Here is a 109,421-nt window from a genome sequence, read left to right as displayed (position 1 = left end):
AAAAAAATATTAATAACATTCCTCACACAGACCAGGCCTCAGACAAGTGAGCTGTCCCAGTTTTACAGCTCAGTCTTTTATTATACAAAGGCCATGTCCAGATGAAACCTATTTATTAGTTTCAGGTTGGCCATTCTTGTATTTTGCTCGTTTGTGTTGTTGTGTTTGCACATCTCTGTTGCTTGTGGGGCTCGCACACAAGAATTTCACTCGCATGTGCTGTGCCAGTGTGCCTGCACATGTGATGTGACAATAAAAAGTGATTTGATTTGATTTGATTTGAACCTGATCAGTTTACAGAAGTAAAAAATAATACATTCTCTTTGTAAAGTATAATATGTTTTTTCACTTTAATTTCATGTTTAATTAAAAATAGCAGAAGGAAACATGATTAGTGATAATACATTTCAACAGATGGTGTGTTTCAGAGAACAAAACTTCTGCAGTGTTTGATTTAACGTTTTTTTTCACCAGTCTGAGAAAGACTGCATGAACAAAATTGTTAATAATTAGGTTTATCACAGTAAAATTGCAAAGAATTTGGTCATTTTTACCGCAGCACATAATATCATTAAAATACTTAGAGAATCCAGCGAAATCTCAAAGTGGTGAAAACAAGCACTGAGTGCTATGACCTCCAGTCTCTGCAGCAACGACTAATGTGATTATGTGGTTGAAATCACTGCATAAGTTCAGGAACTCTTTTGAAAATCATTGCTAGTGAACAAATAAATAATAGGAATAAAAATTAACCATGTAAAGAAAAACGCAGATATATACAGAATCCATAAATGTTGTTGTCTGGGTTAAAAAACGTGACTTTTTAAAAGTACCTTTTAATGCAGGATGGGTGAATCTTAATGCACTGCTGGTCCATACGGCAGACATCTTCACAACCTAAAGCTTACCATATTTTATTATCTGTTTTACTCTAAACAAAACCATCATTTACAAGATAAACTTCACAGTGATTAGAGGAAGACTTTAAAAAGAGCATTTAAAATCATAAACCCATCAAGAAAGTGTTTACTGGTTTCATAAATAAACTGAGAAGTTGGGTAATTTTCTCATAGATGTCTCATAGAAGACACTTACAAATGTGGATTGCACAACACTGGACATTATATTTCTTCATTTCCATTTAATACTTGTACAGCTGCTGTTATTGTTCTATATTTCTTCATGCATTCTTATATATTTCTATACTGTGTATTGTGTATTTTGTTGTACAGTTATTTTATTTTCAACTTTAATTTTTATATTTTATTTTATTCCATCCTGGTTAAATTTACCCTTTTTAATTTTCATATTTATTTCCTATTCTATTCATAGTCTTTTTTTTTTCTTTAGGTCACGAGCAGTTGTCTAAGCATTTCACTGCATATCGTACTATGTATGACTGTATATGTGATAAATAAAATTTGAATTTGAATTTGAGATGTCTGTGTGTTGAGATGTGGTTTTGCATGTAATTTCCAGGAAAAGCCTTGAATAAAAAGCGTTTAATGAAGCAGTCAGTAGAAAATGGTTAATTGCATATATGGAAACTGTTAAAGTGAACCTGAGAATCCTCTGACATCTTACATCGTGGCCATCTCGTGTGTGAGAAACCGTCACATCCGTGTAAAAAGTCTTACGTTGCATTTCTCATGTGTTGCTGTTTTCTTTGGTCTGTGTGAAGCTCATTCGGTGTCTGAGCATCACTGTACCTCGCTGTGTCTCCGTCTGTCCCTGGGAAAACGGCAGAGGAGGAATGCTTTGTGTACTTTTAACCCTTCACAGGCCCCTTTGTCTCGCTCTGAGCTGTTCATCCTCTGCCTGTGATCTCTGCTCTTTAAAGCAGATCCGGGTGACGTCAGCTCTCAAATGCCCGCTGACAGACAATAGAAGGCATCCTGGAGAGGATTACGCAGTGACTCACAGAGGATCGCTCGGTTACCAAAAGGCTTCTTTAAACTCACACCGCATTGCTTTTCACGGCACGGCCAGTGAGAGCTGTTTATTTGAAACCTGAATTATTTTTATGAATGGTAACAAAAATAACAGGTGTGTTGTAGATAAACTGAACAATGAAAAATATTCAAATACTCTCATGAGACATGTCAGTGAATGGAAGTCACCGTAAGTAAATGAGCTGGTCTAACGCTTCTCAGTGACTGTGCAAGTATCGTTCCTGGGAGGGTTTCGAATTCTATTTCACTGGAGACCATGCTTTGTAATGAAAATCCCATCAGGGACCAAATATACTGATTATTAACAGTTCAGTTTAATTAAGCAAAATACTTTTTGATTACAGTTGCACAAGCGGGCTATCCTGCAGCCAAGTCAAGCCTGAAGATAACATGATGACACACTGCACAACCCCACCAAAAATCTCATAAACTTGTATTTTCTCCACAATAGAACACAGAAAGCATATCAAATGTGTAAACTGAGAAAAATGTATCATTTTAAGAAAAATATCATTTTGAATTTGAACACATCTCAAACAGTTGGGGTCAAAAAGTAGCACAGCCATTATAGCACTGTGTAACATCCCACCTTCTTTTACCAACAGTCCCTAACCGTCTGGGAACTGAGGAGACTGTTTACTGGACTTCAGGGAGAAGGATGCTGTCCCCTTCTTGTCTGATACATTATTGCTCAAAAGTCCAGCAGTTGTCATATTTTTCATTTCATTGTGTCCCAAATGTTTTCCGTTAATGAAGAGTCTGGTCTGCAGACAGCTCAGTTCAGCTCCTGGATTCTTCTACTACAAAGCCATGTTGTTGTAATAAATGCTTGACGTTGTCTAGCTGAAATATGCAAAGCCTTTCCTGAGAAAGATGTTATCTGACTGGGAGCATTTTTCAGCATTGATGGTGCCAGTTCTATAAGCACTGGTCTACCCCCATACCATGCAGGCTTTTGACCATGAGCCAGACGGTCCCTCTCCTCTTTAGCCCGGAGGATATGGTGTCCAGGTTTCCCTGTTTCAAATTAACCTAATTAGCTGGAAAATTTTCCTCCAGCTGCTTTTATAAACCAACACCTACTTTTTCAGCCCAACTTGTTGGCCCGACGTGTTGCTGCCATTAGATTCATAATGAGCTATTATTATTTTTTCTTTAAATGGCAAAATGTCTTAATTTAGATATTTCATGTGTTTCCATTTTCTACACTCTGTTTTTATTTAATTTTACATTAGAATTGCAGGTGTAGTTGAAAGCCATGTAGCTTACCTGTAACACACAGCCCAGCCTTTTGCACAAAACTGGCTGCATATAAAAAAAGGAAACTTGGCTTTCGCTTTGAGATTTGGCTCAAATAAACTTATGGCGCAGTTGTAGCATTCCTTCCTTATCTGTGCCTCCATGTTTATGCTGCTATGTGGATACACACATCATAATGACCAAGCAAATTCTGTTCTTTGAAATTATAAATCATCTTTGGATCTTTACACTCTGTTAAGACACAGACTGCTCGGTCTCAGCAGAAAATATTTGCCTTCAGTATTTTTGTTTTGTTTTTGAGCATGGGTGCTGCAGAAGGTGTGGCAGTCTGTGTATTGGGCATGTGCACAAGACACGTGTTGCTGTGCCTGCTATATTTACACCTACACATGCAAATGTTTTTGAGAAAGTAAAGACATTGTAAGTTTGACATGTGAGTTAGTGTAGAGAAAAAGCAAATCATTTATACATTTGTTTCATGTTACACACACCAACACATAAAACTAAAGGTATTTTTTTACCATCCATCCATCCATCTTCATCCGCTTTATCCGAGGCCGGGTCGCGGGGGCAACAGCCTAAGCAAAGAGGCCCAGACCTCCCTCTCCCCAGCCACCTCCTCCAGCTTATCCGGGGGAATACCAAGGCGTTCCCAGGCCAGCCGAGAGATATAATCTCTCCAGCGTGTCCTGGGTCTGCCCTGGGGCCTCCTCCCGGTGGGACATGCCTGGAACACCTCACCCAGGAGGTGCCCAGGGGGCATCCTTGTCAGATGCCCGAACCACCTCAGCTGGCTCCTTTCGATGTGGAGCAGCAGCTGCTCTACTCTGAGCCCCTCCCGGATGGCCGAACTTCTCACCCTATCTCTAAGGGAGAGGCCAGCCACCCTTCGGAGGAAGCTCATTTCTGCCGCTTGTATCCGCGATCTCGTTCTTTCGGTCACTACCCACAGCTCGTGGCCATAGGTGAGGGTAGGGACGTAGATCGACCGGTAAATTGAGAGCTTCGCTTTTACACTCAGCTCCCTCTTCACCACGACGGACCGGTGCAGCGTCCGCATTACTGCAGCTGCAGCCCCAATCCGTCTGTCGATCTCCGGCTCCCTTCTCCCATCACTCGCGAACAAGACCCCGAGATACTTGAACTCCTCCACTTGGGGCAGGAACTCATCCCCGACCCGGAGTGGGCACTCCACCCTTTTCCGGCTGAGAACCATGGCCTCAGATTTGGAGGTGCTGATCCTCATTCCCGCTGCTTCACACTCGGCTGCGAACCGTTCCAGTGCGAGCTGGAGGCCCTCACCCGATGAAGCCAACAGAACCACATCATCTGCAAAAATCAGAGATGAGATTCTGAGGCCACCAAAGCGAAAGCCCTCCGCCACTTGGCTGCGCCTAGAAATCCTGTCCATAAAAATTATGAACAGAACCGGAGACAAAGGGCAGCCCTGGCGGAGCCCATCACCCACCGGGAACGAGTCCGACTTATTGCCGGCAATGCGAACCAAGCTCTTGCAACGGTTGTATAGGGATCGAATGGCCCGTAGCAATGGGCCAGACACCCCATATTCCCGCAACACCTCCCACAGGACACCCCGAGGGACACGGTCGAATGCCTTCTCCAAGTCCACAAAACACATGTAGACTGGTTGGGCAAACTCCCATGCACCCTCAAGTATCCTGGAGAGGATAAAGAGCTGGTCCAGTGTTCCGCGACCAGGACGAAAATCGCATTGTTCCTCCTGTATCCGAGGTTCGACTAACGGACGAACTCTCCTTTCCAGCACCCTGGCATAGACTTTCCCAGGGAGGCTGAGGAGTGTGATCCCCCTGTAGTTGGAACACACCCTCCGGTCCCCCTTCTTAAAGATGGGGACCACCACCCCGGTCTGCCAGTCCACAGGTACTGCCCCTGATCTCCACGCAACATTGCAGAGGCGTGTCAACCAGGACAGCCCTACAACGTCCAGAGCCTTCAGGAACTCGGGGCGGACCTCATCAACACCAGGGGCTCTGCCACCAAGGAGTTGTTTAACTGCCTCAGTGACCTCGCCCCCGGAAATTGGCGGGTTATTCCCCTCATCCCCAGACTCTGCTTCCTCCTCGGAAGACGTGTCAGTGGGATTAAGGAGGTCCTCGAAGTATTCCTTCCACCGCCTGACAATTTTCTCAGTCGACGTCAGCAGCGCTCCGCCAGCACTATACACAGTGCAGGTAGAGCACCGCTTTCCCCTCCTGAGACGTCTGACGGTTTGCCAGAATCTCTTCGAGGCAGTCCGAAAGTCTTTTTCCATGGCCTCTCCGAACTCCTCCCACACCCGAGTTTTTGCTTCAGCCACTGCCCGAGCCGCATTCCGCTTGGCCTGTCGATACCTGTCGGCTGCCTCCGGAGTCCCACAGGCTAACCAAGCCCGATAGGACTCCTTCTTCAGCCTGGTGGCTCCCTTCACCTCTGGTGTCCACCATTTGGTTCAGGGATTACCACCACGGCAGGCACCAACCACCTTGTGGCCGCAGCTCAATGCAGCAGCTTCGGCAATGGAGACGCTGAACATGGTCCATTCGGACTCAATGTCCCCAGTCTCCCTCGGAATGCTGTTGAAGCTCTGCCGGAGGTGTGCGTTGAAGATCTCGCGGACTGGGGCCTCTGCTAGACGTTCCCAGCACACCCTCACTACGCGTTTAGGTGCACCAGGTCTGTCCAGCGTCCTCCCCCGCCACCTGATCCAACTCACCACCAGGTGGTGATCAGTTGACAGCTCAGCCCCTCTCTTTACCCGAGTGTCCAGAACATATGGTCGCAGGTCTGCTGATACGATTACAAAATCGATCATCGACCTACGGCCTAGAGCGTCCTGGTGCCACGTGCACTTATGGACACTCTTATGTTCGAACAGGGTGTTCGTTATGGCCAAACTGTGATTAGCACAGAAGTCCAATAACAGAGCACCGCTCGGGTTCAGATCAGGGAGGCCGTTCCTCCCAATCACGCCCCTCCAGGTCTCGCTGTCGTTACCCACGTGAGCATTGAAGTCTCCCAGCAGGACAACAGAGTCTCCAAGTGGAGCACCCTTCAGCACCCCCCCCCCCCCCCTCTCGTCCACCGGGAAAAACCCCAACGTACCGGCAGCAAGCCGAGGGGATATTAGGATACCCACCCCAGCCCGCCGCCTCTCACCAGGGGCAGCTCCAGACTGAGACAGAGTCCAGCCCCTCTCCAGGAGACTGGTTCCAGAGCCCAAGCCATGTGTAGAGGTGAGCCCGACTATATCTAGCCGGTACCTCTCAACCTCACGCACTAACTCAGGCTCCTTCCCCACCAGAGAGGTGACATTCCATGTCCCTATTGCCAGTCTTGGCAGCCGGGGGTCAGTCCGCCAGGGCCTCCGCTCCTGGCCGCCACCCGACACACAATGCACCCGACCCCTATGGCGCCTCCTGCGGGTGGTGGGCCTGCGGGAGGATGGGCCCATGTCTCCTCTTCGGGCTGTGCCCGGCCGGGCCCCATGGACTAAGGCCCGGCCACCAGACGCTCGCCCTCGGGCACCCTCCCCGGGCCTGGCTCCAGGGCGGGGCCCCGGTAACCCTATCCCGGGCAGGGTAAACTGTTCCCTCGGTGTCCTTTTCATAAGGGTCTTATGAATCGCTCTTTGTCTGGTCCCTCACCCAGGGCCAATTTGCCATGGGAGACCCTACCAGGGGGCAAAAGCCCCCAGACAACATAGCCCCTGGGATCCCTGTGACACACAAACCCCTCCACCACGATAAGGTAGCGATTCAAGGAGGGGTATATTTTTTACCAGCAAATATATTATTGTGTGGCATGAAATAGACCAGTGAGATCAAAAAATAAAGCAGTTATTGGAATTACTCAACTTTTTTCTTTTTAACATTTTCCTTTATCTAAAGCTGGCAAATGAAAGGAAAACCTGAACCATTCACTTCTACGGTGATTAGCTCTGTTATGCTGTGGTTCCAAATCTTTTTATCTAAACATGATGTAAAACCACATCTGCATTTGCCATTGTGTAATTTGTGGCTTTTCTAAGTGATCATTTCACAAGAACAGTAGTCTGATGATTCCCTACGAGGAGGTAAAAGCGGAGACGAAGAACATCTTTTTAGCTGGAAACGCACTCTTTGAACAGAAGAGGCAGGCACCTGCAGAAGCTGGTTGGGGGGAGAGAGAGAGACTACAAACAATAAACAGGACAAAAGACAAACTAAAGGAGAGAGAAGACAAAAGTTAATGACACGCAACACATGAAAATAGAGGACTGAAGGAGAAGTGCTTGCTGCATCTTGGGAAGTCCCCCTATAGCCTGAAACTAACTAAGGGAGGATTCAGCATCATATGATCCAGCTCTAACTAGACCAAAGCTTTGTCAAATATCAAAGTTTGAAGTCTGATCTGAGGGCAAGGTTTTTTTATTTGGATAATGTGGTGAAGTCTACTATAACCTTCTGAGGTTTCATGGTTAATGTCCCCAACCTTAAGCCCAGGGGCGTGTCTAGAGGGGTGCATTAGGTGGCACCATCCTCATTTGAAATAGTTCTCTCCCATCCCTCTTCAATGCCATTAGACCAGCGGTCCCCAACCTTTTTTGCGCCACGGACCAGTTTATGCCCGACAATATTTTCACAGACCGGCCTTTAAGGTGTCGCGGATAAATACAACAAAATAAAACTAGTACCGGTACTGAAAAAAGAAGATTTATTCATAACACACGTGAAAAGACCCAGAAAAACCGAGTTGACGATAAAAACGATAAGAAAATAACGCTAAAAACTGATAAAAACCCTGAAAACCATACATTTCACACCTGAGCCTCAACTCTCGCAGCCCGGTACCAAACGACTCACGGACCGGTACCGGGCCAAGGCCCGGGGGTTGGGGACCGCTGCATTAGACCACGCTACTGTTAATCTTACAATGCTCAAAACAATTAAGTGAGAGCATGATGAGGACAATTATAAATTAATACAGAAGGAATGTAAATAGACCCATAATAGACCCATTTCTGTAGTATACTTACATATCTATACTATTGCTAATATATATTGTAATATATCTATATCACTAAAGCACTTCTGGATGGATGCAAACTGCATTTCGTTGCCCTGTACCTGTGCATGTGCAATGACAATAAAGTTGAATTCTATTCTATTCTATTCTATTCTAAATTACTGTACTTTTGTAAAGCACTTATTTGAGTGCTTTACAAAAGTACAGGAAAAGTACAGCAAATGAATTGGATGCTGTGTTGTCTAATGTTTGCACGTTGTAGGTATTTCCCCACTTTGTTGTGATCTGTATTTGAGTCTTACTCAAAAAACTAATGTATTATACATATTACACAGAACACTTTAATAATAAGTAATGCAGTGCATTATTTAATTACTCCCAGTAGAAAGTATTTTGTTAAACCACTTGTTACTTTACTTTCGTTGTAAAATGACCTGAAAACCACCGTCTCATAATTACCAATTAACAATATAAACCTGAGGCTACACACCGACAGAAATCCCTATCCTAACATATGATCTCGTTCTTTGTATTAACCTTTGAACACAAAGCCGAAAACACAAAGCAAAGATGAAACACAAAGCAAAGCGACTTCAAAACGGTCGTCATGGTGATGAACTGGTAGAAACGGAGGCTGGAGTCTGACTGCTCATGAGTTTGTTCACAGTTGAAGTTCAGGGTCTGGCTGCTGAGTTGGGGTCGGCATTCAGCTTTAACATCACTCTGGGTTCTTGGCTAACCCAGCGTTAGCATGCTGTCCGAGCAAGTGTTTGCAAAGAGCTGAAGTTGTGTTAACAGTATGATATAGTTGTTTCTGTCCTGGATGAAGTTTCCACTTTGCCATTGCACTCTCATCCTTTTGTGCAATAAAATATAAATAAAATGCCCATATCCACTCGGCAGACTGCTCCACTGTTTTCCTTCTCCAGCATATCAGCTGAAATCAGCTGATTGTAACTCAAGTGCAAGTGGAACAAATAGGCAAGCAGACTAACTAAAATGTGTTTTTTCAGTAAATTTGTTCCATTGTAAATTTGTCTTCTCACACAATTTTATTTAAAGGACTTTTACCTGCACTGTGGTGTAAAAATAACAATGAAAAAGGCTCAACTTAGAAGTAATTTTGAAAAGGTTTTTCCTTTAATTATTTATCTCAGGATAATGTTGGTGAAATTCCTGGAATGATTAGTACATCTATGAGTGACATTGAAAGTGTGTGATCATGTATAAGTTGTATAGTTTTAATGTTTTATTTAGGAACAGGATGGTGTGTATGTGTAAGTTTGGTGATGGAGTCTTTATTATGAATGAATGATGAATTTTTATGAATTATTATGTCTATTTTTTTATGTTTTAGGACAACAGATGGAAATTAGCCCTTGGCTATAATCTGGTATGTTTACATTCATGTAATTTTTTTTACATTTATGTTCATTAACGTACACTGTCCTAAATAAATAAATTAAATTAAATACTGAAGGAAAAACATAAACCAGCTTATTTTATGTTGTTGGTTGCATATAAATGAATACAAAGTTGTTCTAGCTGATCAGCTTTGTCCTGACGACACATTTTTATCCTCATGGGAATGATGTGTTTCAGGATTCCCCTCTCCGTGGAGCATGTGCGCTGAATGAGGAAGAAAATTAAGTTAATCGTGTCCTACGACCTTTACCATCACCTGTACGGGATTTGGTATTAACATGTTATGTCAAGTGAAGTGAAGTGCACAGACCTGCTCTGATTGTTCTGGTGACACTTTTTCTTCTTAGTTTGCCATCTTTGTTTTTATGAAATAGCTGAACTCAAACATTTGGAGCACTTGGTGATCTGTTCTGTTAGGAAGGGTTCACAATAAATGGTTTCATGTCACTAACAGTCCTGTTCGTGTTTAAAATAGAAACCCAAGAAGGCAAAATAACTTATTTGCATGGCTGTGCCTGGCTTCAAACCTATAGCTTGTTGTCTGATTATGAGGTCTGGGTGTTTTGGAGATGCTTCTCTGTCGAAGCTTTCATCTCATATTGACTTTTAAAGACTTTGTTTAACTGATTCTGAAGTCCTGTGTTTTGCCTGCTTGTGTTAAAACCCCATTGAACATGATGACCATCACAGTCACTCTTCTGAGTAAGACTTTGTGGGGAAAGTAAAAGCCAAACAAGAAAAATCAATATTAAGATTTAAAAATAGGTAGATTTTCTGTCCGCTCTCATCACATTGGTTGTTATGATAACGATTATAAGGAAAAAGTGGATTTTTTTGTGGTGATTAAAAAAACAGATTCTGTCAAAAATTGAAAGTTACACAAGGACAACCCTACTGCAGGTGTGCTACTGTTAATTTGCACGAGGATCTGTTAAAGCTTGCATAACAGTCTGACTAAAAAAACAACAATCTTGCATGACACAAAGTCATCTAACGTGTTTTGGGATGTATAGCTGTTATTCCATACCAATCACTGCAGAACGTGGAAGGGAAATAGCCACACGCACATCTGAATTCGCTTCAATTTTAGCTCTAATGTGTTACAAAACATATAAAATCGTGCTTTGGGTTCTCAAACGTTAATTTCCAACCAATATTATATATGAATGTAGAAGGAAAAGTGGCCCACAAATGTACAATCTCAGAACGATTTATTTTTTTTTATTTTTTTTTACAAATGTATATCAAATAAATAGAAATAGAGGAAATGTGACTCCCTAATAATAAAAATATCTCAGAAACATCAGCTAGACATGAGACCTTTCAGGTTATTAAACTGTCATTATGCAGTGCTCTGTTTCAAGGGCACCTGGTGCTCTTAGAGGGGGAAGAAACAGAGGAGTGGCCACTCTGTTTGCATTTCCAGGAAACTCAAACGCCACATGATGAAATCTGTTTTTTCGGAATAAAACAGTCTTAGCAGAAAAGTTAACGCGACGTCGCTTTAACAGCAGGGTAAACAACAAAAATACACAACCACGACTAAACTTTACCAGCTGTGAATGAAGTGTGGTGTAACGTATTGGAGCCATATTGGAGGAACTCCAGTGTGAGTCAGCCATGAAAGCTTATAGTCTTTTTAGACAGAAGTGTGTGAGAGGTGTGTCTCTTACTACTTTTATTTACTCTATATGTGTACATGGATTTGCTTTATCTTTATGTAATTAAAGTTTAGCTGATTCTGATGATTTTAATAAATCTGAATGCTCAGGGATTATATAACTGTTCCAGTGCTTTGTGGTGATGTTCAGCATGTTGGTTTTGCAGTCATCAGCTTCTTCACAAGCATCAGGGAAGTTCAAATTTTAGGTAAAACAGTCGTTAGGTCTTGTGAAACGGGAACACATCAAATGTGGATCCTGCAAACAGCTAAACATGGGAACAAAGGTTTTCTCATCAGTATGCGACATTTAAATGCTAGTTTTTCATGATACCATTGTTTAAAGAATTATAAGGATGCTTCTGACAGGACAGAGATCAAAGTATATTATATTTAACTAACAAAAATGAAAATAAAAACTAATTAACTTACTGAAACAATCATGTACGCTTACGAAACTGAAATAAAAAAATTTCAAGGAAACATCTTTAGCTTTAGTTTAAGAAAATTATATAAGGTTATAGAAGAAGCTACCAATAACTCGGAAAAAGTGAAAACTGGAGTTAAACTGAGATTCTCTAAATAATAAACTTAAACAAGCAGATCCACACTGCAAAACGACTATAAATACTGTAAGATTTTTTTAAAAGTCAAAATTTATAATAATCCAGAAGCAGATCTAAATTTGGCCTTTTTTCTCTCTTTTTTATTTATACAGAGACAATGACTATGTTATGCTGTAATAATAAAATAAGAAATGTGTCTTTTCTTTATTTCTTTTCTGTTTTCTTGTGCATTTATTTCTTAGTTATACAGACACGAGGACTGGCGTTTGTTTTAACAATAACGAAAGAAAATCCAGTCCATCCTGTCGTCGTCTCTCTCCATCTCGCAATATAGACGATTTTTGCTTCGCTTTATGCTGACGACGTAGCAGCGTAAAGATGGCGGCGTTCAGGGGGTAAAGCCGGGGCAGCGTCTAGGAAAGAGGCGTGATTCTTATTGGTCGACGGGGGAGGGGCCATCTGCACTGTTACATTAAACGAGTGAACGTGCTGCACGACGCAGGAGTTTGAGGCTCGCGTTGAACACGTGCGGGGGGAAAAAAGAGAAGGCGGCTATAAAAGAAGGGGGCAGAGCCGCGACATGACAGACTGAGAGAAGAGAAGAAGCAGCAGAAACAGAAGACAGACGTGAAACCCTCGTGTCTCCTGAAAGGCTCAAACAGCACGCGGGGGACACAGAGCCTCACCTCCGGCGCGAATCAGTGAGTAGCCCGAGGCCACCATCTTTCTTCTTTATCCATTCATTTAGGTGAGCATCCATTGTGGCGTGAGTCATTGTCCTGAGTTCGTGGAGCGGTTAGATGGTGAGGGCAGGCTCCTGTCAGCCGGAGCTGGGAGCTGTGAGTCACGTAGCTGACCGGCAGGGGAGGGGCGTGGGTGGTCACGACCGGACCGAGCGGGTGCAAGTGCAACGTGGGGAGAGACGTTTCTAGGGTTTTCCTTAAGAATGCAGAGCAGATAACATCTGTAGCGCTCATGCAGACGTGCTGCACAAAAAATGGATTTTTACTGGAAAAAAGTATTTGTTCCCTTTATCTGAGTGTCCGTCATAATCCTGGAAAAGTTTCATCATCCAAAAGTACTCTCAATGCTGAATCATATACATTCACGTGGTACAGCATGCGTGGTTAACTTTAGATAAATACAGAATGATACGTTTATAGATTAATTTTTTAAAAGCACATTTGCTTCCTATACACAGCTATATATAAATACATATATATTAGTACAATTAAAAGTAGAAAATATTTCATTAAGTTTAATATATAAATTATTTTAGGGATACTAAAGATTATCACACCATAGCTAAACAGTATTTTTATAGGAAAAGTATATTTTTATAAGTTTACATTTTGTAACACAATAGCTGGTGAATGATTTGTTTTGGTACTTTGGGTTTTGCACATAGTTTTATAGTTGTTAATGTCAATAACTGCTTCACTGTGCTGAAACAATAGAAACAGCTTTAGAATTCAGTTGCATGTTTATCTTGAGGTGGAGTCGGTGGGTGGTGGTTTTGCTAAAACAGTGATGGCTGAGAGTTCACAGGAAACTGACAGGAAGTTCAGAGGGCTGTCGGGACACCCAGTGCCAAAATCCCTAGAAGGAAACTGAGTAACACAGGGAAAAGAGTTTAGTTTATACAGACAGGTGACAAAATTAAAGAGGGCTTTAATTTATGCTCTGTCATAAAGGTACTGCTACTGTGATGTTCTCATATTGCACCTGGTTAAATTTGACAAACAGGTCAGTGTATGTACAGTAAATTCTGACTGCAGACATTTGAACCCCACTCTTGGATATTTTATGATAATGACACCAAATAGATTGTATCAGGCACACAGCACTGGCTGTCAGCACACAGAAATCCCACCCACCCATTGTTTTAGCCTTTTGTTCATGAGGGGGAGCTAGTCAGAAGACAGCTGGCTGAAAAGGATCAAGAAGTGTGAATACTTATGTGTTTAGTGTTTTAGTTTCCAATACTGCACAGGAACCGATTTGGTTCTCCCTACACTTTGCAGACTGCAGCAGGCGTCTAGGCAGACATAACTGAAATCTCATTAGCCGTCTGGCAGGTGCATATGGCGGATTAGCTGGCCAGATGCTGGAAGCTTTAAGGTAGACGTATGCACAGGTGCCATATTGAGCATTTCTCAAGTATTTTCCACAGGTAGAAACAGATTCATGTAGGGCGTTGCATAAAATCAAGGGGCTCAGATTGAGAGCCTGTATTAAAATAGCAGCAGCAGTTGGATAAGAGTTTAGATAAGCCTTTGCTATATTTGCAGCCTGATGAGTAGAGAATCTGATCCAGTGTCATAGAGATTCAAGCTTCACAGGGGCACAAAAGAGGAGAAACTCACCAACGCTTTGTTTTTTCCCCCCTGTTTTTGTAACTGCTTTGCTTGCACCATTCATCAGAAACGTAAAGCAAAGACGACTTTGCCTGACCGTTGTTTAAAATCAGAAATGGTGCCTCAGTTTCACCCCCGAAGGGCCATCAGTTATTTAAAATATGTCTTTAAATAAGTGGGAGGTTTTCTGCTTTTTAAGTTAATGTTTCGATTTGCTGATTTGAGTCTTTTGCATGAGCAAAACATTTGATTATGTAATGGTGAGCAGCTGATTTAGGACAAGTCTTAACAGGAAGTTGCACCCTGTAGTTTCGAAATAATATGAGGGCTTTCATGGCTCCATATTGTTGTGGCTCTGCACACTGCACACACATACCTGCAGTTGACATAAGTCGAGACACAACTGCTGTGTCATTGTTATAGCTGTGTGGTTACTGAGTTAATTATATACGCCACCTGTGGCGGGACAAACTTTCCTTTGCAGTAAATGAGTCTTACTGCAAGTGTAACAAAAAATGCTTTAACATAAGCTTACGCTCTGTGTTGAAAAGCCTGTTTGGCAGGTAGACATAGGGAGATAGAGGTAGTGATAAAACATATCTGGTTTACAGTATTTGAATATTTGTCGGTATCAGCTGACTTACACAAAACATAAGTCTTACCGTAAAGGAAATACACAACCTGGAAGTGTAGTTGCTTCATTACTTTTTTAAGTATGCCTCTTCTCAGAGAAGGACTGAAAGTAAAACATCAAAACAGGTTCAACATTTAATTTTATTAAGGATTTCGATGACAGTAAAGGTGAATGGAAACCTCCTTTTGGGGGAAAATATAATAATTAAATCAAGGTGTAAAACCGAGGTCCTGTTTTAGGTTAAAAGCACTTCTTACTTGTAACACCACCACGTCTCCAGCTTCTTAAAGCAGTATTTGTAGTCTAACTTAGGACCTTTATGTCTCACTGGCCAATATTGCTTTGGCCAGTGCTTTGATACCAAACGACCTCTTATTACACCTGGAATGGGAATACCGAAATGAACTTGTATAACATGTAAGTCTGAAACATCCAATATAAAAATGGGTGTTTGGCACAATGACTAATGAAAAAAAAAAAAGACTATACTGTCAGGTATCACGGGTCATGAATGATGACTGCTATGACTGGTCAGTTGTGTTTTATCCAGTTGACGCAGTTAGAGTTTATGACTTTTATAACTGTAATATGACCCAGAGATCACTGCAGGTGTGCTGAAGTTAAGCAAACATGCACAGTACCTCATGGCAGACTCATTAGTTTTCTTTTTATATTTAGATTACAATTTAAATGAGTGTTTAATTTGAAAATAAGAGTAACTCTTTACTCTGATAAACTATAGTAATTTGGAAGTACCATACACAGAAGTTGGTACATCTCATTAAGTTTGCTTTTTTTTTTTTTTTTTGAGATAACAACTTGGCATAACTGTTATATTTGGTACATTTAATGCTGTAGCTAAAGTCCTCTTTTTTGTAAGCATAAACACTGAAAATAAAGTGTTTAATGACGTCTGTGCTGCACATTAGTCACATTTCCCTGGAAAACACTTTTGGCATTTTGTGCCAAAGAAATTAAGGAAGCGTAATTATCCCCGCAGGTCAATCCCAGGGGGAAACACAGCTACTAGGCTTCATTTATTCATGGACTGTATGTGTGTGCAGCCCGCCTTCACTGGGCTCTCTGCCACCGTTTGGGCTGGATTATGTAACCCTCTATCTTTCTCGCAGCTACTTTTCTTTTTCACGCTGATTCTGGTTCAGTCAATCCTCTTTTTTTTCTTTGCCCCTTTTCAGTGCTTTGCTTATCTTGACCTTGTGTTTTTTGTTTTGAGTCATCCTCTTTTTCCCTCCATGTCCTGCAGTAACTTTCTTTTCCCCTGTGTAAGCATGACTTAGCAGATTATGTAAAGGGGCAGGTCTGTGCAAATGAGTAACGTCATACCTTAGCTGACATCATGAGCTATATTACAGTTGTCTGTCTATCTGTCTAGAGTGTCTGCAAAGGGGTAAATGCGTTACACTCTTGCACCACGCTTCATAATTTACTTATTGGGCATTCAGTTAAGTTTTAATGAGTTGGGTTAGAGACAAACAGAGTTTCTATGTGGAAAATGACTTGCTCCCATTTCCGTGATGAATAACTATATTTGCAAAGATTTCCTGGTCATTGCATCACAGGGGTGGGAAAAAGTAACTGCATACTGTTTTGGTACAAATAAAGGCACCGTTACACCAGCGGCACTCCTCTGTGGCTGCTGAAACTGCAGTTCATGCAAGGTGTTTGGTGCTTTTTTTGTTGTTGTTTTTTGTTTATTTTAATGGAAAAAGCCTCCATCCTGTCACCAGTGCATTAAAGATTTGAAATATTTCTTAAAGATAGAAAACAGGGACCCTTTGAGTGAGACCTTTATTAGAGCTACTTGATGAGCAGTGAGCTCCTTCTAATGAGGATGTATTGGAGACCATTTCTTTTACCACCATCTTTTTTCTTTTTTTTTTCATTCATTCTGCTAATTTTGTTTAATTTTAGACTATATAGGCCTATATTTTGTGACCGGTGGAAAAGGGAGTTAAATTTGTCACTTTTTCTTGTGGAATAATTTTTCTAAACACTGAGATTCCAGCAGACTTGATGTTTATTTTAAACCACACTGAGAGGCATGTACCCAGTAAACACAGGGGCGATACGAAGTAAGACGTTCCTCCCTGAATATCAGTTCCTCGGTCGTTCATTTCTACGCTTCGTCCTCCTTGTCGTGGTCATGATAACAGCTGAAGGACACAAGATTTTCTCATTTAATGGAACTCCAAATATTTTTGTTTTTTACCTCCAAATATTTCCTTTTTTTTGTTTTTTCATGGTCACATTTTTGTGTCAGGCTGATCACAAAACACTCAGTTTGAGCCTTTCTCAGTGTCAGACCTGCAAGGCCAAAATAATCAACATCGTCTCATGCTGATAGTCTTTCCTGGAAGTCCTCAAAATAAATTATATCATTCGTTTGTTTGTATCACCTGAAACGGCCAGTCAGAGCTTTAATGAAACAACTTGTAATCGCCAAACTCACATTTTCCCTTTTTAATCGTGTGAGCTCCAGAGGTTGCCTCACTCGTCATGAATACAATCAGACTAAATGGCGCTTGGCTTGTGGTCCTTTAGTACATAAACTGTGCAAAAAATCCTCAGCAAGGTCTCCTTTCAGAAAAAAAAGAAAAAGTTGAAAGTGTGAATTGTTTCTTCATTTCAAACAGATTTTTATTTTAGCATTTGAGGCCTTTGGTTCCTTTAATAAATAAAGTTAGAAACAAAGCAAACACATTGATGCACATTAAATTGAGTGAAAGTGCTTAAAGATTAGCTTTGTGTTTAGAAAATTCCAAGCAAATAAAAGACTCTCCAAGGCCAAATTTGTTGATTTAATCCACAACAGTTAAACTTAACAGGTGAAAAGAGGCGCGCTGCATGTTGTGGGGGTAAAATATGATGTGAGTACAGGTCGTGTGCCCTCAGGCTTTTAAGCATCTTGTGATCGGAGTGAGTTATTACATTTGATTTAATGCCTTTTCACCCTGGGTTAATGTCTAAACTTACAGTGGATGTGTTTTAGTTGTAAAACTGATTCTCGCACTTGACCTACTGCTGTGTGTAACAGATCTAGTTCCTCTACAGCCGACCTTGATGTACTGAGTTGACCTCAATGTCTTGACTTGTTTGTTAACTCAGGAATAGTAAAGTACAGCTTCAAACTTGCAGGTTTGAAAAAAATTAAATCAGAGAGTAAACAAGGAAGAAATTAGCGTCTTCACATGAAGTCTCTCTAGAGACTGTCTTCCTGTGTGGTTTATGGTGTATGTGGCAGCGTCATATCTCTATCTACGCCATCTCGAGCTACGATGTCAAACTGAGGCTCTGCAGGGGAAGTGTGTGCATGTGTGTGCCACAGGTCACATGAAAATGAACTCGACTCACCATTGTTAATGCTGACTGGACTCAACAATCATTAACTGTGTTGAACTACTTTCTCAGTCTTGTATAAAAATGTCTTTTCTCCTCTTTGCAGTTGAAATGGACCTTCATGACAAAGAAATTCTCCCTGGAGACATCTTGCCTGTGGTGATCATTGGTAAGAAAACACACATGAAGAACTGCAGTTTTAATTGTTCGGTTACAAACCTCAAAGGAGCAGTCATTAGCTTTGTTTAGGGGTGTGCTACAGCAGTTACTAATGAAGTTCACACCCTAAACATTAGCCAGTAGCTTTGAAATAAACCTGACAAACATTAAATTGGATCGTTGTGATGGAGCTCAGAGGGAACTGCATGAGAAGAAATATACTTCTGAAAGTGAGTTGTGCCAGTTTTGCTTTGTCTGCATTTCTATGGTCTTTTGCATGACTGTGGGATTCCACTTTATAGCCTAATAGTTAGCCAAGGTATTAATTGGTTATAGGCTAAATATGGCTTAGATTTTAAGAGATGAACTCGCCAACAGTGGGAAGCAGATGTTGCACAAAAGTGAGGCAAACAATGCAATACTTTAAAAGAAACCCACTGTGGTTTTCCTCATTTTCAGTTATAAATGCAAACGCTGGCTTTCTTATGGGTTTTTTTTCTACTGTTGGTTCAGGTGAACACTCCTGCAGCATTACAGCTCACTAATGGAAAAGAAGAGCTTTACTGTCCATGAATCAGTGATGAATCCAGATTAATGATTCACAGAAAAAAAATCAGAGTGAATCTTCGCATCAGCAAAGGCTGTTGTGTTAAAAAAAAAAAGGTTCAGTTGGATTACTTAGAGAGCTGAAAGTGGGATAACCTGACTGTGCAACTGTTGTACGTGGTTTTGCTGAATCATTGGCCTCTTGTATGTGCTGTATCCAAACCCCCTGAATCATGCAGCACACTGACTTTAATGTCCCCCTTTCATTGACAGGTTTTGTTTTTGTTTTTTGCAATGTTTCTGTTGGAAGTTAAATTGAGTTATTCAAATTTTCTTTTTCTTTTTTTTTCTGATCTGTGTTCAGCTGTGTGGTAAAATTGGTAATAACCAAACTGCATTTTTTCTGAATGTATAACCAATCACCACCTTACCTCTCATTTATTTTCAGGTAATGGCCCCTCAGGCATCTGCCTGTCCTACCTGTTATCAGGTTACACCCCTTACCTGTCACCTGAGGCATCACATCCAAATCCCCTGCTGCACAGCAAGCTGGCAGAGCAGCCTCACCTGTCGCTGCTGGAGCAGGTAAACGTCTTTCTTTTCTCGGTGAAGTTGTGAAGTTGCATTAGTGCAGTGTGAACAGAGCCTCACAGATGCTCCCTTTGTAGGACTTGGAGTACCTGTGCGAGGGGCTGGAAGGGCGGTCGTCCAACCCCGTAGCGGTGCTCTTTGATTCACTGTTGCTGCCAGACAGCGACTTCGGATTCGACCACACCTCTCCGCTGGAATGGCGATACGAGCCAGAGCGTGCCATTCCCCACCTGGTGCTGGGGAAGGGACCACCTGGAGGAGCCTGGCATGTAAGTTACAGAATAGGTTTTAAAGGCTAACCCATTCTGTTTTGTGTAAGCAGAAGGATAAACAGTCGTCTGTTTAGTCCTTATCATCATAAAATGTTATTTTATAAGATGGCCTGAATTCGATCGTAAAGTAGATATGTTTAGCAAACACATAAAAAAAATGTTTTGCCAGCTGCTTATTTACACACAGAAGTTGATGTGCACGCGATAGAAGGCAAACAGGATTTGAATAACAAAAGTGTTAACAATGTGTGTGCTGTGTGCAGGCAATGGAGGGCTCCATGCTGACGCTGAGCCTGGCTAACTGGATGGAGCTTCCCGGGCTGAAGCTGAAGGACTGGATGAGAGACAAACGCAGGTCTGCTCATAATAAAACCGCCACTTTGTGTACAGAGCGTGTACGACGTGTTGTTTAAACACTCAACAGGGTTCATGAAGTTTTCAACCGTAATAAAGCTCCTGGCAGAGAGGCTTGTGTACAAAAAGATGTCTCCACAGTGGACAAATACTATCTGATTACCTTTATTAATAACAAATCTTGACCACCCGGGCTTATGTTTACGAGCTGAGAACCTAAAGCTAAATGGGGTTTGAGTTTCAATGATGGAGCTGCTCTTGTAGTTAGCTTATACTTGGATTTAATCCCCACAGCCCTGATTATTAAGACTAGACTCAAGCTGTCATTGCAGTGAGGCTGCTAAGAACAAGAATGACTTTTAGGAGATGTATTGGTCATATAAATGAAAATAAATTGATAATGTAATGAAAATTGATGAAATTAAGACTTGGAGGCCTAAATTAATAAGTTTTTTACCACAAAGAAAATACAGTTACAGTACTCTTCTGAGTAAGCTGAGCAGAGAAATAAAAGAACAAAGCCATTGATCTTCATGCGTCACACTCTTTAATTTGTTTTTCAAATGACTCAGCCCAGCTGGACCCACTTGATTTACATAAAATAGCAATTTGTGACCATAGCAGCAGAACAGTGGTCTTTAATTTCTGTGCGCCACACTCAGACTTGTGTTTCAATATCGCCCCAACAACTCTTTCATTTACAGATTTTTTTTTTTTAATCAAAACTTCGTTAGTAAATATCTTCTTTCTGATCCCTAATACTCGTCTTCATGTCCTGTGTCTGTAAACAAATACGTGTTTAACCTGTATCCAAATGTATTTTCGTGTTTCTTTCACAACAGAAATGTGCGAAATGACCGTGCTACACCAGCAGAGATCGCCTCCTACTACCAGCACTACGTTTCCCAGATGTCCCTGGAGCAGAACTTTGCCTGTGGGACTTTAGCCACCTCTGTGACCAGGCAGCCTATCAGCCAGGAGGGGTCGCCGCCCTGCTGGAGAGTGACAGGACTGCAGCGGAGAGAGGGGGAAGAGCTTGGAGGTACAGTGAATGAAACTCTCTTGATCACTGTTAAGATTTGTTGTGTTATAAAGTGTTAAAGCACATTGCCAGCTGAATATTAGGATTCTAGGACCGCACTAAAGTAGTTTTGCTTGATTCACTGCTCAAAATCATATTAATATGGACTTCATGCAGCCTCTCAGTAAAGCCGATTTTCACCTATTGATTCTTCTCTCCTACTTTTAGATGGTTCCACGCTTTCAGAGGAGGTACCTTTCTCCGTGTTAGCACGCAATGTGGTGTTGGCGACGGGCACGCATGACATCCCGGCCAGACTCGGTGCACAGGGCGAGTCCCTGCCCTTCGTGTGCCACTCATTCTGGGATCTAGAGGCAGCCATCGCTCGCGGTGAGCTCGACCAGTCGTCAGACCCAGTTCTGGTGGTGGGGGCAGGACTTACGGCAGCCGACGCAGTACTTGCCACCCACCATCTCAACACCCCTGTCTACCACGCCTTCAGACGCTCAGTCAACGACCCAGAGCTCATCTTCAACCAGCTGCCTAAACTGCTCTACCCAGAGTACCACAAGGTGAGGAGAGCAGAGCCACTCAATTTCCTGACTGATCGTCATGGCAGCTGAACCGGGTCGTCTAGGATTTTAATCGCCTAACCTCTGTTCTGTACTTTGTCCTCCAGGTTCACCAGATGATGACTCAACAGCATCAACGCAATAATTCACAACAGGACCATACGCAGAATCTTCATCGTTCCAACCCTTCTTCTTCTTCCTCCTCTCTCCCCCGGTACCCGGGTTACCTGAGCTTCCCGCGCCACAGGGTTGTCGAGTTCAGACCTGACCGAAAGTGCGTTCTAGAGTCAGACGCTGGCGAGCGGACGGTGGTTCAGGTCTCTAAGGCTCTGGTTCTGATTGGCGCCCACCCCAATCTTTCCTTTCTAGACAATAACGGGCGCTCGCTTGGCATGAACCCTGAGGAGCCCATCTCATGCCGGAGGAACCCAATTGAGGTGGACCCGTTTACAAACAGGGTGATTGCTGCGAACGGGCCAGGCATGTACGCCATGGGGCCGCTTGTAGGAGAGAACTTTGTCAGATTCCTAAAAGGAGGAGCGCTGGCTATCGCGAGTGACCTCACCAAGAGACAGAAGGAAGAGGCAGAAAAAGGAGAAGGCGAGCTAAGCATAGACAGACTAATGGACAGATGTGTGGACAGACAGACTCGGGCAGATCCAGAGGTTTGCCTTGTGGATGTGTAGCAGATTTTTATTTATTTTTTTAAACTGAAGAAAACCAACCAATCACCACAAATCTGTGATGTCACAGAGGAATCCACACTCAAACGCCATAGGTCAGGTCATTGTCGCCCATTAGTTGCCTATGAAACGGGCAGCAAGTGAGCTCTGACTGCACTCGCACTGGTTTGAAGACTTCTGATTTTCTTAGGTAAAGAAAAGCCTCCAGATGTGAGGCAGTTAGAACAGCTGCACTGTTTCCACCAGAGTCAGATGGCATTTGTAAGTAGGCGAGATGGAGAGATGAGTCAAAGGATGCAGTGGAGGACAGACAAGGGGTCTGTTTGTGTTGTCCCCATCAAATTGTATAGGTAGATATCACTACGTCAACATAAATTTTATTTATAAATAAAAAAGGTTTACACCTTACCTTGATTATTTTGTTTTAGTAATTGTAATTCAGTATAAGCACTAATGTACCCTGCGGCAGAATAACCAGTCATTACCTTTGCATGTCTGCGAGGACACAAACTGACGTGAAGAAGCAGAAAGGCAGACTTGAGCGAGGCAGAGAGTTTATTAAAGACTGACTGGGGACAAACTTGAGTGACGTGGTCCTGACAGCTCGAGTTTCTGGACACTCTGAGAGCCTTATTCACTACAGTAACCACCTGATTAAACTTTAATCAGCCAGCAGCACCATATGTGACCAAACCGACACGTGTCGTCTCATCCTCAGCCTTTTCTACAGTGAGGATAATGAACATGTTTCCATAGCTAATAATTTATTCTGTTATTGCCACTGTCCTATTTAATTTTGTAACACTAACAATATTGTTTGTATATTGAGTTTTGCTGTTTTCTGAACCCGCCAACCTCTCGTTTTTCTATGTAAAGCTGTAACTGTACCCATCTGTGTATCTTTTTACATCCTAAAGTATAAAAATATTTTCTACTTTATACAAAAACAGAACAACTCAGAATATTTTTGTAATTTCTGTCGGTGATGACATTTAATCTGAAGCTTTGACAACATTCGATTTTGGCTTCACTGTGAGTGAGAACTATTTTAAGCCCTATTTGTATTGAAGTAGTACAACAGTGAATGTCATTTACACATTAATCTACCAACATGTGGATTTCTTCAGTGCACTTTAAAATGTTTTCACCACACAAAGTCTGATTTGCTTAATCAGGATGCAACAGCTCACCTGTGCATTTTTGTTAATACATTTTTTTTTTCTATTCAGTATTACTTCCACTGCAAATAAGGTTTAATGTAATGAGATTGTAGTTTATGTATATATAGATGGCCGGTAGTTTCCATGTCTTCCTCACATTGACTGTTCAAAAGAAATTTTCCATGCATCAAAAAGCTAACTATATGCAGTAAAGATGTTTTGGTTTTTTTTGTTTTGGATTTTTATACTAATATTTGTTGAAGCTGTAAATTTCTTAAATTTATTTAACCCTCCGAGTTCATCTTTGGCAATCACAAGTACCTGAAACACTGTTTTCAGGCCTTGCTATCTGAATGTAAATTTTGGTTTTGCACATTGTGATTAGCTTGGTACCAAGCGAGGCTCCAAACCAACACACATTCTAAAAAGCATACAGGCTCTGTTTCCCAGACAAGGATAAAGTCTGGTCTCAAAGAAAAAACTTTACAGAGGAATTATTCTTGGAATTGTTCCATTTGTTTAGGATCAGGATTAATTAATGTCTGTAAAGTGGTGGGTGGGTTAGACCTCACGGGGTTATCCAGGAAAGAAAGCTTTTGAAATTCAGAATATATTTTACAGGAGTGTTCTTAGCGTGTCAAGATCCACATAACCATTGGCCCTGCACAGGCTGCGTATATTTTCCTATTGGCTGTGCGCTAACCTTACTCCCTCAGACAGATGCATGTCGAGGCTAAACAGCTGTCTGCAAACACTGAGGAGTCCACCTGCAGAAAAGCTAAAATACTAAAGAAAGAATAAAACATTTACCATCGACTTAAAGAGCTCGGATTTTTTTTTTTAGTTTGATGCACTGTACAGACAGTCTGATTTAAACTTGTCACTTAACATGTAAAAAAAAAATGCCACAAATATGCAATTCAACTTCAGATTGAAAGTAGTAAAGAGGAAATCGTGTTTCTTCTTTAGGTGACTATGTTTAGCTGCAAACTGACTGGCACTGATTTTGTTTTCATGGGTTATAAAATAACGCCTGTTATACCATCGCTGTAGTCTTTTGCATTTAGATTGAGCTTCTTATTAGTATATGTACTAACATTTCTTTTAAAAAAAAATAAAAAAAACTAGAGTTTCTTTGCTAAGCGCTTAAAATTTAAACAAGAAATGACAAAACCAGAGTTAGTGGTGCAATATTGTAGTTTAAATGGTACAAAGATTTCTGGATCCAGATAACATCTTTTATCAATAAATTAAATTACTATATATATATTTAAGTTCATAAGTTTACAGAGCACAACGTAACATCTATACATCTGTGCGTTTACGACTGCTTCTGAAAAGTTGCGAAGAGATGATAAGTTTGATTTTTTTTTAATGCAAAAACTTAATTTGGTGTTGTGTATTTGGTCAGTTTACTAATGTATTTATTGGCTAAATATTTCTACAGACAGAGTTGGTGTTGTCACCATCAATTAGGTATTTTTGACTTGTATACTGAACTGTGATCTATATGAGCCAGCAGTGCCTTAAGACTCATTATTCATGGCTTAGTATTTTGTTTCATAGCAGAGTAAAAACATCTGAATGTCTCTTTTCTAATGCAGTAAAATCACATGGTTGTCTTTAGATGTTATTTTTAAATCACAAAATTGTGTGATTTATAGATCGATAACTTTCATCTGTGTAAAACTTCAATTTTTTTCCACATTGTATTTGTGCCATGGTTTTTATTAAACAGCAGATTTTATGAAAATGTGTTTGTCCCGCTCTTTGGACCTTCCTTGCTTTTTTGTCTTTTTAAACTTGGAAAAAATACATATCTGCAAATAATTTCGCATCAGATCTTTATGATTATGAATACAAATTATTGTCATTTCACTGCAACAGTAGTTCATTACATCTTACATTTTATCACAGATGGCAAAAGTACAGACTTCCTGGGTGCAGTTCCCCCCTCCAGGGGCGGGGGCACCTAGACCCGGTTTGTAGAGTACGCTTGGGGAGTGTGATCGTGTGTACAGCGTCTCTTTATGTCTGTCTCCACGTTGGTTGAGTGTGGAGTAAGTGCATATGAGAGCATGAGGGTGGGAATGGATGTTTGTATCTGTGTGTGCCTGTATGTCTGTGTCTATATGTCAGGTTGGGTGTCAGGCGCCACCTCTCTGGGGACATCTCAGGCCCTCCAAGGTTTGGAGGCCTATCTCCCCCTACCACCACTTCCCCTGCCAGTGGCGGACCCCCTCAGACATCGGTGCGTTGGTGGTTCTTTGTGTCCGGGGATGGGCGTCCAGGTACACACCGGCTCACTCCTTGGCGGCCGCTTATCGGGGCCTGGAGCCTGGGGCTCGCTCGGGCCACTTCGGAGGTGGGGTGCCCCCGGCCTCTCGGCCTGGGGCTCGGTCACTCAGGCGCAGCTGGCTGCCGGCGGAGCTCACGGGCGCGTCACTGCAACTCCCCCTGGCTTCTGCTCCGCGGCTGCTGAGTGAGCCCTCATCTGGGACTCTCCTCAGCTCTTTCCGGGACAGTGGCGCAGCTGCCCCTCTGTTGGTCTTCCTTGGTCTCTTGTGTTCTGGGGGCCTCTGGATGTCTGGAGTTTTGATCTCCTCCACACCTGCTTCACGCCCTGGAGGACGGGGCTGTGGCCCCCCCACACCCTCTAGCAGATCATTACATGAAGGAACCTTTTAAAAAAAACAAAAAACAAGCGCGTCCATGCTCACAGGTGTACACACGGGTGATCACACCCACAAACTACACCCTTTTTGGCTCCTACCTCAAAGCACACTGTGTTCTGTTGATCTTATGTGCTGCATAATAATGTTTAACATTTAGTATTTACTGTCATATTCCCATATATCATTGTGATGTTGTTTATTCTATTACTCTTGTTCTCTTCTGCTTGCTTTCTTTTTTCTTTCTCAGCAGGTGACCCAGGTGATTGATATATGCATTTTTTTTTTCTCTGCCCGTTCTGTTGGTTTTTGTCTTTTGCTCTTCTCCCCCGTCCCTCTTCTCAGCTGTTTCTCTTTCCCTCTTTCTTTCTCCCCTTCTTTCCCCCAGTCAAGTCTGTCCCGTATTCAGTAAGTGAAAATAAAATAAACAATAAAAGGTGAATCAAATGGACCATTGCGGCAAGGCTGGGATGGTCAATTTGGTAAAGTAAATCCGTTGGGCATCTTTCTTTGCCTTTAGACAACAATTCTGATGGCAAAAGAGCCAAACGGGACAGGCAAAAAAAAAAAAAAAAAAAAAAAGTACAGACTTCCTTTACTTTAGTACAAGTACCTGTGTTTACAAATACTCTAGTAACAGCTGAAATACTGTAGCAGCTGTTTTTCTCAAGTAAAAGTGAAATACAGGCTCTGAAATGTACTCGCAGGAAAGAAAAAAGTACTTCTTTGAAGGACAATTCTGCTAACCATTCTTGTAAAAGATAACTGAACCATGCACTATATTAATATAATATAAAACAATATTAGTACATGAGGACGCAAATGCTACTCCAGTCTAAATTCTAATTCTCATGAAAGCTTGAATCTGTTATGTAGGACACATGAAGTGAAAGAGAGTTTTAAAAAATAACAATTTTCTGTTCCTTACATTGTAGATGGTGAATTCACCTCCACACCTAAACAGGAAAATTAGTACAATCGGGAGTTACAGTGGGATTTAGCAGGTAATGATCGAAACAGTTTAGTTGCTCAGCACACGGAAAACAATCACAACTCACAGTAATTTTCTACTGTGAGCTTCGGTAGATTTTCTTAGTGTACATGCAGCGATCAGCTGACCTGCTGTCTTGACTGACGTCCATCCCCTACACTGTTTACACTATCTTTATGCTAGACAGTATACAGTTGGTATAGAGATGAAATTTAGCTAATTAGTCCAAGCATCGTCAACCTAAATGCAATTTGCTACACTTGATGTACCTAAATCTAAATGAAACCATGAGCACCACAACCACCTTGCATCAGTCCAACACAGTGCTTTACTGTGAATTCGCCACAGTACTGCAAACTAACCTGTTTATTTTGGACAAAACTACCCAGTATTTGAATAAACTAAGTTTGTATAGCTTTGTTTATTTTGCTGGAGATTTCACAAAATGAAAATACATAATTTATCATAACACATATAAAATCCAATAAGTAATTAAAATTATGACATTACATGTAAAATTTAAATCTACAGTTTATCATGTGTCACTGATAAAATTAAAAAGTTGTCAGAAAAATAAAAACTAAGATAAAGTACAGATACCTAAAAATTCTACTTTTAGAGACATATGATGCCACTTCACACTGACTCAAGTCTCAAGTTAGTTTTTTTTTTTAAGTTGAAGATGCTACAAAATTAAAGAGTCTTGAAAGTGCGTTGTTAGCTGTTTGCTCAAACTCTCAATATGATTGCACTGGCAAGCACAGCAACATGAAAAGGCCTGAGGACAACTGCAGAAGATGATCACATAATTTTTTCCATGGTTAAGAAAAACAAACTTCACAATCTATAAATACCTTCATGAATGTAGAGGAGGGTTTACATCAAGGCGCAAACCACTGGTTACACTCAAGAAGAAGAAGGCCGGAAATGTAAAAGAGATTGCGCAGTTGCGGAAAAGCAGTTATAGACTTCTGACAGTCACTGACAACAAGAGCTGTTTCAAAAGCAGCCCATGTTCAAGGCGTTGGTTTGTCTAATTATATTTTGAGCTTGTGAAATGGGGGTCTTTGTATAAAAATCTATGTAATTCCTACACAAAGACTTTTTTTCATTAACTTCATTGAGTTAAATTTGAAAATCTGGACTTCAATCACATACTGATTGAAAAAAAAAATTTCGTGGTGCACAGAGGCAAAAAAAAAATCATGATACATTATATGAACTCATCTTGGTGGATAGAGGCTAAAATAATCCACGGAAGATGATGCTGTCTCTTTAACTGATATCTTCAATACTATAAACAAATTTAAAGTGATGTAGCACCTCTGACGTATGAGCGCGCTCCACGTGTTTCCTGACTTACGTTACTAAAAAGAGGAAGCAGATCTTTTTCAACTGAGGGGAAACTTCAAACTCTGTAAAAAAAAATTCAATATTATTCACCAGAAGACAAAACCCACAGAAGGAGAAGAGATTTGGGATTACTTCACCTCGTTTACGTGAGTTTTTAGAGCCCTAAAAATGTGGAAGTACCTTCTATAGATTAGTAAGTTTCTAACTTCCTGTTTGTGTGGTTTGTTAACAGCGTCAGTCACAGATAAAATGTCGTCTGGAATCCAAGAAGAGCTGTCCTGCCCCGTTTGTCGAGACATATTCAGAGACCCTGTTGTTCTGTCGTGCAGCCACAGCTTTTGTAGAAACTGCCTGAAAAGATGGTGGAGAAAGAAAGAAATACGCCAGTGTCCTGTTTGTAAGAGTGCATCTAAAAAGAAAAACCCACCCTGTAACTTGGTGTTAAAGAACCTGTGTGAGAACTTCTTGCTGGAGACAAATCAGAGTGCTTCAGCAGAGTCCGAGTCGCTCTGCGGTCTGCACTCGGAGAAACTCAAACTCTTCTGTCTGGACCATCAGGAGCCAGCGTGTCTCATCTGCAGAGACTCAAAAACTCACAGCAACCACAGATTCAGACCCATCGATGAGGCTGCGCAGGATCACAGAAAGGAGCTCCAGATCTCACTGAAACCCTTACAGGACAAACTGAAGGCCTTTGAACGAGTTAAAGGAAACTTTGTTCAAACAGCAGAACACATTAAGGTTCAGGCCTTTCACGCAAAGAGGCAGATCAAGGAGCAGTTTAAGAAGCTTCACCAGTTTCTGCAAGAGGAAGAGGAGGCCAGGATCACTGCTCTGAGAGAGGAAGAGGAGGAGAAGAGTGCGAGTATGAGTGAAATGATTGCAGCTCTGAGCAGAGAGATAGCAAGTCTCTCAGAAACAATCAGAGCCACAGAGGAGGAGCTGAGAGCACGAGACATTGCTTTCCTGCAGAACTACAAGGCTGCAGTGAGCAGAGTCCAGCAGTGCCCCCAGCTGGATGATCCACAGCTGGTGTCAGGAGCTCTGATAGATGTGGCCAAACACCTGGGCAACCTGACCTACAACGTCTGGAACAAGATGAAGAAAATGGTCTCCTACTCCCCTGTGATCCTGGATCCAAACACAGCTGAATCACACCTCTCCATATCTGAAGATCTGACCAGTGTGAGCCTTGGAGAGAGGCAGCAGCTTCCTGACAATCCAGAGAGGTTTGATGGCTATCCGATCGTCCTGGGCTCAGAGTGTTTCGACTCAGGGACTCACAGCTGGGATGTTGAAGTTGGAGACAGTCCAAACTGGCTAGTTGGTGTGGCTGAAGAATCAACTAAAAGAAAGGGACAAACAGACTTTAAGTGTCGATTGTGGGCTGTGTGGTTCAGTAAGGGTAGTTATTTCATACGTTCCCCACTAGATTCGTCCTCCTTTCATCCAAAGAAAAAGCTCCAGAGGATCCGAGTTTGCCTGGACTGGAAAAGCGGGAAGCTGTCATTCTCTGATCCTGACATCAACATTTACACCTTCACACACACTTTCACTCAGAAACTTTTTCCATTTGTTTACACCAAGAACGAACTGCCATTGAAGATATTACCACGAGTGTCTCATGACAGTGCAGACTCTGATAGTGAAGGAGATCACGATCAAGGTGGTGAAACAGTTAATGGCATTCTTGATGACGACGATGATGTTATTCATGATGTTGATGTTGATGATGATGATGATGATGACTGACACTATAGCCACATACCAATGTTTTCCCTTCAAGTGTAAAAAAAACCCTAAAACCTATAAAATACTAGGTTGGTTGCAAACTGCAAAAACTGCGCAAAGCAGTTCTTTCCTGCTAATTAAAGCTGATAAACAACAAACTAAAAAGAAATACTAGCTCAACAAAATTGGACCATAAAATCCATAAAACAAATGATATTTTGTTCTGCACTGAAAATGATCTGATAGCTAATTCTATTAAAATGCTAAAAAGGCACTAAGAGCACAGAGTAGTTAGGTCCAGTTCAATTAGTCAAGCACAGAGGGATTGGCTGCAGCTGTCAGTGAAAGTGGCCACAGCGATAAAGAAAGGTAAGTACAACAGAATAAAAAGGAACACAGGATTACACAGCCCTATTTTATGGTGCATACACAAACTTGTATAACACCTTAGTGTCATACAGAGACAGATCACTTAGACACTATAAGTACAAACAAAAGGTTGTATTATGAGGTTGTGACTGTCAAAAACACTGGCTGCAACACATGAAGTAGACTATTTTTTATCAAACTAACAATATTTGCAGCTGTTTGTTATCTTCTAAACGGTAAATATATTTCATTTTGAATTCATTTTTTCTCTGGTTACTCTGTTGCATTTTAACTGAGTATTGAGAAGAGCTTTTGTCTGGTAGAAGGTAAATGATTGAACTGATTTGCAGTAATTCTCATCGACCACTAGGTGGAGACAAACACAAAGTGAACTTAAAGAGGTGAACACGGATAAATCAGTGGACCCTTTGACCCAAAGGAACACTGAACCCCTTTGATGAAGCAGGTTTGACTCGGTGTAAACAATTCAGTGTTGTACATTTGGCCTCAGAGTTTTTGAAGATGTAAATGTTTCAAATGTCAAAAAATGATCTTTTTTAGCTCTTAAGGTAAAACCCCCAAATTCAACATTTAGTTGAAATGTGTAAATAAATCCATACAGACTTTCAAAGTACAAAGTAATCTTGTCTGATAATATTACATTTGGGGCTGCAATAGAAAATAAAACTGCCTTTTATTCAAAAAGCTGAAAGTATGAATCATGTTCACATGATGAGTCCCTAAAAGACTAAATATGCAACAAATCTCTTTTATTAAAAAATGACCTCACAGCTGAATAATTAAAACATTTGTTGGTTTTTCTTCTTTTTTCTTGTTTTAATACTCATTTTGTTACTCTGATTGTTACAAGTATTTTGAGCCATCCTACATGAGAACATTAAGATCAGTGAATTGATTGTATTACACTGAATGTCTGTGTAACAGGGTCATAAATCACATTGTTATAATTACACAAAATGTGTTCTAAACCCCCAGACCGTTCCTTTTATACCTGACTTTTAGGACCTCCAAGCCTGTAGTTATGTTCATTATCAGTTAGAGCCCCTCCTCATCCTTTTCTTCTTCTGGCCGCCCTCCTGCCACGGGGTGAATGGACTCTGGTTTTCCCCCAGGAGCACCCTCCAACCGACTGCCTGTCCTGCCCGCCTACACCAGCCTCGTTCACGTGTGTTTGGGGTGGGGGGTCGGACCACCAGGTGGCTCCACTCACACCCAAGGTTAAGGGAAGTGATGGGGTGGAGGTTTGGCGCTTTTTGTATACGGAGTTCTAGTGAAGCCGTTAATAAAGTTGGAGTGAGACATATTGAGGCCTCTCCTGTAGTCTTTACATACCTCCACAATCTTTAATTTAATAAGACAGCTGTTGTTATTGTTGAGTTTATTTTTTGTCTGTTTCCATGTCTGAACTACTGTACTGCTGAAAAAGCTTTAAAATGGGAATAGTTTAGGAGCACTTTAAAACAGGTCACACCTTTGTCTCCTTTCTGACAAAACTCCGCCCACCTGACTGTCATGATATGAGTGAACAGTTGTTGTTTAAGGTGCAGTTCATGTGGAAGCCACCGGAGGGTGGTGTGGAGATAATAAAAAAGTGATGGCTAAAACCTAAGACGGTGTCATGTCTGCTCCCTGAAGTAATATCGAAACATGGTGTCAGAAGTGAACTGATAAGGCTATAGAAGAGTGTCGCACACATGGAAGGGCTTAAGCCACCAGCTGGACTTGATTTGCTGCAAGGGAACCTCTCGGAAAATTGGAGACGGTTTCGGCAACGGTTCGAGCTGTATCTCGCGGCTACAGGAGGTGCTAGCAAGCCACCCAAGGTACAGTCTTCACTATTTCTTCACGTTGCTGGAGAGGAAGCGGTTGAAGTGTATAATACCTTCACGTTTGCGGAAAATGGTGATGAGCATAAGCTGACGAAAATAATGGAGAAATTTGAGGAATACTGTAGCCCAAAGAAGAACATAACCTATGAAAGGTACAAGTTTTTCACGTGTGTGCAAGGGGATATGCCAATTAGCCAGTACATCACGGAGCTAAAGCTAAGGGCCAAGTCATGTGAATTTGGACAACTGCAAGAATCCCTCATCAGAGATCGGGTAGTGTGTGGAATTACATCGGATGCAATGAGAGAAAGGCTGTTAAGAGAAGATGATATTACTCTCGAAAAAGTAGTTCAGCTTTGCATTGCAGCTGAGACCACAAAAGCTCAAATCAAGCAAATGCATGAGGAGGATCAAAATGCTCAAGTCTCTGCACATGAAAGTAAAGACGTAGATGCAGTGAGACATAAGCAGACATGCAAAAAAGACAGACAAAGTAAGATGAAACTGAACGACAAAGACCAAGCAAGCACGTTTAATTGCAAACGATGTGGAACTAAGCATGCATTACGCCAATGCCCTGCTTATGGCAAACAGTACAAGAACTGCGGGAAAATGAATCACTTTGCCAGAATGTGTAGATCGAGAAAAGTGCACACTGTCGCCGATGAAGCTACGGATCAGCAGGCAAGTCTGTTCATTGGAGCTGTAAATGCAAAAACACAGACACGAACAGATGAATGGACTGTAGAAATAAAAGTTGGCCACAAACCTGTGAAATTCAAACTTGATACTGGTGCACAAGCCAATGTGGTTCCCTACAGTCTACTACGAAGAATAGGAAATAAGCAAATGCTTAGACCCACAAATGTCAGGTTGTCAACATACACCGGAGACAAAATAGCAGTTAAAGGAAAGTGCACTTGGGCAGTGAAATACAAAAAGAAAAGTTTTGCTTTGGAGTTCATTGTCGTAAAATCAGAAACCAAGCCAATTCTGGGAATTCAAACATGTGAAGAAATGGGACTCATCAAGAGAGTGATGGCACTGAATAAAAGTGATGAAATGGACATCTTCAAAGAATTTGCTGATGTGTTTGAGGGGATAGGTTGCCTTGAGGGAGAACACACCATTCAAATTAATGATAGTGTGGCACCAAAAGTTCATCCACCGAGAAAAATCCCCGTCACTTTGAGAGAAAAACTCAAAGTAGAACTGGACAGAATGGAAAAAATGGAGGTGATTACAAAAATTGAAGAGCCTACCCAGTGGGTAAATCCAATCGTCGTTGTGGAAAAGGCTACTGGACGACTGAGAGTCTGCCTAGATCCACGTGATCTCAATACAGCAGTCATGAGAGAGCACTACCAGTTGCCAACAGTTGAAGAGATAACGAGCCGACTGGCAAAGGCCAAATACTTCACTGTGCTGGACGCAAGCTCAGGATTTTGGCAACTTAAATTGGATGAAGCCAGCTCTCGTCTCTGTACATTCAACACACCTTTTGGTCGTTACAGATTCCTTCGCCTGCCTTTTGGAATTAATTCAGCTCCAGAAGTATTCCACAGGACGGTGAGGCAGCTGTTTGAGGGGATTGATGGCGTCGAGACATACATAGACGACCTTTTGATCTGGGGAGAGACTAAAGTACAGCATGACGACAGACTGAGGCAAGTGCTGGAGAGAGCAAGAGCAAAAAATTTTAAGCTGAACAAAGACAAATGCAAGGTAGGCCTGGAGGAAATTAAATACCTTGGCCACATCTTCTCGGCAGATGGTTTGAAACCAGATCAGAGCAAGATAGAGGCAGTAAAGAAAATGCCTACACCAGAGTGCAAAAAAGATGTGGAGCAATTTCTGGGTATGGTGACATACCTAGCAAAGTTCATTCCAAACATGTCACAACACACAGCGCCATTACGCGGCCTTACCAGAGATGATGCTGCATGGCAGTGGGAAGGTGAGCATCAGCACGCATTCAACAAATTGAAAACAATTCTTACTGAAGCTCCTGTGCTCAGATACTATGATGTACAGCTTCCAGTAACACTATCTGTCGATGCTTCTAAAAGTGGACTCGGTGCTGTCTTACTACAAGATGGCAAGCCAGTTGCTTATGCATCACGCTCATTAACAGAGACTGAACAGCGTTATGCACAAATAGAAAAGGAGATGTTGGCAATTGTGTTTGGTGCAGAGCGTTTCCATCAGTATGTGTATGGCAGAGAAGTGAACGTGGAGTCAGATCACAAACCACTAGAAGTGATAATGAAAAAGCCGTTGAGCAGTGCTCCAGCAAGAATACAGAGACTCCTAATGAGACTGCAAAAATATCAGGTACAAGTACAGTACAAGCCAGGAAGTGAAATGTACATCGCAGACACATTATCCAGAGCATATTTGCCAGTGACCAGCTCATCTGATAATGAGATAGAAGACCAGGTGCACATGGTAATTTCCAACTTACCTGTGACAAGTGCAAAACTAAAGGAATTCAGAAAGGAAACAAGGAATGATATGACACTGACTAAACTTACAGAGACAGTTCTGGATGGATGGCCAGAAACAAGAAACCAAGCTGCAACAGAAATCCAAGCGTATTGGAATTACAGGGAACAAATTTCAGTAGTGGATGGAGTTCTGTTCAAAGGAGAGCAGCTTATTGTTCCTGCAGCACTGAGAGCAGAAATGCTAAAGCGCATTCATGAGGGTCACTTGGGTATTGAAAGCTGCCGACGCAGAGCGAGAGAAGTACTCTTTTGGCCTGGAATGTCACAGAGTATCACAGAGATGGTGAACTGCTGTGATGTGTGCAGTACTCACCAGAAACGACAGAACAAAGAACCACTACATCCACATAGTGTTCCTGAAAGACCTTGGCAGAAGATAGGTGTGGACCTATTTACTTTTGACCAGCAGGAATATCTCCTCTTAGTGGATTACTATTCCAAGTTCATTGAGGTTGAGTGGCTGAAGTCAGACACAAGAAGTGCAACAGTTATCACTCATCTTAAGTCACAATTTGCCAGACACGGGATTCCTGAAACGGTGATTTCAGACAACGGACCACAGTTCAGCTCCCGTGAATTCCAAGACTTTGCAAAAGAGTGGGAGTTTTGTCACAACACTACGAGCCCCCACCATGCACAGTCAAACGGAATGGCAGAGAGAGGAGTACAAACAGTGAAACTCTTGTTAAAAAAGGCAAAAGCCGAGGGGAATGACCCGTATCTATCATTAATGAATCTGAGGAGTACACCGTTGGAGGACATTGGAGCGTCACCAGCCCAGCTGCTAATGGGTCGACGCATAAGAACAAGACTTCCAACAACATCGCAAAGATTGAAACCCCACATGGTCACTAAGACAGTGCAGCAGTTGTTAGAAACAAGACAACAGAAACAGAGAGAATACTTTAACCAAGGAACCAAAGCACTTAAACAACTGCAGGTTGGTGACACTGTCAGAATGTGGCAACAGGGTGTATGGAATCCAGCTCAGGTGACAGGTTTATCTGAACATCCAAGATCTTATGTTGTTCAGATGCCTGATGGACAGACATATAGAAGGAACAGAAAGTTTCTAAGGCAGTCAAGGGACAACCAAAACGTAACACAGCAAAATGAGTGTGATGAAACACAGGGACAAAGTGAGATGGACATGCAAAGTACAAATGTCACTCCCACAGAGTTTCCAAGTTCCCCACCCAAAACTGCGAGTGGACGTATTGTTTCCAAGCCCAGAAGGCTTATTGAGGAATAAAATGAACATTATGTTTTGAGCACATGCTGTGATTAAAAAAAAAAAAAAAAAAAGTGTTCACTAGAGAGAAATGTGAGTATGCCAAGAGGCATTTTTTTTTCTCCCTTTCTTTTTTCCCTCTGGTCATGGGCCTTGAGTGGTGTTGTGAGTTACTTTGTTGTTTGCCCCTGTTGTTGAAAAAAAAAAAAAAAGGGGGGATGTCATGATATGAGTGAACAGTTGTTGTTTAAGGTGCAGTTCATGTGGAAGCCACCGGAGGGTGGTGTGGAGATAATAAAAAAGTGATGGCTAAAACCTAAGACGGTGTCATGTCTGCTCCCTGAAGTAATATCGTAACACTGACTACGCTCTTTCAGCTATGGGTAAAAAAACAAAACAAAAAAGGAAGCCTGGGCGTTCTTCCTCTGAGAAAAACAAAAGCGTTGTCTGGGTGAGAAATTTATCTCAAGGTTAAAATCAAAACAGAGAAAGGAAAACAAGGCGAAACTAGTATAGTTAAGGTAAGAGTTCATTTGTTCCCTTCTAAGGAGACGAAATATTATGTTTATAACACAAACCAAAAGTGAAAGTAAACCTGGCCGCCTTCCTGTTATACAATTCTGTTCGGTGCATTTTCAGCTTCTCTCTGAGAAAAGATGTCTTTCCAGTCCGAGGAGGATCTTTCCTGTCCCGTCTGCCATAACATCTTTAGGGATCCTGTTTTCCTGTCATGCAGCCACAGCTTCTGCAAGACTTGTTTGAAGAACTGCTGGGCACAGAAGCTGGAACAGCAGTGCCCAGTCTGTAAGAAAATGTCAGAGCAGAGTGACCCACCCTGTAACTTGGTCCTAAAGAACCTCGCTGAGGCCTACTTAAAAAAGAAAAATCAGAGCGCTTCGGCAGGGTCTGAGGTTCTGTGCTGTCTGCACTTTGAGAAACTCAAACTCTTTTGTCTGGACCATCAGGAGCCAGCCTGTGTCATCTGTCGTGATTCGAGAGCACACGTCGACCACAAGTTCTGGCCCATCAATGAGGCCGCGCAGGATCACAAGGAAGAGCTTCAGAAATCCCTAAAACCATTACAGGACAAACTGAAGGTCTTACAAAAAGCGAAGGGAAACTTTGATATAACAGAGCAACACATTAAGACCCAGGCTCAACAAACAGAGAAGCAGATCAAGGAGCAGTTATAGGAATTTCGCATGTTTCTAGATGAGGAAGAGAAGACCAGGCTGGCTGTTCTGAATATAGAAGAGCAAGAGAAGAGTCAGCAGATGAAGGAGAAGATTGCTGCTCTGAGCAGAGAGATGGCAGCTCTTTCGGCCACAATCAGAGCTGCAGAGGAGGAGCTGAAAGCTGAAAACGTCGCTTTTCTGCAGGACTACAAGGGTACAATGAACATGGTCCAGCTGTACCCCCAGCTGGATGACCCACAGCTGGTCTCAGAAGCTCTGATAGATGTGGCCAAACACCTGGGCAACCTGGGTTACAACATCTGGAACAAGATGAAGAAGATGGTCTCCTACTCTCCTGTGATTCTGGACCCAAACTCTGCCCAGCCAAATCTCCTCATCTCTGAAGATCTGACCGGTGTGAGCGTCAGTGAGAAACGGCAGCTTCCCGACAATCCAGAGAGGTTTGACTTCTACCCGATTGCTATGGCCTCCGAGGGCTTTTATTCAGGCACTCACAGCTGGGATGTTGAAGTTGGAAACAGCACAGACTGGAGAGTCGGTGTGTTAGCAGAGTCTGTCAAAAGGAAGGGAGAGCCGCAATCTGGATTATGGAGGCTAGGGTTTTATAAAGGTGAATACACCGTGCGCTCCCTGCCAGAGTCTTCCATCGTTCTTTTTTTAAAGGCGGTCAAGAAGGTCAGAGTTCAGCTGGACTGGAACAGGGGGAAGGTGTCATTCTCTGATCCTGACACCAAAACACAAATACACACCTTCACACACACTTTCACTGAGAAGATGTTTCCATACGTAAGTAATCTGAGTAAAATCCCACTGAAGATGTTGCCCGCATCAGTGAAGTAGAGTGGTAGTTTATAGCCATGAAGCCAGAAGTGGTGGAAATAAACACACAAATTGCATGACAACTAGTTAGAGAGCTCACATGATAAAACTATCCTTGTTTAAAATAAATAAATACACTTCACAGTTATGACACATTTATCTCATATTAATACTATTTAACTGTAGAGAAATGATTCAGCTTAGTCTAATGGGGCAGTTTGTTTATATAGATTTGGGGTACAAATCCTTTTCAGAGGACGGTGTTTTGTAGCTTTATAACCATATGTAAGGTGGCTTTTAAATTCTGTGATACCAACTGTTACAACCTAAAAAACCTTGGGGCGACTGATTGTAACGAGTCTCAACTGAAATTGAATTTCAGTCCAATATGATGAATCCTTCTTTTGTGTTGTTTATGAGACACTTTGGTAATCATACAAAAGAGAAGTGATAATCTCAGCTTTAATGCTTGAATGTATAAAATGATGTGTTTGTGTAAGTAACAGATTATCTGGCATTTATGTGGATTGCTCCAGTTAAACAGTTTTCATTTTAGGAGGTCAACAGATATGTTATCTACTAAATGTATGAGGTCTGTCTGTTTTTATGTTTGAATTCAGTTATCCAATATGTGGCTACTAAAATACTTTACACTATAGCGAGTCAGCTCTTTATTTCTCTTATGTTGAAATGTTTTCCCAACAATGCATTTCGTTTTCATTTCCTTCTGAATGTTTCTTTCTATTTCAGTTCCTGTTAGTTCCAGGTGTTGTCATTTGAGTGCAGCTTGTATTTGTTTTGGTTTCCTGCACTGTAATATGGATGATTTAGCAGGGGAAAACTGATGATGTAATAGGTTTTATAACACAAGTTATCATGTAGACATCCTATTCTCAATAAACATTTGCACCAATACCTGCTCGGTTGGTTTTGTTGACAAACTGGATTAAGTGGGACTAAACCTGAAAAAATTAGCTGGATATTTTATTTAGTTTTCTTCAAGTTAGTTATTCTGTTCCATCCAGTAACATCAAATCACATCTCCGTGACTACAGGACCAGAGGTTTGTGTTATCACTGTTATCTTTAATGTGCTGATTGGTTGGTAATTTAATGTTAATTTTCCCTATGATAAATGGTAAATGGCCTGTATTTGTATAGCGCTTTACTAGTCCCTAAGGACCCCAAAGCGCTTTACACAACCAGTCATCTACCCAATCACACACACATTGATGATGGCAAGCTACATTGTAGCCACAGCCACCCTGGGGCGCACTGACAGAGGCGAGGCTGCCGGACACTGGTGCCACCGGGCCCTCTGACCACCACCAGAAGGCAACGGGTGAAGTGTCTCGCCCAAGGACACAACGACCGAGACTGTCCAAGCCGGGGCTCGAACCGACAACCTTCCGATTACAAGGCGACCTCCCAACTCTTGAGCCACGATCGCCCCATGTTCTCGCTAACATGTGAAACATAGTTAAAAATACTGGAATGATTGATGGAGTCATTCTGGTGCCTGTCACCAGGCATGGGAAACTTAAACCTGCTATTCTAAGTCTTTTATAAATCACAGGAGACGGCCATGTCGCCGATCATGCCACGCTCGGTCGGATTGCAATCATTCATCAGCAAAGACACTTCCACGGGTTAACCACTTAGTGAACCATTTCCACAAAAGCTAGGTATGACAGCATGAAACAAGAGATGTTCTCCTTTTTTTAGTATCACTTCACTGTTCTCAAACCCAAATCTTAATCTTCAAAATGCACGTGAAGGATGGAAAACATTCATGATTTTGTTGTATCCTTGTTTTGGGTGGAAGTGGATATTTGAAGAACTTTGTTCTCAGCAGAGTTATTACAGTTTTGTATTTTCTAATTGGCTTTTATTTGAATTCCATCCAAAAAAAAATTAATTCAGTTTGATTTTTGGTTTGTTTTCTGAGTGGATCTGCTTAGTTATATTATTTGAAAATATTTATAGTTTAATTTTTTTTTATGGTTACAGTATTAATTTTGGTCCAAACAAACTCAAAAAACAGTGGGTAAACTGACCCCAGGCCATGAAACAAGGACCACAAACAAAAGTAATGAAAGAGAAAAAAAATTCTGACAAACGTAAACATTTCCACAATGGCATACAGCAGCAAATCCAGGGAATTCAGCAACTAGCCAAAAAAGACAAAACAGCAAAACCCATAAATGTCCATGACAGGAACACTGACAACTGACCTTGTGCTTATTAAACTAGCACAAAACGATGCCTTCAAAGAGGACTTACAAATATTGAGTCATTTGTCAAGGGACAAATTTTGTTGGGGTAAACAATGTACTGTACCAGATGGTAAACTCAGTGAAATATTCAGTCTGTCTGAATGTTTGTTCCTTGATCTCATATATGTCTGCAGATCTACTGATTGCTATAAAACAGTTTTATAGGTAATTAATGTTATGTCATTTATTTTATTTTTTTAAAAACCCATACACTTACCACCTTGCCTCCATGATTTCAGATGATTTCAGAGGCCTAGAGCCATATTACCTCAAACAGTTTACCTCTGTCCCCCCACCCCACACTTCAACCAGGAAAATTTGTCCCAAAAGATCTGCATGCTGGGAAAACGTGGCACAGAGTTCAGTATGTCAGAGGAAGTCGGGAGGAGATGGACTAATGAATATCTGTCAAACATCACCCATAGACACTTGTTTCCAGAGTACCAGTGTGTGAGTGTGAAGCAGTGTGATGATCTTTCCATAAACTGCACAGGAAACACATTCATTGCTCTAAATCAAATGTTAAACTCTAAAATGCACTGGATGGATGAAGATCATTTTGTAGGAGATTTCTTTAGAGATTTTCTTTATTTGGGATTCGATATTTAAAGAACAAGATGCAAGAAAACATTTGGCAAGCGTGACATGTTTGTATTACAGAGGCTTGAGCACAAGTAGGATAACATGTACAACAACAGAATTAACAGATTGTAGCTAAATACTTAAAAAAACCTCATAAAACCTCTTTTGAAAATACCCTCTCTAGACTCTGTTGGATAATTTTAGAACCATTTCCAAACTCAATGTACTGTATCCATAAATTAAACGCTGGATGCCATAGAACTTCCTGCAGCTAAATGGGCAAAAGACAGAATAATCATGACTGGTTCTGATGCGTCCAACACACTCACAGCAACACTTATTAATGGCTACCTATCAATTTCTAAAATAGATTTTATTTGATGTTGCTGTCCAATCTGGGCTCATGCCACTGTATATTTCAAATGTCCTCACATCGTACAAGCAGGTCGTAACCTGAGGTCCTCAGCCGAGGCTCTGCTATCCCACAATCCTGTCTTTGGAACAGTATCTCTTTCAGGCTTTTCCTGTGCCTCCACACCTCCACTTTGAGCATTTGTTGTCTTTCATAATTATTTAAATTATCTTGTCTCAGTGATCATTTTAAATGTAATTTATTTTTTATATTAGCTTTAATTGGCTGATTTTTCATTCTCTTTATTACTCATTTGTATCTCCTTTTACTTTTGTCTCTTGTAACTTTCTTTAGAAAGATGCCTTATAAAGTTATTATCATTTTTTAAAAATTCAACCATTTCCCATTTTTAATAACATTCATATAGCAATATAATCTTTAATGATTAGTCTCATAACTACATTAGCTAATTGATTTAATTGTGTTACTAATGGGAATAATTTAAGTCTTTCTAAAGTAAAAGTCAGACTATTCCCTTTAGCAGTTAATCACTTCTGGCTTTAGCGGGCTTCATGGCCATTGCGGACTTTGCAGATCTTGCTGCAGTCCATATAACCCAACAATGTGCGACAAATGAGGGCTGTGTTCTTCCAACGGTGCTGCCACTGAAATGGGATACAAAAACATCTCCTCACCAAAAGCCAAAGTGGGATGCATGTCAGGACCTGGGGGAGGACACATTATAAATAAATCAAATTGGTAAAAAGATGAGATGCTTGATGTCAGACTGTGTCACATACCACTCAATGCGGACATGCTGGCAGCACCAGCTGATGTGGCATGGACTCTGTAGGGTGATGCTGGGATGTCATCACCTCCATATTTTATAATGATGGTGTACCAGCCGTCACGGTTGGGGACGTATGATACCCGGTATGTACCGTCCCCGTTGTCATGGATGCTGGCCTGCTTATCTTTACCACCCTGGTCCTGAAGAGGAAGGAATGGAAGTTAAAGTGATATCTGTTTTACCGTATGTATATAAGTGTGTCTGATACAGACCACGACGAGCACGCTCAGTTCACCCTGGCCAGCATCTTTAGCGTCAATGTTAAACTCAGCGGGAAATGTGGCAGAGACACTGCTAGTCAGCCCAGGGCCGCTGGCTCGTACTTTGCTGGCATCGTAAGTGGACAGAATCCAAAACCTGAAGAGACCGAAAGATCAGAGACAATCAGCACAGACTCTGATTCTCAGGGCACAACAGTATGAACCACAGCAGCAACCAGATATGAAAATGCCCAGATATTTTAGCTACAACCATCTGACCAGTTTATGCCAACTGGCAAGAGATATTTCTTTACTGGTGTCCGTTTAAATCCAGAATATTATTTAAAATCCATCTCCTCACATACACGGTCCCAAATAATCAGTGTTCATCTTACCTTAAAGACCTGATAGTACCATATCACCCCATTAGAGTACTTTACTCTCACATCGCAGGCTTACTTGTTGTTCCCAGAATAATATAAGTAGAGTTGGAGGCAGACCCTTCAGCTTTCAGGCACCACCTCTGTGGAGCCAGCTCTCAGATTGGACTGGGTAAACAGAAACCCTCTCTACTTTTAAGATTGGGCATAAAACTTTGTTTTTGGCAAAGCTTATGGTTAGGGTGTGATCAGGTGACCCTGAATCCTCCCTTAGTTACGCTCCAATAGGTCTACGTGTTTCTTCTTCACTCACCTTGTGTTTATACCCCGCTCTACATCTAATCATTAGTTATTATTAATCTCTGGCTCTCTCCCACAGCATGTCTTTTGTCCCGTCTTCCTCCCCTTACCCATACCCAGTCACACCAGATGGCTGCCCCTCCCTGAGCCTGGTTCTGCAGGAAGGTTCTTCCTGTTAAGAGGGTTTTACCTTTGCACTGTCGCCTTCATTTGATCGTTGAATAGACAAATCAGAAGCACAACCTCTAAATTAGTTATTCATTATCACACACAAAAAGATTCTGATGCTGAACTTTTTACTGTGTCTAATTTTGAAAGGTGCTGAATAAAAAAAAGAAAGTGAATTTTAACCCACCTCAAAATAAAATGTACAAAGAAAAGACAAGACAGGACTATGTACTTCATCCAATACTAAAAAAGGCCCAAAACGTAGATCATCAGATGGCCCACATCAGATTAAACCCAGTGAGAATTAAGTCATCAAAGCAGGTAATGATAGTATCCTAACACTATCAGTCATTTGTATTTTTCTCCTAAATCCCAAACCCAGTAGATTTTTTGTTAGTATTCTCAGGAATATTGACCTTACTGGAGTCCACCACACCCTTTAGTGGGAATTCCTGTAGACAGAAAAATTGGATACCTTTCTGGCTTGTCAGGAGACTGGTGCCTCTCACTGGTCAGATCTTCGGAGACGGAGCGTTCTGGATGACCAGCGTTTGGAGTCCCAGGAGCGTAAAAAACCACCCCCTTCATCTTGTTCCAGATGTTGTAAGTCAGGTTTCCCAGGTGCTTAGCCATATCTATAAGAGCTTCTGAGACCAGCGGTGGATCATCCGTTGAGGAATACTGCTTGACACTTTTCAGTGTAGCGCTGTAGTTCTGCAGGAATGAGACATCTTCAGCTCTCAGCACTTCCTCTGCAGCTCCTATTGTTTGTAAAAGAGATGGCATCTCTCTGCTCAAAGCCGCAGTCTTCTCCTTCATCTTCTGACTCTTCTCTTGCTCTTCCTTCTTCAAAGCGGTGAGCCTGACCTTCTCTTCCTCGTGTAGAAACTGGTGAAACTTCTTAAACTGCTCCTTGATTTGTTTCTCTGTGTGTTGATCTTGGAATTTTATGCGTTGCTGTGTTATATCAAAGTTTTCTTGCACTTTTTGTAAGACCTTCAGTTTGTCCTGTAATGGTTCCAGAGATTTCTGAAGCGCTTTCTTGTGATCCTGCACAGCCTCATCAATGGGTTTGAACTTGTGGTCGACGTGTGCTCTCGAATCACGACAGATGACACAGGCTGGCTCCTGATGGTCCAGACAAAAGAGTTTGAGTTTCTCAAAGTGCAGACTGCACAAAACCTCAGACTCCACTGAAGCACTCTGATCTCTCTCCTGCAAGTAGGCCTCAGCGTGGTTCTTTAGGACCAAGTTACAGGGTGGGTCACTCTGTTCAGATATATTCTTACAGACTGGGCACTGCTGTTCCAGCTTCTGTGCCCACCAGTCCTTCAGACACATCTTGCAGAAGCTGTGGCTGCATGACAGGAAAATGGGATCCCTAAAGATATCATGGCAGACGGGGCAGGAAAGATCCTCCTCGGACTGGAAAGACATCTTTTCTCAGAGAAGCTGAAAACACAGGTTTTCCTTGTCGTCGTCTCTGTGTCGGTCTTCGGTCTTTAAGCTGAAGCTTCTCTCTCGCACTGCTTGTGCTTTTCTCAGAGGAAGAAGAAATTTCTGGTTTGGATAACCAGCTACAGATTGCAGTTTAACGAGAACAAAGGTGCGTTTTGTTAACCAACAACTGCGAAAAATATTTAGATGGTAGATGTGTCACTTATTTAATGTTTAACAGTGATTGCGAGGTACTGTCAGTTGATCAGAGCTCGTTAATAGTACATCCAATGTGGGAGAAAGTTAGAAAACTAAAACTTGACATTCCTGGCAGTGCGTTTGCTTCAAACTTGTTCATGATGCCTTTAACACAGCTGTTATTTTTTTTCCACAAATATTGCTTTAGCAGTTTGAGACGATCCTTAGGCACAATAGAACTGTGGTTGCCATGTAAGTAACAACAATCACTGCATAAGATGTGTTACACAAATTGTCAAACAATATAAAGGCAGAAACATGCTTCAATTATTTCCTAATAAAGAACCAAGATTTCTGAAATGTGTATAGTTAATTACCTTTGCCATCAAGTGAAGGTGGGTGGGTCTTTATTTTTTATATTAAGGCCCCCCCACTATCACATCAAACATTAGCTCCAACAGGCACAGATGGGTTTTTAATAGAAGAGGGAAATAAAAACACCACTCACCAAGCAATTTCCATAATACCCGAAACAATGAGATTTTCTGCTCTTACCTTTAAAGTACAATAATGTGCTTCTTGTAAACTAAGTCTTTACCTTTAAATGGCACTGGATAGATGAAGGTCATTATGCAGGGATTTCTTTAGCTCTGGGTGGAAAGGATATTTAAAGTACGTACTTAATTTGTGATTGGTCCAAAAATACTAAAATATATTTTTCAGCTATTTTTTGTGACAGCATGTGACATATTGAGGAAAGAGGATCCCGTTTATGAAAAATTAGTGGATTATGGGATATTGACAGAGTACAATCAGAGAATTTATGTTACAATGAGGAATTAATAGGTGCGTCGATAAAATTTAAACTTAAAACCCAATGTAAATAATAGATTTTTCTCTTGCTCCTCTATTCATTTCTAATCCTGCCCACTCTGGTCACTCCAGCACAAATCATGGCACCATAATCCTGCTATACAAAATGAGGCACACCAACATTTGGCACTAAAGACAGTTGTAAAAACTCCTGCCTGCCAAATAAAAGGCAGCTTTCCACTTGCATTGTGTGCCAATCCAATAAAACTGGAAGACAGCTGGAGACATGACATCAATGAAATGAAACACTTAACTCTGACATTCTAACTGTTCTTTATTTTAATTATCAAATGTACATCATATCTCAGGGTTTAGTTTCACATTAAAACACCAATTCCCCAATACAAAATGAGAAGTTTCCCCTTAAACCCCACAAACAAAAAACAAAAGAACCCCACAACTTTCATCTCTTAAGTATCAAAAGTAGCAGTGATAAGGCAACATTAAATTCATGTAGATTTTCAGATTTACACAAAAACTAAAGTTCTGGCCTTTAATTTTCCATCTTAGATCTGTTTTCAATCAAAACTGAGTCAGATCTGCTCGTATGAAAATACAAGAAGAAACAAGCGAGAAGACAGGAGGACATCTAAACTCCAGCACATAATTAAGTAGTCTGTTGAACAGTGCAGGAAACAGTAAGGCATCTTAAACAATCATTGACTCGTTATGGCAACCTTTAGTACACGTGGGACTCTGGCAGCTAGTTTAGGCGCAAGAAACATTAAACATCAGTAGTTGGCGTACAGTTTGACAGTTTAGTTTGTCTTGGAGTAAATTAATGACACGGACAACACAAAAAAAACAACTCAAAGACAAATCCAGTTCTCCTTTTTTGAGATGATCACTTTTCTTTTTTCCATCACAGTGGTTCAGTAATTTTGTTGAGGAAAGGTTCTGCACAGACGTGGTGATAACTGCCCGGTTCCCAGCTAAACCAGTAGCATATTCTCTTCATCGTGCATTTAAACTATAGGAAACCTCATGTCAAGGTGAAATTCCAGTTATGCATATATCTTTTTGCACATAGGTATTTAAAAGCTTCGGATCTACTCGTTTCACTTCAAACTTAACATATTCAGTTCAATACCAGCTGATGTGCAGGTGTTGTAAAACCAGCAAACGTTAATTCACGAATCTAGGATAAAAATTCAAGTGCAAAATGAGCCAATTGAAAATTGCAGGGCAGTTTTAAAATTGACAGATTTTAGATCTTTTACCTTCAGTCAGTTCAATCTAGTAAACTAGAGTACATCTACCATTCCGCTTCAATGATTCACTACCAGAAAAGTGTCTAAGAGTTCAAAGTCTCTACTCAGTGGTGCATTTATTTTCTCTAATGTTTTTTTTTAATTCTGACATTGTTCTATATCAAGGAGAAACATTTCAAAATGTAAATGAGTTGCTTCAGAAAATCCTCAAAAATCATCTGATTTGAGCTGAAAACAAAGTTAGCAGAGAAAACGTTGCTCAGCAGCTTGTTCACTGGACAGTTATTTGTAGTGCAGCTAATGTGTCTTAACTCAAATGGGGATGCAAAATGGTGCCGGAGGAGAGACGGAAAGTTTCTTGGCTCATCAGGGGACGGCGACGTGGAAGGGGGAGCCCGGGATGTGGTCCTCACCCCACTTGACCACCAGGATGTAGTTGCCCCGTTCCTTCAGCACGTAGCTGACGTTGTACTGCAGGTTGCCCATGTGTTTGACCAGCACCTCATCACAGGGGACCTGTGGGCCGTGCACACCCACCAAAAGCATGTTCTTACCTGGGAGGAGGTAGAAGAACATGTATGATAGCAAATTAATCTTTAAATATGTGACTTTTCATCTTTGAGTTTTAACCTGTGCACTGAAAGGAAATACTTAAGTTATTCTCTTAAAAGATGGCTTCTACACGCAGTTCCTCCGTACCTGCTTTGCTGCAGTCGACAGTGAAGTTGCTCCTCTGGCCCACAAAGCCCTTGCTCAGGCCAGCTCCTCGGCTCACCACCTTGCTGGCATCGGAGTCACCCAGCCTGGGCATGGCGCTCTGCGTGAAGCTGCTGGATGCCCGAATTGCCGGATCCAGTGTCAGGGTTGATGTCTCGCTGGCGTTTGTTACATTTACAAGGCGAGGACCTGAAAGGCAGGAAAAAAAGTTTAACTTTACCATGTGGTGCAGGCAGATTCAGCCATTTCTTGTTATGAACCACTGCCAGAGAGGTTATGTGAAGTCTGCAGTTTTCGATCCAGCAGTTTATATTGCTTTAAAACCAGAATTTGGGCTTGGATGAACTTGAAAAGTGATCCAAATCTGAATCACGGAACATTTGTAACCAGCTTTAACTAAGAGCAGCATTTTACCTGTGACTTTGGCCTTGAAGGGACTCCCAGTGATGTGGTTTGGGCCTCCGTATTTAATGCTGATCAGGTAGTTTCCAGGTGCCATGGGAGTGTACTGCACCTTGTAGCCTTCGGGAACCTCCTGACAGTCCATCTTTACTTTTGACGGGCCCTCGATGGTCACAGCCAAGGACCCGGGGCCTGCCTTAGTGTTGTTAATGATGAACTCTGACTGGGTACCTGCAAGATTTAAGTGATGTTTTGTTGAACAACTCCAAGCTGGTAAAACCGAGCAGTGGATAAATCACACTGAACTTTGCTCAACTTTATGCTCTAAACAGGCTCACAGCAGTTATGAAGTGAAAAATTTAAGGCTGCAGCAGGTAAAACAGTTACTCACCTGTTGTTCCTCTCTCCAGTCCTGATCCGTATGCTGAAACCAAACCAGGCTCTCCAGTCTGTCCTGGTTCCCCGACTCGGACCTGGAAAGGACTTCCCGGGATGTGAGAGCCATTGAATTTGACATCAATGGTGTGGACGCCATTCTCCCTGGGGATGAACCGGATAGCGTACTTGTCTAGAAGACAGTACAGAAGGGTCTGTTAGCTGCAGCGATTTCATAGTATGTGCCTTTGTTCTTATTGAAGTTTCCATAAATCCTCTGGAAATCACCTTTACAATTAAAAAAAACAAACAACAACAAAAAACAAACAAAAAAAACCAACAAAAACAGGCACGCGCACACACACACACACACACACACACACACACCTCTTTCCAGCTCTGTGACGACACACTTCTCCAGAGCTCCAGAGGGACTGTGGACTTTGGCATCCATCTTGCCTTTGGCTCCATTTAGACGCACCGCAAAGGATGCTGGGTGATTCACCTTCAGACCAGACTCCTGTTGGTTTCGCACAAAGTCAGTGTACAGGACGGACATTTGACGAACAGGAAAAACATCTTAAACACACACACACACACACTCTGGTTTTTGAAGATCAGAGTGCTAAAGACAAATAACTTCAGTGCATATCCTCTGCTCCACTCTTACCTGAGCTCCACTTAGTGCAACTCCAGCAGACAGACTCAGAAGGGTTAGACTGTCAGTAGATTAGTCTTATTATGAGGAAAAAATGTCATAAAGCTGATCTACTTTCTGGTTTAAAGTGTTTCCATCTCCTTGGTCTTACAGCAGTGATTCATTATTCTCATTAAGAACCGAGATCTTTATCTTCTGTCTGAACTGCAAGAGCCGAAATGAACAAACATAAATAATGCAGACAGAGCAGAAGAATGTCTCAAGCGATAGACAAAAACAAACTACAGTCTCTAAGAAGACACAAGGAAGTCTGTCTGCTGCAGCTGGGACACCCAGGAGCTGATGAAACTGATGATTGTACTGTTAAAAGCCTTTAAATGAAACACAAGAGAAACACCAACAGTTCCACACCAGACAAAGCGAGGGATGACCAGAGCCAGGCAAAACTGCACGGACGACTTCCTGACCACAGGTACCCAAACTCAGCCACTCGAAAGAGCTTTTTACTTTACATAATAAATCTAGTACAAACCTGTGAAACAGTGGCCACCCTTAAGATAAAATGCACATAAAACTCAATTTATAAAAGAAATTTCTTCATCGTCTACATGATAAAGTCCTTCAACCCAACAAGCATCTGGAAGCTTTGCTGGGATGTCTGCCATTCAAACCCCAATTACCATGTTTATACTGTAGTATCTAAAAGTCTACACCTGACAAACCCACACCTGTATTATAATTACATTAAATACTAAAAACTGAACACTTTCAAACAATTAATAAGAGCTAAACTAAAATGAGTAAACCCACTCAAGACACCAAGTGAACCTAAAGCGGACTGAACCCTTTTTTTAGTCAAAGTGGAAACTGTATGCGTTTGCCTGGCTGCGGTCATATCCATGAGAGCAGTTGCATAAAGAACTTTAGTTTAACTTGAGTATCTGTGCAGCTGTTGAGGATCGACTGACTCGGGCTGTTTAAGATGTCGCTTTGAATCCAATTTAAAATCAATGATTAACAGCCCAAACCATTCGAGTCCTTGCTTTGGTAATGAAGTCACATTTTTATGCAACTGCCTCATCAGCACCCTTTAATCAAGCAGGGCAGGCTGGGTGTGGAGGTGTCTCCTCGTGCCTCACCTGAAGACCTGCAACAGAGAGGCGACGGGCGTCGTTCACTGGAGCGACAACAGGAACCAGGTAGGGGCTGTCGGGTATGTGCTGGTCGTTAAACTTCACCGAAACCTCATAATCACCTGGAAAAGGAGGCGGGAAGAAGGAAACTCAGTCTAACACATCAGCAAACAGCCAGCAGGTAAAGCGTGAGCGTGTGTGAATCATCTACCAGGCTCCTGAGCGACATAAGAAATGCCGCAGGATCCGTCCTTGCGGTCATCGAAGGAGATCTCAGCCCTGCTGGGTCCCTCCACGGCAACCGACAGACCACCAGCTCCTGCCTCTCTCGTCCAGATCGTGAATTCAGCTGGTGAAAAGATACAAGAAAACTGAAAATTCACAAGGCACAGATCCTTCTCCATCAGTCCACATTTTAAAAGTACTTGTGTAAAAACCAATGTAGCACTGTGTGAACCTTTTTTTGACAACAGTGTTGGCTGTGGCACAGAGGAACAGGATGAGTTTCTTTAATTTTGACATTTAATGGACAGACTTTTGGATCCGGTGTTCTGTGCGTACCTGGCTCTCCTGCCAGTGCTCCCTCCAGTCCTGGACCTCCGGCCCTCACCTTGCCAGCCCCGCCCTCACCCAGCGGCCCCACAGTGAACTGGAAGGGGCTGCCTGGCACGTGCACGCCCCTGTACTTGACGCTCACGCTGTGCACGCCCATCTCAGTGGGCACGAAGCGCACACAGTAGGCGTCGTTACCCGTGGCCACGAGCTCTGCTGGCTGACTGGCTCCAGAGGGGGAGGTGACCTCAGCAGTGACGTCCTGCATGTCGATCGCTGAGAAGAGAGGAAGGAGACATTTATACATTTACATTTGTTGACTGATTCACCACATGATCATTCATGAGTTTGTCATTTTATTTGTTATTCAGATCAAATTAAAGCTGAAACATACCAGAACCGGTTGCTGTGACCGTAAGGACAGGCATGGCAAATGAGAAAAGGAAAAGGGAGGTTTAAGGAAATTTAACTCAAATTAAACTGTGCTACGACCTCCAAGAGACATAATCAGAAGTAACACAAGGTCCTTCATACAGTGAACAACTGCGAGGTTGCTTGCACAGTGCAAACTTTACCATCCAGTTCACAACTTACTGATCAAATGCAACCGTGCAAGTTACCCAAGAACACCTACCTTGAGGGTCACAAGGGTTGCTTTTATACATCTTTAACCAGTTGTCTTTATCAATATCATAACACAAAAATAAAAACTAAACTAAAGTTCCCCTAATCTTATATTGGTGCTGCTGTAGGTAGGAGCAGCCAAGCACTCCCTTGTTGCGTGTGTGATGCAGAAAAATTACTCTGTATCAAAACAAACTGATAAAAGATGAAGTGGAATCTTTCATGCCCACTTAAAAAAAAAAATAAAGCAGTTAAAGCTAGTTTTACAACGCACCCTCCACCCTAGCACTGCGTCCCAAATAGGGGGCATCAACAACCCAAACACCCCTCACTGCTCTGGCTCCCCCTGCCAGCACCAGACCGGAGAGGCCAGAGACTAGCCGGACACAGCCAGGAGACAGGTTCTGATTCCGGGTAGCAGCAGAGGATTGAGTCATGGGAACGCTGGATCTTCCAGACCACCAGAGAGAGCAGTAGGAGCGGTAGGTGGTGTGAGAAAGGAGCTGCCGAGACAGGACGAGGAGGAACCAGCTCACTGGAGGAAAAAGATGAGGAAGAGAGCATACAGAGGAAGGGAAAGGATTGAGGGGTAGGAGAAGGGAACAAGGCAGTAGAGGAGGAAACGAGGAGAAGCTGAGGAGAAGGAGAGACATGATTGACAAGAGAGAAGAAAAAAAGTAAAAGATCGATGAAAGATAAAAGGCAGACAGGAAATAAGATGAGTGAAAAGTTCTCATAGAAAGGGAATGATAGAACAGGGAAATAAGAAAAGTTAAATGTCAAAGAGACTACAGACTACAGAGCAGCAGCGAGGAAAACTGGGAAAAGCTGGAGTTTCAGACAGAGAGCAGCTCTGATCTACTTAGAGAGACGGCCCAAAACAAAAAAAAAAATCCATTTGGTTCTATTTTTCCTGAAGTTTGTGTTACACACACGCAACATCATGAACATAGTCACCAAACGTCTGTGTACCTGGTATCTTTAGGCTGAGGTCGCACACACTCCCGACACTGGCGACAGACGCCGCCTTCTGTCGTCTGGTGATGCTCTCCCGAATACGACCCTCACCCGTCACCCTCACTGTGAACGGACTTCCTGTTGACGCCACACGTTCGTTAAGTTGCACGCTTCATTAGAACACTGAACAAACTGTTTTTCAGCTACTTTTGCTCCTCTCTACCTGGCACGTGCTCCTCAGCGAAGCGGATTGAGACGATGTAGTTTCCAGGTTCGGTCGGACAGTAAGTGACTCTACAGGTCCCGTCCTCCATGTCCCCTGTTTGGATGTCTACTTTACTGGGACCTTCAATGGACAGAGCCAGACCGCCATAACCTGGAAACAGATCGCCATCATTGGCATTGATGTCATTATTATTAGTGCTTCAAAGGAAGAATTTTGAGTTTATATTAGAAAATAAATGCATTGTTTAGAACAGGCTGACACTGACCTGCCTCCCGCGTGTCGACTATAAAGCTCGAGTTGCTGAAGGTGGTTCCCTGGACGAGGCCGTCACCGTGAGCTTTGACTCGACTGGCGTCGCCAATCTCAGACTGGACGACCATGATGGTGATGGGACTGTTGGCGACATGACGACCATTCTTCAGGATGCTGACCTGGTGCTCGCCCACTTCCCGGGGGATGAAGGAGATACCTGTGAGGAGGAGAAAAGAGTTGAAGGTGAGAGGAGCAATTTCGGTAAATGTTGTACTCATTTGTTTCAAATGTGCCTTTGTGGATCTTACCGATGTGGTTGTTGGCCATCCTCTTCAGCAAGCAGGGCTCGTCACGTCCAGAGGGCGACCTGATGCTGGCGCTGAGCAGGCTGAGGTCCGTCTCATTGATGTCCAGAGAGAAATCTGCAGCCGAGCCCAGTTTGACCTGAGAGCGCCGCTGGTTGTCCTCTGAAAGACGAACAGAAGTAAGAAGGTAAAGTGTTAGATGACAAAATATAGCAAACCCAGTGTAGACTACAGTGGCTAAATTATTGAGACGAGAACTGTAAAAACCCATTTCTTTAATGTTTAAAAAAAAAATAATCTGATTTCATGTCTACATCAGTAGCAAAATAATCACTTGTTTAAACAAGCTCAACTTTTTTTAAACAAGTGAGCTAACAAGCTACACTGGTAGACAATTTACAGTACTAATATTGTGCATTGGTGCCTGACCGGTAATCCTGGCAGTGAACGGGCTGCCAGCAATGTGCTCGTCATTGTATTTGACCAGGATGTTGTAGTCTCCTGGCAGCGTGGGCAGGTAGCTGACAGTGCAGGTCCCGTCTTTGTTGTCCACACAGCTGATCTCTGCTTTGGACGGACCCTCGATAGCCAGGTCCAGACCTCCTGGAGAGAGAGACGGGCTTGGTCAGCGAGACTGAACTGAGTCAAAACAGACTGTTAAATAATGAAAAATAAAATGTATAACCCGTACCTTCAGAGGCATCCTCTGTGAAGACTGTGAAGGTAGCCAACTTGTTGGCGACACCATAACTCAGACCAGGACCGTAAGCTGTGACGTTGGGACTGCTGGCGTGATTCACATAGAACTGAAGGGGAGATTCTGCAACACAGAGTGAACCTAATTACAGCAAACTAAGTTTGCAGTAGTAGTAGTAGTAATAATACTGTGAAATTCATGAGCCCTCAGTAAACCCAACCAGCCACTTCAGAACTCAATTCATACACCCCACCAAGATTTATCCTGACAAACCGAGGCCCCTGTGAGGAGCAAGCTCAGTAGTTATCACTATAAGGGTTCTAATCATGGTGCTAATGTCACATGAGTGTGTGTTTACCTGGGATGTGTGTGCCGTTGTATTTGATGTGCATCTCGTGCAGACCGGCCTCAGTAGGAGAGTACTGCACTGTGACCGTCCCATCCAGGTTGTCTGTGATTAGAGGCTGAGCGGATTTACCTGAAGGCATCAACACCTCACCTGTAAGAGAAGTTTCTTGATTAGCCATTTTTATAATGGAAGAGTCAGACTGTCCATTTATTGGTCAGTGTCTTAAACTCTGATCCCCTTTAACATATTAGTTTGTACAGACTGTCATTTCTAATAACTAAACTGATTATATTAACCCATGAATGTCTCATCCACATTTCAATTTACTGGTTACTCACATCTGTCGATTCACACAAAAAAAATAATATACTGCTGCAGGTGGCAGAGTATGCAGGTTTTGTACCGCAGAGAAACCCAGAAAGCTGAAAATGTGTCCTCAGCCTCTGCTGATCTGAATAAATTGCATTTCTTGTGTTTAATCACTTACCGTGTGCAGTGAAGTTTTAAATAACTTATGAAAATTTTTCTAGAATTGCTGGTGCTTTTTTTTGTTATGATAAAACCTTGTGTCTCTCAACACCTCAAATAAGCACAAATTCACTGAGACCATCCATCCCTTTCTTCCTTACCGGTGATTTCTCCCTTCCTGAGTGCGAAAGGAATCACCATGTCGAAAGGTCTGAAGCCACTGCCGTTAACGCTCGTACCATCTAGCTGGTAGCTTTCAGACTTCACCTGAATACAAGACAGGCACAAAGACAGACTTTAGCATGTCAGTGAGGGGGGGAAAAAATAAAATAAAATGTTCTCAGCAACCTGAAATGCAAGCATGCTGCCTCCAAGCCCCGCCCACACAAGGGCATCCTGAAAAGGAGTTGTGCAATGAAGGAAGGATGAGGAAGGAAGAGGTGGATGACTGTGATGATGGGGTGACTGATGCAGCCACAGTGATGAAGAGTGCACCAAGAAAGAAGAGGAGCAAAGGTTACCACCACAACACCTTTGTGCAATGCATCTCGCACACAGATGGTGGTTTGTGAACGATGGCATGGAGGAAAGAAAGTGTTTGAGTGAATACACTAAGGAGTGCAGTGAGAGAGAAGTTAAGTGTTCAACCAGCAGCCATTCACCCGCAACAGAGAGGGTGTGTGGGAATATAAAGTGTGTTCTATAAATACTGTCCTCCAAACAGTGAAAAAGACGACCTAAACCACACACTGCAGCACAGCCTTAACCAACCCTGGGGCCTGTACTACAAGGCAGGTTCAACATTCCCAGGATTTCTCTTTTATCTGGTTCAAGCCATCCTGACAGAGTGATCAGACTAAGCGGTCACATGAAAATGGACAGGTCTTAAGAATAAAGCCTATTCCAAAGGATGAAAGCTCTCAGCTGTCAACAGATTTATCAGTATCAACTATAATTACAATTGTATATTATCTTGCATCATAAAAGGAACATGGTGATCATTTTTAGTAGAAAAAGTCATGACGTGTGGGTTAACTGAGTGAGTGGATATCCAGTTTCATGTGACCGCTGATCCAATATGAGGCTAAAGGAATCCAGATAATAGAAAGATCCCTGCTTGAATAACTTAGTACAGCGCTCAGGTGAGCTGAAGAACATTGCAATATCTGTGTCTATAAGCTTACTGACAGACCTGCACCTCCAAAGAGCTTCTAAAACATCTGATTTCTTTTGCAGCTCACTCGAATAAAGACTAGAGTCAGTGATTATGCCCAAACTGGTAAGATGTAACCCTCCCCATTACCATTATTATTCAAATCATGAACCAATTAATGTTTCTAACCCCAGTTTAAGGCCAATTGTTCTGCTGCAGAATAAAGTTGGAATCAGATGTCTCCAAAGGACACTAACGATCTGCTGAAGGGCTTAAAAACATGTGTAAGTGTGTGTAATGGGGTACCCATGGCTTGAAGCCAGCCCCAGGGGGAGCGGCCCGTTGCTGTAGAGATGTCTGCCCTTTCATCATGGGTACCTCATCAGTAGCCTGGTGACATGACAGTAAGGATTAACACATCTCACACACATGTGGGAGTCTCTTTACACAAAGTCCATAGTTATGTTTGGAGTGGAAAGCAAACACCTGCGATCACCACCAGCAGTTTCCATTAATGGCTAGAAACATCTTACGTGTTCTGTCCTTAACATTAAGAAATTACATCAAGTTCTCATATTTCCACCCACTTATCAGGCTGGAATAAACTTTTTAGGAATATAAGAGAAGAATAGCATCAATTTCCTATATTTTTTTTTGCCCTCCATTTTTGAGGACCTTTTCAGGATATTTATTTCTAATTAGTTATGCAAGTTTCTCTAAAGCAGAACCATTGTGCATTCGGCCTTTATTGTCCAGCCAAAAATTTAGGCATCAGACTGCTCTAAACACCATCTGATATGATGTCAGATATCCCTGATATGGTCTGGGCAGGCTCTGGCTGTAAGCACAAAAGCCAACCCATTTTTTTTAATCCACTTAAAATGTAGTCTTCACATCTGATCACATCAGAGTTCAAGAAATACCATTTATCCGTCTGTGCAGCCTAAAGACAGCTGCTTTGTTAAGACTGAAATACGCATCAGTTCAAATAAAATTTCTTCCACTGTGACATGACTTTGTGGAGAAAATGATCCCTCCCACACAAACAAGGAAAGACGATGAAAGGCCCAATACCACGAGCAGGAAAATCAAAGAAACAAAACAAACAGTCAAACTAAGATGAGGTTAATCAGTGTACAAGGACATGTTTGATACTCTGGATGACCGCGACATCTGCTTTCAAAGTGTTTGTCTAATATGCGTTCTCTTCTCACCGTGACTTTGAAGGGACTGCGTGGGATGTTTTCCCCTCCAAAGCGGACGTAGATGACGTAGTTGCCAGGAGCTGGCGCAGTGTAGAAGATGTCAAAGGTGCCATCTTCATTCTCCAGCACCTCGGCCTCCACCTCTGTGCCATCGGGCTGAACCACCACACAGCTCACTTTCCCTTTACCAGCACCCTTTGCATTCACCACCAGACTCAGCTCCTCACCAATGGCCACAGTGGGACCCACGCCCGAACCTGGGAGAAGTACACGTTGTGAATTAATCAGACTCCTAAAAATAAATGAGATTCCTTCTGTCAGACTCCGATCACATACCGGTCACGGTGCACTTGCTGGCATCACCAGTTGCTGTGGCACGGACTCTGTAAGGTGATGCTGGGATGTCATCGCCACCATATTTTATAACGATGGTGTACCGGCCAGCACGGTCAGGGATGTATGATACCCGGTATGTACCATCACCGTTGTCATGGATCCTGGGCTGCTTAGGTTTGCCATCCTGGTCCTGAAGAGGAAGGAAGTGAATAACAATCTGTGTGGGGTCGACTTTAGTGTGTGTATGCTTATGTGTGTGATACTGACCGTGATGAGCACGCTCAGTTGGCCTTGGCCAGCATCTTTAGCGTCGATATTGAACTCAACGGGGAAGCTGGCGGGGACGCCGCTGGTCAGCCCGGGGCCGCTGGCTCGTACTTTGCTGGCATCGTGAGTGGGCAGAACCCGAAACTTGAAGGGACTGAAAGATCAGAGACAGTAAAGACTGATCAACGGTATGAACCACAACAGCAAGCAGATATCAAAGGGACAAAAATTACCAGCGATAGAGTAATACAGTGTTCACCTCTGGCTGTTAGAGTGAATCGACTCAAAAGGTCTGCTTTGCATGCATTTTTTTCTGGATAATCAGTCACTGTAGTTTCATATAATCTTAAATTTAGCTTAAGTCCATCATTTGAGGTGTCAGCAGTTCAATTAAAACAAACCAGAACAAATCAAATGTATACATTTTCACAAAGTTGCCCAACTCCTTCTGCTGCTGTACTGCTACAGCTGTGTACCTGTGTGGGACGTCCTCCTCAGCATATTTTACAGCCACCGAGTACGGTCCCTCCACAGACGGCGTGTAGGACACTGTGTGAGTCCCGTCTCCATTATCAGTCACTTCCGCAGGCTCTGCAATGCCTTTGGGAGCAGAGACTGCCACAGCCAGGGGCGCCACGCCGGCCTTCCTGCAGTCCACTGTGAAGGATTGCGGGATATTGGCCCTGACTCCTGACGCCACTCCAGGACCAGAAACTTTGACCTTACTAGAGTCCACCACATCCTTAACTGGGACCTTAAATGGACTCCCTAAGTACAGAAAAATAAATTAGGTGTAAACACAACTAGCAAGACTCGTAGCAGAGCGTGCTGTTTGACACTTTAATGTTTGTAGCACATGCAGCAGAGACATCACAGACATGTAGACAGATGTGCAGAGTGAAGCCACCTCTTAATAAATGCTAATAAAATGCACTCCTAGATACTGGATAACTGTCTGACAACATGTCTGTGAATCACTCCACAAATGCAAAGTTACAGAGATAACAGTGCTGCAGTATCTGCTGAATGACTCTGCAGAAACAAAGTCATCGCATAAAAGTTGTCAAACAAAGAAACATGAGAACTTTTCAGACCACAGTCGAAGAAATTTAAAACTGACATCTTTAAAACATTAAGCCAAAACCCTCAACATGTCTTCAAACAACCAATAACAGCATTTTTGTAATGTCAACTAAACATTAACTGCACCTTTTATCATTAGCATCTGTTTATAGGTACAAATGAGAGAAAAGGCAAAGATCTTTAAGAGATGAACGCATGTGAAACAGCTTAGTGAAGCTGTGCTAAATTAGTTTATTCCTGTTTTTCATGTTGATGAGAACCATTCCTCCTCCATTCATGAGCCTTCTCACATTACCGGAATTAAGTCTGATTAAATTCTTCTCTCTTTCTGTTGTCAACAAATCTCAGAAAACTGACCCAAACCATCTGGATCCAGTTCCTGTTTATCTATGCCACAGAGCTCCACTGTGGTCCAGAAATACTGATCTTTCCACCCTATTTTAACCAACTCACACACAAAAGACTCAAATGTGATTAACTTGCAGTTGAAAATTGTCTCAAACAAATGAAATGCCTTCTCCATTCACTCCTTATCCAACTTTGAGTTGCAAGGGCAGCAGTCTAAGCTAAAGGTCTTAAGATGAAATACACTCAAAGAAAGTTGTTTTATAAACTACAAGGGTTGTTAAACTCAAACTCTTCAGGATGCTGAGGTGTTCCCTAAACTAGCTCAGAGAAATAATCTTTCCAGCGTGTTCTGTGTCCAGCGTGGACATGCCTGAAACACCTCACCTGGTTTACTCTGAACTGTTTCTGAATGCTTGTCTTTCCATTTTTAAAAGGTAGGGTTTTTCCTGCACGCTTTACAGGTTTAACCATCCCCTGTGCTACAGCTTATTATGCTAGTCAGGGAACCAAATTAATAAAAATAAAAAAAAGATCATCTCACCAGGAATGTGTTCTCCTCCATAGGTGATGTTGACGTCGTAGTTTCCTGGTGTGAAGGGAATGTACTCCACACTGCAGCTGCCATCTTTGTTGTCTGTGCAAGACATCTTAGACTCTGATGGACCCTCCACAGTGATGCCAAGGCCACCAATACCTGCCCCTCTGAAGGAACACCACATCCAAATTATTTGTACTTTAATTATCTACCAAAATGTTCAAATGTTTGCAGATGATACAGGATGATTTACATGATTTGATTGCCAATTTTGTCATTTGCGCACAAATGTTGTGCGCAAATGAATGTTTACCTTTTGTTTGTATTGGCTTAAAAAAAAAAAAAAAAAAAGAAAAAGGAAAAAAAGACTGAAACAAAAAGGCATAATGCCTCGTCACACATGGTGCATTTAAAAATATAACCAAAGAGTCTTAAATTAAATATTCCCTGTAAAAGTGTAGTTTCAGTTTTCTGTCAGTTAACTATAATCTTTACTGACTCATACAGTTATCTACTTTATTGCTCCTTATTTATAAGGATATATGTGCATACTTTATTGCCCAGCAGTACCTGGTGAAGATGTTGAAGTTGTTGGGCTGGTCAGTCAGGCCTTGTTCCAGCCCGGGGCCAGTAGCCACCACCCTGCTCGGGTCACATCCCTCTGACACAGAAACCCTGAATGGGCTATTGGGAACTGGAGTGTCATCATACAGAACCTGGACGCTGTGGACGCCTAAAATAAAGATTGACACAAATGAAACGGACTTACAACAAAAAGGTTTTATGTTGAGCAGTTCAGTTCTGACTGGATGCGTTACCATTTTCAAAAGGAGTGTACTCGACACAGTAGGTGCCATCGGCCTTGTCTGTAACCACACAGTCTGTCAGAGCTCCAGACGGGTTCTTGACCGCCGCCTTTATGTGGTCGCCACCCCGCCGGGTCAGAGAACGAGCATCCACTGTGAACTCTGTGGTGGCTTCTCTGAAAACAGCTGGAGGGAGGGAAACAGAGGAAGGCGTGTTTTAAGCAGAACTCTGACTGGGCACAAGAGGTTTTTTGATCATCACCAAACTTACTCAGGCTGTCAAGTCATCTCTACCTGTTGACTTATGAAGGAGTTTTATCAAGTTGGAAATTACCCCGATATCACAAAGGGATTTAAAAACTATACTACATAAAATACACACAGTCCCTCAACACAAAATTCTTCAATTCACAAAAAATGAAGAGAAGCATTGAATATTAACACTTCAAAGTTCAGCACAATAGTGGAGTCTCTCAATTAAACCCAGTCTGACATAAGCCATTTTATCTCCTCCCCCTGTAAGGCCACCCTATTTAAAAAACTGTTTTGTGATTGGCTGCCCCTCAATTAAACATAAGCAGGTGGGTGGAGCTTATGTACTCTCAGCCGTGTGCTTGGGATGATCATATTAGGTTCATTAACCACTGTAGCGAATGCTATTAAGTTGTATAATTCACTTTCTATGACTTCTAACTTGTATAATATTCAACTGTGCAGGATAATGCAAAGCAAAAGAAACCAAACAGGAAAAAATAAACAGTACTGCTCAACTTGAACACCACTCATTTAATTATTCTTCCTAAACTGGATTTGTATCAAACTAAATATATACTGTACCTTGTCCCTCCACTCCAGGTCCAAACACTTTGACTTTGGAGGTGTCCACAGCAGGGTCCGCCATCACCTTAGCAGGGAAACCAGGGACCGTCTTTCCTCCATACTTCAGCAGCAGGGTGTACATGCCAGAAGTCAGAGGGATGTAGGTCACCGTGTAGGTCCCGTCTTTGTTATCCACAATCTCAGTCTTCGCTTTTGCACCTGGAATATGAAATTAGAATTTGTGCTACATGGAGAACCACCAAAATTTTTTGCTTTAAAACAGAAAACCTGGAGTTTAAACATACAAAATCTCACCAATGAACATGTCTGTTGACAAAGCCAAACGACAGCTTTCCAGCCATATTTCATGATATTAAATAAGCTCTACACTTACCCCCTGGTGAGGCATGTTAAAGAAGCAAAGGGGACGAAATGGAAACTTTCTTCACTTGAAATAACTGATCATCAAGTATTCTTTTAAGTCTCTAAATCCCAATTTTCATAAACAGTGAATAATGGCTGGCTCTGCCTTTATTTGAATACAGCTTTTTAAATGTGCTTTTGAACATGTATAACTTTTATATGACTGAATTAAATAGTTACCTGAGCCCAGGCCTGAACCAGTAGGGCTGCTTGGGGGTGAATCTAGCGCAGCCTCCAGGCTGAGTTCACCCGGTCCAGCTTGAGAGCAGTCCACATTTACAACACTGGTTTCCCCAACCTGAAGAGACAGTAACATGGATCAGACTTTATGACTTTCAGGACAGGAGAGTATTTTAAAGGATGAGTCAGACTCTAAAGCAGACACAGGACAGGATGAGATGAGATTAAGGAACTTAAAAAGCAGCACAACTTTCGAACAATGAAAAACTGAACTTGTGCCTATTGCATGAATAAATTCTGAGGAACTTGAAAATTTCTTCCTGGCTGCATTTCAGCAGAGTCCACCACATGGGTGCGTGTGGGTGAATGGGTGGATGACTGGATATGTAAAGCGCTTTGGGGTCCTTAGGGACTAGAAAAGCGCTTTATAAATACAGGCCATTTACCATTTACATACATATTGGCTGACCGGGTGTCTCAGTTCATGTGGGACACCCTTTTTCATTCCCTAGTTAGTCACACATTTTGACTGGCACTACTTTTCAGAAGTCACCACTTCACACACACCTTCCCTAAACAGAGGAATGAATCCACTGGCTGTAAGAAAAGCAGGAAAGGCTGCCATCATGGATCAAGTGCAGGTCAATTTGTCACATTTCTCGCTGCTTGTAACACACCCAGTGGAGGAAATTACACCATACAGTCAAAAGCTATGAAGATTTTTGCGCAATATGACGGAAACTCCCACTAAGACTGGAAAATGCTGCTACAACAAAGACTGGAACATATTACTGGGTGAAGTGGGGAGGAGGAGGTGGTTCTGCATTCCTACTGAAACCCAGAGATCACCACATAAAAGAGCAGCTAACTTTACAAATTTAAGATTAACGAGCCAAAATTCTGAGCTGCAGAGAAATTCAGAAGCAGTGTTGTAGCAGCATATTTGTTGCACTCATCCAGATTTCACTCCCCCTGCAGACTCACCTTGGCTCTCTTCAGGCCCGATCCTGAGGCAACCACCTTGGAGGGGTCAAAGGGCATCTGGATGTCAGCTCTGAATGGCGATCCGGGGATGTGGACATTCTCAAACAGGATGTTAACCAGGTAGTCTCCAGGCTCTGTGGGCAGGTAGGAGACTGAGCAGGTCCCATCGCCATTATCTGAACATTCGATCTTGGCCTCGGTCGGCCCCTCCACCGTCAGCCCCAGACCTCCAGTGCCGGCACCTTTGGTGTCGATTGTGAACTCAGCCAGGTTCCCCACTAAGCCTCCCTTCAGACCAGGACCGAAGGCTTTCACCTAAAACAAGATGTAACGCATTATTAATCATAGAGGTGTCTAACATGTTAAAACAGACCAAGTAAAATTGTCAGCTTACAGAACAAACTGATATTACCTTGCTGGGGTCTGGAGGCAGGTGGGCCTCCACAGGAAAGGGGCTTCCTGGGATGGGGTGTCCATCATAAGACACGTTAACAGCATACACTCCCTCCTTTGTGGGGGTGTAACGGACCAAACTGACATCTGCTTTACCGGGCTGAGGCTCAACTTTACAAGGTACTGCCTGCTGACTGGGACTCAGCTAACACCACATATGCAGAAAGAAAACAGATTTTCCAGAATTTAAAATTTTTGGAAAAAGTATTTTCCTTATCCAACCTTAATAAAAAGACTGACTCTTACTAACAGTTATATTTTTCCCCACACAGGTCAATATGAGGTTTCTCTGACACTCACCAGTTCTACCACCAGGTGACCTTGACCTCCAGCACCCTTTGTGTCCACCATGAACTGCTGTTCCTGGTTAACCTCCACTCCTGAAAGACATTAGTCACTTATAAGTGGCTGCTCCTGAAGTACCTAGAAACTTTCTGTTAACACCAAAACTGGTTTCAGGCCCTCTAAGGTATGGAGGCCTATCTCCCCCCACCACTTCCCCTGACAGACGCCCTCAGACATCAGTGCATTGGTGGTTCTTTGTGTCCGGGGGTGGGCGCCCGGGTACACACCGGCTCACTCCTTGGTGGCTGCTTATGGCCTGGAGCCTGGGGCTCGCTCGGGCCACTTCGGGGGGTGGGGTGCCCTCGGCCTCTCGGCCCGGGGCTCGGTCACTCTGGCACAGCTGGCTGCCGGCGGAGCTCACGGGCACGTCACTGCAACTCCCCCTGGCTTCTGCTCCGCGGCTGCTGAGTGAGCCCTCATCTGGGACTCTCCTCAGCTCTCTCTGGGACAGTGGCGCGGCTGCCCCTCTGTTGATCTTCCTTGGTCTCTTGTGTTCTGGGGGCCTCTGGATGTCTGGAGTCTTGCTCTCCTCCATACCTGCTTCATGCCCTGGAGGACGGGGCTGTGGCCCCCCCACACCCTCTAGCAGATCATTACATGAAGGAACCTTTTAAATACAAGCGCGCTCATGCTCACAGGTGTACACACGGGTGCTCACACACACAAACGACACCCTTTTTGGCTCCTACCTCAAAGCACAATGTGTTCTGTTGATCTTACGTGCTGCACAATAATGTTTAATATTTACCGTTATATTCCCATACATCATTGCGATGTTGTTTATTGTATTGCTCTTCTTTTTTCTTCTGCTCGTTTTCTTTTTTCATTCTCAACAGGTGATCGATATATGTATTTTTTGTCTGCTTATTTTGTTGGTTTTTGTCTTTTGCCCTTCATCCCCGTCCCTCTTCTCCGCTGTTTTTCATTCCCTCTTTCTTTCCCCAGTCAAGTCTGTCCCGTATTTAGCAAGTGAAAATAAAATAAACAATAAAAGGTGAATCAAATAGACCATTACGGCAAGGCTGGGATGGTCCATTTGGTAAAGTAAATCCGTTGGGCATCTTTCTTTGCCTTTAGACAATAATTCTGATGGCAAAAGAGCCAAACGGCCAAAAAACAAAAAAACAAACACTAAAACTGATGACTGATAGAACGGGAGCTCAACATCCAGATCACTCTTGTACAATTTCTGTTGACTGTCACTGTAACTTTAATTACAGTCAAACATTTGTACAATGCTTAACTTTGATTTCATCTCCGATGAAAAGTACTCATCAATTCTCATTAGACCCTGGAAGCAAAAACAAAAGAAAAACAAAACACAAAACCAAACGACTCATGTACCAGAAATGGGAAGGAACCATCCTGAAGTTCCTTGCATGTTATAAAAGAACCAACAGCAAATCTGCAGATATTCTTTTTTTGCAGAAGCATAAGCAGTCATTTGTTATGCTTTACTGCTCATGTCAGAAAAACAAAATCTTGTATTTATTTTTAAGATATAACTTGTGTTCTTTCTTTGCCAGAGAACTTTTCTAAACAGTTGAGGAAGTTAACAGAAGAGGAAGTCAGCTTACTTCCATCCATGTTATCCACAGTGACTTTGCTGAGGTCCAGTGGTGCAGCGACTCCAACTGTGAAGGGGCTCTTGGCAATGGGGTCGCCTCCAAACTTCACCACGATTGTCATCTCCCCCTGCAAAGAAACTGATCATTTACTCTGGAACAAACACTAAAAGCACTATGTTCATTTACCATCATGACTCTGGACAGTTTGCAAGATCTGTGACACTCTGACATGACGAACTTTAAGTGTTAAGTGCCAAAATATAAAAAGCACTAGAAATAATCTGATGTACCTGTTGTGCAGGTGTGTACTTGACAGTCTGAGAGTAGTCGTAGTTATCGATGATGTCAAAGTCTTTCACGGGAGAGGAGAAGGTAACGTCCAGCGGTGCTTTACCTGCTCCTTTAGTCAACACGGTGAAATGAGTCGGTTTTCCGCTCTCCACACCTGGACAGAATAAGAGAAGGGGTTACTTGTAATAATGCTCTCTGTATACTGTCACAGTCTCGCCTACAAATAGCAGATCATATCAAGGACTAACCTTTGATTTAAAAGACTGGGCTCAATGACAGATTTTTGTTTAAGACCTATTCTAATAAATTTAATGTCCCATTAAATCCACTCTCTCACCAGTGCGAGCCAGTCCAGGACCTTCTGCTTTGACCTTTGATGCATCATGTGAAGGATCGACTTTGACACTGAAGGGGCTCTGAGGAACTTCCTGTGTTAAGTAACCAGAATAAAATCACAGTAAGACCTTTTTTTCTTAAAAGTGGACATTCTATAGCATAGCTTATGCAGCGAAAAGAGAAAAGCCCAAAAGGTAAACACATTTATTGGCACGTCATATTTAACGCAGAAAAATCGATGCATTTCTTCATACAAGCCTTAAATCATGAGGTCAAACAGATTTTAAAAGACACTCGCTCTTTTCTATGTTGTGTTTCACCAACATCAGACTTCTTCTGTAGAAAAAAGTGAGCTATTTCACTAGTGGTATACAAGTAGGAATCAGAGCAGGTTTAGCAACTTAGAAATGATGAAAACATTAAAATAGAAAGATGTCTTTTTGGCACTCATTAATTCATCAAATCTGACTTGAAGCCGACTTAAAACACTAGGGGAAAAACTAGTATTTTATCAATTGATAGAAATTATCTGTACTTTGCAGGCAGTTTATGGAGTAAATCATGCTCTGCATTCCACACTCATCTAAATGTGATCACTTCTGACTCCAGACTGTGGACAGCGAGCACTCAGACCAGAGGGCGATCCTTTCAGGAGTGTGTTTGTACCTTGTCAGTGAACAGGACTTTAATGGTGAGCCTTCCAGCAGCAGGAGGGATGTATTTGACTGTGAACGTGTCGTTGGCGTTGGGAATGATATCAAAATCCACGTCAGCCTCTTTGTCGCTGATCATGTTGGCGTCACACTTAATCCCAACGCCGACATCACCTGAACAAACACAGTTGACCATAACCATATCGTGAACATACAGTTATGACTCAGACTCCAAATAATCTCATTTCTTGGCCGATGATCGTTTCAGTGTATACACCGGCTGCCACAAGGTGGCGCTGCCTGCTTCAGTTTCTGCTCCTCAGTCAATCGTCTCTTCTCAGAAACACTTCACACCTCCGGGATGGTGCATTGCCAAAAACTCTAATATAAACAATAAGCCACCTGTGCAACACAATCGGCACTCCCTGCAGCACAAGACCCGAGCTATCAATCACAACAGAGGAATTCAGAGTATGAGAGATAAGAAAAGGACAAGAAACCATGTCAGACAACAGAAACTGCCCACCCCTGAAGGGAAACCACTGATAACCTGAAACCACTCCTGAGAAACTCCTCAGAAACCATTTTTCTTTCTATACAGAGTGTTAGCAGATGACCTTCACAATTCTCTCTTGTCCCAAAGAAAAAGCTCAAATTACCCCACTGCACATACTGTAATGTTTAAGAATTTAATTCTAGAAGATTAAAACAAATGCAGTTTTTATGTGCACGCACGCGCACACACACACACACACACACACACACACACACACACACTAATATGAGCATCACCACTGTGGCAAAGTTTGTGTTTTTGGTGGGGGGGGGGGGATTCATAAAAGAAGCGTTTCCTGTCATGAAAATGACATGGAAGAAGAAAAATAAATAAATCTACATAAGTGTTACTTTCTCCAGTTTGAACATACTGATACTATAATTTGAAAATAAATAAATTCTAGTAGCATTTGCAAATAATTCTTTTAGCCTTTTAGAGCAGTTTACTTTTTTGCCCCCAGGCTGAATTGAATTTCAACAGCTCTTTTGGCACAGAGCAGAGTAAAAAACAAACAAACACATTGTCTGTAACATGTGCATTCACTTTAAAATGAATGTAGCCTTTGAATGATACTACAGTAATATACCCTACACCCCGACCCCCCCTCTCTTTCCTCTGGTATGTCATGGCAATGATCTCAAGGCAGAAACATCCCAACAGGAAATTCATCCATCTGACCCTTCCTGAGTAGTAACACAGGATCATGCTTCATCACCCGCATGCACCGGCCTAAACATGCTCCCCACCACATTAAAAGAATATATGCACACTCAAACCTGAACGTGTGCTTTGTCTCTATTCATTAATGCAGTGACAAATACTAGTCGTCCTCAGACTTGTTTGAAGTGCAAGTTTAGATAAGAGTTCATAAGATGCAGCAGAATGGAAATGAATGTAGGAGTGGGTACCCTCTGATGATGAAATCAGAGGGAAAAAAAAAGGAGAAGGCTACTCTCTCGAACGTCACAGAACAGTCAGCGTAACTTGTTCATGGAAGTAGTTTTTCTGCTTCAAATCTTTTCCAGTTGATTCATTTTAGAATATCCAAATCTGAAGTCTGGTGTTGAACCGGCATATTGGTATCAAAACCGGTTGTTTTACGGTTGTGATACTTTGTTAGCTTTTAATAAACTGCTGCTTGGACTGACACTGAAACAGAACACACCTTGCTTACTCCTAACACTCAAACCCCAAAGTTTGTGAAACAACTTGACCAAATACAAAGCACAAAATTACAATTCCCTCTCTCTCCCCCCCCCCCCCCCCCAACACTAGCTATTATCTTGGTTAATGGCCACATCAGGCATATCTACTCTGTGACACCACAGAAGTACAAGTGGATCCACCACTGTTTAAGGTTATACATGTTAATGTCCCAGCCAAAGAAAAGCACATCCCCTTTAAGCAAGTTCTTTTGAAGTGTGATAAAACAGTCAGGATTTCCTGTCTAAATGATTCTTAGTGTGTTCGAGTTACCATCTCCAGCTCCTGAACAGTCCACAGTGAAGTGTGTGGGCTCGTTGGCCTTCAGTCCACTCCTCTCCACTCCGGGACCAAACACCTTCACCATGTTGGGGTGGCTGCCTTTACCCACATTTACCTACGGGCACCAACAGGAAGTGACATCACTTATTTCAATCTCCTTAAGGATGTGAGGCAGTCAAATTTTGTAGAAATAAAATAAAATTAAGACGACAATGAATGCTATAATACAGAGAACCACAAGGCTCCAAACTAGATGCACAGCTTTTCATTTTTTAAATTTATTCTTAGCATATTTACTGCAACACATTTCAACATCACGTTTATTAATGCTGGCTTCACACAGCTATAACTTAAGAGGAAAGCAGGTGAGGAGGATTCAATGTTTCCAAAAAGCAACTGAAAGGTGTAGCAATAAACCAGGGTGGTGGCATTAAACAGTGAATTCTCTACAGGCAGATCACATCTACAATGTACACAGTTGTGCAATTTTACTCTAACAGTAAAGAGCATTTCTAATAAAACTAAAAACTGATAATAAAAAGACACTGAATGAAAAGTGAAACACAGTAAATTGCCTAAGTGCAGGTTAACAACTTCACAGGTGCAGAAAACTAACTGCTGGGACTTCAATATGAATTTCTGGCATTTAAAAAGGGGGAAAAGTCCAACTAATAAATGCCATAAATTTACTTCATGATCATCAACTTGATCCCATATGAAACTCTAGTGTCTTGATGTGATATTAAAATTTTACCACCATCATAAAAACTTTTTTTTAAGAAACAAAGTCTTAAATGTCCTTTGTGCCATTTAGATAACATCTCCAGTGCAAGACTGTACAATAATTATTCCACATCACAGCTACAGTTACTGGGTCCGATTCAGGATTCTGACTTTGTTTTGCCTGGTCTTTGGTCACTTCCCCCTTTCCCTGCATTTGCATGTAGCGTTTAGATTTTGTTGTACTTTGTTTTGCTTTAAACAAGAAATCAGTGAACGAGTGAAAGAAAGAAACTGAATGAGCAAAGCCTAAGAAAAAGAAATGAACCAAACACAGAACAACATTTAAATAAAATGTTCATTTATTTTGAAATCAACTTCCACTTGTGGCAATTAAAGTGTTTAAGTGCTTTGTTGTTTTAGTACAGACTGAAATTAAAGTTGGTTTCAGTAAACACGTTAGTTACAGATTTACTGGGAATATTTTAAAACAAAAATGCAAGCACAGAAATCTCAAATGAGGCGCCAACGGAGGGGGAAAAAAAACAATTCTGCAAACTTCTAAAAGCTGATTTAAAGGATTTTAAGTCACTACAGATGTTTAAAAAAGGAAATCTACTCATTCTATATAATAAAAGTAGAAATCAGTGCAATGAGTGCAAACAGTTTCTGCAACTTGTGTTTAAGCTGATGAGTGCTCTTTTCAGACTTGTTTTTAAAGCCCAACCCAAGCAGACTGTCAAAGGGTGTAGAGGTTGATTTATTCTGCAACTACTCCAGAGGATTAGTCACAAAAGAAGCCGGGAGATAAACGATACGCGCTCTGACACACAGCAGGCAGCGGTAAACCGTTCGGCTTAGGGAGCGACAGACACCATGTCCACTCACTAGTGGGTAAATTAGACAGCATAAAAAGAGCTGCTAACATGGTGTGGACTTTATGTCGCAGTAAACACTGGAATCAAACTGCTTTAGTCATCCGAGAGAACTTCTAAAAATAACTGCCCAAATAAGTTCCCAGAGGGATTCAGAGATGGACTTTGCACCTTAGATACAATGTGTGTATGGAAGCTGCCTAAGTGAGCTCATTTTGACACAAAAGAATCAACTTTCTGCTTCAGTTTCTGGCTTTTAAACAGATTCTTTACTCCCTCATCTGTAGCTCACCAGCACAGCAGTGGACAGTTTACACTGAGCCAGATCTGAACCATGAACCTCTTTCCCATGCTGGATTCTTTTCCTACACATTTGATTAAAAAGGTGTCACTGCTGTAGGCTCCCAGCAGTGCTGAGAGCTGGGTGCGTCTGTTTGCATTTTATCCACCCAAAGTATCTTCACTGAAATTCGAGAAAGGCGCAGTCAGAACGAGGAAGCCTGCACGCAAGTCGCTGCAGCTCAGAACAAGCCTGCTGAACAATCAGTGACTAAGACATCACAAGGTGTCCATCGGCTGAAGTGATTTATGGACCACCGTGAACACTACAGAAATCAGTCAGGTTGTTGCAAAAGCTTCTGAAAGTCTAGTCTAGCCCTAAACACTTTGAAAGGATAACAGACGTGCAACAAGCTGAATGTCTTTGCCTGCTCTTCATGCTTGCTGGGATCTTCATGAATCTCAGACTCTACGGCAGTTTCTCATGGGACTTGTGTGTAATGTATGTGGAACTAAACTTGTATCAAAGAGAAAGAGCCGATAAACTGCTTCAAAACAAACAGCAGCAACTCAAACAATGATTTCAAAAAGTAAAATAAAAGGTTTACAGACTGGTTAGTAAACATGAATGGAAAAAGAAAACCTTTTCACTCTCAGTTTTGCCCTTATACTCAAAATCATGGGTCAATTGTATCTGTGTTCAGAATGTATGTTTGATGTGGATGACTTTCACACGTCAGCAACTTTACACTGAAAGTGTGTGTTGATCTCATTAAATACACACATGGAATGAAAAGGTTTTCCCTGAACATGAACACATTTAACAGGAGGGAAAAACAACAAACATGCTGTTAAAAATTCACTTATCTGAACCTCTCTGGCTTTGCAGAGTATAAATGTGAACTCTAAAGAATGCTGTCATTCTTTAGAGTTCATTATTTTGAGTCTTATAATTTCTGGTAAACTGAGGCTAAATCCAAAATCTTTTAAACCAGCTACACCGGAAGGCTTTGACACGTTTATACCAATGATGGGAGTTGCTTTTGCATGATCTCTCCTACATTTTTAGTTTGTCAAAAATGAAAAGAAAACAGTTTTATCTTTCAATTTTCTGACAGGAAACCACTTTTGTGACTAAGACATTAGTATTTTGCTAATCCAATCCCATTAAGGGTTTTAAAAAAGGATCCACCCCCTTGAAGAAGTCTACTTTTAAATGATAACCAAACATTAGAAATGTAGTTAAATCTTAAGTGCATGTACTTAAAAAGGCTGAATGTAGTCCTGAAAGCGATGTCATCATGAGGCTGCTGCTCACTTCATGCCCAAAATCAAAATCCGAGATGCCAAAAAGCAGCCCTCGTTTCTGTGACATCATTAATACTTACAGTAAAGAGTTTGTTTTTTCTTTAAATCAAAACTGGAGCTTTATCTGTAACCCGAAGAATAAAGTTTGGCTCACAAAACTGATAGTTATTGGTATATAGCACCACAGGGGTCATTACATTGTAGACTATTTAGTGAGCACTGCCTAAAAAGTTTGAGCAAATTCAGTTTAGGATTCTTCTTAAGGGTTATGACCCATGAATCTAGCTGGTTTATATGGTGAGTACTGACATTTTGGAGATGATGACTGCTGATACGTCAAAGCTGGTTTGTAGCTGGGATCAGAAAGGTTCAGGTGAGTGATTTTCAGGTGGGACTCAAACCCAAAAAGTGTTACACAAAAAAAATAAAAATGCATGGACAGTGGTTACAGTGCAGAAGACTGGTTACATCAAGAGTCTACATAACAAGTTTTAAGATTAGGGGTTTTAAGTGATAATGTGAAGGACAAACAGCTGTTACAGTGACAACATTACTATGACGGAGTTCATTAGAACAGTGTAAACTAAAACATTTGAAAAATCAAAAACATTTCAGCTTCTAAATTTTTGATCAGACACGAGATATTGATTCCTTCCTCTAACAACCATCTGTTGATGATTGTGACGCTTTACAGATACACGCTGAGAGAAAGGTTTGCTTCCTTGACGAAGAAAACAAACTCACTAACCCAAACTACAGATATCCTCCCACGTCCAACTGAACACATTTATGAAGGTATACTGAATACCAGATACTTGAATGTAAATGTAATGAGCAATCTACTGAGTTACAGGCTTATCCATGCATCTCAGTTTACCATTTCTTCATGTGAAGTGTTTAATTCTCATAATATTTAAAGTTTTTCTTAAATTTTTTGTTGTACGATGAACCTCTGTGCACCTAAACTAAGAGGTGTACCTCTCCTCGATAGATGTAGTTATGATAATCAGAGGCCTCTTAGTTTTGCAGCTCTCATCTGTACTTTTTACCTTCAGCTCTGACTGAACAACTTCTACTCTCTCTGTCTTAATTAAATGCTCCGACTGAACAACCTTGATGCTTTCTGCCATGGCAAGATGCTCAGATTTGGGCAGGGAATTATCATTTCCTGTAGTAACGGGGTTCTGCGATTGGCTGCTTACCCTGAAGGGGCTTTTGGGGATGCTGACTCCCGCCCAGGACACAGCCACGGTGTGCTTGAGAGAGGAGGTGGGTGTGTAGGAGCAGCTATACAGTCCATCACCTTTGCTCCTCATCTTGACCTCCACAGGAAGCCCCTCTGCGTCCTGACAAACAAACAGGAAGTCAGTTAATCAATAGGACAAAGATGGGTACAAAAAAATATATATTTGAATGAATTAAATGGTATCGTTTTCTCTTGTTATAATGGGAAATCTGATTAAAGTTTCTTTAATTGAAGGATTTGTTATGAAACCATAGGTAACATGAACATCGTTCAATCACATGACAGACAACAGCACCAGGAACTAAGCAGGCAGACAAACTTGACAACCACATCAAGCAAAAGCACATTTCATCCATTTGTTCATTCATTTCCTGGCAGTCTATTCAGCAGGGCTAAGCAGACTCCCACCACCATCTTCAGGGTGACACTGAAGCAGACCCAAAGCAGCAAGTCTTCCCTGGGTCTGATCTCAGGGTTTCACACTTAAAACACCACCACATTGAATTAACAGCTTCAAAAACTGGGTCACCCCATGGCTAAGCAGTTTGAGTGGCAAATGGTCAAAAATGTCTTAACATTTAACTGCACTCACACACTTTGCATGCAACCTGTGAACTTTGATTTAGTTCATCTACATGTAGCTCATAAACCAACATGAACTTCACCATATGATCAAACTATGAGGAACTGGATGCAAAAACGAATTCCACACGTTTATTCCCACAGTCATGTTTGGAAACTTTCTTACAGTAATTAAAAAATATAACTTAAAGGTGAACAAATATTAAGCTAATCTTTGTTTATAATGGTAGGCATTATTGCAAAAAATAAAAAAATAAAAAATAATAATAATAATAATATATCCTTAAAAGTTTGGGGCAGGATTTCTGCTTCTGACCTGAGCTGTGATGTTCAGAGGTCCTTTCCCAGCATGCTCAGCGTTCACAGTGAACTCGGCAGGCTGATTGACGACACAGCCGCTCTTCTCAAGCCCCGGCCCATAAGCCTGGACCTGCAAACGCAAAACAAAAGTCATTCCCCAACTTAAGTGTTCATTGTTCAATTAAAAACACCTGAACATGTGCTCGTGTTTGTTCAGAGTCTCATTGACCTTATCTGGGAAGCTAGTGTTGTTATCAGGGATGATCAAGGCCATGAAGGGGCTGTGTTCGATGTCCTCTTCATCACAGGTCACATGGACGGCATACTCGCCAGGTTCTGTTGGCCAGTAACGAACGTCACATGACCCATCATTTTGGTCCTCGCACTCGATTTTGGCCTGTGAAGGTCCCTCGATGGCAAAACCTGAAGACACAGCAGGTTAGATTAAGTTAGTGAGGGTGTAAAGAACTGCAGGTTGGATACATTCAGTGGTAACATTTCAGGCTCAAAATTGCAACCAGTACTGAAGTGGCAACATCCATCTTTTATATGTAGCGTATGATTTTTAACCCCTTCACTTGTTTTCAAAGCCCAATCCCCCTTTGGGAGAAGGTTTATGGATGTAGTGAAGGAAATTATGATTGGTGAAAAGATTTGATGTCTTCTGCTGGTTCAGCAGCAGCTTGATAAATACAGGTGAACCTGAACCAGGTGTGATCACTCACCCAACACTCCCACATCGGTGCCAATGGACTCCACTACAAAGGTGGCAGGTTTACCCACAATGCCTCCTTCCAAACCTGGACCCCAGGCCCTGATCTGCTGAGGCCCCGCCTCCTGACCAACTGTTACTTCAAATGGACTGGAGAGGGGGAAAAAATAAAAATCAGATCACACAGTCTGCTGCTGTTTTGGTAATGTCACAACATATGCATAAAAACAGCATGGTATGTGTGTGTGCGTGCGTCTAAATACCGCTACACAGTTTGAAATCACCCAAAAGACTGTCAACAAACAAGCCAACCACAGTGCCCCACAGGACTGAAACCCGACACTGCAGTTACAGTGTGTGTGCACAGAGTCTGCTGTTCATGTCTGTTGCTCTCCAAATAAAACTGCCTGTGCGGATTTACAGTTTTTCCCCTTTAAATGTTCCACTTTCCCAGTTTTGTCTTAGCCTTTTGAAACTTATGCCCACCAATGGCACAAACCATGACTATGCTTACTGGGCCAAAGAGGTCACTACAAAAAAAAACACAAAAAAAACAATGTACCTCTACATACTTTTGAGCATCAATCTTAAAGGGCAGGCAGACATCACTTCAGTAGAAAATTCCAAAATTTGGAAGTCTTAAACTGAAATAATGAATAAAAGCACTGCAGTACAGAGGCATTACGTGAAGGCTGAGGTCACCGGACTACCTATGCCTGGGAGTTTTGCCTCTCGGCTCATCCATCTTCTCCACATCTGGACTTACAGACACTGGTGAGATTCAAGATCAGCTATAGTTTATATTCCTTATATAAAGGAGTTTCTTCCTCTGAGCTTAGTTTAGCGAGCTAATGGTGAGTGCCGGATGAAACAAAACAGAAACCTGTTAAAGGGGTTCTCAACTCCCCTGCCCCAAAGATGTGAAGGCTGAGGGAAATTTCTGACCTGTTGTGACCTGTGAAGAGGTCTAGATTTTAAGACTGAACTACACACAGTTCAGTTTTATCCCTCAGATTCATGTACATCTTCTGATATATGTTCTTTGCTTCTCAGAAACCCTACACCATTACTAATATTCACACAAGGAAAGAGGGAAGAAAAAAGAAAGAAAAGCAATCTGCTTCACAGAAAGGTGACAAAAAGAAAACGAGGTCTTGAACATGAGGTCTCCTGAGGCCCCAGGAGACCCAGTCATTCAGATCAGATGAGGTAATGTGCTGAGGTAATGCCGTGAAACACGCAGCATACAAGCTCACCTCTTTGGGATGTGCTGACCTCCCCAGGTGATGGAGACGATGTATTTCCCAGGACTGCTGGGGTGATACTCGTAGGAGAACACCCCATCCTGACTGGAGAGCTGCTTCACTGGCTCCTCGACGCCCTCTGAAACCACACACAGATAATGTGATATGTCTGCACATCGTGGAACGGGACAAACTTGTGTGCTGTAATATGAGGCTATATAAATAAAACCGAGTGAGTAACAAGCTTTTAAATCACAGTTGAAATAGCAATGTGACATTTTGGAAAACAAACATCCAGAAACATACAATAGAAACTGAGCCGGTGGATACATGAAGCCTGGAAGTTATTTGTCTCTAAAGTCACAGACAAAAAAAAAAAAAAAAAAAAAAAGAGAAAAAAAAGTAGATCTATGTGGTGTAATGAGGACTGCAGTACTCTACAAACTGAGGCCTGATTCAAACATTATACTGTTTTCTATCATTCCAATCTTGATTTGACAGTAAATTACAACAAGTCATCTCATCTGGTTCTTATGTGTGATTAAGACCAGACTACCAGCACTCAGAGTTCATCCTCCAACAGAGAAAGCATGAAAGTCCTGACCACACCAGGGGGCTTCATGGTGTGAAGTCACTAAACAGAAAATGGACAAAAACTGCAGTGTCTGTATGAAACTGGGCCAATGAGATTCTGAAGGTGGCTCTTTGTTATTAGGTCTGAGCTTATTTCACTTCTCTTAAAAGCTTCTAAGATATTAACCGCACTCACTCGGTCCTTTGACTGTCACTTTCAGTTCTCCACTGCCAGCGTTCCTGGTGTCCACCTTGATATCACCGACCTGTTTGACCCTCAAACCTGACGGCTGGAGACCTCGACCTGTCGCCCTGCACGCTCCCGGCATGCAGGCTGCCAGTGAAGGAGACAGCACAAGTAAACAGGTGATGACTCTTTCATTTAAAGGATTTAAGCTGTGCAATAGATAAATGGGAAAAACAATGTACTCACCGGGGCCCACGTCCACACTGAAGGGGCTCTTGGGGATTCCAACGCCTCCGAAGGTGATTGTGATTGTGTGCGGGCCACCCTGCGTGGGTCGGTAAGTGCAGCGGTACACGCTGTCGCCTTTATCCTCCATCATCACCTCCACAGTGTTCTGCCGGCCCTGAGGATCTTTGATCATGGCTGTCACGTCTCCTGTACCGGCACCTACAGTGACGATTTTTTAATATCAATGTTGATTCTCCATAAAAACACCACCTCTGTATGTAGAAACATTTTAAAGAGTGATTTTTCTTCTTGTGTCCGACTGCTCTTACCTGCAGTGTAGATGTCAAAGTAAGTTGGTTTGTTGGCGATGTTGCCCACAGGTTCGACTCCTGGGCCTTTCACTGTGACTTTGGAAGCATCTCCAAGCGCTTTATCCACATTCACCTCAAAGGGACTTTTGGGAATCTCTTGGCCCGCAAACAACACAGTGACCTAGAACAATTTAAAAGTAAATATCTAGATTCTGCTTTAAAAAAAATATATATTCATAATAATAATAATAATAATAATAACAACAATAAATAACAATATCATAAAAACAACTCGTGTAATTTTAAAACTTTTCATTACACAGCAATGAGAAAAAAAAACCTGGCATTAATTTTTCCAATAAATCCAAATTAAAAAACTATTTTTACTGGTACTGCATTTTCCAATTAAATTGAATACAACTGTATAAATATGTATAAATTTTCTTTAAAGGTTAATTTCTTAATAAGAAATACATCGAACCACAAATCTTCACTACAGTAAAAAAAGTCCATGTATTTCTGGACTTCTTCACTCAGAGTCGTAGAATAGAAAAACTTGACGTGGTGAAAATTAACACTTTCTAGGTAGGTGACAGTGTTTTCTAATTCCAAAGGTTTGACTAATACACTGCTTTTATCTGCTGGTCGTTTTTCTGTTGTTGAAACATAAGCAAATTAGCGTATTACACAAGTTATAATTCCTAATTAAACATCTGCTGAGAGGAACAATAACCTTTAGGTTTTGTTTTTTTAAATAAATACTTGCCCCACGACACACAGAAAGTGGGTTTCTTCTGTCCTGATTCAATTATAATAACGTGTTCACAGTCAAAACAAAGCCTACCTGGTGGGCTCCCATGACCTGAGGAATGTAGGTGACACTGTACGTCTTCTTGCCCTCGTTAAGCTCCGCATTCAGCTGATCGACACAAATGCAAGTGGATGTCATGCAAGTTTAAGGTAGTTAAAAGGGGGACCAATTAAAAGGAAGTAAAAGTATACACACAGGTCCATGAGTTTAGCGTTTGTGAAGTTAAACAGCTATAAACACAATTTCACTATTTTTTTTTTCCTTAAACTTTGGCTCTTTGGGTTGCCCAGCACAGTCCAAGAACAAAAATGCATATCCATAAAGCAAAATATGTTTATGCCTGTCATTAGATGCTACTCTATAATGCGGAGGTGGATTTTACCTCCTCTCTTGTGCCGTCTGGATGATCCAGGTAGACTGTGACCTGCCCCTGACCCGCGCTGAATGTGTCCACTGTGAAGACAGCAGGTCGCAGCACTCTGTTCCCTGTGGGCTCGATACCTGCAGAGGACGACGGTCAATTCAGGAACTTTAGAGATCAACAAGCGGCACATTTAATCCCAATCAAAACCTTCTGCACACATATTTGAACCACAAACACACAGGATGGATTTACAGTGACATGAGTGATTAAGGGTTCTTCTATGTGCACCGTTTGATTTACAGAGTCCAGCATCAGATTCCATAATGAGTGGGTGTACATTTACTAATCTGGACGTACTGTGTTTTAATTGAATTTCACATTGTCACAAACGGGTCTCCGTACTTTTCCCTTTCAAATTGTCCTTATTAACATGCTCTCGCTAGTTCATCTCTGACCACAGATTAAAAGCTCAGCTGAAAGCATTCAAATACTGCAATTTTCAAATTCTAGACAAGAATCCTGTGAGGGAGCAGCTGCTGCAGCACACAGACTGCTCCTGACATAATTATTCATTTTATTATTTTATAAATATTTAAATCTTTTGTCCTTTTGTTTTTCTAGCACAAGCCGTCAGTCTGTAGCTGCTGTGGGTGTGTTGGTGTCTGTGTTGCCTTGTTATTAATTTCCTGGTATTTCCTCCTCACTTACAGTCCAAGTTAAAGAACAAATGTTGACCTCACCACCTTGTGTTTGTGTGGAGCAGATGTGAGTGCAGCCCATTGTTTAGATTATAGCTGCTTGTTTCCTCGCAGCGTGTCAAGTGCTCAAACACAGTGAGAAAAACAAATTACTGAATCGGTAACCAGATGAACTCGAGTGTTTTCAGAAGTGTTAAAATCTTTATTTTGTGTTGCAAGTTTGTGCGCGTACCCGGTCCGTATGCGCGGGCCTTCTTGGGGTTGAGTTTGGGTTTGAGTGGAGCTCCAGGCTTCAGTTTGGCTTTGGGGAACTGGGACAGGTAGGTCATCACCGACTGTTCGTCTGCACTGGGGTCGATGATTTCCTCTGGAGCGATCACCTGCAATCGCACAAACCGTTTACAGCTGGTCCAAAATAAATAAACCCGACTGTCCCTAGAAGTCAGAACTTGGCTCTCAGTGTGAAGGCAGCTTTCCCTGAGCACTCTGGTTTGGTAAACAGGAAAGCAGAGTCTGAGAGTGTGTGTTTATTTCTACCACCACACATCTCACATTAACATCTCCTGTTCTGTTTAGTTCTTGAGGATGTCATTCACATGTGGTTATCTGATGATGACCAACAGGATTTGTTTGTTTTTTCCCTGCTCAGACACAAGACTGCCATTAAAAGCTGAGAAACTCTGCGCCATCTTCATAATTATGGCAATTTAACTGAAATAAACAAAATGAATTACATTTGATATTTCCTATCGCAAGATAAACTGATACACATAACTCTGACAGATTGCCATTTCCACGTTAATCTGCAGTCATCTCTACATGATATGGTAGCTTCAGGATACGATCTTTTACCAAGTAATCAGTCAGAATCTGAAACTGCGCAGCAACCACACAGGCAGTCAAACTAGATACAAAGGAAAAAGCTAATAGACGAACGAGATTTTGACAAGGCGATAATCTGTTGTTGGTTTCACATTTCCTTCCAATTACGAACCATTTATGCATCAGAGCAGTAATGAGATCCAATGCTGGCGCTGCATGAGGAGATGTCACTTTTTTTTAGCCCAAATTTATTGAGCTGGCTTCATTTCAGGCATCTCTACAGATGAGTTCAGTTCATTCACACCAAACTGGGAAAGCCATTTTCTTCTGCGCCAGGCCTTGTTCATGAGGGCATTGTCATGTGGAAACAGGAAGGGGGGGGGGGGGGGCTTTACTGCACCAAGGTTTGATGCATGCTGTTAAAAATATAATGAAGCATTAATATTTCCTTTCATTGGAACCAAGAGTCACTATCCTGGAAAATGGAGCTCATTGTTTGGAGCGTGTGTGTAAACAGGGTGTACACACAGTGTATGCTGAATAAACACACACACACACACACACACACACACACACACACACACACACACAACCAATGGTGGATGCATAAATTAAACATGGGCAATGTTTCAAGTAATGACATCAGTGTGTAGAAGTAACCTCTGTCAAAACCTCAAGTTTCATGCTGTTTTTTTTCTACTCTTGGATCTGTAAGATGTCATGAGGAAGAGGCAGACACCTGCAGCCAATCAGAAGAAGAGCACCAACATAGGACACGTAAAGATTATTTTGGACAGAATGATTCAAAGCTATTCTAGTAGCTTTAAAACAGATTAAGGAAAACTCAGCAGTTTTAGTGAGGAGTCAAGTTCATGGAAAACAATTCGGACTTGTTTATGGGGAAAATGTCCCAATGTTTAAAGTATGAAGCCTGAACTTTTGGTTCACAGGGGTTACTTTTACACCCCTTGCATCATAATTTGAAACGCTGATCTAATGGGGTTTGCTCACATTAAATATGCGACTACTTCATCTATCGAAATGCAAACAGACTACTTTGGTCTGATATTCTGGCTCAGTCGCTTCAGACACAGAAGCATTAGTGATGACTTCAGGTGGAAATGTGGATGTGAATGAACTCTGACGCCGTGAGTCTTTGGGTTTTCGTTTACTCTCTAAAGAAGACTTCTGTTTGAGTGTCAGCTGACTGGAGGTGAAACAGGAAACACATCAAGCATCAACCATTTTCTTTCCTTAAGATTAAAAATGAGGCTGCAGAGAGAAAAGTATTTTGTTATCCTCAAACAAACATCTAAAGCACCAAGTACCCACTTCCAAAAAGATGAAGACACTTTCCTAATCACTTCCTGTGAAGTTTCTTCATTACAGAAATGTTACAGCTGTTAAACTCTAGGCTTGCATTGCCTCAACCTCAGACAAGCTTGTGTTGAAAAATGAAAAAGCTTCCTGTGTTGCAGAAAAAAAATCAGGAAAATAATAATCTGATCATGTTCTTGACCTCTGACCTCTGGCAGCAGCTCACAGAACAGCAGATTCTGCCTTAATTGGGCTGCGTGACACAAAATGCATGGCGTTGTAAGAACTGCAGCCATTGTGATCTGCTTGTTTACACTAAAAGCCTCTCTTGCATTCCTCACACTTGGATGCTAAAGCAAGCAAAGCGTTTGACTTGAAAAGCCAACTAAAGCTAGAAAACAAAGTAACAGTGAGTGTCTGAGGTGGAGACAAAAGTTCTGGCACTAAATGACGTCACCTGAATTTTTAATGTCACTGAAAATGCTTTAAAGGTTAATTTAAAGGTCAGAGCAGTGACGGCAAACAATGGAGGGAAAACCAACCTGCGGGATGCCCAGCCAGTCATCAGCCAGCTGCATGGCTTCGGTGGCATTCTCCACTGGTCTGACTGGATCCCAGGTCTCCCAGTCTGGACACAGGCCTGCAAACAACAGAAACAAAACAATTAGTTTACAAAGAGTTGGGCTTGTATTAGCAACACTTACATGTTGTACACAATAAGATAAAACTCATTATTCTTTGTTTAAAAAGTAATCTAAAAGACAGTGTTTATAATTCTGATGTTTTCAGTTTGGCATTTTTAGGAATCTCATACATAAACATGGAGCCTGGCTTTCACTTCGATTTCACACACAGGGTAAGTAAAAATACCAGTGTGGTTAAACTCCAAAGGAAACACACCCATGCTGTGAGAAAGCCGCTCTTACAGGCTTGCTGCATGCCAAATAGTTCCAGCTTCACCCAAAAATGCCATCTGACGATACAGTGTAATTAATTTTTGCTAATGAAGTTTGTTACGGTAAACTTCCTGCACAGCCTGGAACAACAAGGCGTACCTGGTGCACAGCTGTCCACCAGTGCTCCCAGTACTTTGCCGTCCCTCCAGTCCTGGCTGAAGTTGGTGATTGGTAGATCGGGGACTTTGTGTTGGATCCAGCCCAGCAGACGCTGCTTGGGTGTCTTTGACTCTGCCTGAATACAAAAGCACATTGCAGTTAGAAAGCTCCTGAAGAAGATAGCTTTCCATTTACAGCCACAAAAACAAGTGATTTTTAAAAACCAAACCACGAGCTGGACGTTACCTCTTCATCCTCGCCTTCCCAGACTGGCATGGAGATGGAGTAGTGTAGGATCAGAGTCCAGACCAGACCCAGGATCAGTTTCAGGTTCCCATCTACAATGGCTTTAGAGTCTGAAAGAAAAAGGCAGACCTCAGGTCAGATTCAGATCAGTTATTTGCCCCCCTCCTTTAAGATGTCACCAAGCACCACAATCCCATAAAAAGGTTCATCTCCGTCCGTCACATCCCTCCGTTTGTCCTTTTATTAAATGTTTATTGGCTCATTTTCCCCCCCTTTAGTGAGGTTTCGTGATTGGTACAGTTTGTTAGCAGGATTACAAAGTTATGGATGCAATTACGAGAAGAAGTTACCACAGTGAGGCTTGGATGGACTTAAAATTAACTGGAGAGGAAACAAATCATGATCCAGGAATTTCTGTAAGGATAATTTAACACCGTAAGCCGGGACACATTTAATCCCATCTTCACACAAATATCACACACTGATCTGGGTCCAGATCCAGATCCTACTGTCGTTAACCTCCAACTACCAACATTCATATTTACAACGTGTCCCACTTTCCTCTGCTGCCACACAGGACTGGATATTTCACGCTGCAGAATTCATTTCACAGAACTGTGCAACACTGAGCTTAGCTGCAGATCTGAAGTGCAAGCCAGCAACAAACCTGCTCCTGACTTTGTGGCTGTAAACCTTTTTAGCTCACAGTCTGAACAAAGCGCTGCTGGGTAACATTTCACATCAACCAGACCTTACTGTACCAGCTGGTACCACACAGCAACATGAGTTCATCTTCAGCTGCTGCACACAGAGTTCAGACCACAGCAGATAAAATCATTTTATTCAGAGTCTCTCATAACAGCAGCAAGTTGTTAAAGCAAGCGTGTGATATTTAAATGAAGGTTATATTTAAGTAAAAGGAACATGTTGGAGAAGACATGTTTATAATGGTGTATACATTTATAGTTAAAGCAAATGTAATTAATATTTTAAAAAGTATTGGACTAAACATCTTTAAAGAGTGTTTTATAGTTTGAGGTCAAACCTTTTGCCCATCATACTTTCCAGCCTCTCAAAGAAAGCCATATTATGGTAAAGCTCAGGCTTAGACTGCTCTAGAAACAGTTTCAGACTTTGTCTTTGAGTACTGGATCTGTGTGATGTCACTGAGAGTCCCCATTCCTAATATGCTCATCTAATCCAGCTGCTGCTCAACTCTGTTTGAGAGGTGACATTGGCTTAGATGGAGAGGAGGAAAAAACAACAACATTTGGTTTCAGACTGAAGATGAACCGATATTGATAAAGATCATTTTGACTCATACAAAGCCACTAGCAGAGATAATCAGAAAAACTTGTTCTAATGAGTAACTGCTTATAATCCCATTAAAACATCTGATATCAGGCTCTTTTGAAGCAGAGCTGCACGAGGCCGCAGTCTACCTCTGCGAAACGACTTGTTTAATTTTATCCACGCCTTATAAATGGCCTGTGTTGGCGTTTTAATGCGAGCTGTTGACACAGTCGCGACACAGCTTATATCCGCTAAACACGCCACCACAGAGTGTGGGAAATCCTGTGATCCACCCCGTGAAACTTCAGCTCCGCTCCACCGCCAGCAGGACAGCTGTAGTCCCAACATGTTGCGACAGCTCAGGTTTAGGTGGAGCTTTGCAGAGCTGCCGCCTCGCCCAGTGACAACATTTGACTGTGTGCATTGCGACATCCTGCTTTCTACATTTTTTAAAAAAAATTATTATCTCCCTTTTGTGTCCTTTAGCCCTCTTTTCCTGTTTCTCATTGTTCAAACTACATTTGCTTTTCCTCCATCCATCTCACTCTCCCCACCTGCATGAATTATTAACATACAGCTTCTTATCTATGGTTTCTCCCTTTCTTCCCTTCTTTCCCACTCAGACTGTAATGCCACACCTTTAAGTATGTGTGTCACTACGAACTGCAAACACTTTGCCAGTGAACTTTACCCCCAACTCACATATCCACCCAGCTTACTAACGGTTTAATCACACCAGCTGTGACACTTTCTGCATTAAGAATTTGTGAGTAACAAAGTGTTACATCAATGCATGAGAAATGCATGATTCACAGATCAAGACCATCCTTTTCTCTCCCACAGCGAGCTTTTGCACAGCCCCTCAGCTCATGAAAGTTGCCATTTAAGGCAGCTTTTGTCTGATTGGCTGTCTCTGACAATTAGAAGGTTTGTACAGAGGTGTGTACATGACCATATAATGACATCCCTACTTTATGATCAGATTCAGAGCAAAGACTAGAAATCAAACTGTCTGGATCAGAGGGACTTTTTAAAATTGTGCATGTTTCCTGTGTTTATATGGAATCGTGACCATGTGTAATGCAACGATCCACTGAACATAAACATTAAACTTCACGTTAAAATTGTGAGACAACAGATGATAGAGTTCGATTTGTGCAAATGAGACAAAGCTACCAGACGAAAACTGTTTTTCCCTCGAGACTGAGCGTTGAGTGTTTCGAGTTTGTGTACTGTGAGGTAAAAACTACCACTTTTGTCAATGAGTCTGGCGAAGTGGAACAGCTTATCTTTTGTCAGAACCAGTTCAAAGAAAAGCCAATGAGGAACCTTGAATCCATCTCAAGGCCAACAGATAGCAATAGCTGTAGTTCCAAAAACACTTCTTTTCCTAAAGAAGGGCACTGAAAACCAGCTTCTACACCTCTGTAGTAATTTTCCTGCTGAATTTATGGGCTCACTACTTATTTTGGACCATACCGAATAAACAGTTCGTAATAATCTTCATACCTCATTTCAAACTGGAGGACTAGCTGTAGTGTTAAACTCTACACTCATTTTTAGGATGTAGGTTGGCTGAACCTCTGCTCCAACACTTCACATCAGGCTGGGAACTAAACACCGTGTGTGCGCCGTTGTCGACACAGTTTTGTGGGTAACGAGGCTATCACCATGGTACCCCCATTGTTCATATAAAGGTCGAGAGTAGCAGAAAGACTGGAGGGCTTGGGGGGGGTTTAAAAAGCAGCCAGTTAAAACGATGACGGAAGGAGCAGAGACAATAAACCCGAGGACCGTTTGTGGCATCTCCAGAGTTCAGCTCGTGTGAGTGCCACAGAGAGCAGGTTACAGACGGCTTTAACCGCTCTAATAATCTGCTGCATTGTTCCCTGCCGGTTAAAGTCTGAGCCCTCCTTTCCCTCCCTCGTGACAGACTCCAAGGTAGCGCTGAGGAGAAGACATTACTCCAGCAGCCAGCTACAAGTCTTCAGCTAATATTTCAAAACAGCAAGAGAAACTCATTATAAACCCTGATGTAACGTTCTGGGTTTGGTCCAAAGAACAAAGCCATAAATACTCCAGCAGCAGCAGCTTGCCAACTGAAACGCACACCTGGGCAGGTAAAGCCAAATTTTCTCACCAGTTCTTCATTTCAAGAAATGACTGAAGTTGTTAACTGTGGCAATGATTTGACTCCATCCAGCCCACAAACCAAGAAATATGAGTCATTTTGCAGTGGTTTTCATACAATGGATAAAGAGATTATAGCAGGATCAAAACAGTTCTGCATGACCCGACCTACAAACCTGTATATCAGAGCCCATTTGGCCTTTTTATTATCTGTACCAATCACACTCCAAACCCAATCCTCTGTTTTGCTCGACACTACTTTACCCTACTCGACAACAAATGTTTGTAACTACATAAAGTCCCGATGCAAACCTCGTCCTCGTCACACCTACATACAGAATCTGCCGTTAAAACAAAACAAAAAAAAAACCAAACTATTAAAAGAGCTGACATTTTTAGGCTTGAAACTGGCCAAGACAGAAAACAAAAGCTGCACTCAAAAGAAACTAAATTTAAATCTACAGCAGCATTATTTTGGACCAAAGTCAAACTTAAGACTTTGTTTTTTTAAATAGATGTGACCGGTAATTCTGTGCATGCGGTTTATGTCCCAGTGACCAGCAAGTTCATTCAGATAGTTCTTCAATATAACGGACCGTATAAACTGTTTTTTTTTTTTTTTCTTTTCAAGCCAGCTGCTGATATTTGAGACTCTTCTAGAACGACTGCCTTCTCTCCCATGCACAGGTCCCGACTTTGGTGTCACATTATCTACAATCAAAACTGAAACTGCATGACTGCATTAAGTCATGGGAAATATTTTCTCTTCAGTCAAATCCACTTCTGTGATTATCTACAGTTTAAAATACTTTTTTTTTTTTTAAACCCCTTAAACAATATTTTAAATAGTAAATTGAACCCATCTCCCTTCTTGTACCCGTCCCTTACACCATGTGTAGAGCAGGTGAGTGCACTCAGTATTCACAGCTAACATGCCGTAACCATTAAAGGTTGACACGAGAGGTCTGCCTCAACTCCTGCGCCCCCAGCGATAAGAGACCACTGCAGTCGCCACCTCTTTTATTCTGAGATTCATCCATCCACAGCTCCATTCACAAAGTGGCTCACATTTAATACAGCCCGGATCTGCATCACATAAACAATGTTTTAGCCTCTCGGCAAGATGCTCTTCCTGCCCATACCTGCTGATTTGACCAGCTGCTATGGAGACAAAACAATATCAACACAACAAGGACAGGACTGGAGAAGCAAGTACTGGGATAGTTTGAGTTTGCATAAGGACAGACAAAGAAACGTGGAATTTTTTCCTTTTCATGAAGAGAAATAGAAAGCAAGAGAAGGACTGTGATAGCATAAAGGTGAACTGAACGAAACTAAATGCCTTTCTTATCTGTGAGTCAAACCTGGACTCTTACAGAAAGTTGCATAATGAGCCCTGAGCGCTTAAGCTGAACTAATCAACCTACTTGCTGACCTAGAACTCCAGAAAATCCTCATCTCACACCCAAGTTACAGACAGGATGGAGAAGTAAACAAAACGTTTACACATAAGAGCCACAATCAAACCCTGAGATCTCTCCATAACTGATTCAGGTTTCCTAACAAAGTAATGTGATGACCAAAGCTATCCCACCTCTACCTATAAAGCTCAGTGCCAGGTACAACAAGTAATTAAATGCAGGTATGGAGAAAAAAAACAAAAACCATTACTACCAAGTCAATTTGGTTACATTTTGTCGCCACAAAAGTTCTGATCTATTTAAATGACTCTATACTCATGACCAAGTTGTCTCCCTTCTAGGATTGCAGCAGGTATTTAAGCTTTCATCCTCACATTTCGCATAATAAAATGTCTGACTTGTAGTGAAACACGACTCATGTCTCAATACGAGTAGAAGCTCCATCATGCTTCTTTGGATAGCCTCAGCAACATCAATTCATTTACTGAAGAGGAGCTGTGTCCCAACTTCAATAATGGACAGTCCAGGATTAAAGTCTTTCGATAGACAGGAAGAACTGGGCACTGCGTTCACTGATGGAGTGGAAAACCTAAACGCCGATACAGTTCAAATCCAGAGATTTCACTTTTCTCCCATTAGACTCCGTAATAGATTCAACTGTATTTTACTGCTCTGTGTGGAGGCTTCAGTGGGGCAAAGAATGGTCCCAACAGTTCTTCCAGTGTAACAGATCAGCTTGTCTGGGGCACTGATTCAATTTTCACCAAGCCTTTTAATAGAGTCTCCCCTTTGCCCATCTGCTGTGGTGAATTAAGGAATGTCAAAGATCACAAGCACAGAGCATCTCCACTACGAACAAGTACGACTGCTACAGTCCTGGAAATCTGAGACAACAGACATCTGAGAGGTGGCTGAAAAATGAGGAAATGTCCTACGATTAGACAAAAATCAGACACACCATGTCAAACAAAGACCGTTGCACCATGGCAACCAATCAACAGTCCGATCAAAAAGTTTAACCGTCTAACAGATATTAAAATGTGGATAGCTTGTACATCTTAGTGTTCTTGCATGTTGTACTTAAACTAAACATTAAACCTCCACCCCCAGCATTTTGAGCCAACTTCTTTTAATGACTTCAATTTAGGAAATATTCACACAGCTTCAAAGAGGTAGGGAGACATGATAGTTTCAATAAAACCATCAGTTTTAGGTCTACAAAGGAAGCAGAGCATCTGTTTTCTGATAATTCACTTAAGAAAATCACTACAATACAAACTTAAGGGTCATATCACGTTGGACAGCTGACCGCTCAAAACAAGTCCTTTCATATGAAAAGTCACCATAAACCTACGTTGTGATACCAGGCTCTTCCAGCTTTGTATAACTCAAATGCGCTGCGGTTGTTAAAATAAATAAAATTTGTCATAAGCAGAGGTCACTGCAGTTCACTTTCTTTCTAAGCATCTCGCCCTCAGAGGCACGGCTGCTGCACCGCTTACAGCTGTTCCTTTGCACGATGACTTGCAGACACACATGTTCAGCTTCCTACCCAATAATTTACCGCTCAACAGTAGAGAACAGTCTATGCCTAAAGCAGATCATCACACTGATCTCAGCCAACCACACCCCGCCTAAAACATTCACCTGGATGTCCAACACCGTAAGGACTGAACACTGAAACGGCAAATTCCTGTAAATATAATTTAAACCAAATCTTTTAAACCTGGGGCTCTTACAGGGTGACCTACAGGATGTCTGAGCAGTTTTCTGATGTTTTTGATCATTCAAGACAAGCTAAATTTTCAGTTTGAGTCAATTAAACGCTACTAGCCCACAGTCTCACAACAGTCCTGATTCTTCCTTTGGTGGAAGTCTAAAATCTCTTCAGTTGGTGCCAACATGCACGAAGACGCACGGAAGCAGCAACGATTTTAACGATGTCATGCGGTGAGATAACGGCAGAAAATCAAGAGAAATAGCCTGAAGACCAGTGGATGTGTTCAATTTCCTTTTCACCAACACACTGGCCTCAGAATTATAAACTCCAGCTTCAAACCATTTCAAACTTGTGCTTTGAGATTCACCACAGTAAACAATACGACAAAACTTGTTAACCAATTTTATCATTTCCACTTTTCTTGCTGTGGTTAGAGGCCACATGCCTGCTGTTAAATATTACATTGGGTTTTACTTTGTGCTTCAGTAAGACAGAGGGGTGCTATTGTGGCAAATGTCTGCCAACACCCAAGAAGAAATTGTTAAGAGTACTTTATTACCCAAATACTCAATCATACATTTGTTAATATAGTGTTTGGGGTTCCTCTATAGACTTGTTGAAATCAGTATTTCCAAAGAGTCGAAAGTCTCCAAATATCTTTCAGCATTAGTTGAATTAAACCTACCCCAGCCTGTCAGGGAGTGACTGAGGTTATTACAAGGGGCATGAGCTGTGCCAACCAGACACTGCAAGGACCCATGTTGAAAGCGAAGTGAACGAATATGTTTTAACACAGATTTTAAAAGGAACCATTTTTATGGCAGGTTGCAACATCAGCAAAAAGACAAAAAAGTAAATTTAGGTGGAAAAATAAATTTGAAATTTGGTGGCAAAAGTAAAAGTTTGGGTGGAACTGGACAAAGGATACCTGCAGTGGTAAACAGGATGTGGAGCTACCGCGTGTGTGGTTTGACCTCTGCTGCACAGATTCCTGAGCGGTGAGATCATCAACTCCATCGCCCACCCCCCACCCATCCATCTACCAAGCCTGTAAATCACCCTCCACCCTGCTGAGGACCAATGGATGGTGGTAGAGGAACAAAAAGCCACACACACACACACACACAGTATACATCTGAGCTTCAGTTTAAAATAACTATAAACACACACTCAGCAGGAAGCCTCTGCTGCTGTCAGATCGATTATTAACACATAATTCACACAACACACTGCCGGGAAACATGACACACGCAAACAAAGACACAAAGATGCATGACATTCCTCTGTGCTGAGAAACGGACGACACGTTCAGCGATAACGACCGTCATTCACAGGGTTTGGTTTGGGGGTGGATGTGGTTGAAATCAGGGTTGCAATAATAATTCCTGAGCAAAAATGTGTGCAAATGTACATAAAATAGTCTTAAAGTCTTCATTTTTGTAGAAACAAAGTCGTTTTAGGGGCTAAAGTTAAACCCAAACAAACTCCAATCACCACATCGTGGTGGTCAGCTGCAGTCACGATCCTGGAGCCACATCAATGACGATCCCACAGATGAACGTTTAAAATATAAAAGATTTTGATTGTTTTATTGTAATCAAGCGTTGTTTGCAGAATAAAATAAAATAGTTGGAACCACTTTTTCAAAAAAAAAAAAAAAAATGCATTAAAAATAAGCCTTTTTCTCCGCAGACATATCTACGAAGTAGCAGAGATGAGTAAAACCTTTAGCAGATGTTTATAAAAATTAGTTTTTAGGTCTCCAGTGGGGGTTTAGTGAGCTTTAAAATGACTAGAAATCAGTTTTCAACTTCCACTGCTAGACATCAGGTCGGCGCTCCCAAACTGGGGCACCCATTGATGACATCACCGCATGATGCATTGGTGTAATAAGAGTGGCGCCTAATAGGAGTCACATGAATCATGCACCAGCAGCTCAGAAGGGGTGATCCCAGCAACAAAATCCAGATTACAGGCAGAGAGAAGAAAGCAAGAGGCTTTTAATGTCTTTGATTTGGGTAATGAGCGGTGAGCAGGATACAGAGTCTGTGTCATTCTGTCTCTCTCTCCGTCTTTAATCTGGTTTTGGTTGGGCACAAACAGCTGCACAGACACAGATCAAAGACTAAGTTTGCTCCATGTTCTAGAGAGTCGTTCACAGGGATTCCGAGTGAATGAACCAAATGATGAAAACTGGATAGCGTCCAGCGTCTGCAGGGAGTTTACCAAGCAGCAGAAATGCAAGAGCTTGTGCACCACAAACAATAACAGGCCTAAAACTGAGCTTTGTGGGACACCGCAAGCATGATGTGCAACACAGCAAACAACAAGTATGATATGGACAAAGAGCAGAAGAAATCTGAAGGTCAGAGGAGCCACAAGAGAGCTCACTAACCAGCGCAGAGCTGCCCTGTCATTAACACACAAACATCTGGCATGACGTCTGCATGCATAAACAAGACGCACACTGACAAACACACTGCAGCGTTTAGCCCTGCATGACCTCACCCTGCTGGTTCCCAGGCAATGATGTCATCACAACCAGACCTGCCATGTGGTGAGGAAGAAGAGGTTGATCGAGAAGAGAAGAGAAAAAAGGGAAAAGGGGAGAAAACTGGAAAAGAGTTAAAGTGGACATGCAGCCACAAGCTCGCACACAAAGACGAAAGCAGCTGAAGGTTCAAAAGCTCCTTGAAGGGTTTGACAAAACCCTCAGGTGATGGTTGTGGAGGTTCAGACTATGTAACAAGTCCAAATATAAGAACGCACTTTTGTGCAGCTGTGCTTCATTTTCCACTTCGATGGATTACAGCTTGTGTGACAGAACTGGTGATGAACATCAATTAAAATAAAGTCAGTAATAGAAATGAGTCAGTTAAACTACCGAGTACACCAACACAAAGTCCACTGGAGTGCACTGGACAAACCTGTCATTACCTCATATGTATTAAATAACTTGAGACCATTTGTCTTAAAATTTAAAAAAAAAAAAAAAATCCACCCCAGCCCAACATTACTCTACAGAAATGATCAACTTATTCACAGTTTCTGAAGTTAAGGCAGCCTAAAAACAGCCAAATCCTTTAAAACTCAGATAGGAAAATAACTAAAACCAGACTTGTTTAGTGACTGGATCATTTATTTATTTATTTTTTTTAATATATAGAAAAACAGGAGGAAGAAGAAGATGGGCAAAAGATTAAAAGATGAAGAAATGGAGTGAGTAAGACGAGAAGCATTTGGGATATTTGCAGCTGAGCCAGGCTGCAGGAGGTTCACCGCAGTGATCATCAGTGAACAATCCTCAGTAAACCATCACAACCCCCCCCCCCCCCCCCCCACACACACACACACACACACACCTCTCAAATTAAACCTACAACTAAATCTAAAACACGCACTGAACTCAGTCTGCCTGCATGTGCATCTGTGTTTTCAGACCCAGCAGTGTATCGTCTTCCTGTCATTGTGATAGTCATCATTAACTAAATATTTGGCACACAGTGGCTGCGCTAAACTCTGCGTCATGTCTGCTGCCACTACACCCAGACAAAAGATCACACTTCCTGCATCAAAAACAGCTCAGCACCAATTCACAATGACAGACGACATGACAATAGCTCCCCTTCATAAATGCATGATCAGCTGTGAGACAGTCCAGCGTCTGTGTGAGTGTGGGCCATTTTTCACCTCTGATGATACCGCAACATAATTTAAATCGGTCTCCATTGTTGAAAACACCCAAACAGTCAGCTGATAGGATAGTTGGACACGACGATCAAACCTTTATTGGGTTCAGGATACTGTGCCATGTTTTTGTTTTTCCAACATAGCGCCACTTAATCTACTGTAGCCGCATCACTACAATACCCCAAAATGAAAAACAATCTGCACAGTTTCCTGTAAACTGAAATCCCTTTTTCTAATCATGTCTATTCAAACCAAACCAAAAGATTTCCACATGCACATGCAAGAGGTTTCAGTCAGAGAAACACATTGGGCACCTTCTCAAAGAGGTTTTAACCAGAGCTAAAGGGAGTTTGGGGTATTGTTATAAATCTTTCTTTACTATAAGTGAACAAAGTGTTGGTGATCAGCCCCAGAGGCTCACAGGAGTCCCAAAAACCTGGAGTTCGTTTTCTGTCTGGGTACCCAGCCATCGTTCAGATCATCAGAAGCTCCGTCCACCTTTTATGTCACCATTGGAAGATTCCTGAAAGCAGCCAGACCAAGAGGCCAGTAGAGGAACTGCAGCTTATAGTGCTTCCCACAATGGCTTCATTTTATTTTCCTCACAAAGGCACCAGTCTTTGTTGGAATCGGACTCGACAGGTGAGGAAGTGTGTGAACTTACCACCCATAGAGCCACAATAGCCTTATTAGGGGGAAATAAAAAGCAAATATCCTTAAAACGGCTGATTTTAGAGCGATTGTGTTTGTCATTCTGTTCCATGCTGACAAATTTCCTTCAGTGCTAAATAAAATTAAAAGAACCCAATTAGAGGAGCATAAATAAGTAACAAGTCTCAACTGTGACAACTCCAATCAAAAACAGGTGAAACTGTAGTAAAACCTCTAAATGTTTGGTGGATTTCAGCTGACATGTGCTTCTTTAAAGCTTCTCAGTGCAAAAACTTTTTTGTTGCATTTACAGCCGAAACAAACAAAGGTACTTTTCTGTGTGCAGAGAAGGGGCGAGCATGCGTGTAAGTCGATATCCCGGCCGCTCTCGTGTTACCTTTTCTGCAGCCACACTGAGGCCCGGGTCTCACACACATTAGCGTGGGAGGGAACGAAACTATAAACACCACAAACCCTTTATTTATGTGTATACATTAAACATCTTCAAGGTCGACATCAAATGCTACAACCGCACCGGGGGATCGTCCAATCAGAGCGCGCTGCCTCACATGTTCTCAGGCGCAGAAACTCGCCCTGGGGCCAGTTTTTTTTTTCCTCCTCTCTCAAATCCTCAGTTTGAGGAGATTTCAGTCACATCTGAATGAGACATTTGGCACACGGACAGCACATTTTAGCTTTGTGTGTTGTTGTGAGGCTACACTGGATTTTAGAAATGTCAGCACTTTATGTGTGTTGCATTGTTACACTTGTTATTTAACCTACTTTGTGCAGAGACAGGGAGGAAAAAAAAAAAAAAAAAAAAAAAAAAAAAAAAACACATCCTGTGAGAACACTGACATTTTTAGACAAGAGCCTTAAGTGCAACTCCTATAGTGCAGTTGACCAAGAAGCATCCAGTCAGACCTTTAGATACTTTGAGTTAATACGACATTTTTAACTCAAATTTTCACCACCAGGACAGTATTTTACTAGCACAGTTTTGTTGTCAGGGTGTGTGCTGCTGATATTTTACTTTCGTTATTTTTGTTTAGCCCTACCAACATTTTAACAAGAGGCTTTGCCTTTTCTTGGGTCAGTATCCCAAAGAATGAGTAATTTTAATAACATGATTGCTTCATACAGGCAGCTGTACAAACTCCCGGGACTCTGGTGAACCCATGCCAATAGTAACAAAAATAAATAAAACAATACTAATAAATGAATAGATGGACATTGAGCAGTTTTAAAAATTTAAAAAAAAAAAAAAAGGGGGGCAGAGAACTACGTACTGGGGGAAATCCTCATTACAGAAATGTTCTTATGACTCGCCTGGTTGATTCATTCTGATATAAAGAGCAGTTTTTAACTTCTTCAAATTTCTTTAACAGCTTTAGATAATTCACAATGATTTAAACCTTCTAGACTTAACAAAAACTACCTTTACCTCTTCAGACAAACCAGGATTACACCAGTGAGTAAACCGACCGTCTATACTTAGACATTATTGCTTCTCAGCGAGGAGATGCGTAAGGTGGAGTTGAAGCTGGACCCCTTTGGATCAACAGTTTCAGCTGGCCTAAAGCCGAACGACTTTTCCCAGTAATTTTAGTATCAGACAAATGCTGTAATGCAATAAAATCATGACAGTTTCCCAAAGTTGTGCCACTTTCCCAACACAAGGATTTGAGCAAAATCGTGAAGAGCTCCTCCAGTTAAGTCAGGAATAGAAAAAATAAAGCTCTTACTCTGAGAATCTTTGAGCGTTTCACAGAAAGTTAGTTCTTCCAGTTTGCCACTTATACCATAACCTCACAATTTTAGACTAGACCAATAACACTGCAAAGAGTTTACATGGTCCAGAGTTACCCGGTCTCCACAATAACCTCAGTTCACAGGCTCTGAGGAAGAAATGTATAATTAAACCCACCGAATGACGAGGAGAACTTGGGGAATGTGCTGGTGTTTTTCGCACTGGTGGTTTTTATAGTGTGTTAGCGCGAGCTTGCTCTGACAGCGAAAACATGAAAGCAGTTTTGTCTTTCCCTACAAAAAGAGAGAAAAAAAAAAAGTGCTTTATGTTCCAACACCTTGGGTCATGCTTCCTTAATTTCTCTAATGCCATCCTTCAAGGTTGAAGAACCAAAGAATAAAACACTGCAGATGTTATCCAGATTTATCTAGTTATGCTTCTAGTTTTGGACTTATTGTATGTGACACATGCTGTGATCTGGTTGCAATTACTGATCTGGTTGCAGTTATTCTCAGTGATGACACACAGCTCTACAGAGGCTGTAAACAGGGAGCTGAGGATGAGACTGCGGACTTGAAAACAACCTCATCTGGATGGCCCATGTTTCTGCTCCTCTACATGCTGACACAGTTCAGTCAAGCCACAGTAGCAACATCTGCAGCGAAGAGGAGCGAAGGCCGGAGCCATAAATATGACACCGCCATGATGGCTTGTTCTCCTCCTGGAGGATGGAAACCAAGGAAGTGAAACAGATGAAGGAGCAAACAGGTTTCGGTAAGAGTGGAGCGATGAGGTTTCAGTGAGCGCAAACACGGCCAACTTAAACACTCCTCCGTCCAATGACTCAGACACAGGAACCCTCCGAGAATCCTAAAAGCTCCAGTTTCCAAAGGAAATGAAAACAAATCATGAACTCTGCACTTAATTATTATGTTTTAAGTGCTGTGCTCAACTAAAAATCCACTGCTGTTAAATTTAGTATGAGTGTGAAACTGATTCTCTTAAAAAGAACATTTAATTTTAGAAACTTGGTTCTGGAGACTGACGCTGGTTAGTCAGCCCAAACCAAGTTTCTGTGAGGTCACCTAAGAAGATGTTTGAAAGCAATCCTCATCCAATCAGCAGCTTACACGACTGATGTGGAAACTTAAAACCAGCACAGACCTTTAGTCATTAGGCTGATATAGTCTAATAACTGAAAAGTTGGGTTTAATTTATCATTTGTAACTTTTTTAATATTTATTTATTTATTTATTATTAAATGTAATGAACACCAAAGATCGATGGGCAGCTGTGGCTCAAAAGGTAGACCAGCTCATCACTAGATCCTTCAGGCAAGGATGCACTGAACAGATGTTTGGATCACCCATTGAGTGATTGGGTATCCGAGACAACGGGCCTGATGCAAGGTCTTTGTCCCTCAGAGCACATCAAGAACTCAAACTGATATCCACCCACTTACATTTGAATGACAGTAGGATAGCTCGATACTGTATATGAATGCATTTAGAGAAAACTGGCAGGTCTCCATTTCATCCACAACAGATTGAACGCATCTAATCCAAAACATTCAATACTGAAAGTGGTCCCCAAGTGTATATGGGGATAACGCTGAAGGAGAGGATCAGCCAAAGACAAAGTGAAAAGCATTACCTGGTTTCTGTCACAGAACTTCTACCATCACATCTCACAAGAGTTCTTTCCTGAACACCCTGAAGAAAGTCTTCTGCTCCCATCAAATACTGTAATAATTTTACACCAGTTTTCTGATTTATACAAGTATCACATACAGTTCATTAAATGATCAGAAATGACAAGAAGAGGTGCACATTTATTCAGATAAATTTTTTATACTTCTTTAATTGGATGCTACAAAAAGAGTGACTAAATGTTCTGTAAGGTTGTGATTCCCGTGTGCTGCAACGTCACCTGCATTTCCTCACAGAACAATCTCTGACCTTTCTCATGGTACCTGAACACATCATGAGGCATGCTCCTAATGCTCCAAGTTACGTGACACTTCCTGTTTATTAACACCCATACTCATCCGCCACCCTCAGGTTACTTCGGCCAATCAGCAGCTCTGTTTACTGAGGTTGCCATGACAAGTAGGAAGAATGCGTCTCACTGGCCCGACCTTGAGGCCTTTCTGCCAGTGTTATCAATCACTCCTCTGTGTGTGTGCGTTCAGCCCCCACACCTCCATCTTTGCCTCGATACCGACTGTTCTTCACAGTGATGAGACTCAACAACAATGTCACCAATTCAGTTTCAGCCATTTCTGGTTTCTATGAAAGTGTTCATTCTGGAGCCACTGAATAACTAACCTTAAGAAAGTCTGTCAGTGAGCCAAAAATCACAGAGAGAGTCTGTGGCTGAAACCGAACATAAATGAGGATATTACAGTTTGAATTACTGTGAACTAATCAGAGTCAGGATGGTTGGGTACCAATGCTGCTGCACTGTTTTGGTTTGGTTTTTTGCAGTCATGTTTTCCCCATTATTCCAGGAAAACTAAGAAATCTCGGTCAGAGACTTTCTATAAAGTCTCAGTGCCTCATGCCATCTTTCAACATTTAGATGGCAAAGCTAATAAGCAGCAGAAATATCGGCCAGTGGCATCAGTACATGCCATCTTAGTGAACCTGTCAGTAGTAGTTGCTAGTGTTAGCTGATAACTTGACCCTCTTGTACAGGTATGGTCACTTCTGACTTTAAAAATAAATAAAAATTTTACAGCAGCCAAAACTCCAATGCCGACACCACAGTGGTCATGTCCACCCTTTGCATTAAGCATAAGGTGTGGCTGATTCTCAGTTATTCAGGTCATGGTGATCTTACGAGCTTAAAAGGAAAATACTTAAGTCCAGTCACTTAAGTTCTAAAACCAAAAAAGGTGGCGAGTCCCATGTATTTACCCTAAGGTATGAACCCTACAGAAGGTCATTGACCCATTACTGATCATCTGTGTTATCACATCAGACAGCGTGGAAAAAGGTGGGCGTCATTACCACCAGAGGTTTCGGGTTAAACGAGTAGATATCCCACCAAATCACATAAACTATTGAGGTCACCTGACACAAGTTGCGAGTTGGGGTTGAGATGCTTGAGAAGGGATCTCAAGTCTGCATTTGTAGGTGGCTGTGAGTTTGTGTTATTCAGGGGACAGAGACGGCCCGTTTCGCTCGTCTTTCAAACCAACCGTCTCCTCAGTCCAAAGTGTGAATTCTGGCATCCACGAAAGAGTGGCCTTTGTCCTTTAGATGTACAGCTGAGTTTGTCGAGATGATCTTCTCACACAGCTGCGTTTCTCCCATTAATGTACTCGCCAGTTTTGCTGGCATCAAGATTATGATCAGGTCCAGGCCGGCGGAAGATTATAAAAACCGCAAGTAACATGACGTGCATGAACAGTTTCAGAGTTTGTGCTTCAGTGACTCTTCGACTGACAGCCGTTTCTCTTATCTGTGTTTTGAGCTCTGATAAAAAGTTTAGAGTGGTAAACTAACACACAAAAATGAAAACAGAAAACACGTCAGAAACAGAACATCCAGAAATCTGTGTCAAAGCCTGAACTTTAAACCGAGACCTGGCAGACAGAAACCAAACATCTATCAGCTGTCAGAGTTCAACGAGGCGAGCTGGACGTGGACTGTTGTTGATACACATCACCATGGCAACAAATGGCCAAAAGAGAAAGGGTGAACTCAAGAGTGTGAGAGTGCATGCACGGTGAGGTTTCTGCTCCCAGAGAGGAGCAGCCAGCCAGCAGATTAGCTAATATCTCACCGAGGGAGGCAGCACTAAATGCGCCGAGAGCGGCCCGACGCTCGTCAGCAGATATGAAGACGATGCGCATCTTCATTATGGATTTATCTGTCAATGATTAGTCATGTTACAGGAGTGTCAAATCCATTTAGTACAAAGTCAAGACTCAGAATCAATAAGTCTCGACTCCCGTTTTTCCAGGAAGTGTCAAGTTTTAAATTCTTTCATTGGAACATTTTTAGAAAAGCAGAAGCCTGACTGGATGTAAACGTAATTGCTGCGCACTCAAAAGAAAAAGTGAACATTTGTCTAAGATACTGAAGGGTACAGACTACACATATACAATATTGTATATTTGGGTCAGAAGGACTCAGTTTCGGTGTAAAAAGCTAGCTATTCCAGGTGGCATTAGATGAGTTTTTTCCCCCAACTTTCAAAACATTAGTCAACATTTTCCTGTGACAGTTCCCAGAGTCCTAAGGCATTCCAGTCAGTCGTCCTTCCACGCAGGTAGCAGTAAAAACAGCAGGACAAGAAGAAATCTAATCTTGCAGATCCAACTTTGTGTCAAGGTCCAGAAAGACTAACACTTTCAATACAGGCGATTCTTTTTATACAAGTGTGGCAGCTCTGAATTCACTAAACGTCATACAACAAGTGTGTTGAGGTCTTCTATGAGTTTAGTGAACTCTATTGAGTTCCATGTCTGATCAGTCACATTCAGGGGGTCACGCTAGGTGAAGCAAAGGATAAAAGCAGGATTTTTTCATTTTTCCCCTCATTTGTGTCTCCATCCCGCCCATGACCTAACAGTCAACCTCAGTACGCCATGCTCGAGTACAATAATTTCCTAAAATGTAGCTGGATGACAGGAGCCAACAGAGGACACAGCAGTGCATCTTTTGCAGAACAGTTTTAATCTTTGAGGTATACTGTCAATTAGGCGTGGCATCGAGCAGGACAAGAGGAGGAAACAATTAGTTCTTTGTTTTAATAAACCGTTTCAGTCCCTTCACTGTGAGTGTGGGGCATTTTGATTAACAGTAGATCAAAGTATAAAGATTTCACACCATCTCACATCTGTTGTGAGACATGAGAAACAAAGACTCGAAAGAGCACAAAAAACCCCAAAACAAAAAGCAGGACTGATTGTCTGCTGCCGATTGAACAACCAGGAAAGTTTGACATTCTGAAAATGCAAACAGAAGTGGAAAAATTCTCCCACTGAAAGCTGGGGTTGTTCTTGGAAAAACAGGGCCTGGAGGCACCACAGGTTAACTCTGCATGTAGAAGAGGTCACGCCGCCTGATTAAGGTCACACCTGAAAGCTACAGATCCCGTCAGGCCTGTTCTCACCTGGTTCCTCTCACACTGAGGCAGATGTAGAACAGCACTGCAAACGGGGACAGAAACCAGTTGAAGGCAGGATTATTCAACTAAATTTACCAGCACAGGTGACGTCATATTCCTGACACAATAAATGAAGAAACACTAATCGGGGCAAGCACAGGCTAAGAAGAGCATGCAAGCAATGCTAGCTTGTAGAGTGTTAGTAATGATCAGACAGGGACATAAAACAGACTACAGCTACTTCTCCATTCCAAAACACAAGCTTCCATTATATGATTTTGTGCAATTACACAAAAGCTGCACTAGAAACAGGAAGCAGAGACATTTCAGGCTTCCATAAAAGCAAAACGTTATTTAGAACTTAAATTTTGCTCAAGTGACAGAACTGTCACTCTGAAGGCAAGGCTGTGAATATTTAAAGCTACACCTAGAGAAAGAAGCACCACTATCTTATGTGCTCTGGTGCAAGGTTATCCTGGTAGCAATGTAGCTATTTATCTTTCACAGCATGCAACCATCGAGGTACCCGTCTCGTCTGCATTTTACTTTAAACATAAAATGTTATGCAGAGCGTGTGAATTTATCCAAACAGTTGTTCTTTTGTTCAGATGTGTGTTTAGTTTTCACACTTGAGTCACACCAGTAGCAGGAAAGCCACTCAAGGTAATTATATGCACTGCAAGTCATTTATGCAGCTTTAATGTTGGACATGTATAAAAAAAAATTAAAAAAAAGATTAAAAAAAAAAGTATTTGGCTCAAGGCTAAATACTTACCTCTGCTCGCCTTACAATTTGTCCCAGGTGGTTTGTTTAATTGGTGGCGTTTAGCACTTCTGTTATGCATTCACGCTGGTTTTACACAGATTTCCATCCAGTGTTTCCAAATCCTAAATTTGTTTTTCCATGCAGTTATTCCTCGTTTCAGCCTCAGCAGAAACCTGATAAACTAGATGTACACAAACTGCTAATAACAACGCAACACCTCCATTACACCCATCGTGATTTTTTCCAACTCCATATTGTTAGTCTATAAGCTTTGCATGATTCCCAGTTCACACTAATGCCATTTGTTTCATTCAGGGCCACAACACATCCCCTGGGTTCAACTGCCTGAAACTATTGCCTTTCGGCCATCTTTCTACTGTTTGGATGCCCCTCATGGTCAGACATGGCCCATCTTTATAGCAGTTTGAAGCAGAGAAGAACTACTTGTACAAACAAGCATGTTTTAATGAGCATGCGCTGTCTGCACACACGGGGGACTAATAAAAGCGCTATACAAATACAGGCCATTTACCATTTACTGTGTCACAATGTGTATAAGGCAAAGAACAGCTAAGAAGCCCCAGTGACTCAAACTGTTTTAGCCAACATAGGATTAACAGATGAGCAAGATAATCCAGATGTTTTTCTCCAACTTAAACTGATCACGTCACAGCTACTCCATAAATCCATCAGCTTTCCCAATCATGATGCAGCACACCGGTCTGCACAAGTGGATGGGCCAACGCCTTTTGTACACAACACCTCTCAACTCACTGGCCAATGTCCAAAAAGAGGTAGGCAAAGAAAGTGTGCATATAAGGTGTCGCAATCTCAGAATGATGATTCCAGCTCCAAACAGACACACAAGGTTCATTCAGGGATAGATTTCTCTCTAAGGCGGTAAAGATTTGCTTCTTAAATCAAACTCCTGTCAGAGGATAAACACGGCCTCTGCAGAGATTCGGGAACCTGCAGAAAAAGCGTTACAACACGGCAACTTCGCAAGCTCCAGCTTCATGAACAGTTTTCACCTGAACCATGCTGCAGAAACAAATTAGTCATCTGGACCAGACATTTAGCCGGCTGCATTAAATGTATTCATTCACACATACACAGAAGTTCAACTTTCAAGTCCAGTCAAAGTTTATTTTTAAAGCACATTTTAAACAACCTCAGTTGACCAAATGTCTACCAGTTAAAGAGAATGTACACTATAAAATAACCACTAAACACAATATACACTTAAAAACCAAACAAACCAAATAAATAAGAGACTGTTCTTGCTTGTTTTTGGGACTTGCTGAGCAGCATATACTGGCTTTTATTATCCACATAAGTTTTTAAGAGTGTTGAGGGCCTGGGCAGCTTATATGTGAAAAGGTGAGTTGCTCCTAAGATTAGGAGCTACCACTGAAAAAGCTCTATTGCCTCTGCTTTTAAGCCCGGATCTGGTAGGATTGTAGGGTTTCACTGCGGTTGCACTGCCTAACGAAGCTTAATAGTTATTCCGTAAACTATTAGGAGTTAAATATGAGTGATTTCACTTTGATTGTCCGGCATATCTAAAGGCCACGATGCATAGCTGAATTAAGTGGAAGCTGAGATGCAGAGGATGGGGGCAGAGGCACAAAGACAAAATACGCCAGGAAACCGGTGGGTGTTCCTGTGTTTGCTGCTCTGCTGCCAGCTGAGGAGGAAACCCGCTGCTGTACAAAGTAGTGCTTTTTTTCCCTTCGTCTTTTTTGGTCAGCCAACCCAAATTTAGCATTGTTGGTGTGACATTAGCTCTGTAGGAAATAACTACATCTTCAAGCTGACGCCAGTGTACGAGTTTCCAATCGCCAGAGGTTAAGAAAAAACAAACTACGCCACAATCAAATGACTTTAACGTCTAGACGGCTAAGCTCGTGATCTCTCAGTTCAAAGTCCAGGTAACTTGTGTGACTCCATCCTCCTGCTTACAAACACCTTCTCTGTGACACTGCTTGAAAACTGATAGGCCTGTTCTAAAAATCATACCCTGCTTTATCCTCTTCGAGCACTAATGAGGAGGCAATATTTATTGAATCAACATCACCATGCTGTCAGTGAGACTTGAAACCAGCTATTCAGACAATAAACTAATCAGGAAAGTGTTTACCAAGGTCGTAAATAAGATTCAAGTCACTCCAATTCTGATTTTATGATAAAGGAAATTTCTTTGGCAAATTAAATAAAAGACAGAAAATTTAAGATTGCGGTGAGAATCTAAGCATACAAAACCGAGCAGCTGTGGTGTTATCGATGTGCTTTATTGCTACCACTGTGACATTTGGTGTTTAAACATGACACAGATGCCCTGAACCCCGGCAGTCACTGAAAGCAGTCGACTGAGGAACTATTGATCTGCCTGGAGCTCGAGGAGACGCAGAAGAGAGCCTGAAAGCACAGCGGCAGCTGTCCCTGAACCAAAACTTAAAATTAAACAAAGTGCATTCAAGCTCTGAAGAGGTCGCACGCACTGAAAATATTCAGTGTGCATTAGAGACAAAAGCCAGGGGCCTTCTTCAGGGGTCCCCACACCACAGCAATACATTAACAGAGCTGAAAAGGATGTGGAGTTACATCACTTTGGCCACATGCCAGTCTGTCTTCTCCACCCTCCCAGTCTGATGAGCAACTCCGTGTGGAGTCACTTCTGGTTGCTGAAGGGTTTCCTAACTATGGGGCTGGGTCGTGATATGAGCTACGAGCTTTGAGATGGCCTCGCCTCTGTGACGGAAACGAGCTTCCAGTATGCAGTAAGTCACATCGGCATTGGAGGAAATTCAGTTTTATTCAGCTCACCACTTATTTTTTGTGGTGGGAAATTAGCTTGTCCCTGAAGCTTGCACTGAATCTGTAGTTTCTCCTTCAACCAAACCCTAACCAGCTGCTCACCGACTGAGTTTTAACCCTTTGAAAGCAGAGTGGGAGCAACCTTTTCAAAAACCCAGTGGTTTCTGGCATATTTCAGCCTGCTCATGTAACAAAATAACTGTCTGCGCATCAGAAGTTAAAAGAGTCGTTGCTGCAGTGTAGCTTCCCTTTGAAAAACACAAAAAACTACTGATATATACTGAACTGTGAAAACCCATCATTAAGGCTAAAGGGGAGGTTGCCTTAATGATGGGTGACAAGTCACTTTGTGGTGACTTTTCAGCTTTCCTTTTTGACATTTATAGTTTAGGACCAGTAAACTCTTCCCTAATCTTTCAATAAGACATTTTTAATCTTAACAGATAGGTTTAGTGAAACTTTGTGCTCCATTTTTGTTTTATTTAAGAGTTTCCTCCACACGAGACGCAAAACATGCGCTGCACTTTTGTGGCGTGGTCTCAGGTGCAGACCCTTAACGCAAACACGTAAATGGAGTGAAAGTGTGCAGGTGAGAGGGTGATGAGTTTAAGGCTATGTCTACACTAATCCGGATAAATTTGAAAATGGCGTTTGTCTAAAAACGCTCTGCGTAATCTTAGTTTTATTGGTCACGACTGCAACACATGACTAAAATACGTCATCGTTTTCTAAAAGGCTCCAGGTTCGTGGTCCACACTGACGTGAAAACAATGTTTTCAAATGTATCTGCTTTGGAGAGCGTTTTCAAAAAGCTCAGTTTTCCTTGACCAAAAACGCCGTCTCAGTGTGGACGGAAGGCCAAATCTGAGAGAAAAAGATGAATTTTCAAACGAAAGCGTATGAGTGTGGACATGGCCTAACCGAGCTTCCACACGCCTGCCCTCCCTCACCCCTTCCTACTTGGCTCATATGCTCCACCTGTCATGGTGGTGAGGTATCTGACAAGCTGTCGGCACCTGTGAAAACACACCGGAGCCTCTTAGACGTCCAGGTGGGACCTGAGCACATTTTCACACTGATGTCGTGTGGACTTTCTGTAAAATGCGTCACAGTGAACTCAGACTACCGAGTATTGCACTGACATGCAAACATTTGTGAGATGTTACATGTGTTGCGAAACACGACTTTTAAAACGAGCCAGTACTACCTGTGCCACAGATGGCACGCCCTTCAGACTGCAGCTGAACAATAAAAAGTGAAAGCAGCTGGAGCGCTGCGCATAAATGAACAACCAGACGTGCAAGAAGGTGGTTTTGGATCAGCTCCAAATGGCCTGTCTGAGATCTGGACATGCTTCACTTCCACAAAACCAGAGTCAACGTGCAGTTTAAGCGTTCATGTAAGTAGTGGTGCTATTTATAAGAGCTGAACAGGCAGGTGACCTTCAGGTGAAAACGGCAGATAAACATTTCGTCAGTTTGTCAAGGACTCTTATTTTTCTGTGTTTTTGTTATTATTATTATTAGTTTAAATATTAGTGACTTTTGTCTGTTATGCCCTTTTCAGCCTTTAAAGTATGACACTTATAAAAATAGAAAAGGCTAGAATAGCCCTCTACTGTCATTGTACAAGTACAATGAAATACTGGCACTGACTCGACTTGGTGTCACGTTTTGTGTTTTGTTTAACTGAACGATTCTTGAACAGGATGTCGTGCTGGACTGAACGCAGCTCCAATGAAAAGACCAAAACTCACCGTCTGGGAAACAAGAACCCAGACTACTCGTCACATCACAAAGCACATACACCTGGTCCTGCCAACAGGTAACCACAGGGAGGAGATGAGATCATTTTGCCTCAGAGATGACACTGACTCAGGCTGTGAATCAGCTCGTTGACACAGACCAAGGATGGGCACCAACCTCGGAGGACAGGAGTGAAGCCAGTGCACAAAGTGCAAACGCATTTAGTGAAAATCAAACGGCAGCCGCCGCTTTACTCGGCACTGCTGGGATGGAAATTTGAAAATACCAGTGTTGGTGCAGATGACTAAATTCTTCTTTCAGTTTGTTTGGGATTAAAATCTCACATTTTAAATGTTGAGATTTTTTTTTTTTTTTTTTTTTTTTTTTTTTTTTAAACACAGGAGTAAAAAAGAAAAATCTTTGACCAGTTTGACTACAATTCCCATAACAGCTGGGAGAAGGTCCAACTTTCATACATGATGCCTCCAGTTTGTTTTAAATGTAGGTTTTCTGTTATGAATGTGTGAAAGCCAAACTGAGGGAGCTAAAACTCATGGGGAAAAAATGTATAAAGAAAATACACCTCTATGAAAGATTGGAGAGATTCTTCTGTTATTTTGTCCACCATTTACACCAGTATGAACAGCAAAACAGCTCAGCACCCTCAAAAAACATGAGCAGAGAGCCAATTAAGCAGCTCTCTACCTGACACCAAACACCTTAAAATGTCTGAGAGCAGAAATAACCATCCATATGCACAGAGGATCCAGAGACCATGAGTTTAACTCATTTTCATTCATTTCATAAATGAAAACTCAGGTACAAGAACAAAAAGGTGTCCTGGGAGTAACGAGCTTTTGTTTTTCCAAACTTTCAGGGACAGGTACTCTTGCTTCATCAAGTTTATGCTGATTAATCTAATTATTTAGAGCATTTAGATTTGCAGTGAATCGCCAAGCACTGAGATGAGATGTGCAAAACAAGCTAAAAGAGAAGCAGAGGGAATTCCCTCCCCCCCCAACTTCCTAGATCACTGGGTCACTTCTCAGTCTGAAGGAAAAGCATTAGTCAGTGAAACATCAATAAAATTCTCTTTTTAAAAGAACAAAATTTTTTTTTTTGTCCAGATTACTCATGACGAGTGAAAAGGGGAGAACAAAAACCCACAGATCGAATTATTTAATCCATTTCTCTCAGATGCTATGATCAAAGTTTTACCAAAGTCCCACCAGTAACCAAAATCCAGATATTCAAATACAAGAAGCTGAAACCAGAAATTTGCATGGCATTTTTTAGCGCAAAAAAATTAAATTTATTTTCTCCTCTATATCTATCTATATCCATTTCCTCCCCACTGACTCATCAATTTCATGAGTGATGATTAACCCTCTAAAACATTACCTTAAGGGAACAAAAATCTACTATTTACAAAAGGGACGTAAACTACAAACAATGGAAATTAAATTCAGGTGTGGTTAGTCACCCAGCAAAGAGCAGCTTGTAAAGAACACGAAGCAGAATGACTGCAAAGCAGATCAAAAAAAAAAAAAAAAAAAAACTGGAAAGGGGGGAAAGAGCTCTTGAACATCATTCAGCTCTGACTTTGATTTCTTTGAGTCCGAGGGTGAAATATTTGAGGAGACTTGAGTTCTCCACGAGGTCGGCCTCATTAACACAGGTGTGTCCTCACCTCTGTGGGAGACTGCTCATTAAAAACACACTCTGCACCCACAACACGCCAAACTCAATTCAGAAATCTGTCACTTAACGCTGCTGTTGACAGAAAAACAAAACCATTCACTTAATCAGAAATTACCCTGAATGCCAAGTTTACACCCACGTTTCTACGACTCTCACACGACCCAGATTTAAACGTTAAAATAAATAAAAATAACCTAAATTTAAAAAGCAGTCCAAGTATTTTTGATGACTTTACGCCGAATTAAAGAAGGACATCCGCTAGTTCTAAAGGTTTTATTAAATCGATTCAACATTACTTTAATATCGCAGATAAACGCGCGACATTATTAAAAAGATCATTTATCGACGACGTTTTGCAAGGAGTTCTTGTCGTACACTGCTCTACACGTACAGAAGCCACCGGGAATGTGAATTTATTAAATTACGGATAATTTAAGCAATAACGTTTCTTCTACCTTTCGCTACAGGCTTACTTTGAGTGCATAATGGTGAACTTTATCAGCTTTTAAGAGACTCAAGTTCCCCAATGCCTCACCTTGCTAACCAAACGCTACCAAGCGGGCAATAGCGGCGCCGTGAAACTTACAAATCTGATATTTTACAGAGAATATTTGCGCTATCTGGGTTAAAAATCTCTGCCGAATTGAAGAGTGTGTCCAAAATTATCAAAAATCTGCATTTGCAGTCAGGTGCGACGTTTGTTCTCGCATAGAAAAGCCAAAGATATAAAATGCCTGAATTTTAAATGGTAGCCCGTGCATTCCAGGACAGAAGACGGGGCGATGAGGCTTTAAACCTGGAATAGTGAGTGAAAACTGGATGAAAACTTTACTCTGAGAAGAAATATTGGATATTCCAGTATCCCTGTCGTGTGCGGACTCTTTTATTATGTTACAAAGTTTTGTCGGAGGCGCACAGCTGAGGAGGAAGCTTCCAGATGAATGAATGGACCTGGTACTCACCTATGGACACAAGCTTTATGTTCTCCTTTTCCAGGAACTCAAGAGCCACCGACACGTTTTCCAGCTTCATCTGCCTGAAGGTGGGCCTCGGGTGGTACTTTCTGTACATCTTCTTGTGACTGAGGACCTCCAGCAGGGCGATGAGCCTCAGGCCGTCGCCCAGGTCCAGCTGCAGATCCACGATCCGCTTGTTGACGCACTTCAGGTGCTCGTTGATCCAGCGGGTAAAGGTGTTCTGCTGGATCTTCTTCCACGGAGCGTCCTCCGCCAGGTCCTTCTCTGTGGCCGGCATCTTTGATAAGTTTCCTCGCTGACTGTGTGTAAGTCTTCTGGCACGGAGATGGGTAAGAAATTACAGAAAGTTAACTGGTAAGCCTGCTGTGTTGCCGCGTTGTTTCCTCGGAGCTGCTGCAGCTCGGTCTGAACTTTCTCCGCACTAATGCCGCTGCGTTCAGGTGCTGCTCGGATTAATCAGCTTCTTCTTCTTCTTCTTCGCGTTTGTCTGAGTTGCTAGTCACCGTCAGCGACGTTTTACCGCCTCCCAACGGCATTGAAGTCCATTAAAGTCTATTTATTTTCCGCACCTTGGACACAGATGCAGACACTACACACAGAGTAGTTATAGATTCGGTTTGAATATAAATACATGTAAAAACATAATTTCATATTTCTTCTAGTTAATAACCTTTGTGTCAATGAGTTTCACCTCACATTCTGTAAATTTAGTTATTTATTTTGCATAAACCTTCATTCATTTGAGTTTCAGGCCCTCACACATCCATTTGGGTGGGTTGAAATTCGAGGCTTTATTTTTTCCAGCATTTTTAAGCCCTCTTACCTTTTTATTACTGTGGTCTGGCAAGGTTACATGTGAGAGGATGGACCTTCATAACACTCAAAGCATTTCCCATTTATTTGTTCATTGTGGAGAAATTGTAGCAAAGAAGATTTCCAGCACATTAAATATTTTTTGGAGTGGAGAGCAGAGGGTTTGGTCCTGCTTACTTCCTTCAGTTTATTTCCAGTGAGTGTAAGTGCCTTACACCTGAACTCTGTCCAGCAGAGGGCGATTCCACTGGTTATTTCCTTTTGTGTATAA

The 109,421-nt window shown here is 41.9% G+C and overlaps 6 protein-coding genes across 10 annotated transcripts; 4 read left to right on the top strand and 2 right to left on the bottom strand.

Moving 5' to 3' along the window:
• The first annotated feature begins 12,217 nt into the window (after positions 1-12,217).
• On the top strand, positions 12,218-25,329 carry osgn1 (oxidative stress induced growth inhibitor 1). Its single transcript, XM_085407073.1, has 8 exons — positions 12,218-12,589; positions 18,343-18,405; positions 19,390-19,526; positions 19,610-19,801; positions 20,068-20,159; positions 21,001-21,200; positions 21,408-21,751; positions 21,859-25,329. Exons 2-8 carry the CDS (start codon positions 18,348-18,350, stop codon positions 22,435-22,437), a joined length of 1,602 nt encoding a protein of 533 aa, XP_085263199.1. The 5' UTR covers positions 12,218-12,589; positions 18,343-18,347; the 3' UTR covers positions 22,438-25,329.
• Positions 25,330-28,098: 2,769 nt separating this feature from the next.
• On the top strand, positions 28,099-31,715 carry LOC146670231 (zinc-binding protein A33-like). Its single transcript, XM_085407983.1, has 2 exons — positions 28,099-28,756; positions 28,843-31,715. Exon 2 carries the CDS (start codon positions 28,860-28,862, stop codon positions 30,360-30,362), a length of 1,503 nt encoding a protein of 500 aa, XP_085264109.1. The 5' UTR covers positions 28,099-28,756; positions 28,843-28,859; the 3' UTR covers positions 30,363-31,715.
• A 4,967-nt stretch (positions 31,716-36,682) lies between these two features.
• Positions 36,683-39,216, top strand: LOC146670229 (E3 ubiquitin-protein ligase TRIM39-like). The gene is made up of 2 exons (XM_085407982.1): positions 36,683-36,819; positions 36,938-39,216. Exon 2 carries the CDS (start codon positions 37,501-37,503, stop codon positions 38,332-38,334), a length of 834 nt encoding a protein of 277 aa, XP_085264108.1. The 5' UTR covers positions 36,683-36,819; positions 36,938-37,500; the 3' UTR covers positions 38,335-39,216.
• On the top strand, positions 36,955-37,491 carry LOC146670230 (nuclear factor 7, ovary-like). The gene has a single exon (XM_085407823.1). It carries the CDS (start codon positions 36,955-36,957, stop codon positions 37,489-37,491), a length of 537 nt encoding a protein of 178 aa, XP_085263949.1.
• Positions 39,217-41,185: 1,969 nt separating the features above from the next.
• On the bottom strand, positions 41,186-44,939 carry LOC146670228 (E3 ubiquitin-protein ligase TRIM35-like). Its single transcript, XM_085407981.1, has 4 exons — positions 43,896-44,939; positions 42,585-42,729; positions 42,323-42,512; positions 41,186-42,247 (listed from the first exon to the last, which is right to left on the bottom strand). The coding sequence occupies exons 1-4, from the start codon at positions 44,855-44,857 to the stop codon at positions 42,093-42,095; spliced, it is 1,452 nt and encodes a 483-aa protein (XP_085264107.1). The 5' UTR covers positions 44,858-44,939; the 3' UTR covers positions 41,186-42,092.
• Positions 44,940-46,188: 1,249 nt separating this feature from the next.
• On the bottom strand, positions 46,189-108,788 carry flnba (filamin B a). 5 transcript variants are annotated; one of them, XM_085407067.1, is made up of 49 exons: positions 108,323-108,788; positions 82,559-82,668; positions 82,313-82,448; positions 81,800-81,897; positions 79,351-79,498; positions 78,439-78,557; positions 78,090-78,164; positions 77,264-77,426; positions 76,716-77,153; positions 75,959-76,085; positions 74,716-74,852; positions 74,220-74,413; positions 74,007-74,120; positions 73,065-73,208; positions 68,672-68,795; positions 66,653-66,813; positions 65,988-66,078; positions 65,650-65,804; positions 65,369-65,486; positions 63,747-63,826; positions 63,406-63,591; positions 62,994-63,308; positions 62,010-62,127; positions 61,425-61,625; positions 60,600-60,773; positions 60,352-60,514; positions 59,788-59,948; positions 58,292-58,583; positions 57,816-57,969; positions 57,549-57,738; positions 57,222-57,469; positions 56,314-56,397; positions 55,016-55,121; positions 54,396-54,536; positions 54,032-54,160; positions 53,770-53,943; positions 53,344-53,502; positions 53,049-53,252; positions 52,781-52,933; positions 52,573-52,695; positions 51,371-51,382; positions 50,986-51,252; positions 50,636-50,773; positions 50,431-50,546; positions 49,021-49,153; positions 48,650-48,826; positions 48,271-48,489; positions 47,839-48,045; positions 46,189-47,693 (listed from the first exon to the last, which is right to left on the bottom strand). In XM_085407067.1, the coding sequence occupies exons 1-49, from the start codon at positions 108,612-108,614 to the stop codon at positions 47,506-47,508; spliced, it is 7,956 nt and encodes a 2,651-aa protein (XP_085263193.1). In that variant the 5' UTR covers positions 108,615-108,788; the 3' UTR covers positions 46,189-47,505. The 5 variants fall into 5 exon arrangements, with proteins under 5 accessions (XP_085263193.1, XP_085263197.1, XP_085263195.1 ...); XM_085407071.1 differs by lacking the exon at positions 51,371-51,382 and having other exon boundaries at positions 76,716-76,853; positions 76,953-77,153; positions 108,323-108,787; XM_085407069.1 differs by lacking the exon at positions 51,371-51,382.
• Positions 108,789-109,421: the final 633 nt, after the last annotated feature.

This window comes from Rhamphochromis longiceps, linkage group LG5 (assembly GCF_057381845.1).
Source record: "Rhamphochromis longiceps isolate RC_006_pf linkage group LG5, R_longiceps_female_GT1.1, whole genome shotgun sequence".
Lineage (NCBI taxonomy): Eukaryota > Metazoa > Chordata > Actinopteri > Cichliformes > Cichlidae > Rhamphochromis > Rhamphochromis longiceps.
The sequence above is the reverse complement of the archived record's forward strand: the minus strand, read 5'-3'. Positions and strand labels throughout refer to the sequence as shown.

What these genes read in the sequence shown, in the direction of transcription:
- osgn1 (XM_085407073.1), top strand. Translation starts at nt 18,348, where the DNA reads ATGGACCTTCATGACAAAGAAATTCTCCCTGGAGACATCTTGCCTGTG. An exon ending in TGGATGAGAGACAAACGCAG is followed by an intron (nt 20,160 to 21,000) that starts GTCTGCTCATAA and finishes CTTTCACAACAG; the next exon opens with AAATGTGCGAAATGACCGTG. An exon ending in TCTACCCAGAGTACCACAAG is followed by an intron (nt 21,752 to 21,858) that starts GTGAGGAGAGCA and finishes TTTGTCCTCCAG; the next exon opens with GTTCACCAGATGATGACTCA.
- LOC146670231 (XM_085407983.1), top strand. Translation starts at nt 28,860, where the DNA reads ATGTCGTCTGGAATCCAAGAAGAGCTGTCCTGCCCCGTTTGTCGAGAC.
- LOC146670230 (XM_085407823.1), top strand. Translation starts at nt 36,955, where the DNA reads ATGTCTTTCCAGTCCGAGGAGGATCTTTCCTGTCCCGTCTGCCATAAC.
- LOC146670229 (XM_085407982.1), top strand. Translation starts at nt 37,501, where the DNA reads ATGTTTCTAGATGAGGAAGAGAAGACCAGGCTGGCTGTTCTGAATATA.
- LOC146670228 (XM_085407981.1), bottom strand. Translation starts at nt 44,857, where the DNA reads ATGTCTTTCCAGTCCGAGGAGGATCTTTCCTGCCCCGTCTGCCATGAT. An exon ending in TCTCCTGACAAGCCAGAAAG is followed by an intron (nt 42,730 to 43,895) that starts GTATCCAATTTT and finishes CGGTCTCTTCAG; the next exon opens with GTTTTGGATTCTGTCCACTT. An exon ending in AACTGAGCGTGCTCGTCGTG is followed by an intron (nt 42,513 to 42,584) that starts GTCTGTATCAGA and finishes CTTCCTCTTCAG; the next exon opens with GACCAGGGTGGTAAAGATAA.
- flnba (XM_085407067.1), bottom strand. Translation starts at nt 108,614, where the DNA reads ATGCCGGCCACAGAGAAGGACCTGGCGGAGGACGCTCCGTGGAAGAAG. An exon ending in CAGACGGCACAAGAGAGGAG is followed by an intron (nt 78,165 to 78,438) that starts GTAAAATCCACC and finishes TGTGTCGATCAG; the next exon opens with CTGAATGCGGAGCTTAACGA. An exon ending in GGGCTGGCTTCAAGCCATGG is followed by an intron (nt 55,122 to 56,313) that starts GTACCCCATTAC and finishes TCTTGTATTCAG; the next exon opens with GTGAAGTCTGAAAGCTACCA.